General features: G+C 40.2%; 1 protein-coding gene and 1 long non-coding RNA gene across 2 annotated transcripts; both read right to left on the reverse strand.

Annotated features, from left to right (window-relative positions):
* Positions 1 to 14,113: 14,113 nt before the first annotated feature.
* Positions 14,114 to 65,242, reverse strand: SMIM13 (small integral membrane protein 13). Its single transcript, XM_066268388.1, has 2 exons — positions 64,663 to 65,242; positions 14,114 to 16,998 (listed from the first exon to the last, which is right to left on the reverse strand). The coding sequence occupies exons 1-2, from the start codon at positions 64,736 to 64,738 to the stop codon at positions 16,811 to 16,813; spliced, it is 264 nt and encodes an 87-aa protein (XP_066124485.1). The 5' UTR covers positions 64,739 to 65,242; the 3' UTR covers positions 14,114 to 16,810.
* Positions 65,243 to 80,910: 15,668 nt separating this feature from the next.
* Positions 80,911 to 92,994, reverse strand: LOC136330876 (uncharacterized). The gene is made up of 3 exons (XR_010730402.1): positions 92,955 to 92,994; positions 84,702 to 84,797; positions 80,911 to 82,134 (listed from the first exon to the last, which is right to left on the reverse strand). It is a non-coding gene; the product is annotated as an uncharacterized lncRNA (long non-coding RNA).
* Between the last annotated feature and the right edge of the window lie 15,445 nt (positions 92,995 to 108,439).

Raw genomic sequence — 108,439 nt, forward strand, 5'->3', positions numbered from 1 at the left:
CAGTTGACAGAGTGACTGAATATATAGAAAAAATAACTGACTGTGTTAATTTGCTGAAAAGGTGGGAAAGGTAGGAAAACAGGATCCAATGCACAGGAAGAGGGATTTGTGCCAGAGAACCAAAGGGGGCTGTCCTAATGTATCAGCAGGGCAAGTTCTGAAGAGTGGTGAGTAGATCCAGACTGAGGCTCCCATCTGCTCCATGAAATAAGGTGCACAGCACCTGCCCAGGTCAGGAGCATGACCAAGGGTAGAGGATTACTACCTCATCTGCTCACATAGTTCCATCCTCACCAAATGACTTGTTTAATTGAAATGGTTTCCAAACTTGCTTATTTCAATTGTCTCTAATATTATAAATACATAATTTAATATTACAATTAAATATTAGTATTTAAAATAAAATACTGCTGGGTCTAGCCAGTTGGCTCAGTATAGAGCACTGGTCTGGTGTGTGGAAGTCCTGGGTTCAATTCTCGGTCAGAGCACACAGAAGAATTGACCATCTGCTTCTTCACACACACACCCCCCCGTCCCTCTCCCAAGGCCATGGCTCAAATGGTTCAAACAAGTTTGCTTTGGGCACTGAGGGTGGCTCAATGGCCTTGTTTCAGGTGCTAAAATAGCTCGGTTGCCAAATAATGGAGCAGCAGCCCCAGATAGGCAGATCATCACCTGGTAGGGGGCTTGCCAGGTGGACCCTGGTCGGGGCACATGTGGGAGTCTGTCTCTGCCTCCTCACCTCTCACTTAATAATAATAATAATAAAAAGACTGCTGTGTAGTCTGACTAGACAGTGGTGTAGTGAATGGAATGTCAACCTGGGCTACTAAGGACCTAGGTTCAAAACCCAGAGGTTGCCCTGGCCGGTTGGCTCAGCGGTAGAGCGTCGGCCTAGCGTGCGGAGGACCCGGGTTCGATTCCCGGCCAGGGCACACAGGAGAAGCGCCCATTTGCTTCACCCCTCCGCCACGCTTTCCTCTCTGTCTCTCTCTTCCCCTCCCGCAGCCAAGGCTCCATTGGAGCAAAGATGGCCCGGGCGCTGGGGATGGCTCTGTGGCCTCTGCCCCAGGCGCTAGAGTGGCTCTGGTCGCAACATGGCGACGCCCAGGATGGGCAAAGCATCGCCCCCTGGTGGGCAGAGCGTCGCCCCTGGTGGGCGTGCCGGGTGGATCCCGGTCAGGTGCATGCGGGAGTCTGTCTGACTGTCTCTCCCTGTTTCCAGCTTCAGAAAAATGAAAAAAAAAAAAAAAACAAAACCCAGAGGTTGCCAGCTTGAGTGTGCTCATCCAGCTTTAGCACGGTATAAAGCCAGGAGCCACGGCCAGGGCCACCATCACAGCCGCCCAGCCCATGCAGGTTCGCACTGCATTCGGACAGTCGGTAAAGAAACAACGGAGCCAAGAACTGATGGGCCATAGTCTTTAATCCTAGCTTGCACCCGGCGGGCAAGTAAAAATACACACTGGGCTCCAAAACCCACTCACATTCAGTGCTCACAAAGCCACTGACTTATCCGAGTTTCCTAGAATCAAAGGTTTCTAGCTCACCAGCCTTATTCTCCTCAGTTCCCCATCTCTTTCCTTCTCCCTGCATAAACTGCACAAACTGGCCTCTCACTCAACACTCCGCCATCTTGCCTGCTTCTCCTGGCCTCCTCCACGTGGCCTCCTTCTGCTCTCTGCTCTGCTCTCTCCTTTAATGTCAGGAACCAAGAGTGCAAGCTCCCGCTCCGTCCCCATTTTATAGTGTAGAAATCCAAACCCTTAATCCAATATACAAAATAGGGAAGTCTCTAATACAAAGTCACTTTCTGAGGCATGATTGGATTGTACCACCCCACATCAAAAAGGGTAGGAAAGGCTTAATCCCAAAACCAAGCCCCAGGCTACAAGGATTCCACCTGCCTTTAGCCCACCCCAACACACATTAATATCACCTGGGCGACGGCCTCCTCGTGTTATCTTTAACAAAGTGAGCATAATACATTTTATCTGCCCAACACACGGGCTCATCGACTTGAGTGTGGGATCACAGACATGACCCCATGGTCGCTGGCTTGAGCCCAAAATCACTGTCTTGAGCAAGGGGTCACTGGCTTGGCTGGAACCCCCCAATCAAGGCAAGTATGAGAAGCAAGCAAGGAACAACTAAGGAACAGTTGATGCTTCTCATCTTTCTCCCTTCCTGTCTGTCTGTCTGTCTGCCTCTCTCTCTCTCTTTCTAAAAAAAAAAAAAAGACTGATGTTTCTATGAAAACTTATGAAGGTTTTGGGAAAATATGATAATGATAAGATGCTAAAAATTCTGCCACTGAAGGCTGAAGGTGCCAGGGCCGTCGGCCCCATCTACGACACTGTGGACGAGCCTAGGGTATTTCTTCCAAGAAGCAGGTAAACTGATCTCATTCGCACAAGGGCCACTTAACTATGTTTTGCCTGAATAGTCAGGTTTTTTATTCTTCCCTCAAAGATCTCTGTTGTGGGTGTTGATAGTCCTATTTTCTGCTGCTTTGCTTAATATATAGTGTTTCCTTTATCCCTCCTACCTCAATGCCCCACTCATATTTCAGGCTGGGACCTATTCTTAATTTAGAGCTCTCTTTCCTCCTTTTGCCAACTTGTATTATGAATTTACCTTTGCCACCCAGCTTAGTGTATCCCAAGGTTCTCTTTACCAGGCCACAGTCACAGAGCTCCAGGGAAAAGCAACCTGGTCTCAACTCTCCAGGCAGAGGAGAACAGAAGCTCCATATCCACGCATGCTGCAAATGGCTTTTTCCAGTCTACCTGAATCATTACCAGCTAGAAGCAGTGGTCATTGGGACTTGGACATGAGCTGCAAAGTATAGAATGGTGACAACAATTCCAGTGCCATGCGGACTTTTCCTGTGGGGAACTTTCCTGGACTCCTGCTCCCTGTGACAGCTCCTAACAGACTGAACTGTGGTTGGGTTGCATTTTTCAGGGATTTGGCATGGTGATGGGGCCAACTTGGACTTGGGGAACATGTTAAGGACACTACTCATTCATGGATTCTTGCTGTATTGGCCAAGAGTTTGCTTAAAGGCTGTTAATCACTGTAAAAAAAAAATAGAGGACTGGATGAAGAAGATGGGGCACATATACACCATGGTATATTATTCAGCTAGGAGAAATGGTGACATCGGGTCACTTATAGCGGAATGGTGGAGTCTTGGTAGCATTGTGCGGGGTGAAATAAGCGAATCAGAAAAAAACAGGAACTGCAGGATTCCATACATTGGTGGGACATAAAAGCGAGACTAAGAGGCATGAACAGGAGTGTGGTGGCTATGGGGGGTGGGGGGAGGGAAGGAGGGAGAGGGGGAGGGGGAGGGGTACAGAGAGAACTGGATGGAGGGTGGCGGAGGACGATCTCTCTTCGGGTGATGGGTATGCAACAGAACTAAATGACAAGATAACTGGAAATGTTTTCTTTGAATGTATGTACCCTGATTTATTGATGTCACCCCATTAAAATAAAAATTTATTTATTAAAAAAAAAAAAAAAGATGCTAAAAATTCCTGTACAGCGGTACCTTGAGATACGAACAGACCAACATACGAATTTTTTAAGATACGAGCTGCGACTCAGTCCGTATTTTTGTTCGAGATCAGAGTGAAATTCTGAGATATAAGTCGTGATTCAGGAAGCTGCCGCTAGTTGGCACATTGGCGCATGGATCCAGCATCGCAAGTTTGATATACGAGTTAACTGACTTACGAGCTCCGTTACAGAAGGAATTAAATTTTTATCTCAAGGCACCACTGTACATCTATGGATGTGTGAGTGTGGGTCAAATAAGTTTGCAAATATGATATAGATGTTAGCTTGCTTATTGCATTGGGTGTGGGGGACAGGCTGTAAGCCCGCAGGATCATTATAACCTAAGGCTTAGTTTTAAGACTAAGCGTTTCGCCTCACCTGTGGTGGCACAGTGGATAAAGCGTTGACCTGGAAATGCTGAGGTCGCTGGTTCGAAACCCTGGGCTTGCCTGGCCAAGGTACATATGAGAGTTGATGCTTCCAGCTCCTCCCCACCTTCTCTCTTTCTCTCTCCCTCTCTCTCTCTCTCCCCTTCTCTCTCCTCTCTAAAATGAATAAATAAAATTAAAAAAAAAAAAGACTAAGCCTTTCCTGCCCTTTTAATACTAAGCTCTTTTCAAAACTAAGCTTCTCTCTACACCCTTGACTGTTGCATAATGTAGGGTGGGGCACTCTTATGAGGAATCCCATTTATGCCTCAGATAAGTGGCTTTGTATCAGAGACTTCCTTATTTGTATATTGGCTTAAAGGTTTTGAATTCTACACTATAAAATGAGGCAGACCAGGGGCTCATTCGCTCGGTTCCTGAAACTAGCATGGCAGGAGAGAGGCAGCCAAGATGGTGGTGTACCGAAGAAGCCAGTTTGTGCAGAGTTTTTACAGAGAGACGGAGATGGGGAACAGAGGTGAATAAGGCTGGTGAGGTAGAAACCTTTGATTCTAGGAAACTCAGATGAGTCAGTAGCTTTGGGAGCCATGAATGGAAAGGGAAGTGTTTTCCCACTGTGTGTATTTTTCGCCTGCAAGGTGCAAGCTAGGATTAAAGATAATGCCCCACCAGTTCTTGGCTCCACTGTTTCATTACCGTCTGTTCGGATCAAATGCAAACTTGCATGGGCCAAGTGGCTGTGATAGTGGCCATGGCTACTGGCTTTACAGTGAGGCAACTGCAAGAAATGAAAAAAATACAGTAAAAGTCTGCTCTGCAAGGTTCTATTCTTGTACCAATTTTAAGAGACCAAAACAGAAAATCAAATAATTTTGACTTTTACAAAGAAAATAAGATTTAAGTCTAGTAGATCCATACAAATATTGATTGACTTACAACCTATGCAACTTATGACCATTTGACTTTACCACCACAATCGCTAGCCATGACTGCTCCATGTCTGGCAGCACAAGCGTTGACCAGCTGGGCGTATGACAGGGCGGACCAGCTTCGGCAGCACTACCATCTCCGCGTGCACCATTTCAACTGTTATCCCAGACTTGGTAGAGCAATTTGTGTTTTGTCTTGGATATTTTTCATCAAACCCCTCCCAATATGTCTACCAAGAGGAAATTGTCTTTGCAAATATTAAACCAGTTGTACTGGTAATGCAATGTTTTACTTAAACCTGACGAATGTAAAAATAAGAAGCAAAATGGTGTAAAATTAACAAAGAAAATTATGATATATAACAATAATGAAAGAAAAAGATATGACTTAAAGATTTGTATAACATCATTTCACAGTACTGTACATATAGCCTACTCAACTTATGACCAAATCGTGTTAAAACTGGTCTGTCAGAACCAAACGTGGTTGTAAGTCGAGCACTAGCTGTATTCAGGTTTTTTTTAAAAAGCCTTCCCCTTACCTGAAACAGTGATAGTGCCAGATGAATACATATGTTTTCGTGACTCATTTCAACTGACCTTTTTAATGGACTGAGTGAGCAGCTTCTGGACTAAGCTGTCATTAAGAAAGCTTCTGTGGTTACTGTGAGGTCGGTTGGCAATGGGGGAAGGTCACGTGAGGAACCAGGCCTGAGAACTTTGGCTGGAACCGCCCACACTCATGTATGCCAAAAGTAACTTCCCAGGAGCCCTTTGAAAAAGAACGACTGTCTGTCAGCCAATGAAATTTCATCACATCATATCAACTCACCATCATTCTACTGACCCTATAAATTACCCTCCAGTGGAAGAATCCAAGCGACTTCTCTGGATCGTCTCCTGGACCAAAGAACCTCATCTGGGAAGCGCTATACTAAATAAAGCTTTTGCTGTTCCACACTTGGTGGCTATGCCCTTCTTTCTTCCTCGGCAGGGAAAATACCTTACATTTGGTGCCAAAACCAAGGAGGAGTTTGAAGTCTGCAAGGACCACTCCTCTCCCCTTCCCTTCCGAGTAAGAACCAGGATCTCCGACTTTCCACCCACTTCGGCACATGGTGCGATAAATCTCCTGCATCCAGCCTCCCCCAGTTCTTTCCACTGAGACTCCCTGTCCGTAATTGCAGTTACGTCAGGGACCTCTTATCCGTTCCGAGTACATGTGTGCCTATGGAGACGTCCCAGACACATCCACTCTAACTAACCGTCCAGTGGCCAGAGTTTGAGTTGCGGGACACCAATTCTCATCTCTGATCACTCCAAGAACTGAGGGCAGCCATGGGAGGCACAGAAATCTAAACCTGACTCAAAAACACTCTTGGAGTGTCTTATCCAGAATCTCTCCCTCCCTAAAGAAGAAGAAACTGCTCTTCTCCACTGTGGCCAGGCCAAAGAACCCACTGGATAACCGAACCAGGTGACCTCTTTGTGGGGTGGCTGGCAATGGGGGAAGGTCATGTGGGGAACTCAGGCATGGGAACTTTGGCTAGGAACGCCCATACTCATGCACGCCAAAAGAAACTTCCCAGGAGCCCTTTGGGAAAAAGCAACTGTCAGTCATCCAGTGAGATTTCACCACGTCATATTAGCTCAACCACCCTAGGGACCCTTTAAATATCTCTCATGCGGGTTACCCCTTGCAACTTCTCTGACCCCTGCCTCCCGGGACCAGAGAACATCATCTGGGCAGCATGGTACTCAATAAAGCCTCTACTATTCCACACTTTGTGGCTATGGCCCCTTCCTTCTTTCTTGGCAGGGAAAAATACCTTACACTCCTGAAGGGACTTTTGATTTTTAACGCCCTCACCAATTTAACTATTGCTAAAGAACTAGGAAATGATTGGAGATCCCTTACATTCAGGGCTTCTAGTATTTGCGCTCCCGACCTAATCTCTGTGCCACCTGCGCTACGGCGCAAGTCCTTTTTGGCCAGAGAAACCTTACCTAAACCCTCCACTCCTGATGTTTCCTCGTTCGCCAACCCTCAACTCTCTCCCCCTCCTGCCTGACCCCCGGGGCGCCCCTCTCTCGGGACCTCTCTCTGGTCCCTCTGAGGACCTCTTTCGCTCGGATCTTTTCCCTCCAGGAAGCCCCCTCTCCTGCTGGCCAGGAGCCTCTCCCTTCTCCGATGTGTTCTTAAACCCCTCCTCCGTAAGGCCATCCTCCGCCAGCCATTGGCCCTCACGCAGCTTTGCAGGGCTCCTGACCACATGGCCCAACCTCGGTCTTCTTGCAGAAGGCCTGGCCTTGTCCTGCCTCTGGCTCCAGGGTTTCTGGTCAGATCTGGGTTCTGGGCTCCCCAGGAGCCCCCCCCTCTTATTCTCAGCCCCCTAACCCCTATCTAAAACCTGTGAACATGGCATTTAAAGTTTTTAATGGTCGGGAGGAACAGGCCGAGTCTGTTTGCCAGGCCTGCATGCAGCAAAAGGTGACACTCCAAACCCAGGCTCTTGTGGCAGCCCTGAGGTTGGCAGAGCAACAGGGGCAAGGCACAGGAGGTGGACCCAAGTCCGGGCCAAAATGTGGCAAGGAGGGTCATTGGTCCTGGCAGTACCCCTGCCCAAGGCCACCCACTAAGCCCTGCCCTAACTGCAAGCAGCCCAGTCACTGGTGGAGCGATTGCCCCTTTTGGGTAATAGGTCCTTCCTCAGCGCCTCTACATGGAGGACAAGCCACTCAAATGGGAGGCCAAGCCAGACAGACAGGCCCACCACTCGAACTCCTAGGCCTCATGGGTGACTGATGTGACTCGGAGACCCCCATCACCCTCACAGAGCCCAGGGTAATACTGCAGGAGCGGGTAAGTCCATCTCATTTCTTGTAGACATGGGGATTACCTTCTCTGTTTTGCCATCACACTCTGGACCTCTAGTTCCCTCACAGGGCAGGTCTCGGTTATGGGAGTGGATGGAACCCCTTCTTTTCCCCTTCACATACCACCCCTGACATACAGTTTAGATGGAATCCCCTTTACGCACTCCTTAGTTATGCCATCATGCCCTGTACCCCTCATGGGTCGGGACATTCTACAAAGTTTTGGAGCCACTATCCAGCTGACATCTTCCTCACTACCAAGGGCTCCCCCGTAACCAATACTACCCTCATTTCTAACCATGTCTCTTGCCTCAGGCTTGCCCCCATGCAGTACCGTTGGCAGTCAAAACCACCGGGCCCTACCCATCTCCGGCTTACTAAAAGGTTGGGCCTTGCAGACCTTCCCGTTGCTCCTGTCCCTCCCACCGGGAACCTGCCACCAGAATGAGCTAACCCAAGGAGCAATGCTGTTCAATGAGACCGGCCCAATGGAAGAAAGGACCATCTACAAGAAAAACTGCACAAGGACCTCTCCTTCTACAACTCGCTTAACTTCTGGTGGCAGCCACCCATCCTCACCTGGGCTGCCCCTATCCTAGGTCCTCTTCTAATTATCAACATATTACTCATATTTACTCCTTTTTTAAAAAAATTCTTACAGGACCGCATTCACGAAGTTTCTCAAGTCACGGTAAAAAAGATGCTAATACACTCATATACATGACTCCCCGCAGAGCCACCACCTTCTGACCTCCCTTCCCATGACACCCCTAACCAGCAGGAGGTAGCCAGATGAATAGCGGCGCCCCATCTAATATAAAAGGTCGGAATGTGAAGTTGGTTGGCAATGGGGGAAGGTCATGTGAGGAACCAGGCCCAGGAACTTTGGCTGGAACTGCCCACACCCATGCGCACCAAAAGAAACTTCCCAGGAGCCCTTTGAAAAAGAACAACCATCTGTCAGCCAATGAAATTTTGCCACATCATATCAACTCACCATCACCCTACCGACCATATGAATTACCCCCCAGCAGAAGAATCCACATGACTTCTCTGGCCCCTGTCTCCTGGACTAGAGAACCTCGTCCAGGATGCGCTCTAATAAACAAAGCTTTTGCTGTTCCACACTTGGTGGCTAAGTCCTTCTTTCTTCCTCAGCAGGGAAAATACCTTAGTTACAAAGGTGAATAAGTAAGGAAGGAAGAGAGATTAACTTGCCTACTATATAGTAAGGAATTTGCTATTTGACAGGTATTTTTAAAAATTTACTCCTACAACCAAGGCATTATTGTTCCCATTTAGCAGACCAAGAAACATAGTGGTTAAATAAATTGCCAACTACCAAGTTATAGAAGTTAGGTAGGAATTCAGTTTTCCTGACATTTATCCTCAGATCTAGAGTGGCCATTTCCACCAATCTGATATGCACCTGGACTTATCCTCAAACATGACACGCCTTCATGTCCACCATCAGCCATCTACCAATGATGCATCCTTGTCCTTCACCACCATATCTAATCAATCTTCAAACCCTGTCAAATTGACTTTCATCAATATCTATTCACTTTGCCCTCACTGCCATGATTCTTACACAGATTCACACCATCTTTTGCACAGACTACTGCAAGTTTCCTGTTGCCACATTTCTTAAATAGTAAGATCCAAGCAACATCATTCTCCAATATATATCAGTTGAACAATTGGTTCTTCCTTCAAGTACTTTCTTCATTTTGCTTCTAGTCCATGTCCCTGGTTCTCTTTCAAGTCCTTTTGAATGTCCTTAATGACCTGTGTTTTTTTTTAACAGCCTCTTAAATTTTGATGCTCCTTACAGGCCAGTCCTTGGGTCTCTTATTCCAGCCTTTCCCAGCAGATCCTATTTCTTTTGCCCACAGCTTCAGCTGCATTCACATTCTGATGCTCATCAAATAGGCTTTCAACCATGTCCCTCATTAATTTTTTTAATGATTTGAGAGACATCAATTTATTGTTCCACTTATTTATGCATTCCTTGGTTGATTTATTTTTAATGTGCCCTAACTGGGGATTGAACCCACAACCCTGGCATATTGGGACGATGCTCTAACCAAATGAGGTACCTGGCCAGGGCTCCTCATCATCAGTTTTACAACCATTTAGTATTTCTGTCTACCCAGTGGCCTATAAGCATCTCAAATTCAAATATGTATGCTCAAAACTGGACTCTCATCTTCAATCTCCCTGTAACCAACCTCAAACCTGCTTCTGTGTGTATTCCTCAATGTTATCAATTCCTAATTTAAATGTTTAAATCACCCTTCACCTGTCCTTCTCCTTCACTTGCCTTCACAATCCAATCTCATCTTGATTCTTGTCTTCCAATTTCCCATGGTTGTCACTCATGTCTGCCACTAGCTATTTTCTTGCTTGGACTACAATGAGACACATTTCCAGAGCCTACAAATCAATCGTCCTTGCTGCAGTTACCATAAGCTTTCTAAGCCCTCTGCACCTAGTCCAGATGCCTGCAAGAGTAGCCACTCAATATACACACTAAACAAGTGAATCAATGCTCTCCATCACACATGGCCTTCACCATTGCCTGTCTTTTGTGACCTAGGCTTTTTCTATTTCTCCAGGCTCAAACCATTGGCTCCCATAACCACTATTCCAGGAATAACCAACTGTCTACAGTTCCCCAGACAAGTCACCTTCCCATGACTCGCTTCTTGTGCTCTTCCTTCTCTCCAGTCCTCTTCTCATCCTCTACCAGGCAAACCTTTACTTCTCCCTTTAAGATTTTTAGAGAAGCTTTTGCTGTTTTTCCCTCTTTTCTCCTCCTCCAAACAAAATTCTCCATATGTAAACATTTTTATATTGAAGTACATACTTGTGCATACAATCATACACTGGCCTATAGAGCTGCAGAGGTGGGAGGAAACAGACTGAAGAGAAAATATCCTCACAGCTCCCAAGAACATTCCGTTAATTTTCAGGAAACTCTCCTTCTTCTAAGGACCACACTTGACATCCCAGACCTAGAGATCAGTCTTCCAAGTTCCTGCCCTGATCCCCAGGTCATGGTCATCCAACTTCAGCTATGATGTGTGGCTGTGCTGACAGTGCACACCATGCCCAAGAATGAGTCAGTTCTCAGATTCCCTTTTTCTATGGCGGCAGCGTCATTGCTCAGAACTACTTCACCTCTAAAATCCTAGTCTCTGCCCCAAACTTCCTCTATCCATTATACACAAATGTTACACTCATTTTATCTTTAATCTAAATCTCTTCCCATTCACCCAATTTATCAGTGCCTTAATGATCTAACTTCTCTTACAGTCCAGCCCAAATCCCAGTCAATCCCCAGCAATCTCTGGAATGACCTTGCCCTTTAGACACTCCTATCTTACAAAGCCTGATCCTGGCACAATCTACTTCTCCCACCCTACATTCTTGGCAGTTAAGCACTGCTAGAGAAAAAGCAAAAGTTGGCCCCCAGCCACTACAACTAATGGTTTCCTGTATCAAACTTATTTTTAAAGGCATTCCTCAATCTTTTTTCTTGGCTTTGGTCAGTTTTCTCTCAGTCTTTCTTGTGGTTAATACTGACAAAAATATCTATGATATAGAACAGTGGTAGTCACCCTGATCCCTACCGCCCACTAGTGGGCATTCCAGCTTTCATGGTGGGCGGTAGCGGAGCAACCAAAATATAAATAAAAAGATAGATTTAAGTCTAGTAAGTTGTTTTACAAAGATTTATTCTGCCAAACTTAGCGAAAATCTGACATAAAGTACTTGGTAAGTAATTATTATTATATGCTTTAACTTGCTGTAACTCTGTGTAAAGCCAGAAGCCAGGGCCGGGGATCTATCACAGCAGCCCAGCCCATGCAGGTTCGCAGTGGATTCGGACAGTCGGTAAAGAAACAACGGAGCCACAAACTGATGGGCCATAGTCTTTAATTCTAGCTTGCACCCGGCGGGCAAGTAAAAATACACACTGGGCTCCAAAACCCAGTCACATTCAGTGCTCACAAAGCCACCGACTTATCCGAGTTTCCTAGAATCAAAGGTTTCTAGCTCACCAGACTTATTTACCTCTGTTCCCCATCTCCTTCCTTCTCCAGCGTCAAACTGCACAAACTGGCATCTCACTCAGCACTCCACCATCTTGGCTGCTTCTCCTGGCCTCCTCCACATGGCCTTTCTCTGCTCTCCTCTGTTCTCTCCTCTAATGATAATCTCAGGAACCAAGAGGGCAAACTCCCGTTTTGCCCCCACTTTATACTGTAGCTTCACAACCTCTAATCCAATATACAAAGTAGGGAAGTCTCTAATACAAAGTCACTTCTCTGAGGCATGATTGGATTGTACCACCCTACATCAAAAAAGGGTGGGAAAGGCTTAATCCCAAAACCAAGCCCCAGGCTACAAGGATTCTAACTGCCCACAAAGACACACATTAATATCACCTGGGCAACGGCCTCCTCGTGGGCAGTGCCGTCTTTAACAAAGTGAGCATAATATATTTTATCTGCCCAACACTCTGCTTTATAAATTTTATAAAGTTACTTCTCTACTTTATAAATCACCATTACTGTGGAGCTGGTAGGCAGTTAAAAAATTTTACTACCAACCGAGATACAAAAGTGGGCGGTAGGTATAAAAAAGGTTGACTACCCTGATATAGAATATCAAAATAATACTGGATAAAGTATGAGAAGAAAAAAGTCATGGTAAATGTAATTTAGCTCTAATGCTATCTGTCCTTCAAGGTCTAAGTCAATTACTTTCACGACACTCAGAATACTACCATCGTCTTGTCTTAATTCCTAGAGATTTTTAGTTTTAAAAATGAAGTGAGAGATGAACCACTGGGAAAAATGGCTGCTTTCAAATCCTACCACGTTCAAGGTACCCTTCAGACTTAATATATTTTATCAATGAAACATAAACAGCTTTTGTTTGCAATTTAATTTATTCTGTGCAGTTTAAAGTTAAAACATTATATCAATATAAACAAACCACAGAAGCTTTAGATAATAGTATTGACCAGTTTTAAAACAAAAACAGTGAATGACCACTTACACACATTCCTCTTCTCTAATTTTACACCTTATTATACAAAGATACTATTAATACACACAATTTTAATTCCTTATAAGCCTATTTGTCAAGCAGGAAGATGACAATATACCATAGCACAGTACAGAATGTTTCCTTTAAGAAACCACAGCAGCAGTGTTTGGTGAGTGGTTATGCATAGAACTGACTTGGAGGGTGTTAAACATAAAACAGGCAGCACATAGACATGAACAAGTGCAAAACATTACTTTTATCAAGATAAAATGCTATTCTTTATGCTTTACGTTAAAAGCCATAGGATACTTTAGAAGCAGATAATACACGGTACTTTAATTCTAGACTCCATAACAAAATACTATTCCATTATTTAGCTGCTTGAGTCTATAACCTTTGAGTACTGTTCAATGGCTTTTTAAAGTCAATTTCAAATATAAAAGTTTACCAGTTAAAATCTAAAGTCACAATAGTTACATGTTACATTAAAATACAACTTTTCAAAAAAAAAATAATAACCTGACTTAAAAAAATACTGTATTGTTGACTTAAATTTCAAAACATGTGGCTCTTAAAACTTTTTTAAAAGTAAAAATGCACTAATTGCAAATCATTTAACACATCTTGGTTTCAAATGCCATATTTGTGAAACCATTATTTAATATATCCCCAAGCGTCAACAAAATAACAGTTTGAAGCTGTTTTTAAACCTAATAATATCTAAAGGAATGGGTCAGCACATGTGTGAATTGGCTATCCACCAAATAAAATACAATATTTGTTTCCACCATGAAAACAATAATACAAAATCTACTAGATAAATTTTTAACTTGATGTATACATTTAAAAAACCGCATTTAACAGTGCTACACAATATTTAGTGGTTTTGGCATTTAAGTCAGAGCAATGCCACCAATACATTTGATGCTGGCAATTTTTACAAGAATTTCAGAGGCAAAGAGAGAGATGAGAATGGTTATAGCTGGGAAGGAAATGAAAACCACCTACCAGTCCTCAATTTTAGAATTACTACTCAAAAGATAGAAGACTTGATCGACATCATTAACGAGTATTTAGACATGATTAATACTTATATGTGATTTTAGTGCTCAGAACCTTCTAAACCTTAAAATTAACCATAGGCTAGTTTATCTACCGAGAACTGAAATGGCCATATGAAGAAGTTCTAAGTTCAACTACAAAAGCTCTAAAATAGATGGGGGGGGGGGGGAGAATGGAAACACTATATTACATAAATAATTCTGTGTTAACAACTATTGCTCTTGCCTCTTTAATAGGCTTTAGACGTATGTACAACAGTGAGTGTACTGGAGAAGAGGAGTGCAGGGGGGCAAAAGGCTTTTAAACAAAGGAATCCATCTGTGGGATTTTCACATTGGCCTCAGTGATTTCTTTTAACTCTTCTAGGAGTTAAAACATGGCAAGGTGTAAGCTATTAATACGCTTGAGTGTATTTCCTAAATAACGCAGAACATTTCTTAAAAATTCATCTTAAGACATCCATGAAGCACAAATATTAATAAATAATACCAACATATACACCTTTACACAAATTAATTTGGTCAATTTGCAGGCGAGGCTTGTAGGTTTTTGGGGGTTACATCAGCCATCATTCTTTAATACTGATACAGAAAGGAAGCTTGCCGGCTACTTCCAGTGTGTCAGCAACTAGTAAAACCTGAACCTCTGATATCCACTAGAAAGCAAAACCCACAATTCAAAATACTAGATAATAAAAGACCTAATTTACTCCTCCCAGTACCAAGAAGCTATTTGGGCTTCTCCCCCTCTCCCAACTAATGGTCATTTTAATATATTTAGCTAGTAGGAAGCACTGAAATTTAATGCTTGAAACTTGTGTCACTGTTTATAAATCCCTATAGTCACATAAAAATAGAAAATTGCATCCAGTAAGGAAATAAAAGACCAAGATTATGGCCCACTCTCACCTGCTGAAGACCTTCCCATACCAAGTATTTAAAATTAAGGTTATGCTCTATAATCTCCTTTTTAGTAACACAAAGGGCTACAATGGTGGCAGAAGTGTGCATCTGGAGGCCCACCTGGGGCAGCACAAGCCAACTGTTAATTAACAAACAAAGCCATCAGCATGAAGTATTAGGTACCAAACAATCACACACCATCATAAAACAAAGGTGATATTCTGTGATGACTTCTTTAGAAACTAAGATTGAATTAATAAAATAAGTTGGCTTTGCAATTCACTCTTGTACAAAGCAGGTAACACTAGCCAGGAAGGTGCTTTACTCCCTCTCTCTTCCCCACTAAACAGTCCAAAGTTCGGTGAGGACAAACAGGAACCTGGCCAGTCATCTTACAGTGAGGCAGGCACTGTGGCCCACTCTCTTTCTTCTCAATTCCCAGTCTCTCCGAGATCTTGTCACTGAATTATTTGTGAAAAAGTATTTTCTCCACAACACATGCTTTGAGCATGAGGTCTACCCATACGAAGGGAGTCACTAACCCCACTCTTCCAAAAGTAGCAGACAGCTCTTAGATTCCTGTTATTACTCTAAAGTCTTAAATAGTTTGCCAAAAAAATGTGTCTCATAGAGAGTAACTATTTTAATAACATTGTAAGAGTCACTTAAGTTAGCAGTAATTGCTATCCCAGGTAAAAAATAAATTTACAAACTATTCTTTATTTAATCTAAGCTACCATGACTTGTAAGATGCACCATATGTTTCACTAAGAAAAAAACATGGACAATTAAACTATGACACAATGCCTTCGTATCATGTAGATGTTTATTTTAGACTTATTGGAACAGATCTTTTCCAGTTAAACTGATTTTTTTTATCACACAGTTTTGTGTTATGAAATAAACTGGTTAAGTTACAATCATAACTTCATATTCCATGTCCAGCTCCTTCTGGATCACTTCTTACATCGATACCTGCATTCTTACAAAGAGCACCTCATGTCACTGAGAGCACCAGGGTTACAACATTTCTTGAGATGGCGCTATACCTCGGTCTTTAGTGTCAGCAAGAACCTTTGGACAAAACAGTATGCAACACCCGAACAACAGTCCTGCACCACACATGGACCAATTGCAGCAGCTTCTCATCAGTTTGAGTTGTTTCCAAGGGTTTGGCAATGTCTCGTACCTTCAACTGCATCACCTAGCATGTGATAGGCAATGCTGCCGGCGTCTCAGTCATAAAATGCAGTACAGCTGCATCTACATACTTTTGGGTATTCTCCTTCTTAGGGACTGTAAAGCATGTTGTTGTTGCTTTATAAGAAAATATGGAATTGCAGTCACTCCTCTGGCTGGTGAGATTTGCTCTGCTAGCTAATATCAAATGTTCGCCTATGGCTCTGTTTCCATGCTTTTCTGCAAACATAGTAACTTTTCGTTTCAGGGCTGAATCATTGTGCCATCTTTTAGAACACACTTTTAAATGCCAACTAAATCTGACACATTTGATACCAACAACACAGTGATGACGCTATGACAAGCTATAAGATCCTACACACACAGGCTAGGATAATCACATCAACTATCGCCTGCATGACAATAATAGATGCACCCCACTTTCAGACAAATTAAAATGTGGAGGGAGAAAAGTACATTGTAGAACTAATAAAATACAGTTTTCAAGCCTGTAATATTTAACAGATTCACACAAATACCAAAAAAAAAAAAAAAAAAAAAAAAAAAAAGCCCAAGAGCCAAGTAATAACTGTATTAAGTAAAAGGTAATAAAGCAAAAGATTATCTTTAAGATGCAATTTGCAATGGTCCGATTTGGCTTTTAATTCCCTTTATTTTCATATGGCTTACATGTAAATCCTTTTTTTTTCTTTTTTGAATTGGACTTGAAATTCAAGTACAAATAAATGTTGTTCAATATTTTAGCAATTGCACAGCCAAGTCATTAAAGACACAGTCTCCCAACTGCCTTTCACCATTAACCGACACCGGATGGCATCTGTGGTCAGTGGCCTTCATCAGCAGCTGCCCTCCTTTGGCGAGCAGCTCGAATCCTGTGTGGAGACGAGGAAGCATCCTCTTCTGTTTCAGACCCTGAAGGCTCATGATCTCCTTCCTGGGATCCTGTGTCTCCCACCAGTTCGCGTAGAAATTTGAATTTTGATAAAAAAAGATGCCATACAAAATACCAACCTAAAGAGGGATAAAAACATGAATAATTATTACACACAATGTTAACAATCAACAATATCTCAGTTAACTGCAGCATATGTTACAAAACAATATATATAATATTAATAAATGTATATGTGATTACAAATACGTATTTACAGTATATAACAAATGCTAAGCAATTACTACGAACAAGAATAAACTCTGGATTTATAAAGTGGACTTATAAGAGGATAGCAAAAACAGTTTCTTCCCTAAGAGAATTTATAATTCAAGTTTGGTCCATCTATATTAAAGTTATAATGAGTTTATGATAATTCAGTAAAAGTGTTTATTACATTAAAATAAAAAATTTAAGAACATTTTTCTTGGGAAGACTATGCTTTGCTATTTACTTGACATTCATACCTCAACACTAATATTTACTAAAAGCAAGTTTTCCTCAATAAGAATACAAAAGACATTCAATGGCAGGAATCAACTGCACTGCAGTGAAGACTTCTTAGTCAGGACCAAGCCATTCATGAGTTTCCAGAAATAATAAATTTTCACAAAGATTAGTTTTAATTACATGATGAATGAATAAAACCAGAACACTAGTACCTTAAATTCAAGTTTCTAACACTTGAAACACAAGTTTCATGTCAAAGTTATCAAAAAGTTTGAATAACTCTCCTTTAAAAAATTACTAATTAAAGAGTATAAACGTATTAAAATTAACCATTGTGATCAAGTTTTTCATGTTAGTATGTTTTCTTTAAACTCTCTAGTTTCACAGGAAAGCAATAAACCATAGCATATTCTGATATAGGTAATTAGCATATTATGAAAACAAAATCCAAACAATTTATCTAATCCCAGCATTATACCAGGCCAAGCTGAATGACCAACTTAAGGAGATTTCTAATTTTACTTTTTTTTTTTCCTTACTATCTCTGTCTCTGGGGGAGAGGGATTAACATAAATTCTTTGGTACTAAAAGACTAACTTCAGAGATTTAACCCATTTGTCAAGTTTTTGCATTCCTTTCAGCTCGAGTGCTGCATGTTCAATGAACCATATAAAACCATATAAGTACATTTTGGGCAATGTGTCTGGGTAAGGCACCTAACTTTGTAAAATGGTTAAGTATTTTTTAATAATATTCCAGACTAGTAAACTCTCTCTTTACCCAAAATTCTTTGTAAAAATAGGCACAGCAATAGTGGAAAGAACCATGGGGAAGGGTCAGGAATCCTTATTCTGATAGAAGATTAAAGCAACTATTGTGGGGAAATACTGAAGTTATCAAAAGTAGAGCAGTAGATGCAGTGTCGACCTGGAATGCTAAGGTCGCAAATTCGAAACCCTGGGTTGCCTGGTCAAGGCACATATGGGAGTTGATGCTTCCTGCTCCTTTTCTTTATTCTCAAAAGAGAATAAAGTGCCTGGCATTGTTTTTTAATCATTAAATCTTTTTCTTTTTTTTTAACAATTTTATTTATTGGTTTTAGAGAGAGGAGAAAAAGAGAGAAAGGTAGGGGGAGGAGTGGGAAGCATCAACTCATAGCTGCTTTTCATATGTGCCTTGACTGGGCCACGTAGGGCTTCAAACCAGTGACTTCAGAATTTCAAGTGACACCTTACCCACTGAGCCACCACAGGACAGAGGTGCCTGGCATTTTGCAACTGCTCAATGGACATGAGCTGAGGTTGTCCCTGTACAGTGAGATCTACTTTGCTGATATTTATTTTTTAAAAACTGAGATAAAATTCACATACCATGAAACATGTCTTTTTAAAAAGTACAATTCAGTGGCTTTGAGTATATTTAAAAGGGTGTGCCACCATCACCATTTTCTAACTCCAGAACTTTTTCATCATACCAAAAAGAAACCCCATACCCATTAGCAGTTACTCCCTGTTTCCTCCTTCCCCAGACCCGGTAACCAGTCTACTTGTCTATTTCCATGGATTGGCCTATTCTGAGCACCCCATATACAGGCATACCTTATTTTATGGTGCTCTGCAGCTATTACATTTTTTAAAAATTGAAGGTACAGATAAGAAAAATAAAATCAGCCACAATAGTCCATTAGGACAAAACCTAATCCAGAGCAAGGCCTAACGCTCCGTCCTTCGAGTCTATGAAGGCTGAGAGAGGTGAGAAAGCTACAGAAAAAAATCTGAAGTTAGCAGAGGTTGGCTCAGGAAGTTTAAGACACCGTCTCACCCAGAAGCAGATCCTGTCCCAAGCAGGAAGTAAAGTTGCCCCACGCAGGCCCCATGCTGCCTGCAGACCAAGGCGTGGATTCTCGCACCACTTCTGTGGTGACAGTGAGGCCGAGGCCCAGGATGGCAATTGCTTCCAGGTCGAAGAGGACAACTCCGGCCATGAGGAGGCTGGGATCAAGGCCCCAGCTGAATGAACTTACAAGTTTGGTCTTAGCAGGCTCAGTCTTTGGTGCTCTTGGGACCCCTCCTGCTGCCAAGACTATCTCATGGCATGCAGTACAGCTATACTTCCTCTGACCACACATCTTCTGGGATAATGAGAGCTTGAAAGAATTGTTTGCTTAGCTGTTTCTCTTTGATAATCAAGCATCTTCAGACATAACTGAAAATTGGAGGCAGACAACACCAGTCCTCGACTTAGCCAACTCTACAAACACACCAAAACAAGAGTATACACAGACAAAATGGAAAGAAAAAGAAGTGCAATCAAAATGAATCAACAAGAGAAACCTCCAGAAAATGAACTGAGTGAAATGGAAATAAGCAAACTACCAGATGAAGAGTTTAAAATAATGACTATTAGAATGCTGAAAGATCTTAGAACAACAATAAATGGACACAATGAACACATAAATAAAGAGATAACAGCATCAAAAAGGACATTGAAATAATAAAAAGAACCAGTCAGAAATGACATATATCAGAAATAAAAACTATACTAGAAGCAATTGAAAGCAGGCTGAATGAAGCAGAGGATCGAATCAGCGATTTAGAAGCCCAGATAAACAAAAACATAAAAACAGAGCAGCAAAAAGAAAAGAGGCTAAAAAGATCTGAGGAAACTCTAAGAGAACTCTGTGACAACCTAAAGAAAAACAACAGCTGCATCATAGGGGTTCCTGAAGAAGAAGAGAAAGAACAAGGGATAGAGACCTTGTTCAATGAAATCATAGCTGAAAACTTACCCAAATTGATGCAGGAAAAGTTACAAAAGTTCAAGAAGCACAGAGAACTCCATGAAAGAGAAACCGAAATAAATCTACACTAAGACACATCATTATTAAAATACCAAAGCTAAGAGATAAAGAGAAAATATTAAAAGCTGCTAGAGGAAAAAGAGGCTATCACCTACAAAGGAGCCCACATAAGGATGACATCTGACTTCTCAACAGGAATACTTGAGGCCAGAAGGGAATGGCAAGAAATATTCAAAGTAATGCAGAACAAGAGCCTACAAAAGCAAGACTTCTTTATCCAGCAAGGCTATCATTTAAAATTGAAGGAGAAATAAAAAGGTTCCAAGACAAAAAAAAAAACTCAAGGAATTCATTACAACCAAACCAATAATGCAAGAAATGTTAAGGGGCCTGTTGTAAACAGAACAAAAAGGGAAAAGAATATAGTAAAAGACGAATGTAGCTATAAAGAATAAAATGGCAATAAACAACTACATATCAATAATAACCTTAAATGTGAATGGATTAAATGATCCAATCAAAAGACATAGGGTACCTGCACGGATATTAAAACAGGACCTATACGTGTGCTGTCTACAAGAGACACCTTAAAACAAAAGATACACATAGGTTGAAAGTAAAAAAATGGAAAAAAATATTTCATGCAAATGGAAATGAAAAAAAAAGCTGCGGTAGCAATAATTGTATCAGACAGAAAGAAAATTAACAAAGAAACAGCAGACTTAAAGGACACACTAGATCAACTCAATTTAATAGATATCTTCAGAACCTTTCACCCTAAAGAAGCAGAATATACATTCTCTTCAAGTGCTCATGGTACATTCTCTAGGATAGACCACATGTTAGGGCACAAAAGTGGTCTCCACAAATTTAAGAAGACTGAAATCATATCAAGCACTTTCTCTGATCACAATGGCATGAAACTAGAAATCAACCACAACAGAAAAATTGAAAAATACTCAAACACATGGAAACTAATTAGCATGTTATTAAATAACGAATGGGTTAATAATGAGGTCAAAGAAAAATAAAAAAATTCCTAGAAATGAATGATAAAGAGCATACATCAACTCAAAATTTATGGGACACAGAAAAAGCAGTACTAAGAGGAAAGTTCATAGCATTACAGGTATACCTAAAGAAGCTAGAAAAAGCTCAGATAAACAACTTAACCCTGCATCTAAAAGAACTAGAAAAATAACAGCAAGTAAAGCCCACGGGTAGTAGAAGAAAAAAATAATAATAAAGATCAGAGGGGAAATAAATGACATATAGGCTAAAGAAACAATACAGAGGATAAATGAAATCAAGAGCTGGTTCTCTGAAAGGGTCAACAATATCAATGAACCTTTAACCACACTCACCAAGAAAAAAAGAGAGGCTTCAAATAAATAAAATTAGAAATGAGAGTGGAGAAATAACAACTGACACAACAAAAATACAAATAAAGTGGTAGCTTGAGATACGAGCAGAACAACATACGAATTTTTTAAGACGCGAGCTGCGACTCAGTCCATATTTTTGTTTCAGATCCAAGTGAAATTCTGAGATACGAGTCGTGATTCAGGAAGCTGCTGAAGTTGGCACCTTGGTGCACTGGTCCAGTATCACCAGTAACTGGTCCAGTAACATCAGCATCTCGTTCTTTTTCACACGTTACCCGCAGAATCAAGTTGAATCTCATACACTATACTCTATCTTGCATCATTTTTGCATTTTTTACTGTTTTTGTGTGCTATCATGGGGAAGATGAAAGTGAGCGTAAAGGACAGTGGTAAGTAGAAGAGAATAATCTCAATAGAAGTAAGCAAGAAATAACAGAAAGACATGAGTGTGGTATACAAGTGGTGGAACTTGCAAGGCTGTACAACCGCAATACATCTACAATTTGTACCATCCTTAAACAAAAGGATGCCATCAAAAACGCAAATTCAGAGAAAGGAACTACAATTCTGTCCCAATTAAGGACAAACACCCATGAAGAGATGGAGAAGCTTCTGCTGATGCGGATGAAAGAGAAAGAGCTGGCAGGAGATACAGTGATGGAGACTATAATATGCGAAAAGGCACGTATTATTTATGGCAACTTGAAGAAGAAAGAACCACCAACCTCAAAAGAGGCAGCAGAAGATACATTTAAGGCAAGTCACAGCTGATTTGAAAATTTCAAGAACAGATCTAGCATCCACTTGGTGGTGAGGCATGATGAAGCTGTGAGTGCTGACGTTAAGGCAGTCGAGGAGTACATTGCACGTTTTGCTGCGCTTATTGCAAAGGAAGGCTACATCCCCCAACAAGTGTACAACTGTGACAAAACAGGATTGTTTGGGAAAAAAATGCCCCAGAGGACTTTCATCACCACAGAGGAGTAGAAGCTGCCAGGCCATTAAACCCATGAAGGACCATCTGACCTTTGCATTGTGTGCAAATGCTAGCGGTGACTGTAAAGTAAAGCCACTGCTAGTGTATCATTCCGAAAATCCTCGAGCCTTTAAGACTCACAAGATTCTTAAAGAAAAACTGCAGGTTACGTGGTGCGCCAATGCTAGGGCATGGGTTACATGGCAGTTTTTTATTGAATGGGTAAATCTCGCCTTTGGTCCTGCTGTGAAAAAATATCCTTAAGAAAATAAACTCCTGATGAAAGCATTACTAATCCTTAAAAATGCTCCAGCCCACCCACCTGGTCTTGAAGATGACAGTCTCGATGAGTTCAAATTCATGAAAGTCCTCTACCTCTAAGCCAACGACGACTTCAATCTTGCAACCCATGGATCAGCAGGCCATTTCCAACTTTAAAAAGCTTTACACAAAGCACTTGTTCCACCGCTTCTTTGAGGTAACTGAGAATACACATCTAACCCTTTGAGAGTTTTGGAAAGATCACTACAATATCATGATATGATTACACATTATTGACTTGGCATGGCAAGAGGTTACAAGAAGAACCTTGAACTCAGCATGGAAAAAGTTATGGCCTGACGTTGTTGCAGACAGGGACTTCGAAGGATTCGAACCAGAGACTGAGACCGAGGTAGAAGCGCTGGAGGAGATTGTGTCCCTCGGAAAGTTGATGGGTCTGAAGGTAGATGAGGGTGACATAAAAGAGCTCGTCGAGGAACATGAGGAGGAACTCTCAACTGAGGAGATGAAGGAGCTACAGATGATGCAACATATGGATCTTCTGCAAGAGTAGTAGTGAAGAGGAGGTAGAGTCAAAGGAAGTGATTTCTCCAAGTGAAATTAAAGACATGCTGGCAATGTGGGAGAAGCTTTCAAGTTTCATTGAAAAGAAACACCCACAGAAAGTTTCAACTGCTCTTGCTTCAGCACTTTTTAATGACACTCTTTTATCACATTTTCGTAAAATTTTTAAAGGCAGAAAAAAGCAAACCTCTTCGAATAAGATTTTTATTCAAAAGTCCTGCAAGTGAAAGTGCTGAAAGTACAGCCAAAAAGGCAAAAACAGGTGATGATTAAATGAAAAATACATAATGTTAAGCTTAGGTTAAGTTTAAAGTTAAAGAAATGCATTTTTTTACAATTAAGTTTTTGTGCTTTCATTTTCAGTAAAGAAAGTACAGTTTTAGTTGTGTTTAAAGTAAAGAAAATGCAGTTTTAGTTTACATTTAGTGTTAAGAAAGTGCAGTTTTAGTTTACATCTGTACAGTGCCTGCATTCCTTCCTCCCTCCCTCCTCCTCCACCATTCACCTCCATTACCTGCACTCGTCTGTCTCCAAGGTAAGAATACAGTACTAAATAACATATTTTTCTTTTATTTCATATATTTTGTTATGCATTGGTAAAGTAAACGTGTGTGTTTCTTAATTAAAAACATGTCTTTTTTCATAATTTAGGATGGTTTGGGGATGTTTCATAGGGATGGAATGGATTAAATCTATTTCAGTTATTTTAAATGGAAGAAATTTGTTTGATGTACAAGTTGACTGACTTACGAGCTCGGTTACAGAATGAATTAAACTCGTATCTCAAGGTACCACTATATCGTAAGAAAAATACTATGAAGAACTGTATGCCAAAAAATTAGACAACCTAGGTGAAATGGGCAAATTTCTTGAAACATATAATTTTTCTTTCTTTTTTTTTTTCTGAAGCTGGAAACGGGGAGAGACAGTCAGACAGACTCCCGCATGCGCCCGACCGGGATCCACCCGGCACGCCCACCAGGGGCGAAGCTCTGCCCACCAGGGGGCAAAGCTCTGCCCCTCCGGGGCGTCACTCTGCCGTGACCAGAGCCACTCTAGCGCCTGGGGCAGAGGCCAAGGAGCCATCCCCAGCGCCCGGGCCATCTTTGCTCCAATGGAGCCTTGGCTGCGGGAGGGGAAGAGAGAGACAGAGAGGAAGGAGGAGGGGGGGTGGAGAAGCAGATGGGCGCTTCTCCTATGTGCCCTGGCTGGGAATCGAACCCACGTCCCCCGCACGCCAGACCGACGCTCTACCGCTGAGCCAACCGGCCAGGGCCGAAACATATAATTTTTCAAAACTCAATCTGGAAGAATCGAAAAACCGAAACAGACCAATTACCATAAATGAGATAGAAAATTATCAAAAAACTCCCAACAAACAAAAGCCCTGGGCCAGATGGCTACATAGGCAAATTCTACCAAATATTCAAAAAAGAACTCCTATCCTTCTCAAGCTATTTCAAAAAATTCAAGAGGAGGGAAGACTTCTAAGCTCCTTTTATGAGGCGAGCATAATTCTGATTCGAAAACCAAGCAAAGACATTACAAAGAAACAAAACTATAGGCCAATATCCCTGATGAATTTAGATGCTAAAATCCTCAACAAAATATTAGCAAATCAGATCCAGAAATACATGAAAAAATCATACATCATGATCAAGTGGGATTTATTCTGGGGAGGCAAGGCTGTTACAATATTTGCAAACCAATCAATGTGATTCATTATACAAACAAAGGAAGGAGAAAAATCACATGATAATATCAATAGATGCAGAAAGAGCATTTGATAAAATCCAGCACCCATTTATGATCAAAACTCAGCAAAGTGGGAATACAGGGAACACACCTCAACATGATAAAGGCCATCTATGACAAACCCAGAGCCAACATCATAATTAATGGGAAAAAATTAAAAGCAATCCCCTTAAGATACAGAACAAGGCAGGGGTGCCCCCTTTCACCACTCTTATTCAACATAGTACTGGAAGTCCTAGCCACAGCAATCAGACAAGAAGAAGAGATAAAAGGCATCCAAATTGGAAAAGAAGTAAAACTATCATTATTTGCAGATGATATGATACTGTACATAGAAAACCCTAAAGTCTCAGTCAAAAAACTACTGGACCTGATAAATAAATTCAGCAATGAGTCAGTATATAAAATTAATATACAGAAATTAGAGGCATTTTTTACATAAACAATGAACTGTGAGAAAGAGAAATTAAGGACACAATCACCTTCACTATTGCAACAACAGAAAAAATAAAAGTACCTAGGAGTAAATCTAACCAAAGAGATTAAAGACTTATACTTGGAAAATTATAAAATATTGATAAAAGAAATCAAGGAAGATACAAACAAGTGGAAGCATATACTGTGTTCATGGACAGGAAGAATGAACATCATTGAAATGTCTATATTACCCAAAGCAATTTATAAATTCAATGCAATACAAATTAAAATACCAATGACATACTTTAAAGATATAGAACCAAAAATTTACATGGAACCAAAAAAGAACTCAAATAGCCTCAGCAATCTTGAAAAAGAAGAATAAAGTGGGAGGTATCACACTTCCTGATATCTATTCAATACAAGGCCATTGTTCTCAAAACAGCCTGGTACTGGCATAAGAACAGGCACAGAGATCAATGGAACAGAACAGAGAACCAGAAATAAACCCACAGCTTTATGGACAACTGATATTTGACAAAGGAGGTAGGAGCATACAATGAATTAAGACAGTCTCTTTAACAAACGGTGTTGAGAAAACTGGTCAGCTACCTGCAAAAAAATGAAACTAGATGACCAACTTATACCATTCACAAAAATAAACTCAAAATGGATAAAAGACTTAAATGTAAGTCATGAAACCATAAGCATCTTAGAAGAAAATATAGGCAGTAAGCTCACCGACATCTCTCGCAGCAATATATTTGCTGATTTATCTCTACAGGCAAGTGAAATAAAAGACAGGATAAACAAAAGGGACTATATCAAACCGAAAAGCTTTTGCACAGCTAAAGACAATATGAACAGAATAAAAAGACAAACCACAAAATGGGAGAACATATTCAACAATACGTCTGATAAGGGGTTAATAACCAAAATTTATAAAGAACTTGTAAAACTCAACACCAGGAAGACAAACAATCCAATCAAAAAATGGGCAAAAGAAATGAAGAGACACTTCTCCAAAGAGGACATACAGATGGCCAATAGACAGATGAAAAATTGTTCAACACTACTAATCATTAGAGAAATGCAAATAAAAACCACAATGAGATATCACCTCATACCAGTCAGAATGGTGCTCATTAACAAAACAACACATGATAGGTGCTGGCAAAGATGTGGAGAAAGGGGAACCCTCCTGCACTGCTGGTGGGAATGTAGACTGGGAAAACAGTATGGAGATTCCTCAGAAAATTAAAAATGGAACTGCCTTTTGACCCAGCCATCCCACTTTTAGGAATCTATCCCAAGAACACCATATCACTGACTCAAATAAAGAAATGCACCCCCATGTTTATGGCAGCATTGTTCACAATAGCGAAGATCTGGAAACAGCCCAAGTGTCCATCAGTGGACGAGTGGATTAAAAAGCAATGGTACATATATACACAATGGAATACTATGGGGCCATGAGAAAGAAGGAAATACTACCTTTTGCAACAACATGGATGGATCTGGACACTATTATGTTAAGTGAAATAAGCCAGGCAGAGAAAGAAAAATATTATATGACCTCACTCATTTGAAGAATCCAAGAAGCAATGTGAACTGAGGAGCAGAACTGAGACAGAGGAGGGATCAAAGGGAAGAGAGGAAAAGAAGACAGAGGAAAGGGGATGCTAGGAGGGGATAAACCTGACGGGAAGCGGGGAGGGAGATGTTAGGAAGGGGCAAGGGGGATGTTTAGGGGAATACGGGGAGGGGAGATGAATTCAGGACAACACTAGAATCTATGTAAACACAATAAATTAAATTTAAAAAAAGAAACCATCTCCAGACATAAAAGTGCAGGGTGCGGCAGCAAGTGCTAAGCAAGAAGCTTTATTAAGTTACCCAGAAGGTCTAAACAACAGATTTTTTCTTTTCTTTTCTCTTCTTTTCTCTTCTATTCTCTTCTCTTCTCCTCTCCCCTCCCCTTCTTTCTTTCTTTCCTTCTTTCTTCTTTCCTTCTTTCTTTCTCTCTCTCTCTCTCTCCTTCCTCCCTCCCTCCCTCTCTCCCTCCCTTCCTTCCTTCTTCTCTTTTTGCAAGAGAAGGAGAGACAGGCAGAGAGACAGAAAAACACAGGCTTGAAAGGAGAGAGATGAGAAGCACCAACTCTTAGTTGAGACACTTTAGTTGTTCATTCATTGCTTCTCATATGTGCCTTGACTGGGGGGCTACAGCAGAGCAAGTGACCCCTTGCTCAAGCCAGCGACCTTGGATTCAAACCAGCGACCATGGGGTCATGTCTATGATACCATGCTCAAGCCAATGACCTCAGGGTTTCAGAGAATCAGGACAACTTTCAAACCAACTGAGCTACCCAGCCAGGGCCCCTTATATAATCTTGATATTAGTCTTTTATCAAATACATGATTTGCAGATATTTTCTGTCATTCTCTTGGTTGTCTTTTTCATTGTCCTGATAATGTTCTATGAAGTACAAAAGACTTTAAGTATGGTAAAGCCTAATTTATCATTTTTTCTCTGATGAAATCCAATTTAACTATTTTTCTTTGGTTGCCTATGCTTTGGTATATCTAGAAAACCACTGACTAACCCTAGGTCATGAATACCTACAAATTCTTTTAAGAGTTCTAGCTCTTACATTTAGATCTTTGATACAATTTAGTTAATGTTTGTGTGAGAGAGAGGTCCAAATTCATTATTTTGCATGTGGATATCAAGTTGTTCCAGAAGGATTTGCTGAAGACTGTTCTTCCCTCCCACTCCATTAAATTCTCCTGAAAACTCTGTCAAAAATCAAATAACCACAAATGTTATAGTTTATTTCTGGACTCTCAATTCTATTCCATTAATCTGTATGTCTATCTTATTGCTAGTTCCACACCATTTGATTATAGTAGCTTTGTGTTAAGCTTTAAAATCAAGCACCAGCCCATCAACTTCGGTTTTTTCAACATTGTTTTGGCTGAGTCCCTTGCATTTCCATGTGAATTTTAGAATTATCTTGTCAATTTCAGCAAAAGAAGCAGCCAAGAATTTTTAAAAGAATTGCACTGAATCTGTATATCAGTGTGGGGACCAGACTTTTATCTTGTTTGTTTGTTCTAAGGTGAGGAGAAGATAGTGAGGCAGAATCCCACATGCACCCCAATTGGGGGTAACCCCATCTTGGGCTGAAGCTTGAGTGAGCTATTTTTAGCACCTGAGGCTGTTTCGCTGTGCTTCAAGGGAGCTACTTGAACCAATCCAGCCATTGGCTGCAGAGGGGGAAAAAAGAGAGGTGTCGGTGAGGGGAGCAACAAATGGTCACTTCTCCTGCGTGCCCTGACTAGGAATTGAATTCTGGAAGTCCACATACCAGGGTCCACATACTAATTACTTGTTGTATGTGCCTTGACTGGGCAAGCCCAGGGTTTTGAACCAGTGACCTCAGCGTTCCAGGTCAACGTTCTATCCACCATGCCACCACAGGTTTTTTAATACTTCTCTGTACTTACCATATTTTCCCACAATGAACACATAGGGTTTTCATAATCAGGAGAAAAATAGGTCAGAAACTGATAAGTAAATCATGAACACTTTGTAGACTTATATGCTTTAAATAGTACAATGCCACTAAGTGGCTTAAATTAATAAAGCCAAATGATTTCAACATATACTAAGAAAAACCCTTAACTCAGGCTAGTTGTACTGTACTAAATAGAGATTATTAAAGTGAATCTGCCATGAGGGAAATTATAGTCAAGCTCAAAGGAAAACCCTCCCAGTTTCTGTAGGATGATGTGGCAGCATGTGCGCATGCGCAGATGATGCCGTAAAACCGTGTGTACAGCGGAGCAGCCCACAGCCATGCCAGTCGAGATATGGACGGTACAGAGGAAAATTCAGTGTGTTCTGTGGCTCGCTAAATTCGAAACCATGACCAAAATGCAACGTGAATATCGGCGCATTTATGACGAATCGCTACCATATAGGAATAACATTACTTGGTGGGATAAGCGGTTGAAGGAAACTGGCAGATTGGTGGAGAAACCCTGTTCTGGTAGGCCATCAGTCAGTGACGAGTCTGTAGAGGCTATATGGGATAGCTACCTAAGGAGCCCTAAAAAATCTGTGTGTGAGCCCACATCGAACTGCACTGAATAGGTATGAAACTGGGAGAGTTTTCCTTTTATTTGGTGCAGATTTCACATTTCTATCGTCTTTTGTTGCTTTCCTGTGACCAGTCAAAAGTGCACCATCACTTTACGGACACACTGTAGTTAAGTTCATCTGTTGGACAGACAGAAAAACAAAACCCACTATGCTTGGTTTTTACAATGGCTATTGTAATGATAGGGTGGGAATGTAATGTTAAGAGAGAAATTGTAGTGTTGATAAGAACTGCAGTAGTGGCCCTGGCTGGTTGGCTCAGTGGTAGAGCGACAGCCTGGCGTGCAGGAGTCCTGGGTTCGATTCCCGGGGAGGGCACACAGGAGAAGCGCCCATCTGCTTCTCCACCCTTCCCCCTCTCCTTCCTCTCTCTCTCTTCCCTTCCCGCAGCCAAGGCTCCATTAGAGCAAAGTTGGCCCGGGCGCTGAGGATGGCTCTGTGGCCTCTGCCTCAGGCGCTAGAATGGCTCTGGTTGCAACAGAGCGATGCCCCAGATGGGCAAGCATCGCCCCCTGGTGGGTGTGCTGGCTGGATCCCAGTTGGGCACATGCGGGAGTCTATCTAACTGCCTCCCCACTTCCAATTTCAGAAAAATACAAAAAACAAAACAAAAAAACAAAAAAAAACTGCAGTAGTGTTCACTACACTGGGGGAATTTCAACAAGTCGTCCTCCAAGTAAAATGACTGAGTTCTCACAAAGCTGTAATTTAGGGGAGAAAAATGGGAGGGAAATGTGGGGGAGAGGATGTGGGGGAGGGTGACTTCCATATCACAGTACCTAGAATTAGTAAAATTTAATACTTCCACAACAGATTGTTTATCAGTGTTAATAGTCTGAACAAGGAATGATACTAAAAATTCCAGGCTGTTTGAATGGAAAAACTACACACTATGTTCATGGTGGCGTAAAAATAGGTTTACAGTTGTGAATAGGTGAAACACAGTTTATTCTTGTCTAATTATTTATTATTTATTAATTATTGTATTACTTCCCATACAAACAACTGTAAACCTACTTTTGCCTCACCCTGTATTTTGGTAAAAGAACCATTACTAAAACCTCAGTGAATATATACCGTACCAGGAAAGGCATGACTTAGCAAAATAACTGAGATACTACAGCATCAGCTAACACTGCTAATAAAATAGTCACTGGTTATGTTAATTAAGCATGGAAATAACAATAGCTAACTTTGGGACAGATATTGTGAGGAAATGCTTTGCACATACCATTAGTGGCCAAATTGTAATTTAACTAAATTTTCCCTTCACATACTTCTGCTCTTTGTAGCTGATTAATATGGCTTTGTCTTATTCATTGATAGTATTTTACTTGTACTCATCTTAGGATAAACACAGACTAGAAAGTTATATACATAGTCCATTTCCTGTTATTTTAATAAAGCAGCTTTTAGTTCAAGTCACAGAAATACTGACCTAACCAAAAAGGGAAAAATTGTTAGAGCTTATAGAAGTGTCTCACAGAACACACAGGAGGAAGCCCTCTTACTCAGGACTAGAATGAGGACCTTACGAACTGACACCATTTTCTCAATATTCTGTGTTTCTCTGCAAGCTTGCTTCACTTTCTTCTAGGCTTCTCTTGCACATAGCTGCTTTATCCCAGCTTTATACAACTTTTCAGTTCATAGCCTCAAAAAATTTTTTTAAATGCAGCCTAGAACCTCTCTCCCAACTCGGGTCAAGTGTCAGCCCCACCACCAATCTGCATTACTGGGTTAGGTTTTGTAAACTTGGCCGTAGGAACTATCTTTGAGAACTCAAGAGTGATTTTAGAGATTGAAAGGGAATGAATAGGATAGCCTAAATAAACAACTCCAGTAAAGATGTCTCCTCACCTGACTGGTGGTGACACAGTGGACAAAGTGTCACCCTGGGATGCAGAAGACCTGGGTTTAAAACCCCAAGGATGCCATTTTCAGTGCCAGCTTACCTACTTGAGCACGGGATCACAGACATGATCCCATGGTTGCTGACTGGAGCCCCCATGAAAAGCAATCAATGAACAATTAAAATGCTGCAATTATGAGTTGATGCTTATCTTCTCTCTCCCTTCCTGTCTATCTGTCTGTCTGCCTCTCTCTTGTGCTAAAAAAGAAAGGTCTCTAGGCCCTGGCCAGTTGGCTCAGTAGTAGAAAGTCGGTTCTACTTGTGTAAGTCCTGGGTTCAATTACCAGTCAGGGCACACAGGAAAAGCAACTATCTGCTTCTCCACCCCTCTCTCCTCTCTTTTCTTCTCCCACAGCCACGGCTCAACTGGTTTTTGCAAATTGGTCCCAGGCGCTGAGGATGGCTCCGTGGAGCCTCTGCCTCAGGTGCTAAAAATAGCTCCATTGCAAGCATGGTCCCAGATGGGCAAAGTACCGGCCCAAGATGGGGTTTGCCAGGTGGATCCCGGTAGGGGCACAAGCAGGAGTCTATCTCTCCATATCTTCTCCTCTGACTTGGATAAGGAAAAAAAAAAAAAGAAAGGTCTCCTCTACTTTTATTATTAGCTCCTGGAGCATGATCTCCACTAAAGGAGTTACCCCTGCCCCCTCCCCCAAATCCCTGAGCTAGCAAGTAATTCTTTTGTTGAATAAAGTCTAACCAAAATCTTCAATTGTCTTTGGATCTGCCTCAATTCCTTTATAACCTCAAGACAATGAGACCTTTGATGAATCTCCACATAGCAAGAGGTCCTCAACCTCCTGAGCAGAACTTCTTGGGGCAGAGGTGAGGTAGAATCAGATGAGGCTGAGAGTCTCATGCCTTTTTAGAGAAAAAGACACATGTAAATGTGACAAACGTTCAAAAGCACTTACTACCCAATGGAATGGTCCCAAAGATATGTGATACCACATTGCATCCATTCACAAGTAGAATCGCTCCAACTGGATATTCATCATGTTCTACTAAGGAGCTTTCAGAAACTATAGATTTCCAACAACTTTCCCAGATACTCCAAATCAATCTCCAGGGACTGTGCTAACTCATTTTCTAATGCTCCCTAGAAGATTCTGATGCACACACAGGTGTGTAAAAGGAATGGAATGAAGAAGAAACCTGAGTGCTGATGCAGATCAATTATGCAGACTGGCCAAGGAAAAGGATAAAAGGATTAGCATGGAGCTCCAGTTGATAAGAGATGAAACAACATTTGAACTGATCACCTAGTTGAGAGGATCCCACTTCAGAAAAAGCAGCAAAAGCCACCTTAGTATTTAGTAATTAACAAAGTATGTAAGGGGAAAGCTACAAAGAAACGGCCCCAAAATCACTGATGGGTGGGGCAGTGTGATGGACGGATGACGAATGATACAATGGATGGTCAGAAGTTGGACATAAAGAATCTTTGTTACAGGCCCTGGCCGGTTGGCTCAGCGGTAGAGTGTCAGCCTGGCGTGCGGGGGACGCAGGTTCGATTCCCAGCCAGGGCACATAGGAGAAGCGCCCATTTGCTTCTCCACCCCCCCACCTCCTTCCTCTCTGACTCTCTCTTCCCCTCCTGCAGCCAAGGCTCCATTGGAGCAAGGATGGCCCGGGCGCTGGGGATGGCTCCTTGGTCTCTGCCCCAGGCGCTAGAGTGGCTCTGGTTGCGGCAGAGCGATGCCCCGGAGGGGCAGAGCATCACCCCCTGGTGGGCAGAGCGTTGCCCCTGGTGGGCGTGCCGGGTGGATCCCAGTCGGGCGCATGCGGGAGTCTGTCTCTCCCCGTTTCCAGCTTCAGAAAAATACAAAAAAAAAAAAAGGATCTTTGTTTCAAGTAGGATTGTATTGTCTGGTTAACAGAATGGTTTAATATAACACTTCAGAGTCCATTCTCTTGTATACCGTGAATGTAAGAGAAAACAAGTGGAAAGTTATGTAATATAAAACGAAGTATCACATTCTACTTTCATGTTATTGATTGTAAGACAGCATCAAAGAAAAGAGTAGAATATGCAGTGGAATGTGTGCTGGGATGGGGAGAGGCATCACAGAAACAACGGACAGAATCACCTGTTCACTCTGACTTGCCATAAGAATAGACCAACCTAGCCTGACCAGGTGGTGGTGCAGTGGATAGAGCGTCAGACTGGGATGCGGAAGGACCCAGGTTCGAGACCCCGAGGTCGCCAGCTTGAGCGTGGGCTCATCTGGCTTGAGCAAAGAGCTCACCAGCTTGGACCCAAGGTCGCTGGCTCCAGCAGGGGGTTACTCGGTCTGCTGAAGGCCCACGGTCAAGGCACATGTGAGAAAGCAATCAATGAACAACTAAGAAGTCGCAACGCGCAACGAGAAACTGATGATTGATGCTTCTCATCTCTCTCCGTTCCTGTCTGTCTGTCCCTGTCTATCTCTGCCTCTGTAAAAAAAAAAAAAAAAAAAAGAATAGACCAACCTAATTTGGACTCTGGGCCTTAGTGTGTAACTTCTCAGGTGTGTGGGGGAGAGCAGTTCATAAAGAAAGAATAATCACTAAAACCCAGGTTACTTTTTACTGAAAATGACTTACCTGCAGTACCCTACATGACTCCATTAGACAGGAGCTCTTGTGAAAGTACAGCTCATAAAATTTCTCCCACCCAAACTCAATATGCAGATACCAGAAACTCCTTACTGACTTTTACTCAATGGGGTATGTATCTTATACCTTGTCCTGAGATTTAAGAAAAAATGGACTTTGGCAAGATAACTCAGCCGGTTAGAGCATTGTCCCAACACACCAAGGTTGTAGGTTCAATCCTTGGTCAGAGCATATACAAGAACCAAACAATGAATGAATAAGTGGAACAACAAATTGCTGTCTCTCTCTCTCTCCTCTCCTCTCTCTAAAATCAATAGATAATCTATTAAAAAGATAGAAAAATGGGAAGACAGAGAAAAAAGGATAAATGGGGAAGGGGTTAGGGGGAAGGGCTGTCCATAATTATATGTATTTATAATCAGAAACTTACGCTGATTGCTGTAACAAGTATTACAGTTTTTCACAGTTTAAAGGTACATCTATACCTTGCTCCAGTCTCACACTGATAAGCACTCTATGACAGAAAAATTGGCTGGTAACAGAGGGTCTATACTCTAGGATAAGCAAAAGAGCATGCACATGCGTGTGCCAATAATTCGGCATTAGTTCAAAAACTGAATTACACTATACATTGTTTTTCTATATGAGATAAATGTGCTGGCAGAAGAAGGGCCATCAGCACACCACAAGCCTAAGGGATAAATAGTTCTAACTACAGAGCTGTCAGCTCTCAAAGTACTCATATATTCAGTATCTCATGTAAGCCTCCCAATAGCCTTCTGAATTAGTTTGACTAGGACTCATCCCCAACTTCTAGATAAGAAAATAAAGGTTTAGTGACTCATAACCACTAAAGAAGGCCAACCGGCAAAACAGAGCAATGAATTTCAAAACTGTATCAAATTTCTCAGGCTTTCATAAGTGAAAGTAAAACAAAAACATCAAACACTAATTAGCAAATGAGAGTTTGATTTCATAATCCATTATTTTTCAGGTCAAAAGCCCAGATGCAGTATAACCACAAATTTCTATTTTGTGGACTCATTCCAATGGAGTTACATAATCCCCCTTCAAGATAGTATCTAAATGGTTAACTAACTGGCTCAATATTCATCTCAATTTGTATACAATAGATCTTTTTCATTTTCAATTCTATTACTTATTTTCATTGTGCTATAAAGGCTTAGTTAAGGCTCCTTCTAAGACAACATTTTAGGCCACAAACATAGGCTAGGTAAAAATGGAGCCATGTTCTTTCAGCTCCTACCACAATGCTCCCTCTATTGAACACCCCATTCTTAATGACACCCTGGGCAACACCAGAACTCAAGCTCCAGGAGACACCATTACTGTGTCAACACTATATGGAGCCATAATATCTCCACATCCAAAACTCTTTTATCCAATAACTGTAAGACATTTTTAAGTTGCCTTTTAAAACCTCTCCTCTTCTCTATTTTCTTCTCCCATTGGTGGTCACAACACTCTCATAAATCCAAATATTATCTCTATTACAAGTAACAACCAAATTTCTCATCTGAACCTTCAACCTTTGTTGAACCACTGCAATCTCTACCTGTTTGCCTTGAAGACACTTTTAAAAAGTATGTACATCCAGCAATTCCTTCTGATTTTGTATTTCTGTAATGGGGACTATCTCCTTTCCCCATCTCTCTAGTAGGAAAGACTTCCTTTTCAGTATATATACTGCCTGACTCCTACTTTACCTCAGTTCTACAGGATTTCATCTTAATAAACCTTCTCCCATAGGTTTCCTTCTGAACATTCCCAGTGCTATTCTCTATCCTAGATGAAATCCTACTGTCTGTCAACTAGATTATCACCATAATCTCTTAGATCTCAGAGGCATGTTGGAACCACACTGCTTGGTCATGAATCCTACTCAACAACTTACTTGCAACTTGGGAAGGGTAACATGTTTTTTCTTCTATAAAATGGAGATGACAATACCCACTCTCAGAGTCGATGTAGATATAAAGAATGAATACACATAACATGCTAAAAAAAAAAATGCCTGGCACATAATAAACATTCATCAAATGTTAGCCACTGTTACTATCACCTAGGCTCCATTGCTTCCCCACCAGAGCAAACTGCACAGACATGAAGTTTATACCACTATTACTGAAAATTTTAAGCATCATTAATACATACTTTTTTTTTGGTATTTTTCCGAAATTAGAAGTGGGGAGGCAGTCAGACAGACTCCGGCATGAGCCCGACCAGGATCTACCCGGCATGTCCACCAGGGGGCGATGCTCTGCCAATCTGGGCCATTGCTCCATTGCATGCAGCTGGACCCATTCTAGCACCTAAGGTGGAGGCTATGGAGCCGTCCTCAGTGCCCAGGCCAACTTTGCTCCAATGGAGCCTTGGGTGCAGGAGGGGAAGAGAGAGAGAGTGAGGAAGGAGAAGGGGAGGGGTGGAGTAGATAAGCACTTCTCCTGTGTGCCCTGACCGGGAATCGAACCCGGGACTTCCACACACCAGGCTGACGCTCCACTGCTGAGCCAACTGACCAGGGCCAATACATACCTTTTTACATCTTTCTACTAAACTGTATCTCCAGTATAGTACTCTCTCGGGTGATTGCTTTAGGAGTTCATGCTCATTTCTATCCTTCATTTTATTAATAACTAATTGTCTATCATTAGATACAAGCCTCCTAAGGAAGAAAAATGTATGATTTATCAATGTTTCCCACTGTGTCCCCTGCCAACACAACACAAACTACATACTCAAATCAGCCAACCTCTATCACACACACAAAACTACCCATGAATTTAAGGGTTTATAATACAGTAGCTGATAAGTGGAGAGAAATGCTGGGTGGCCTTTGATAAGACTATTGAAAAGCCTTATCAAGCACATTAACTTGCAATGTACAGAACTTTCCACTCACTAATAGCAGAATAATCATTCTTTTTCAGGTATATTTGGAATACTCACCAAGACAAATCACTAACTTTTCTCATTAAATTTAAAGGTAAGCCTGACCTGTGGTGGCACAGTGGATAAAGCGTCGACCTGGAAATGCTGAGGTCGCCGGTTCGAAACCCTGGGCTTGTCTGGTCAAGGCACATATGGGAGTTGATGCTTCCAGCTCCTCCCCCCCTTCTCTCTCTCTGTCTCTCCTCTCTCTGTCTCTCCCTCTCCTCTCTAAAATGAATAAATAAAAAATAAAAATAAAAATAAATAAAATATCAATTAAAAAAATTTAAAGGTAAAACCTCTTAAATTTTATTACACAAAATATATTTTCTGACAATAACAAAATTAAAGTAGAATTTGACAACAAAATGATATAAGGGGGAAAAATCAAGTACACATATTTAAATGTACGTTATTTTTTTAAAATAAGGTCAAAATATATTTTCTGACAATAACAAAATTAAAGTAGAATTTGACAACAAAATGATATATGGGGAAAAATCAAGTACACATATTTAAACGTATGTTATTTTTTTAAAATAAAGTCTAAAATCAATAATTCAAGTTTCCATTAGAAAAAGAAGTACAAATTAAACTCAAAATATATAAAAGAAAATAAAGATACAAACATAAATCAATTAAATAGAATATCACAGAGTAATACTGGGCTGGGGGGAGGGGAATCAATGAAACCAAAGCTGATTCTCTGAAAAGATCAATAAATTTTACAAGCCTCTGGGAAGACTGATCATAGAAAAAAAAGAGAAAGGGCACAAGTAGCCAATATCAGGCATGAAAGAGAAGACATCAGCACATCCTACAGATTATGAAAGCTCACTTAGGAACAAATAGTTAAGTAGAATAGCTCAATATCTATTTTTTAAAATTAAATTTGTAGTTAGAAATCTTCCCCAAAAGAAAACTCCCAGCCAAGATTAATTCTACCAAACATTTAAGAAACTGTACAAAGTGTGGCAGACATCTTAGTAACCTCAATGAGTCTATCCTTTGTATAAAAACCTTATGTGAACTGTAGCCTTGGAAAGGGCAGAAGCTCTGACCTGCTTCCAGCCAATAGAGGTGATAGGATAGTTAATCCCTTTATTAGACTATACTATATGGTAAAGGTATTTTGCAGATCTAATGTAAAAGATCTCAATCAGTTAAATTTGAGATACCCAAAAGAGAAATTATCCTATACGGGACTAATTCAATTAATTAAATGAAAGCCTTTTTTTATTTTTTTTTTTATTTTTTTTTATTATTTTGTATTTTTCTGAAGCTGGAAACGGGGAGGCAGTCAGACAGACTCCCACATGCACCCGACCGGGATCCACCCGGCATGCCCACCAGGGGGCAATGCTCTGCCCATCTGGGGCATCGCTCTGTCACGACCAGAGCCATTCTAGCGCCTGAGGCAGAGGCCATGGAGCCATCCCCAGCACCCGGGCCATCTTTTGCTCCAATGGAGCCTCGGCTGCGGGAAGGGAAGAGAGAGACAGAGGAAGGAGAGGGATTGGGGTGGAGAAGCAGATGGGTGCTTCTCCTGTGTGCCCTGGCCGGGAATCGAACCCGGGACTTCCGCATGCCAGGCCGACACTACCACTGAGCCAACCGGCCAGGGCCTAAATGAAAGCCTTTTTAAAAGAGACTAGGACCTTTCCTGGTATCAGAGAGACTCTTCTGCTGGCTGAAGAAGCAAGTCACACACACATACACACGCACACAGAAGCAGCAAGTCACCAAAAGTTCTACAGTCAGAGAAACTGAATTCTGCCAACAACCACATGAGCCAGGCCAACATCTTGACTGCAGATTTGTAAGATGGGGAGCAGAGGACCCAGCTAAGCCATACCTAGACTACTGACCCACAAATACCGTCCCCTGACTATATGTTGTTTTAGGCTGCTAACTTTGTGGAAATTTGTTATTCAGTAATACAAAACTAATACACCAATTCTATGTAAACTCTTCCAAAATATAAAAGAGAGCCCTAGCCAGGTAGCTGAATTGGTTAGAGCCTTGGTCGGCAAACCTTGGCTCGCAAGCCATGTGCAGCTCTTTGGCCCCTTGAGTGCAGCTCTTCCACAAAATACCACATGCAGGAGCTACCTCAATAAGGAATGTACCTACCTATATAGTTTAAGTTTAAAAAATTTGGCTCTCAAAAAAAATTTCAATTGTTGTACTGTTCATATTTGGCTCTGCTGACTAATGAGTTTGCCGACCACTGGGTTAGAGCATCATCCCAATACGCCAAGGTTGCGAGTTCAATCCCCAGTCAGGGCACATAGGAGGGAAGGAAGGAAAGAAGGGAGGATAAGAGGGAGGGAGAAATGGAGAGATGAACAAAGGGAAGGTGGGTGGGAGGAAGGAAGGAAGGAGGAAGGGGAGAGAAAAACCATGTGATCATCTCAATAGATACAGAAAAAGCATCTGAAAAAAAAAAAATCCAACATCCATTTCTGATTTAAAAAAAAAATCTCAGTGCCTGACCAGGTGGTGGCGCAGTGGATAGAACATCAGACTGGAACGCAGAGGACCCAAGTTCAAAACCCCAAGGTCGCCGGGTTGAGTACGGACTCATTCGACTTGAGCATAGGCTCATCAGCTTGGGCACAAGGTCACTGGCTTGAGCAAGGGTTCACTTGCTCTGCTGTAGCCCCCCAGTCAAGGCACAAATGAGAAAGCAATCAGTGAACAACTAAGGTGCTGCAACAAAGGATTGATGCTTCTCATCTCTCTCCCTTCCTATCTGTCTGTCTGTCCCTATCTGTCCCTCTCTCTGACTCTCTCTGTCAAAAAAAAAAAATCTCAGCAAAGTAGTATGGAAGGAAACCTTTCTTCTTTCTTCTTCAACCTGATAAAGAACATCTACAAAAAAACATACAGCTAACATTGTATACTTAATGGTGAAACTCTACATGTTTCTTTCCAAAAGATCAGGAGAAAGTCTGCTTTCACCTCTCTGGACCCTTAGAAATGAGATCCCTACTAAGAAGGGCTCCTGGCTAACTGGGTTCAAATTTTAAAAACAGCCTGGCAACTATTTCTATACAGGACCCTCTCATGAAAACCACACTTTAGGGAGAAGCCTGCTATGAACTGCCTGGCTGCATTGTGTTCCTACCATCTGAGCCAGCCTCCAGCCTGGAGGAGTTCCTGGAACTGTATTTCAATGAACAGGGCTGAGGCTTTCCCTGTCCAATTAGAGCAGCTCCATTCTGACAAATCAGGACAGTACCTTTTAGACCAACCAAACTGTGAGGATTTGAAGTCATCATTTGCATGGGGACAGACTAATCAGGAACCAGGGGTGAGAACTTGTCTATATAAGTCAGCTCCCTCTGGCTCCAAGACCCCACTTACTTTCCCTTTCTATCAAAGACTGAAGATTGTTTTTCCTGAGGACCGACTGTTGTGGACCGTTAATGGCAAAAAGCCATTATAGATTCGAGGCTTGGCAGGGGGCTAAGTTCTCCCCCCTCCATCTCCATATTTGGCTTTGATGCTGAGTATTTGCACCCACTCCACTTGCTTCCTTGGGTTGCAGGAAGCAATATACCTGCCCTTCTTCTGACTCTGTTTGTTTCAGATGTTTGTAAATTTCACTAATGTATCCTGTGTAAATTTCACTAACTATCCTGTTTTTGCCTTGGGAGAGTTCCTGTCTTAGCCTTTGATGTGCAACTTTGTATCAGGGTCCTTGATTTGCATATGACTATATAATAAAGCGAACTGGGGCTATGAGGCACTCGGATACTGTCAGGCATTTTGAGGAGTCCTCCTGGTCCCATCGGTTTTGTTTTGACAAAGTGTGTTTCCTTAATTCCGCACCGTGATTTGGAGCCGCGCTGGTCCGCGGCAACCGACCAAAGCAGACAAGTGCAGAGCAAAGTGGAGCAGACCAGAGCAGAACTGTCTTGCCAATGAGGGACCTCACTCTATGGCTACCTCACAGCCATACCGCTTCATAATTGACATTTAACACTATTGAGCTGTTCCACAATAGCCATGCTATTCTCATAGCCCTGCTGAATCACAACTGAGCTGTTTCAATAAATAAAGTTTCCTTCTACACCATACCTCAGATTGGAAATGTCCGCTGGCATTGAATTGGCACTGAGGACCATCAGTGGCAATCCTTTCTTTCAAAACTGTACTGGAGGTACAATGTGGCAAAAAACTAAAAGACGCACAAAACGATATTCATTTACAGTTCACAGGAGCCTCTGGATAGAAAATTCTGTGGAATTTACAAAACTAATAGACCTCCCCCCTCTTACTAGAACAGTGAAATTTGGCAAGGTTGCAGGATATAAGGGCAATATACAAGAAAATGAATGAATGATTGATGATCTGAATCAATTTAGCAGTTTTGCTGAATACACTGTCAATATACAAAAATTATTTATGTTTCTATATATTAACAGCAAACATTAAAAGAATACCACTTACAATAGCATCAAAGATATGAAACCTTTACATTTAAATTAGACAGAAATAATGCAAGAACTATATTACATATCAAAATATGCAAAAATATTGCTAAGAGAAATTAAAGTCTTTAGAGAAATGAAGATATATGGTCATGGATCTCAACATTTAATTTTTTTTAATTTCTCCATTTTAGAGAGGGGACAGAGAGAGAAAGAGAGAGAGAGAAAAAAAGGGGAGAGGAACAGGAAGCATCAACTCCCATATGTGCCTTGACCAGACAAGTGCAGGGTGTCGAACCAGCGACCTCAATGTTCCAGGTCGATGCTTTATCCACTGAGCCACCACAGATCAGGCCTGGACATCAAGATTTAGATGTCAGTTCTCGCCTGACCTGTGGTGGTGCAGTGGGTAAAGCGTCAACCTGGAAACACTGAGGTTGCCGGTTCAAAGCCCTGGGCTTGCCTGGTCAAGGCACATATGGGAGTTGATGCTTCCAGCTCCTCCCCCTTCTCTCTGTCTCTCTATCCTCTCTAAAAATAAATAAATAAATAGATGTCAGTTCTCTCCTACCTGACATATAGAGTCAATATATCAATTTTAACAAGCTCATTCTGAAGCTTAAAAGAAAATGCAAAGAATCTAAAATAGATCAAACATTTTGAAAAGATGCACAGATGGGGTAAGAATAGACATAAGTAGGTCAATGGAACATAAAAGTCCAGAAATAAACCTATTCATATTCACCAACTGCCTTTTCAATTAATGATGTTAAAAAAAAAAAAGAAAAAGATCAAAATCCAATCCTTAACTCAAGCTATACACAAACATTATTCAAAGCAGATCACAGATCTCTGTAGGTAAAACTTAAAACATAAAATTCCTAGAAAAGTCTTTGTGACTTTGGGGTAAGTAATTATTTCTTAGAAAGATTCAAAAAACATTAAATACAAAAGAAAAAATTGATAAATGGGACTTATTAAAATAAAAGATACTTAAAAATACAAAGATATGATGCATATTAGAAGAAAATATTCACAAAACATGTATCTAATAAGACTATACCCAAAATACATAATTGTTAAAACTTGGATAATAAAAAGACTATGCAATTTTTTAATGGGCAAAATATTTGAACAGACTGTTTAAATCATGGTTATTGGCAATGCAAAATATTTGGCAGTTTCTTATAGTTACCCAAGAGAAATGAAAACATATATCCACACTGAGACTTATAGTGTAATTGAATGTTAAGAATATCAATAGTACTTTAACAGCCAAATGCTATAAACAATCCTAACATCCATCAATAAGTAAATGAATAAACTGTGTTATATCCATACAATGGAATATTACCCAACAATAAACAAAATCAATCACTGACAAACACAACAGAGATGGGTTACAAAAGCTCTGTGCTAAGTGAAAGATGTCAAATACAAAAACGTGGTAGGACGCTATTTATAATAAATTCTAGAAAAGGCAAAATGGTTGTGGAAATAGTTCAGTTGTTGCCAGGGGCTTGAGAATTGACTACAAAAAAACATGAGAAAACTTTCTGGATTAATGAAAACATTCTGTATCCTGATTATGGTGGTGGCCACTACAGTATACATTTGCTAAAACTTATCAGATTGTGTACAAATTTCTATTCACACTCTTCAGTGATCAACACATTTTATCTTGTTCTACCATTATTTTGAAATGTATATTATACTAAGTAAAACCATATTAAAGCTGCCCTGGCTGGTTGGCTCAGCGGTAGAGCGTCGGCCTAGCATGCGAAGGACCCAGGTTCGATTCCCAGCCAGGGCACACAGGAGAAGTGCCCATTTGCTTCTCCACCCCTCCGCCGCGCTTTCCTCTCTGTCTCTCTCTTCCCCTCCTGCAGCCAAGGCTCCATTGGAGCAAAGATGGCTCGGGCACTGGGGATGGCTCCTTGGCCTCTGCCCCAGGCGCTAGAGTGGCTCTGGTCGCAATATGGCGACGCCCAGGATGGGCAGAGCATCGCCCCCTGGTGGGCAGAGCGTTGCCCCTGGTGGGCGTGCCGGGTGGATCACGGTCGGGCACATGCGGGAGTCTGTCTGACTGTCTCTCCCTGTTTCTAGCTTCAGAAAAATGAAAAAAAAAAAAAAAAAAACATATTAAAGCTAAGGATAAACTTCTAAAACCTGCCTGACCAGGTGGTGGTGCAGTGGATGGAGCATCGGCCCAGAGAAGCTGGGGACTCAGGTTCAATGACTGAAGTCGCTGGCTTGAGTGCCGGTTCATCCAGCTAGAGTGCGGGATCACAGATATGACCCCATGGTCACTGGCTTGAGCAAAGGGTCACTGGCTCAGCTGAAGCCCTCCCTTCTCGTCAAAGCACATCTGAGAAAGCAATCAATAAGCAACTAAGGTGCTACAACTATGATTTGTTGATGCTTCTCATCTCTCTCCCTTACTGTCTCTCTCATTCTTGCTAAAAAATTAATTAATTTAAAAAAATCTAAAACCAGATTTAATCTTTGAAAATTTATTTCCAAACATCATTAATTCATACTTACTCACCTGCACCAAAATATTAGATAGGCAAAAATTCAGTTTATCCCTAATATTTCCAGATTCTATTACTTGCAAAGTCACAAAGCTCTGTAGGTGATGCATATAGTACCACAACTTGGATGCCTTCTGCCACCATCAATAAATCTCATCCTAGCCAACTCTTCAAGAGCTGAAAATTCATTCATTCATTTATTCACTCATTCACATATTCATCGAGCACCTACCACATCCAAAACCATCCTTACTGCAACATATTTGACGAATGATAATGACTGACAACCAAATGACAGACTTGCCATTTACTGAGATGGTGAAGGCCACAAGAAGAGCAAGATTAAGAATGTGGTTCTAGATACCCTAAATTTGAAATGCTCATTATTCTCATTGCTCAAGTTTTTCATAATCCAGTCTCCAGGCCCCCTCCCTCCTCAGAAATTAGAGGTGGCACACTGAAACTTCCTAGTCTCTAATGCTGTTTGATTTTTCAGTAATCAGCCCCTACCTAGAAACTATCCAGAGGCCCCACCCTGAGCCACCTCATTAGCATAAACTCAGGACCTCGGCTAAAAAGACCCTCTATGAATAACAAAAGATGCTCCTCTTACTCAGGAAATTCCAAGGGCTCCAAGGGCTTAGGGACCTCTGTGTCAGAAATCAAGGACAAACACCAAGTATATATATTTTCTATTGGCCCATGGAGATGAATTCAGTGCTTGCTGATTGTTCTTGGAGCCATGGGCAAAGAAAAGCTTGTTTCTGTTTGAAAGGAAGGTGATAAAAAGAAATGAGTATGCACACCCAAGTTGATGAATTTTACATTAAAAGGGCAGAATACCCAATTAGTAGACCTTTTCTTACACTCCTGCAATTTACTGTTGGAAGTAATGACTAAACTGTATCCTCTTCCAGAACTTATGGCCAAAGGGGTAGAATCAAATATGTGAAAATGGCATGCAGAAGCCCAGAATTTACTAGTTACCTTGCATGAGTGTAAACTAAAAAGGGGCCACATATTGAACCTGACAAACTCATGGGGGACCTGCAGAGTGGCCTTGAAAAGTCAGAGACCTAAAAGAACCACATAGGATGGTCTGAAATTAAAACTTTCTAACTAAAAGCAGTTCACGGTGGGTAGTCATCATCTCGGGCAGTATTTTTCTTTGACAAGGTCAATGTCTACCTTGATTGAGCCTATCCATTGTCTTTTTGCAGCTACAATAACATACTTAAAAAATACCTCTAAACTGCAAAAGAAATCTTTTCTATCCCTCTCAGGGTGCAGCCACCCACCAGAGCAGAAACCACAAATCTCATTTTTATTACTATCATGTTAATTGTTAACTATCCTATGCCTGCCTATGTAAGCATGTATTTATTCCATTTACATTTTAACCAATCCCAGAGATTTCTTTGCTTTCCTTTCTCCCACCCTCCCTAATCTATTTATAAATTGAAGAAACTGTCATTTTCCTAAGCATTTTCTCAATCTGTTGAGATTTTGTTTCCCAGGAATTGTCACAGGCTCAAATAACCTCATAAAAAATTATTACAGGTTTGGACTTTGCTTACTATTGGGCAGATAAGTTATTTTTTGCTCACTCTGTTAAAGATGGCCACTGCTCTCACGTGGTGATGCTCTTACATGATAACTGCTAATTGGCCTTCTTGATTGGGAAGGGGCTTGGTTATGCTAATATGTATTGGGGGAGGGCTTTCACACCAAAAGGTTTTAAAAGAAGGAGCTAGGAGGCCATTTTGAGGAGAGTGATCACCTTCTTGTAGAGAAGAACCCATGGTGTAGCAAGGCAGGGAGGCCACATGGAGGAGTGTAAAGCCAGTAGCCACTGCCACCATCACAACCGCCTGGCCAATGCAGGTTCGCATTTGATTCAGACAGGCGGTAATGAAACAAGAGCCAAGAACTGGTGGGCCATCATCTTTAATCCTAGCTCGCACCCTGTGGGCGAGAAAATACACACAACAGTGGGAAAACACTTTCCTTTTCATTTTGGGCTCCCAAAGCCAGACTCATCTGAGTATTCCAACAATCAAAGGCCCCACCAGACTTATTCACCTCTGTTCCCCATCTCCTCTCTCTGCACAAACTGGCTTCTCCTTTAGCACTCCACCATCTTGGCTGCCTCTCCTCTGCAATGCTAATTTCAGGAACTGACAGAGAAAGAAAGAGAAAGAGAGCCCCTGGTCTCCCTTATTTTATAGTGTAGAAATTAGAGTTTTTGTTTTTTTTTTGCATTTTTCCGAAGCTGGAAATGGGGATGCAGTCAGAGAGACTCCCGCATGCGCCCGACCAGGATCCACCCGGCATGCCCACCAGGGTGCGATGCTCTGCCCATCCGGGGCGTCGCTCTGTTGCATCCAGAACCATCCTAGCGCCTGAGGCAGAGGCCACAGAGCCATCCTCAGTGCCCGGGCAAACTTTACTCCAATGGAGCCTTGGCTGCAGGAGGGGAAGAGAGAGAAACAGAGAGGAAGGAGAGGGGGAGGGGTGGAGAAGCAGATGGGTGCTTCTCCTGTGTGCCCCGGCCGGGAATCGAACCTGGGATTCCTGCACGCCAGGCCGATGCTCTACTGCTGAGCCAACCGGCCAGGGCAGAAATTAGAGCTTTTAAGCCAGAATACAAATAAAGAAGTCTCTGATAAAAAGCCACTTATCTGAGGCATAAATGGGATTCCTCATAAGAGTGTACCACACCACATCATGGGTATGGGGAAAAGCTTAGTTTTAAGAATATCTTAGTATTAGAAGGATGTAAAAAAGATCTTAGTATTAAAAGGGTGGGGAAAGAGGGAGAGGGGGAGGGGTACAAAGAAAACTGGGTGCAGTGTTTCCTAACCTTTTTTGTGCCATGCCCCACCATAACCTTCCTAAAATTTTTATGTCCCCCCCTATGTAACATACACAATTTTTAACATTAAAAAATTGATTTGGCCCTGGCCGGTTGGCTCAGCGGTAGAGCGTCGGCCTGGCGTGCGGGGGACCCAGGTTCGATTCCCGGCCAGGGCACATGGGAGAAGCACCCATTTGCTTCTCCAACCCCCCCTCCTTCCTCTCTGTCTCTCTCTTCCCCTCCTGCAGCCAAGGCTCCATTGGAGCAAAGATGGCCCGGGCGCTGGGGATGGCTCCTTGGCCTCTGCCCCAGGTGCTAGAGTGGCTCTGGTCGCGGCAGAGCGATGCCCTGGAGGGGCAGAGCATCGCCCCCTGGTGGGCAGAGCGTTGCCCCTGGTGGGCGTGCCGGGTGGATTCCGGTCAGGCTCATGTGGGAGTCGGTCTGACTGTCTCTCCCCGTTTCCAGCTACAGAAAATAAAAGAAAAAAAAAATGATTTGTTCACTTAATAAACATAAATGATAGGTTCTAGGAAGAAATCACTATGAAATTGTTAACAAAACACAGTAAGTAAAATTTCAAAACATATAATGAAAAACAAATTTAAATTCCAAATAATTTTAATACAGATTTTTCTATATTTATTTATTATTTTAATTTAGTGTGATCCTTGCGCTTGATGCTTGCTGCACAGAGATTTTATATTAGGTTCTCCAATTTGGTTAGCTTTAGTCTCAAGTCTCCACGTTGTGTTATATCCAGCCGATTTCTTTTTTTTACCAGTAAATCATTTACAGCACTAAATCCACATTCAGCTAAAAATGAAGATGGAAACGGTAGCAATAGTTTTCTTGCACATTTGGTTGAATTTGAGTATTTGATTTCTGTTTCCTCACAAAGCCATGCTGTCGCTCCTTTGATATTAAATAAAGCTTTAACTGACTCATCATTTTGCAATTCTGCGAGTTCTTCTTGAAACTGCATATTTGATATATCAGACAAATCCACTAACATTGGCTGCATCATCCATGTTGGGAAATCAATTTGTTTTAAATAAGAAAATCTTTCTTTTAAATCAGCCGATAGAATATTCAAATGATTGACAATAACAAGTAAAGCGGTATCAGTTACTTCACATTTTTGGAGCCAATGAAACTGTTTAAAGTTTTTGTTGTTAATATGTTTCTGACATAACTCAATATTGGTAATGAAACCAAATATCTTTGCTTTTGCATCGACAAGAGTTTTATTTGTTCCTTGAAGTTGCTTATTTAATATACTTAGTTTTTCAAAGATATCGGCTAAATAACTCACAAATGCTTTACCATCTATTGTTAACAGATACTTCATTTCAGGTTTGTCGCTTAAAAAATCACTAAGAGTATCAAACAGTTTCATAAATCTTTTCAAACAGTTTCCTTTAGATAGCTATCTGACTTCAGTATGAAGTAAAAGTCTCACATGGTCTTCATTTTGTTCTTCACAAAATAGCTTGAAAAGACGCTCACATTTGGCACTAGCTTTAATAGCATTAACACACTTTATTACTGTATGTAATACTTCATTCAGAACAGGCGAGATGTTTTTAGCTACCAAGTTTTCCCTATGAATAACACAATGCACAAGAATCATTTCTGGATTCACTTCTTTCATCAATTTTAAGCAGCCATTTTTCTTGCCCATCATATGTTATATTTTTCATTGGTATATCATTGACATCTAAGTAGTTTTTTAGCTTCTTATATATATCTTTGGAGGTAGGGTGCTTTCTAATCTTTTACAGAACAACATTTCTTCAGCAAAATGTCCTTTATCAATATATCTTACATAAGTTATCAATACTGCCTCACTGTCTCTCAAAGTTGATTCATCCATTTGCAAGGAGAATTTTCTTGTTTTCAGCTTTTCAATAAGTTGTTTTTCAATATCCTTACTCATTTCGTCTATTCTTCTGCTAACAGTATTGTCACTGAGTGGCATAGCTTTTACATCTTTGTCATCTTTCTCAAGAAACGTTTTAAGAAATGCTGATATTTGACAGTTTTATTAAATTCTCTCCTATAGTGTGATTTTCTCCAGTTTTAGCGATGAATAAAGAAATTTGATAACTAGCCTCAAGAACACAATTATTAGTTGAAGTATGAGCAGTAAATAGAGACTTTAATGTTGTTCTTTTTTCAAAATTTTTCTTTAAAGTTTTAAAGTAACTCACATCTGAATTAATATGAGCACTATGTTTCGCCTTCAAATGCACCTCAAGACGACCTCGTTTCATTGATTCGTTGGTCAAGCATTGCTGGCATAAAAGACAAAAAGGAATCCGCTCATCGTGAAAAGCGGGTATGAACCCAAATTTTAAATATTCATCCGAATATTGACTAGTTTTTTTCTTGCTTGCACCACTCATTTTACTATGGGATATAATTAAAATAAGATCAATTAAAAACTAATATTAAAATATGTGTTAAAATATATTCAATGTGACATAGAGTAAACGTATACTAAAAATTCATATTTATTTAAATGCATATAACACATTTACTACACTACCACCGCAAATCAAAAGGTATCTATATTTTTTCCACTTGACAAAATTTTCTGGAAAGTTATGCTTCTAAAATTAAAATTGTCGTGCATGCACTATTATAGCCCCAATAATATTTATAAAATATTAGTGCTTTCTAGCCCCGATGCAAGAAGTACTTAATAAAGAGTTTAATATTGATAAAAATAAAATCACTTACCAATTATATCTATAAATATATATATGTATATTTATTAAATCAACGAGCTTTTACAACAGTTTTGACTGACACTTATTTCAAATTAACACCTACTGAATGATGTGACACTACAGAAGTTGCGATGGGCCAACTAGTTGAGAATAACTGCGTTGTTTAGCGAGTTTTTTTTTTTTTTATAATTTTATTTTTTTAATGGGGTGACATCAATAAATCAGGATACATATATTCAAAGATAACAAGTCCAGGTTATCTTGTCGTTCAATTATGTTGCATACCCACCACCCAAAGTCAGATTGTCCTCTGTCACCTTCTATCTTGTTTTCTTTGTGCCCCTCCCCACCCCCTATCCCTCTCCCATTCCCCCCTCCCCCCCGTAACCACCACACTCTTGTCAATGTCTCTTAGTTTCAGTATTATGTCCCACCTACGTATGGAATAATACAGTTCCTGGTTTTTTCTGATTTACTTATTTCGCTTCGTATCATGTTATCAAGATCCCACCATTTTGCTGTAAATGTTCCGATGTCATCATTTCTTATGGCTGAGTAGTATTCCATAGTGTATATGTGCCACATCTTCTTTATCCAGTCATCTGTTGATGGGCTTTTTGGTTGTTTCCATGTCCTGGCCACTGTGAACAATGCTGCAATAAACATGGGGCTGCATGTGTCTTTACGTATCAATGTTTCTGAGTTTTGGGGATATATACCCAGTAGAGGGATTGCTGGGTCATAAGGTAGTTCTATTTTCAGTTTTTTGAGGAACCACCATACTTTCTTCCATAATGGTTGTACTACTTTACATTCCCACCAACAGTGTATGAGGGTTCCTTTTTCTCCACAGCCTCTCCAACATTTGCTATTACCTGACTTGCTAATAACAGCTAATCGAACAGGTGTGAGGTGGTATCTCATTGCCGTTTTGATTTGCATTTCTCTAATAGCTAAAGAAGATGAGCATCTTTTCATATATCTGTTGGCCATTTGTATTTCTTCCTGGGAGAAGTGTCTATTCATATCCTCTTCCCATTTTTTTATTGGATTGTTTGTTTGTTTGTTGTTGAGTTTTATGAGTTCTTTGTATATTTTGGATATTAGGCCCTTATCTGAGCTGTTGTTTGAAAATATCATTTCCCATTTAGTAGGCTTTCTGTTTATTTTGTTATCAGTTTCTCTTGCTGAGCAAAAACTTCTTAGTCTGATGTAGTCCCATTCATTAATTTTTGCCTTCACTTCTCTTGCCATTGGAGTCAAATTCATAAAATGCTCTTTAAAACCCAGGTCCATGAGTTGAGTACCTATGTCTTCTTCTATGTACTTAATTGTTTCAGGTCTTATGTTTAGATCTTTGATCCATTTTGAGTTAATTTTTGTACAGGGAGAGAGACTGTAGTCCAGTTTCATTCTTTTGCATGTGGCTTTCCAGTTTTCCCAGCACCATTTATTGAAGAGGCTTTCTTTTCTCCATTGTGTGTTGTTGGCCCCTTTATCAAAAATTATTTGACTATATATATGTGGTTTTATTTCTGGACTTTCTATTCTGTTCCATTGGTCTGAGTGTCTATTTTTCTGCCAATACCATGCTGTTTTGTCGTGGCCCTATAATAGAGTTTGAAGTCAGGTATTGTTATGCCCCCAGCTTCATTCTTTTTCCTTAGGATTCTTTTGGCTATTCGGGGTTTTTTATAGTTCCATATAAATCTGATGATTTTTTGCCCTATTTCTTTAAAAAACGTCATTGGAAGTTTGATGGGAATTGCATTAAATTTGTATATTGCTTTGGGTAATATAGCCATCTTGATTATATTTATTCTTCCTAGCCAAGAACAAGGTATATTCTTCCATCTAATTATATCTTTTTCGATTTCCCTTAACAATGGTTTATAGTTTTCATTATATAAGTCCTTTACATTCTTTGTTATGTTTATTCCTAAGTATTTTATTTTTTTTGTTGCAATCGTGAAGGGGATTATTCTTTTGAGTTCCTTCTCAGTTGTTTCATTGTTGGCATATAGAAAGGCTATTGACTTCTGTATGTTAATTTTGTATCCTGCGACCTTACTGTATTGGCTTATTGTTTCTAGTAGTCTTTTTGTGGATTCTTTGGGGTTTTCGATATATAGGATCATATCATCTGCAAAAAGTGATACCTTTACTTCTTCTTTTCCGATATGGATGCCTTTTATTTCTTTGTCTTGTCTGATTGCTATGGCGAGAACCTCTAGTACCACATTAAATAAGAGTGGAGAGACTGGACAACCCTGTCTTGTTCCTGATTTAAAGGAGAAAGCCTTCAGTTTAGTGCCATTTAATATGATGTTAGCTGATGGTTTATCATATATGGCCTTTATCATGTTGAGATATTTTCCTTCTATACCCATTTTGTTGAGAGTCTTAAACATAAAATTGTGTTGTATTTTATCGAAAGCCTTTTCTGCATCTATTGATAAGATCATGTGGTTTTTGTTCTTTGTTTTGTTGATATGGTGTATTACATTAACCGTTTTACGTATGTTGAACCATCCTTGAGATTCTGGGATGAATCCCACTTGATCATGATGTATTATTTTTTTAATATGTTGTTGTATTCGATTTGCTAGTATTTTGTTTAGTATTTTAGCATCTGTATTCATTAGAGATATTGGTCTGTAGTTTTCTTTTTTTGTGCCATCCTTGCCTGGTTTTGGGATGAGGGTTATGTTGGCCTCATAAAATGTGTTTGGAAGTATTGCTTCTTCTTCAATTTTTTGGAAGACTTTGAGTAGAATAGGAACCAAGTCTTCTTTGAATGTTTGATAAAATTCGATGGTATAGCCGTCAGGGCCTGGACTTTTATTTTTGGGGAGGTTTTTAATGGTTTTTTCTATTTCTTCTCTACTCATAGATCTGTTTAGGCTTTCTGCTTCTTCTTGACTCAGTCTAGGAAGGTTGTATTTTTCTAGGAATTTATCCATTTCCTCTAGGTTGTTGAATTTAGTGGCATAAAGTTTTTCATAGTATTCTACAATAATTCTTTGTATATCTACAGTGTCCGTGGTGATTTCTCCTCTTTCATTTTAGATTTTGTTTATATGAGTTCTTTCTCTTTTTTCCTTGGTAAGTCTTGCCAAGGGTTTGTCAATTTTGTTGATCTTTTCAAAGAACCAGCTCCTTGTTCTATTAATTTTTTCTATAGTTTTTCTGTTCTCTAATTCATTTATTTCTGCTCTGATTTTTATTATTTCCTTTCTTCGGCTGGTTTTGGGTTGTCTTTGTTCTTTTTCTAGTTCCTTAAGGTGGGAAGTTAAGTGGTTCACTTGGGCTCTCTCTTGTTTGTTCATATATGCCTGAATGGATATGAACTTCCCTCTTATCACTGCTTTTGCTGCATCCCATAGATTCTGATATGTCGTATTGTCATTTTCATTAGTCTGTATATATCTTTTGATCTCTGCACTTATTTCTTCTTTGACCCATTCATTTTTTAAAAGTATGTTGTTTAGTTTCCACATTTTTGTGGGATTTTTTTCCTCTTTTTTGCAGTTGAATTCTAGTTTCAAGGCTTTATGATCAGAAAATATGCTTGGTACAACTTCAATTTTTCTGAATTTGCTGATGTTGTTTTTGTGGCCCAACATATGGTCAATTCTTGAGAATGATCCATGTACACTGGAGAAAAATGTATACTCAGTCACTTTGGGATGAAATGTCCTGTAGATGTCTATCATATCCAGGTGCTCTAGTGTTTTGTTTAAGGCCACTATGTCTTTGTTGATTCTCTGTTTGGATGACCGATCTAGAGCCGTCAGCGGTGTATTGAGGTCTCCAAGTATGATTGTATTTTTGTCAGTTTTTGTTTTAAGATCAATAAGTAGCTGTCTTATATATTTTGGTGCTCCTTGGTTTGGTGCATATATATTAAGAATTGTTATGTCTTCTTGATTCAGTGTACCCTTAGCCATTATGAAATGGCCATTTTTGTCTCTGAGTACTTTTCCTGTCTTGTAGTCAGCATTATCCGATATGAGTATTGCTACACCTGCTTTTTTTTGGATGTTATTTGCTTGGAGTATTGTTTTCCAGCCTTTCACTTTGAATTTGTTTTTATCCTTGTTACTTAGATGAGTTTCCTGTAGGCAGCATACAGTTGGATTTTCTTTTTTAATCCATTCTGCTGCTCTGTGCCTTTTTATTGGTGAGTTTAATCCGTTTACATTTAGTGTAATTATTGATACTTGTGAGTTCCCTATTGCCATTTTATATCTTGCTTTCTGTTAGTTTTGTGTCTTGTTTGATCCTTCTCTTTCGTTTTTCTATCTTTTGTTTTTATTTGGTTGTATTCCATACATCTTTCCTCTGTTGCTATCTTTTTTATCTCATGTGCTTCTGTGGTGGTTTTTTCAATGGTGGTTACCTTTGAGTAATGAAAAGGGTCCCTACCCTGTTCATTGTAGCGAACTATTTTGTGAGTACTTTTGCACTCCATCGTCCTTTGCTACTGTTAATCTCCATCTTCTCCCCCTCTTTCTTTTTGTTGTTGTCACAGTTTAAATTTGGTTTTATTGTGTTCTTCTTGGAGCTTTTACTTGTGGCTCTGTTTTTTTTGTTCTTTGTATCTGATTGGAGAACCCCCTTTAGTAATTCCTGGAGTGGGGGTTTTCTGATGATAAATTCCCTCATCTTTTCTGTATCTGTGAATGTTTTTATTTCTCCTTCGTATTTGAAGGATAGCTTTGATGGGTATAGTATTCGTGGCTGAAAGTTCCTCTCTTTCAGGACTTTAAATATTGGGGTCCACTCTCTTCTAGCTTGTAGAGTTTCTGCTGAGAAATCTGATGATAATCTAATGGGCCTTCCTTTATATGTTGTATTCTTCTTTTCCCTGGCTGCCTTGAGAATTTTTTCTTTGCTGTTGGTTTGTGTCAATTTCATTATGATATGCCTTGGAGTAGGTTTGTTGGGGTTAAGAAAACTTGGAGTTCTGTTTGCTTCTTGAACTTGAGGCTTTAGTTCTTTCCACAGGCTTGGGAAGTTCTCATCTATTATTTGTTTGAGTATGTTCTCCATTCCATTTTCTCTCTCTTCTCCCTCTGATATACCTATTATTCTTATGTTATTCTTTTTGATGGAGTCAGATAATTCTTGTAGGGCTATCTCATTTTTTTTTTTTGAGTCTCTTTCTTCTCTCTGTTGTGCCTCAAGTTGCTTGTCTTCTATTTCACTAATCCTCTCTTCTATCTGACCTGTTCTATTAGCTAAGCTTGTTACTTCGTTTTTCAGCTCGTGAATTGAGTTTTTCATCTCTGTTTGATTTGTTTTTATAGTTTCAATTTCCTTGGACATATATTCTTTGTGTTCATTGAGTTGTTTTCTGAGTTCCGTATATTGCCTTTCTGTGTTTTCTTGTATATCTCGGAGGATTTTTAGGATTTCTATCTTGAATTCTCTGTCATTTAGCTCCAAGGTTTCCAATATATTAAATTTTTTCTCCATAGATTTTTCCTCATCTAGCTGTGTTACCTCTTTCTTTTGTATCCATGATATTCGATTTTCTCTTCCTTAATGGCATCTGAGGGTGGTTTTGTTGATAGTATTAATGAGATTTAATAAAGAATAAAAAGTTAAAAAAATAAAAAAAATAAAAAATCGAAAAGAGTTGTTTTTTTAAAAAAAATTAATAATGAAATAAAGAAAAAAATAAAATAAAAATTTTTTTAAAAAGGAAATTATTCCCCCCCTCCTTTTTTCCTCTCCTCTCCTCTGCCCTCTTTCTTGAGAAAATCTTGTGGTGGAATGTGAGTTATAACAAACAATGCCTGTGATGGAGGGCCTGAATTGGGGAAAAGTAATAAAGGGGCAAAAAAGAAAAAAAGAAAAAAAAAAGAAAAAAGAAAAAAAAAGAGCATATGGACCCACAAAAAGCAAATAAGGAAAAAATTTGGGTCAAGAATAAAATGATTTGCTTTTAGGTGTTGGTTGTCTAAGAGTTATGATGAGAGGAATAAGAGGAAAACGGAAAAATGGGGGGACAAATTAAAAACTTACTATTGTATTTAGTGGAACAAGAACTAGATAATATGGAGAGCCAGGGATGGGAGCACTACTAGTGAGTTAAAAAGGTGAAGTAAAAACCCCCCAAAATGCCACAAACATAGGTTTGAGTCCCAGTTAAGATAATTTGTTTGTTATTGAGGTTTGAATGAGAGGAGATGTAAAGGAGAAAGGAAGAAACTAATATAGAGGGAGAAAAGAAAGAGAGAGAGAGAAAAAAAAGAGGGAACCACTAAAAGAAGAAAAAAGAAAGGAGAGAGAGAGAGAGTTAAGGGTTTTGGAGTGCAACCCTCATAGAGAGAAAGGAAGAGAAGAGAAAAGATAATGGGAGATGTAACACTTATGGGTAGTGTAGTTCAAGGAGAGGAGAGAGTAAGACCGGTAGAGAGTTAATCGGCCAAATTGGAGGAGGAAAAAAAAGTATCAAGAATGAAGATAAGAGAAACAAACGAACAAATATAATAAAATGGGATAGGTTATAAAGTCTGCAGATTATTCTTGATTTTGAGAGGTTATCTTCTTGCTTTTTCTTTTCTCTCCCTCTTCCTGGTCGGTGACTCTGTACCCCGGGTTCTGCCCCTTTGGCACGCTCAGGTAGAGGCTTGCAGTTGATAAGTCTCTATGGCAATGTCATGTATTGTGCTTTAGTCTCGTGGGAGTCGAGGCTCATTAGCATTTATAGGCTCCGACAGTGAGAGAGTCCGTATTCCTGGAGCCTTTCTCCTAGTCTTTCCTTCCTCAATTAGTAGCCTGATAATCCAGCTATGGGGTTGCTGCTGCCTCTGCCTGGATAGTAAGAGGCTCAAAGAGCTGGCAACTCCCCACTCTATTTCCACTCAGCACAGGGCTCTGGGTAAGGCTCAGTCAGTCAGAGCTGCTAGCATAATCAGGCGGGCTTTCCGCCCACTCAAAGACCACTGGCTCTGCCACTCTGTCCGGTAACACAAGCGGGCGCCCACTTCTGGGGGGCGCTTGGAGGAAACTCTCACTCACTGTCTGCGACCAGGATATCCAGCCAGCAGTCTCACGCTCTGAGTGAAACCCCCAACCGCAGGGAAAAGTTGCAGCGTTGGAATTGAGTCTCGCTCCGTCCCCGTGCGCGGCTTTTGCAAGGCGCTGGGGCGGCTCGAGATTCCGCTTTGGCCCACACAAAGGCCCCTGACTCTGCCCCTCTCTGCGATAACACGGGCGCGCACTGCGGAGGCACTCGGAGGAATCGCTCACTCCTTATCTGCGCGCGCACACCAAGATATGAGGCCGGCCGCGGTTCCCTCTGAGTGAAACCCTCACCAGCACGGAAAATCTCCACAGTTGGAAGTAGTTCTCACTCCCTCCCGTGCGTGGCTTTCCCAGGGCGCTGGGGCTGCCCAGAGACTCTGTCCTCGGCCCACAGAATGGCCTCTGACCCTGCCTCTCCGTGGGGCAACACGGGCACCCACTCTCGGGGCCTAGGAAGAAATTCTTGCCCACTAACTGCGCACCGACCAGGAGACCGGGTAAAATGGCCGCTCCGCTTGTCTTTCTTTGTTTGGGTTTGGCGCGAGTGTTAGCTTGTATTGCCCGGGTTGCCACAGGATCAGATTTTCCTCGGCTTGGATCTGTGTGCCACAGCCTGGTTCGGCCGTTTGTGCCGCGGCGGCCTGGATCTATTCACCCCCTTTGCCCGCCTCAGTTTCTATATTCACAGTTACCAGAGAAAGCCGCCCTGTTTAGGTTAGTGAGGAAGGCGGAGCATTTCTTACTCCCTTTTTCCTTCGGGGTTTGGTTATATATTTAGCCAATTTTTCACTCAATCATACCTTTGGGTGTATTGCGAAGCATCTGGAAGCTCCAAGTATAGGTTTTTCTGTTTCTGGTTGAAGATCTTGTTGAGTTTTTGGGGAGATTTATCGGTATCGCTTCCTACCCCGCCATTACTCTGACGTCATCTCTCGGAGACTTTAGCGAGTTTTTAAAACGTCTGGGATTCCCCGCGGCAGACGGCATGCTCCACGGAGAAGCCAGGATGAAGTTTACTTGACGACGCCAATCACCCAGTTGATATTTTGGTCTTGTCAAATGAAATTATACTTAATAATTATTTACCGCAATTATTTAAGAATTGCATTTTTTGTTAAATTTGGCACCGATATCTAGCATTGCATTTAAATGGCCCGGGGCTAAAGAGTTAAAGTCGTGTCGAGTCCATTTTCAAACTGTCCCCCTTAACTATCGAATTGCCCCCCTGTGGGGCGTGGGCCCCACGTTGGGAAACACCGGAGAGGGTGACGGAGGACCATCTCTCTTTGGGTGATGGGTATGCAACAGAACTAAATGACAAGATAACCTGGAAATATTTTCTTTGAATATATGTACGCTGATTTATTGATCTCACCCCATTAAAATAAAAATTTATTTATAATAAAATAAAATAAAAGGGTGGGAAAGGCTTAGTCTTAAAACTAAGCCTTAGGCTATAATGACTTTGCCAGCTCACAGCCTGTCTCCCACACCCCATGCAAACTATAAGCAAGCAAACATATACATCATATTTACAAACTTATTTGACCTACAAGAAGGCACTCAAAATGCCAGAATGGTGAAGAAAAAGCCAGTTTGTGAAGGAGAAGGAGATGGGAAACAGGTAAATAAGACTGATGAGGTGGAAGCCTTTGATTCTAGGAAAACTAGGTTGAGTCAGTGGCTTTGGGAGCCCTGAATGGAAAGGGAAGTGTTTTCCCACTGTGTGTATTTCTCACCCGCAGGGTGCGAGCTAGGATTAAAGCTAATGGCCCACCAGTTCTTGACTCTGTTGTTCCATTACCATTTGTCCAAATCAAATGCGAACCTGCACGGGCCAGGCGGCTGTGATGGTGGCCATGGCTACTGGATTTACACTTACGTTGTCACGGGTGTCTTCCCTAATGGAATATACAGGTCTTCAAAATCAGGGCTTATACTTTATTAAATTATGGACATTGTTTGGCAGATAAAATATATTATGCTCACTTTGTTAAAGATGGCGCTGCCCACAGGGAAGCTGTCGTCCAGGTGATATTAATGTGTGTTGGGGGCAGGCTGTGGGCAGGCAGGATCCTTATAGCCTGGTTTCAGGACTAAGCCTTTCCCACCCTTTTTGATGTGGGGTGGTGCAATCCCATCATGCCTCAGAGAAGTGACTGTTAGAGACTTCTCTATTTTGTATATTGGATTAAAGGTTTTGAATCTACACTACAAAATGGGGGCAGAATGAGAGCTTGCTCTCTTGGTTCCTGAGATTAACATTAGAACAGAGAGAAGAGAGAGCAGAGAGCAGAGAAAGGCCACGTGGAGGAGGCCAGAGAAGCAGCCAAGATGGTGGAGAGCTGAGTAAGAAGTCAGTTTGTGCAGAGTTTGTGCAGGGAGAAGGAAGGAGATGGGGAACAGAGGTGAATAAGTCTGGTGAGCTAGAAACCTTTGCTTCTAGGAAACTCGGATAAGTCAGTAGCTTTGTGAGCACTGAATGTGAGTGGGTTTTGGAGCCCAGTGTGTGTTTTTACTTGCCCGTCGGGTGCAAGCTAGGATTAAAGATGATGGCCCACCAGTTTTTGGCTCCTTTGTTTCTTTATCAATTGTCCGAATCCAATGTGAACCTGTGTGGGCCAGACTGCTGTGATAGTGGCCGTGGCTACTGGCTTTACAGACACCCTTGACCACCACCACAGCACCTAAACATAAAGAGTCCATTTAGTATTCTATTGAATAGAAGGGTTATCCATCTTGACACAATGCTGGTTTGTACCACACGTAAGACCTCAATAATTTATATTAAGGAATCTTTCTTCACTCCTGAAAATATAGGAAGGTCTATCACATGCCAAGCACTACTCTAGTGAACAAGCAAAAACAAGTTCCCTGCCTTCATGGAGTTTACGCTCTGACTAAGGAAACAGACATGTGAAATAGCTGATTTCAAAGAGTGCTGCTACGTGCTCTGAAAACACAGTGAAATGATATTCTGAGAGAGTGACAGATGGACTACCTACATCAAGGTAAGGTACCAAAAAGCTGCAAAATTAATATTCATATTATAGGACAGGGATCCCCAAACTACGGCCCGCAGCACTTCCGGAAGGGGCACCTCTTTCATTGGTGGTCAGTGAGAGTGTGACATTCGAATAAAAGACATAAAATACATTAATGGGCTTTGGAAATAACTTCAAAGGAACTAGTCCAGTAAACAGATGAGCCCAGACTCCCAGGATGACTAAAAAAAAAAACAGATGAGTCCTTGAGATAGGGAAGTCGTTAGACTCCCAGGATGACTAGGAGCTGAGGAGTCCTAAGATAGTTAATGTAATCACATCCTAGGGGATAGATAGGGACATTTCCAGCTGAGGGCTTTCAACTGTATGACTGGTTACTAAGGCACTTGACTAAAATTTAATTTGGGGGAGCCAATTGCTAAATGCCAAATTCGCTTCTGTATGAACCACTTGCTTGCTACGCTATAAAAACCCCTAGACTGTAGGCGCTCGGTGTGACTCTTGTGACTACCACCTGAGCTCACCCCTGCGCAGGTTTGTTTTGTTTTGTTTTGTTTTCTTTTTCTCTTGGCCATAAAACTTTGTCTGAAACTCTCCAAACGTCTCCAGTGTTTGTTTTACCCGGCGAGTGCAACAAGAGGAGCATAGTTCCCATTGAAACTGGTCAGTTTGTTGATTTAAATTTACTTGTTCTTTATTTTAAATATTGTATTTGTTCCCGTTTCATTTTTTTACTTTAAAATAAGATATGTGCAGTGTGCACAGGGATTTGTTCATAGTTTTTTTTATAGTCCGGCCCTCCAACGGTCTGAGGGACAGTGAACTGGCCCCCTGTGTAAAAAGTTTAGGGACCCCTGTTCTAGGAGGAAAAGGTCAGGCTTTCCTGTCCTTTCTTTGGAAAATGGAGGAAAAAGAATATAGAAATCTCCTGACTTACAAGGACAACTAGGGTCATTTGGTTTTAAGTTCTCTGAAAGGATTAAGGTTAACTGAGAAACTTCTTCCCTTTCAATAGGAGACAAAATTTACATACCACCTTGCATTGATTATAGTTCCTCCCTTTCTGGAATCCTTGAGAGTAAAATATCTCTAGGCTAGTGAAGGAAGAGGAACCCTGAAAGATTTGTAAATGTCTTTGATTGTGTTACCTTAAGAGTCTTAATGTTTCTGTGCATCCCCTAGACAAATGTTATAATCTTGTTAATGACTGTGCCATACTGTCATGCTCTCCCCCGCCCACTGTGATTAAGGGTATATAAGCAGCCCCTGAACTATTTTGGGGGCTGCACGATTTGGGCCTGATGGCCGGTGTCAGCCATATGGGGCCAGCATATTAAAATTTCCTCCTTTAATAAAACTCTTCAAAATTTATCTGGACTAGGTGTCTCTACGTGGACTCAATGAAGTGAGGTACGGTGCCTTTCAGAATCTGCGGTGCAGTACTTTACAACACATGGTCAGCTAATGTGAAAACCTGAATGAACAGAGGAACCAACCATGCAAAGAGCGGAAGTAAGACTGAGGAAAGTTCTAGGTGGGCCTGTTGGGGGAATGCTGAGAGTAGAGGGAAGGAGAATGGAAAGATGTGTGTAGAAGGCTGTATCACAGAGTTCCTTGTAGGCCACAGTACAAAATTTGGATTTTATTTAGAGGGAAATGGGAAACCACTGGAGAACAGGTTTTAAGCCAGGAGTTGCATGATAGTAAGAAGCTAAGAAAATTTCTTGCCAAGTTGAATAGGGAAACTAAGACTGTTAATGGGCCAAGAAGTTTACCTCTGTTGGGCAAATTTGTATTTTTTAAATACAAATTTAAAGTTTGTAAAATTTGTATTTTTTGAGTTTGCTTGTCTTTAGTGTTAAAAAATGGTGCTGGGCAGCGCCATGTATGTGGTCTGTGAAACTGCAAATTACCTTCCTGCTTGGGAAGGGACATTGTTTTGCTCATGTTTCCTGGAGGTTTTTCACACCAGAAAGTTTTTAAGAGAGGGAAGCCATGTTTTGCAGAGTGAGAACAGAGAGAATGAAGGTGTGCAGATGGGGATCCAGAGGTAAGGAGCTTTGTGAGCCCTACTGAGGTTTTGGGGGCCTTTGATTCTAGGAAAAACCAGAGATTCTCCTGGTTGTGGAACCGGAAAATATGACAGGAACCCTGACTGAAAGGGAAGTGTTTTTTCCCTGTGTGTTTGCTCTCTGGCTGGTGTGAGACTTGAATAAAAGTATGGCCCACCATTTTTTGGCTCCAGTTTCTTTACCGTCTGCTCAAATCTAGTATGAATGCATATGCATGGCCATGACAGCAGTGGCTACTGGCCATACACCTCCATCTAGTAAATCATAAAATCCTATCTTCCAAAACCTAGGACACTTGATACAGGAGTAAATCGTTCACACTTCTCCTCTCAAAACCAGAGGGTATTTTAAATAGCTTAAATCACCATACTCAGGAAGATAGATAGCAGAAATCCAATTAGTGTCATTTGACAACCACACCCAAGAAAAAATGAAGGGAATAAATCTGGCTTTGGCATATTAGCATAGTGCTGATGAATATTCTAATATGATCTTCCCCTGAAACCTCCTCTAAAACCCCAGACTTTAAAACCCTCAAGACAAAGAACCCAGAACATGCTCTCTGTCTTGGGAGTATATCCACACCTTTCCCTTCCCCATTCTTCCCCCACAGGCTTAATAAAAATTTACAATCAATTCACTGTGTAAAAGAGCTCAGTCAGAGTTCTAAAATAAGCTGGCTATGATTTCCATGGGGCAGACCTGTGTCATACATTTCTAACCCTCAATGTCAACTGTATTTGGAGATAGGAACTTTAAAGGGTTAATTAAGGTTAAATGAATTCATAATGGTGGGGCCCTAATCCAATACAACGGGGTGTCTTTATTAGAAAAGATTAGGCTTGGGGTACTGAACACATAATATAATATATAGATGATGTATTATACAGTTATACACCTGAAACCTATATAATTTTATTAACCAGTGCCACCCAAAAAAAATTCAATTAAAAAAAGATTAAGACACAGACACACAGAATAAAGACCATATGAAGACGCAGGGAGAAGGCAGCCATCTATAATATAAACCAAAGAGAGAACCTCAGAAGAAATCAACCCTGCTGACACCTTAATCTCAGATTTCTGGCCTCCAGAACAGTGAGAAAATAAATTTCTGTTGTTTCATGTCTGTGGTATTTTGTTATGGCAGCCCTAGCAAACAAATACAGCGCCCTAGTTTCTTTCTCAAGTCTGGTCAGATCCTTCCCTCTTTTTCCAAGTCCTAGGCCCATCCTAGTCAAAACATGAAGCTACCTATCCCCCATCATGAGCTCTCCCAACAAAAAAGTTCTTGGACTACTTCTCCATAATGTTAGTTCTCGACCATTCCAATCAAAATCAGGTGTTCTTTTACTTACTACACCACACCTCTCATTCTATATTTTCTGAAACCTGAAACCAAAGACAGGGCATTTTAGAAAGAATGATTTAAATCAAAGTCAAACTGCTACCGAGTGAGTGCAAGTCTTATATTTGTAGTAATTAGGAACTTTAATGTCCCATAGGCAGGTCTGGCAGGCAAATATTCTATCAAAGGTGTCACATGTCACACAGTCTACATGTCATATTGTCACCTCCAGGTAACTTGCATCTTCAAATTAAAAAAGAAAGCATATGTGTTCCTTCAGCCTCATATCCAAACAAATCACAAAGATCTGGTTTTCCTCACTTCAAGAATCCTAAACACCTACCATTAGCCCCAAATCCTAACATCAAAAGTAGGAAATTGAGAGTCTTTTGAATTGTTTTATCATTGGAAAGGAAAGGTTGTAAATTAGAAGCTTTACTCTGATACCTTAGTAAAGCAAGAAAATAACATATAAACAAGGATGTAAATACAAATACATATATATGCATATGCACAAATATACACCTATCTTCTCCAAACAAAACCCTGATACTGAGCAGTTATTGTAGTATGTTAATCATGTAATGAATACACCCTATAATATTTATTTTGAGTTTTGAGCAATTATTGCATTAACCTAAACCAATACTTCAATACTACAGTTATGAAAAATAAACTCACTGACATCTGGTTCAAAATATTTCCCAAATTTTCAGTTGCTCAGCCACTCTCACTTGTGGTTATCAATTACTGTATAGAAAGAAATCGAAAAGATCTAAAATTGTACTAATATTACCTTGAGAAGAAAGTTTTATGTCCTTTGATTCTAAGAAGGAAAAAACCCACAGCAAACAAAGTAGCACCATTATTAACAGAACTAAGTTGTGTTACCTGACCCTGGAAGTTTAATATAGCTAGTGTTTCTAAATTCTGCCTAGTCTCAACATTTCTGCTTGGAATTTAGTTTAAGCCTGAACTCCAAGTAAACAAACTATTTCACATGTGCTTCAAACCCAACTCCGACCCTATGCCTGGTTATAGGAAGGCAGTAAAACCTCTCTTTATCTTTAGGGTCAGAAACCGGAAAAAAAGAAAAAGGAGTAACCAATCAGTTCACCTTCGAATACAGGTCAAGGTTAAAATCTGGGCAGACTGTGGTAAGAATGGCAATAAAAAGCAGACGCTACGGGTGAAGCAATATCTGGTTTAACCCCGAGTGAAGATACCCAGACCTGGATTCTGCTTTCCCTCTCCAGGATGCCAGAGGGCCTGTCATGTGTCAGGGGTACATTTCTGAGCTCACTGAGGTAAGTGGACAAGAGACGATTTCGAAATACTTCTGTATCCATGCCTTAATTTTTCAACCGGTCAGAACAAGCAAGTCAGCAACACGAGGAGAGCTGGCGTGTGTACCGCAGCGTGCAGCTGCCCCACGGCGGATGCCCCACGGCGAATGCCCCACTCACCGCACACCATCAGCAGCAGGACGATCAGCAGCGTGGCCACGAACACCAGCAGGGTCAGCCCGACGTTGTGCCACATCTTGGGAGGTGGGGGACAGCCGGCTCAGAGCCACGGGGCGGTGGGCGCGGGCGGGCCGGCGGGCGGGTCCCGGGCTTCAGCGGCGGGCACCAGGCGCAGCGCGGCACCGGGGCGGCATGGGAGGCGGGCGCCCCTCGGCAGCGCCCTCAGGGGGGCGGGGCGGCGCGCGGCCGGCCCCACCGACCCTTCTTCTCGCCCGGGCTAGCGGAGCGCGGGCGGAGGCGTGCCGCGGGGCGCCCCTACACTCTCATCGCTCCCGGTACCCGGGGACGCGGTGCCCGGAGACCCCGGCGGCGACCGGATGCGCTCTCATGGCGGACACCACGCGCCTTAAGATAGGCGACGAGACAGGCACAGTGACTCGCGGCGATCACACGGCTCTCCTCGCCGCGCGCCCGAGACTTCCCTCGGGCCTCAAGCACAGCAGATAACGTCTCCAGGGAGCCCGTACAACTGCTTCTCAGCCTTAGGCCCCCTCCCGCTGCTGCAGTTTATCACCGAGAGTCCCCACCCCTTACCGCCTCCGCGGCGCGGGGCGGCTGGGACATGAAGTCCAGAGCCGCATAAAATTTTGAGAAGGCTGCCCCACAGGGACTACAACTCCCAGAATACACCTCCGACTCAGCTGCTTTGTTTCTCCCTCTCTCTTTTCCCCCAGCCTTTGGTTTTTCTCAAGCCATTACCTCTGTCTGCTGACTGCGGGATTTGTGTTCTCAGAACCGGTGCAGTTGGCTGTGCCAAAGCGCCAGAGTGATTTCAACCATTACTCCACATACAAAGCCGTTTTGTTTCAAACCATGATCCACGAAGCACGAAGAGGAAAGAAGGGTGGCAGCTGCCTGAAAAACTGGTTGAAAGTGAACCTAGCCCTATAGCTGGGGGCGAAGGTTGTATAATGGGGACTTTTGAGGAAGTACCTACATCCCTGCCAAAGAAACCGGCCAGAGGCACGGAATCTCCCTTTTCTCCCTGTAACAGTTGTTCAATGTTTTCATAAGTAATGTATTTCAGAAATGGTCCGCGGAGGACTTAAGGACATCTGCTTTGTCCTTAACTCACCTCAGTTGTCAAGTTAATCCATGCTGCTTCTTTGAGACCAAGGGACAAATGACCCGCAGCTGAAGATTTTGCTGCACTGGCTTGAACAAACCATTCTGAAATAGAACACTTTAATAATTTCCAGTACTCTATCTCTACCTGAAATTAAAAGTCCTAGTTCTGCTAGATTACATCATTCATTAAAGAGGGGGCCCCCCATAGAGGAGAGACTAAATGTGTTGCCCACTTTTAGAAGAAACAGATACAGCCTTCATGTTTTCCTATACCTTTCTTTCTGAAGTACCTTTCCATTCTACAAATTCCTTTACCCTGTCCTCTCTCCAAAAACAAGCAGAGAAAATCTATGCAGCAATTCCTTGATTTAATAAATATATCCTGACCATACTCAGCAGCCTTAAGCAACAGTATCATGAACAAATATGTACTATATATGAAAATATTAAGAGATAATGTCTGTGCAGAAGATTTAATACAGGGTTCCTATGAAGAGACAATGACCCCAGTGCAGTGAAGATGTATTTATAATCCTGGCTGGGTAGCTCAGTTGGTTAGAGCATAGTCCTAAAACTCCAATGTTTTGGGTTCGGGCCCCAGTCAGGGCACATACAAGAATCAACCAATGTCAGTTCCCAGTCAGGACACATACAAGAATCAACCAATGAATGCATAAATGGATGGAACAACAAATAGATCTTTCTCTTTTTTTCTCTCTCTCTCCCTCTCCCTTTCCTTTCTCTCTCTCTCTAGTTGATAAATTTTTAAAAAATTTTAAATATGTATTTATAAAAAAACTGATTTTTTTCATATATGGTTCAATTCTATTGTATAAATAAAACACATTTTATTAAAATTTAATTGAAGAGTTGAAAATAACACAGAAGAACTTGAAGAATTTATTTTAAAGGCTTTTATCTCTCTTTCCTTCACCTATGTTGAATAACCTAATAGATGCCAAGCAGTGTTGTAAATGCAGTTGTCAATAAGACAAGCAAAGATGTTTATGCTCAAGATACTTATTATAGCCTGAACTGTGGTGGTGTAGTGGATAAATTATTGACCTGGATTGCTGAGGTCACTGGTTCAAAATACAGGGTTTGCCAAGTCAAGAAACATACAAGAAGCTACTACAAATTGGTGCTTTCTGCTCCTCCTCACTGCTTCTTTCTCTCTCCTCTCTCTCTCTTCTTTCTAAAATCAATCAATAAATTAAAAAAAAAAAATTTTTTTTTTTAAAAAGCTATTTATTATACCTGGAAGATAGGCAATAGGAAAATCTCAGGAACTGCTAATTCCTAAATTGAAAACAAGCAAGACAATGTGATAAAGATAGGGGTGTTATTTTCAATTAGAGGTTCAGGGAAGGGCCTTCTGAAAAAGTGACATTTGTTCTGAGACCTGAATGGCAAGAAGGACAGCCATGGAAAGACCTAAGAGGAAAAGTATACCAGATGATGGGAGCAGCTAGTGCAAAAACCACAAGAAGCAAACAAACTTAGTCAATCCTCTAAGCCTTGGTAGTGTTTCTCAACTCTGGATGCTCATTCTCATTCTCTCACAGAGATTTAAAAATTACAAATGGCCAGATCTCATCCCCATACCAAATAAATCAGAATCAATGGAGGTCAGGTATAAGCACAGTAGTTTGCTTGTTTGTTTTTTTTTTGTATTTTTCTGAAGTTGGAAACAGGGAGGCAGTCAGACTCCCGTGTGTGCCCAACCGGGATCCACCCAGCATGCCCACCAGGGGGCAATGCTCTGCCCATCTGGGGCATCGCTCTGTTGCAACCAGAGCCATTCTAGCACATGAGGCAGAGGCCATGGAGCCATCCTCAGCGCCCAGGCCAACTTTGCTCCAATGGAGCCTTGGCTGCAGGAGGCAAAGAGAGAGACAGAGAGGAAGGAGAGAGGTTGGGTGGAGAAGCAGATGGGCACCTCTCCTGTGTGCCCTGGCCGGAAATTGAACCCGGGACTCCCACACGCCAGGCCGACATTCTACCACTGAGCCAACCAGCCAGGGCTTTAATTGATTTTTGAGAGAGAGAGAAACACTGATTTGTTTCCTACTCAGTTGTGTGTTCACTAGTTGCTTCTTGTATGTGCCCTGACTAAGGATCAACCTATAACTTTGGCATGTTGGGACAATGCTCAAACCAACTGAGCTACTACACCAGGGCTGAGCATAGTAGTTCTTTGTTGTTCTTATTATTGTTTTTCTTCTTTTTCCAAGTGAGAGGAGGGGAAATAGAGAGACAGCCTCCCGCATGTGTCCTGATGGGAATCCACTGGGCAACCCCTGAATGGGGCCAATGCTCTGCTCTTCTGAAGCCATGCTTGCCCAAGCTATTTTTAGTGCCTGAGGCAGAGGCTCCATGGAGCCATTCTCACTGCCTGGGGCCCATGCACTCCAAGCAATCGAGCCATGGTAGCAGGAGAAGAAGAGAGAGTGAGAATGGGGAGGGGTGGAGAAGCAGATGGTGATGGTTGCTTCTCCTGTGTGCCCTGACTGGAAATTGAACCCAGGACATCTACATGCCAGACCAATGCTCTACCACTGAGCCAACCGGCCAGGGCTAGCACAGTAGTCTTTAAAAGATCAGGTGATTCTGTTTTGAGCCCATAGTTGAGAACCATTGCTCTAAAGCAGTGGTTCTCAAAGAATGGTTTTTGCACCAATAGAATCAACATCACGGCCGTGGCCGGTTGGCTCAGCGGTAGGGCATCGGCCTGGCGTGCGGGGGACCCGGGTTCGATTCCCGGCCAGGGCACAGGAGAAGCGCCCATTTGCTTCTCCACCCCCACCCCCTCCTTCCTCTCTGTCTCTCTCTTCCCCTCCCGCAGCCAAGACTCCATTGGAGCAGGGATGGCCCGAGCGCTGGGGATGGCTCCTTGGCCTCTGCCCCAGGCGCTAGAGTGGCTCTGGTCGCGGCAGAGCAACGCCCCGGAGGGGCAGAGCATCAACCCCCTGGTGGGCAGAGCTTTGCCCCTGGTGGGCGTGCTGGGTGGATCCCAGTCCGGCACATGCGGGAGTCTGTCTGACTGTCTCTCCCCGTTTCCAGCTTCAGAAAAGAAGAAGAAGAAAAAAAAGAATCAACATCACATGAGAACATATTAGAAATGCAAGTTCCCAGGTCCTACCACAGACATATTTAATCTAAAACTCTGGAGTAATCCAAGTAAAAGGTGCTATCTTGGATTGGGGTAGTAATCACTAAAGTGAAAAGTGGACAAATTAGGGGTATACTTTGGAAGGAAAATTATCAGGATTATCTGATGAATTAGATGCAGGTACTGGTGAGTAAAATAAATAAAAAATGACTGTCAGGTTTCTAGCCAGAGCTTCTAGGTGAAAGGCAGTACTGTTTCCTGAAATGGGGAAAGCTGTATAACCATCTCCCCGAAATGCTTTAGAAACTCCTTTCTTTACAAATGATTCTTAAATGTCTGAGTGAAGATATGACTGGGACAAATTCACATAGCCAAGAAACAAAATCTCCTAACTCTCAAAAGTTCAAGATGTTGCTATATGTCTTATTTGCTATATCACCAGACATAATTTTTCTAAAGATAAATTCTTTAAGGGTTTTCAAGAATAAGGTTTGAGCCACAGTTATTTCTAGAGTCCTTCTACCTACTATTTTCATCCCTGAATAAAATGTTCTGCTCCTTCCTTTCTATCTCAATCCTACTTATCCTGCAATGTCCATTCAATTTCCTCCTCAAGAAAACCTCCTGATTCCTTTTCATTTGTCTAGCTCATCTCAGGCAGTGGTTATCAGCCTTACTTGTACCCAGGTAGCGTTCAAAACAGATTACAGATTTCATGCTAGACATACTGAAGGTGGGGAGGACCATCTAAAAGGGCTGTTATTATTTAATGGCCTCCAGATTGTGATGAACAGTCAGACTTGAGAAATACTAGTGCCAACTATATTTTAAAAATTAATTAGATATTTATCTTGTGATAGTCCTTGGGTTGTTCTATATTACCATTTAGTATTATATATATATGCATATATATTACTTAACATTTCATATATTTTTTCCCAAATCTGATTCTTCAAAGGGAACATTTACCCCTGTTCTGCTGTTTCCTTCCATTAGGGAGGAAGCTTAATGGGTAGTAATACGTCTGGGCTCTCTGTGCTCTCTTAGTCCCTCTGTCGCTGATCAAGGGAGAAGTGACTTATCTAATGGGTACATTTAGAAAAAATTAACTGAGTTTGCTGAGCTTATTTCCTCCTGCATCCTTCCTTGGTATGAGCTGCTTTGTGCCTCACCTGCACAGGCTTTCAACATAGGGAGGGCCACCCAAGGTAGGGTTTGATTAATAGGCCTGACTGGCTCTCACATTGTTATATGTTCTCTGACTTAGTTTTTATTATTTTTTAAAGGTTTTATTTATTGATTTTACAGAAAAGAGAAAGAGAGAAAGGCAGGGGGCAGAGCAAGAAGCCATGGCCAGGCAAGCCCAGGGCTTCAAACCAGTAACATTAGCATTCCAGGTCAACACCTCATCCACTGCACCACCACTGATCAGGCTAATCTTTATTATTAATAAAGATTATATTATGGCCTTCATAAGTCTTACTCATTTTTTAAATTTCTCAGTTGGTCAACATGTATTCATTGTTCTCCCTCAGCAATCCTACACTGCTTTTAAGATCATTAGGAAAGGAGCCAGGAATTCGGCATTTATGCATTGCCACATAGTAGGTGTTTTTCAGATTTTGATCGATCCAAATGTTTGCTCTCTAAAGCCTGGCAATAGGCCTGAATATTAGCCATTTGTTCTCTAAATAGTGTTATAAGAATTATGCTAAATGTGAATACACACAAGGTATCTAAGAAAAGACTGCTGTCCTCATGGAAACCCTGTCCTATGGCAAGTATTTACCAAATACCTACTTTGTGCCAGACACTGCGCTTGCCAGTAGCAATACAAAAATAAACAAAATATGCCCCGTTACATAAAAGAACACAAACTGGCTAAGCATTTTTTCAAGTTTGTCTCATTTGTGCTTCATGAAACCAATTTATTGAATCATGATCAGCCACTAAAGGAATAGAATTTAGAACAGAATAGAATAGATCATTGTGTACAACAAGTAGTAAAGGCAAATACTACTCATGAAACTTGTTTCAGTTATCTCTGTGTGTGAGACCTGAGTTGCGATGACAAATATATTCTTCATGTGAGTTATAGTTTTTTTTGGTGGTGGTGGTGTTTTTTTTTGGGGGGGGGGGGTTGTATTTTTCTGAAGATGGAAACGGGGAGGCAGTCAGACAGACTCCCGCATGTGCCCGACCAGGATCCACCTGGCACGCCCACCAGGGTGCGATGCTCTGCCCATCCAGGGCGTTGCTCTGTTGCGACCAGAGCCACTCTAGCGCCTGAGGCAGAGGCCATAGAGCCATCCCCAGCGCCCGGGCCATCTTTGCTCCAATGGAGCCTTGGCTGCAGGAGGGGAAGAGAGAGACAGAGAGGAAGGGGAGGGGGAAGGGTAGAGAAGCAGATGGGCGCTTCTCCTGTGTGCCCTGGCCGGGAATCGAACCCAGGACTTCTGCACACCAGGCCGACGCTCTACCACTGAGCCAACCAGCCGGGGCCTGAGTTATAGTTTTTAAAAGTTGAAGATCCATAGCCTAGCTGAGGCATCCAGGCATGTACATATGTGACAATATTAAATATTCTTTTTAAAATTTGCATAGGGATTTTATAGATAAGATCAAGGCTTAAGGAATCTAAAAAATTTGGTAGTAGGTAATGAATAGACTTGACATTCAAACCCTGGTCAGTCTTACTTGAAATTTTATTTCTGTTGTACCATAAGACTGGCAGTGACATTAAAAAAATTCTTGAGGAAAGGGGGAGAAATGAAAATGCCTTTTGTGTGAGTATATGGGAGAAGGGTGAGGGTTCTGAAGATTCCATGGAAAAGACACAATTTCTTTTAGTGCTAATGAATTTGGAGTAGAAGTATTATATGGTGGTAGAGAACTCCTATTCTATAATTAGACATGTGGTTGTGACTTTTGACTGAATTACTCCATCTCTCTGAGATATTAAGCCTCTGACATTTGTAAACATCTGTAAAATAGGTAAAATAATAGTACCCTCTTTGTAGAGTTGCTTTAAGAATTTAATGAGATGCTATAAAAAAACTTAGAACAGTGCCCTATACCTAAGGGGTGTTCAGGAAATTTTAGCTATTAATCTTAATAACCTAATATATCTTATTATAGAGAAGGAACTGGGTAGCAGGGTTAATTTTATTCAATTCATTTTTAGTTAATTTAGAATACAGTCTGTTAGGGATTGATCAGAGAAACAGAACCACCATGTGCACATGCAATAAGGTAATAGGTGAATTGTATTGTGAGAATCAAAGGCAATTATGTAAATTAAAACCAATTATTATAAGAATTATTATAAGCATAAAGGCAGGGCAGTCCGTGCAGGCAATTGCCTCATGTCTAGTGCTGAGCCTATAGTTACTATACTGGAAGTTGGAAAGGAAAGTTAGATGCAGACAAGGGCAGGGGTACAGTAGGACCAACAAAGACAACTACAACCTCCAAAGACTAACTGGAATGCACATCTGCCTCTCTTTACCTCCAACCTCAGTGCTAGAGGTAACATGTAGGAGAAGCTGGAGCCCTTCTGCACAGACTGCATACACATCTGGTCCAAGAGTTGGAGAAACTAGAGGAGATGTCCCAGAAGCTGGTGTGTAAAGTTCCCTAGGGTTGGCATGACAAAGCACCACAAACTGGGTGGCTTAGAACAACAGAAGTTTTTTCTCATAGTTCTGGAGGCTATAAGTCTCAAGACAGGATGCTGGCAGGGCCATGATCTTTCCTCTGAGGGTTCCAGGTGAAAACCTTCCTAGTCTCTGGTGGTAGCTGGCAATCCTTGACCTTCCTTGGCTCGCAGTGGCATCTCTCTGATCTCTGCCTTCATTTTCACATAGCATCCTTCCCTATATATCTCTGTGTCTTCACCTGGTATTCTTATTAGGATGTTAGCCATTGGAGTTAGGGCCCATTCTGATCTAGGAGAACCCCATCTTAAAGTAACTAATTAACTAATTATATTTGCAAAGACTCTGTTTCCAAATAAGTTCCCATAGTATCACTTCTCGGCCTTTTGGCTAAGACCAAATAAGGCCCCATAATGAAATTCCAGGTAGATGTGAATTTTGGGAGAGAGAAGGGACAACACCATTCAATCCCGTTCTTGGGGAAACCTTGTAGGGTACTTCCCCAGGGCAACAGGTGGGCTAGCTACAGACCAGAGACAATGTGCACCTGGCACCTTCTACCAGCTATTAAAACATTAAAAAAATAACTAGCAGTTGCTTCATTTCTACCCCCCAAATGGCATCCAAAATGCCTCTATTGGCTAACACTGATCCAGAACAATACAGGAAAGGAAATTCTGAGAAAGTCCCACTTAGCTAAATTGACATACAAAGCCATCACAAAGTGAAAATCACTGTGGACTTTTTTTTAGCAAGAAAGTGACTTGATGGAAATATTTTAAAACCATTTATCTGGCAGTAGAGTAAAGGTGAGACTGGGGGCAAAGAACAATTAGAGACATTAAGAGACCATTGGCATAGTTTAGACCAATGGTAGTCAACCTGTTCCCTGCTTCCCACTAGTGGGTGTTCCAGCTTTCATGATGGGCGGTAGTGGAGCAACCAAAGTAAAAATAAAAAGATAGATTTAACTATAGTAAGTTGTTTTACAAAGATTTATTATGCCAAATTTAGCAAAAATCCGACAAAGTACTTGGTAAGTAATTATCATTATTATATGTTTTAACTTGCTGTAACTCTGCTTTATAAATTTTATAAAGTAAAGTTACTTCCCTACTTTATAAATCACCATTACTGTGGAACTGGTGGGCGGTTGGGAAATTTTACTGCTAACAGAGATACAAAAGTGGGCGGTAGGTATAAAAAGGTTGACTATCCCTGGTCTAGACAGTGGTCTCAACTCTTTTTGATAGTGCTTTTGGTAATGGTAAACTAGATAAGTGGAGCCAATGCTCTGGCTGACTACAACTTAAAGATATGAGTCAAAAAAATCTTTCTAAGTGTCAACTAATAAAATAATGAGGAACAACCAGGCTAAGATTGGGGAAAAGACAGAAATGAAAATCCAGCAGTGTGAGAGGGGCATCTGGGGGCTCTTTTAGCCAGGGGAACATTGGCAGGTCCTGAAGAGGAAGCTGAACAGTGCTTTTCACAGCTCTGGGGATTATGATGAAACTGGTACCAGGCTCGGGTGCCTGGAGATTCCAGGCACAGAGGACTGAGACAGTACAGGAGAAAGGGGGAACCAAAACAAACCCACAGTCTGGGCCAGCTTTCCCTGATCTAGCTGACCCAAAAAAGTTCAAATCCTTAAATTGGCTCAAGGGAATCCTGGATTACTATGGCCCCAAGGCCTGACAGAAACAAATGAAAAAGCTCAACATCCTAGGCCTCAGATTATTTCTACAAATAACATTTCAGCCCAATGGCAAACATGTTTTTATTGCTTGATGTTCTTGTGAAAAGAATTCTCCAACCACACACTTGAATACCTTTTTTTTTCTGCTTACAAAGAAATGAATTGAAGTATCAATATTTTTTTTTAATGATAGGAAACCATTTTCATATTGATGTTTAGTTTGCCAGAGTAACAAATTTCGACATACTGGGTAACTCAAAATGACAGAAATGTATTCTCTTCACAGTTCTGGAAGCTGGAAATACAAAATCAAAATGATAGCACAGCTATGACCCCCCAAACGCCTCTGGGCAGTATCCATGTCCTTGGTTCTTTTAGTTTTTAGTGATCCCAGGCTTGCCTTGGCCTTTGGCAGCACAAATCCAATCTTGACCTCATCTTCACCAGGCTGTCTTCCCTCTTTGCCATTGCCTTTCCTTTTTCTAAGATCCACCGTCATTAAGTTAACTAATTCCAGGTTTCCCCACTATCTGTTCCTATGCAATCTTTCATAAGTGAAAAGTGAAGAAGCAATTACCATTAATTTATACTGAAAAATTTTTGAGTGTTTCCCAACTCCCAAAAAATAACCTACCAAATCATACCAAATACTCTTAATTATGTCTGTTTTACCCTAAGCATAACACCTTTCTGGGCTCTTTTGGACTTTTCTGATACTTTAGGACACATCTTGCTAACAGATACAAAGAAAAAATTGAGACAGATGCACTGGTCAGGTAGCTTAGTTGGTTAGCGCACCACTGCAGCCATGTGCTAAGATTGTGGACTGGTTCCTTGGTTAGGGCACACAACAGAGGCGGATTTAACAGCGGGCACAATCAGCGTGTGCCCTGGGCCCCAACTTCTGAAGGGCTCCTCAAAACCCCAACTTTATACTGTTTTCTAATGTAAGGGGCCCAATATATTCTTCTGCGCCTGGAGCCTCAACCAACCTTAATCCGCCTCTGCACATACAATTAAATCAACCAGTGAATGCATAAGCAAGTGGAACAACAAGTCGATGTTTTTCTCTCTCTCTTCCTTGCTCTCTCTCTAAAAATCAATCAATAAATTAAAAAAACTTTTGAGATAGAACACAGATGGTCACAGGCACAGTTCAGAGCTCAGATGGCTTGGCGCAGAAATGCTGAGTGTAGTTCCGGGAGAAGGAACATGGAGGAGCCACTCATTGCTCCCATGGACGCTGCCTCCCTGTTAAACACACTGAACACTATTTTTGCTTTTCCCTTTTATTCGTAAAAGCAAAAATCTCTTCACAGCTCTTTCAAATATTGGAAACAGACAATAATGAAGGTCTTTGTGGGGAAAGACAAACTTTCAAAAAGGGGAGATACCTATATGTCTGCAACAACCTTTTGAGGTATTGGACATGAAGATTTTCACTGATCTTTTCCTGGAACACAACCTCAACCTGTGACAATTGCCAAATAATCTTCATTACTTAAAAAGCTTTTTTTTTTTTTTTTTGTATTTTCTGAAGTTGGAAATGGGGAGGCAGTCAGACAGACTCCTGCATGCGCCCAACCGGGACCCACCCGGCATGCCCACCAGGGGGCAATGCTCTGCCCATCTGGGGTGTTGCTCTGTTGTAACCAGAGCCATTCTAGCACCTGAAGCAGAGGCCATGGAGCTATCCTCAGCGCCTGGGCCAACTTTGCTCCTATGGAGCCTTGGCTGCAGGAGGGGAAGAGAGAGACAGAGAGGAAGGAGAGGGGGAGGGGTGGAGAAGCAGATGGGCACCTCTCCTGTGTGCTCTGCCCGGGAATCGAACCTGGGACTCCTGCACGCCAGGCCGATGCTCTACCACTGAGCCAACTGGCCAGAACCTTAAAAAGCTTTTGAACATGATTAATACTTTGAAATTCAGCAGCTCAATGATCTAAGCTTGGTTTATCTTAGTACTCAATGTTAATGTTTACCATAATTATAAAAAATTACTCACCTGACTGGTGGTGCAGTGGATAGAGTGTCCACCTGGGATGCTGAGGATCCAAGTTCGAAATCCAAGATCACCAGCTTGAGCGTGGATCATAGACATGACCCCATAGTCGCTGGCTTGAGCAAGGGGTCAGTGGCTTGACTGGAACCCTAAAACAAACCTCCCACCCTCCCCAGCCCTGTCAATGCATGTATAAGAAGCAATCAATGAACAGCTAAAGTGACACAACTACAAGTTGATGCTTCTCATCTTTCTCCCTGTCTCTCACTAAAAAAAAAAAAAAAAAATTTAAATATCTTGAGATCCAAATTACTCAAAATATCCTGAGATCCAAATTAAAGCAGGGCACATTCCTGCTTGTAAATTGTGACACAGTGTTCAATCCCATCCACTTACTATACACAGATTTGTGTTGATATTCAGCTAGTAAATTTCCATTTCTTTTGTGTTAGTTGTTCTCAAACACTAATTGGAAGATGTTGCATTTTTATCATTTTTATAAATAGATTAAAAACCCATGGGAGCTCTTTGTTTGGAAAATGTTTAAACAAGTGAAAAAATTCTGGTTCTAAGTTTGTGTGCAGATAGGCAACACAAATGTGTAGTTTTTAACAATTAAGCCATATAACAATGGAAATGTTTTCAAAATATTCTCCCAATAAGGTGCATTTCTTTCAAAATGAACTACTTTCTTGTTTATTGTTAAGACATCCTCTTTATCTTGAGGAAACAGATTTTATGTATTTTTATTTTTTTTTCCAGAACTGTCAGCCATGTAGTATGCTTGAGAGAGCCACTCGATCATTTTGCTGCAGAAAAGACCAGCAAAGTTTGTCTATCTCTCTCATGGATGGACACTGTGCTCTGCCCTCTCAATGTCAGAGCATGGCCCCAGCTGAAGATAATGCTGGTGGCACTTCAGGGATTGCCTCATCCACACCCTTTCCTGTGGTGGCCTACAGCCAGAGACTGATTTATGCTTGAAAATAAAGATCTGGCCATCTCTACCTAACTAAGGACAATGTGTAAGGGCCATTCTAGTGCCAGAGTTCCCATGGGCTCAGCCAAGGAACCTTTGCCTTACAATGCATCTTGTCTTCTCCCTCTTCTCGGCCCTGCTTCCTTTTTCTCCTTTCTTTTACTCATGTTGAAACAAGGACATGCCTTCATAATCATCCTACAGGCTGTGTCTCAGAATTTAACAGAAAAAAAATGTGTAACTTGTCTTTGTCATGTGAAAATCAGAAAACTCTTGTGGTACAAAAACTTTGCCTGACCGGTCTAGTAATGACTTACTATTTTAAGGTCTTGCTTTTACAAAATTAAGCCCATTGAGAACAACTCGTGGCAAGGAAATAGCAAGGCATAGTGATTTACCAAAAGTAGAACTCCTACTGTGCCCTCTATTTTACACGTGACCATATATCATATGGGTCAAGTGAGGGTCCTAGTGTCAATCCTTATGGAAAGTATTAGGCAAGCTTATTCTCTTCCGTTTTTAAATAAAAGTATATATATTCTCATATTTCCTTTTTATGTTCATATGAAAATTAATAAAGAGAACCTCATTTGAAATGGGGTCAAGAGATTAGAAGAAAGAATTCTCAAGTACCTGTCACTTAACCCACACTACTGACCCCAACAGGAAAAAATGTGCTTTGCATCTCCAACAGGAAGTGATACTATGTAACTTAGGACCTCAGCAGGAGGAAGAAAAGATTCCTCCTGACCCAGTAACAGCTTAGCCAATGGGAGACTGTCATAACTCAGCCAATGAAAAGTCACTATACTTCAAACTTTGTTTCCCCCAATGAACACTTTGTTTACAACAGCTCCCAACCTCCACCCCAAGCCCATAAAATAACATTCCTTTCCTTTGGTTTATGTGGACCTTTGAGAGGTTCACCATTAGACCATGTACTCTGAATTGCAATTCTTTATTGTTTCCAAATAAACCCATTTTGATGGATAAATATCTATCTATTTGTTAAATGTCAACATTCTCAACACATAATATTGCACATTTTATTTATCTGGGCAAAAAAGATACAAAACCTAAACATAGGGAACAACACTATGAAGACTGGACCCACTTGTCTGTGCTGCTGAGGACATGGGAAGAGTCGATGATCACTCCCCGATTGTTAGCCCTAGGGACTGACCAAAAGTCATTGCACTGGACAGAAACCTTTGGCTTGGGGAATGAAGTAAACTTTGCCATGCTAGATTTGTATTATAGTGGTAGGACATCTAAATAAAAATGGTAAGCAGAAAGATCTTGGTAGGTGTCTGGAGGTTACTCAAGAGATTAGTCAAGACTCAGATAACCATCAGCACATTTGGGAAAGTTAAAGCTAAAGGAGGGATAGTATAAAAAAAGACAAGATCGGCATAATGTTTTAAAAATATTAGACCTAAAAAGAAAAGAAAAAAAAAAGGTATCTTGAAAACAAACAAACAAAAGAGATTAGGCCTAGCAGTGGAGTTGAAGATATGTTGGAAAGACCTTAGGTCTTAGAGGGGTTCTGAGCATGTTACCTCAAAATATGTGACTTGGCATATTGATATCTTAAGCAAAAGGCACTTGAAAAAGTGCCCTTTCACTAGCATATGCAAGAAGGGCACTCTGATATTTTTTCTTCCTGAAAGCATCAGATAAAATTCACATGTGAAAGGTGCCCTTTCTATGCCAGAAGGAACATTCTTATCACACAGATGGGGAACTGAGGACAAGAGAAATCTGTTGAAAACAGCCTTCTTAAACCCTTATCTTTCTAGCCATGTCACCATGATTAACTTCCCTAGTCTAAACCCAGTCTTGTCCTGTTTTCAAAATTTGCTGCTTTTGGTCCAACATAAACTATCAGTTGGGATCCTAAATGCTTCTTTAGGTCTTCATTTTTCTTGTGAAGTTTCCCAAGTACATGTATAAATTACTAAATAAATTTTATATGCTTTTCTCCTGTTAAAACTGTCCTATTTCAGTTTAAGTATTGGGCCCTGCTGGAGACCTAACAGGGTAGAAGAGAAATTTTACTTCACCTACAGTCCCTAGAGGATCTAAGGGAGGCCTCAGAGGTGCAGATGTAGGCAAACATAGTTCTAGGCAAGGGCATGGGGAGGGCAGATGGATGGAAAGGACAAGATGGGTTCAAGAGATATCACTAAGAAAGGCAAGCTTTGTGACTAGTAGGAATGAGAAAGTGGGGGGGGGAGTTCAGATTTTCCTTTTAGAACTTATTTGGAAAAATGTTTATTTCAACTATGCTACTGTTTGCTACTTTCATTCTATACTTACGGAAATCCACAAAAATACTGTTTAAGTCTTGAAAGTAGTTTGGTTACGTTACAGTTAGGCACTGCACACACAACATTTTCCCTATGGCAACTTAAACAGCTAATCTAGTAATATATTTTTCATCTACACAGATAGCAACAACTGTGGTGAACAAGAAAGCTCATATGGCTAACACTCGTTTCCTTTCTTCATCTAACCGCTCCCATGACAGATAGAATACTTAATTTTAGATCATATGTATAAAAATTTTTATTGTAGCTACTTAAGTTAATTTGTTAGTTTGTTCTTTTTAAAAAAAGTTAAACAATTTAGAACTTTAAGAAATAGCTATACTATTATTTTCACAACATAATAGGTTGACCATTTATAGTGAGTAGTCTTTGTCCATTTAGGCTGCTACAACAAATATATCATAGACTGTGCGGCTTAAACAACAGACACGTATTTCTCATAGTTCTGAAGGCTGGAAGAAGTCCAAGATCAAGGCACTAGCAGATTTAGTGTCTGATGAGAAACACTTCCTTGATCATAGAAGGCCATCTTCTCACTGTGTCTTCACATGGCAGAAAAAGAAAGAGAGTTCCTGAGGTTCCCTTTATAAGGCACTAATCTCACTAATGAGGGCTATACCCTCATGACCTAATTACTTCCAAAGACCTCACTCATGTCCTAATACCATCATATTGAGGGTTAGAATTTCAATATACTGTTGTATTGAAACAGCGAGAAACAAATGTCTTGCCACACACACAATCAATTAGCCAAGTTAAGAAATTAAGGAGTCTTTAATTAACTGGCTGTGCAGACCGCACAGAGACCTAAGTCGTTCAAATCAATGCGGCAGGGAATACAGTTTGGGGCTAGCTTGTAAAGGGAAAATTACATACTGCCTGAGGAATGGGGAGGAGAGGAAGCATAGCAGTAAAACAAAGCAGTGAAGCAAGCTTTCTTACAATGTTTATCCATAGGGTTAATCCAGGGAGAAACATTCTGAAAACATCTGCAACTTTGCAAGGCCACAGTCCGGGAGACCAGCCTCAAAGGAAAGGAATAGGGAGTCTTTTTAGAAAAAGTAAGTTCTGCTAAAAGTCTCTTTGTTTTAGAGAAAGTAAGTTTTGCCAAAAATTATTCATGTTAAGAGCCTTTCTTTTCCACACTTCAATATGAATGGAGAAGGGGCAAAAATTTAGTCTAAAACATATATTTCTTCCCTTTAGCAGCTCAGCCTATCTTATTTCTGAAGTGCCGGGGTCCAGCCCCGGGGGGGATACAGGGGTCCCACAGGAGGAGACGGCGTCGGCGAAAATGGAGTGAGAGAGCCGAATTCTTTTCTTTCTCTTTATTCTCCGGTTAGCATTTACTGCCAGGCATCTCTACCCAATGCTAGTATAGCTCCCTTTTTATACACGCACACCAAGTTACAATCACATGGTGTTAATTATTACTTTTGTTTCACTATGTTTTCATGTTTCCGGATAACAGTTAATTTACATCTATGAGTCACAAATCAGGTAGCAAATCATTCAAAATACAAAATAACTTGAATAGCGATAACAACATCAGTAAAAGCTTTTAGAGTATTAGTTCTAAAAGGCTTGCCTCTAAAGAAATTAACATAACATTAAGAATAGCTTTCACCCAAAGATATGCAGAGTGTACTTGCAAGATAGCCCAGCAGCAACACAAGATATTCCATGGATTTCCCTACATTTTTGAATCTCATGAGAACATCTCATTGAGAAAGCCTAGCAATTGCCTTTAGTCAAAAGACAATTCTCTTAGTAAAACATTCTTTTCTTGCCGACTACGCTCTCATCCTAGGCCACACAATGGGCCATCCTACTATACCTTACCTAAGATACTATTGTCTAATCAAATATTACTTATTTATTATATTTAAACACTAGTTAAGTTTTGACTCTATTCTTCTCAGAATATACCACTATTTGCAGATCAAAGAAGAAAGGAATGTTTCTCTACTTATCACATGAAAAGGCTAGGGAAGAAAAATGTTAAGTGAAGGCCGAAGGGTGCTTTGTGCACAGCCACTGCCTCCTAAATCACAATTTATTCTTTTTAACATGATTAAGAAGGAATTTTCCTACAAACTTAACCCTTTACGAGGGATATCATAGCCAGCCTCTTATGTCTATGAGCCCAGTTCAAGGGGCTTACAGGCTTTTCTGTGGAACTCACACCCTCTGTCTCATTTCCAAAGAAATCACTACGAATCTACAGGGAAAGCACGGTACTATTATCCCTGTGCCACAAATAATAGCACACACCCAGAAAAGGGGGGGATATAAGGCCAGATTAATTCAAAAAGTCAAAGGGGGGAGTATCGTTGTGCCTATCCTTTGTGGTGACTTTGTCACCCCGCAGCCATTGGTCTTCACTGCAGTGACTTTGTCACTTCGCAGCCATTGGTCTTCTCTGCTGTGACTTTGTCAATCAGCAGTTTTTGGTCTTCTTCTGCTGTGACCTTGTCAGCCAGCAGTTGTGGGTTTTCTCCTGCTGTGACCTTGTCAGCCAGCAGTTGTGGGTCGGCTCCGGACACTGAAGTGCTGAGAACACCACTGCCTAACAACAACAACAAAATTAGATAACAATAGAGGGAAGGGGGAAGCACTAAACAAAAAGAAAAATTACTAACTCACGCCATGTTTCCCTTGGTGATACACAGAATGCAGTCTGCACACCTCAATTTGAACAATTAAGCCCTGACTCTTATGTTTCCAAGGAATTTTGATGCTTTATTGGATCTTTATTTTCTAGTACAAAATCTTTAATTTCTTTTTTCCCCCAATATAGTTTTAGGAAATGTTGGGCAGATAAAATACATTATGCTCACTTTGTTAGAGATGGCACTGCCCACGTGGAAGCCCATCTCCCAGGTGATGATATTAGTTGCCCTTATGCTTGGAATGGGCATAATTATATTAATGTGTGTTGGGGGCAGGCTGTGGGGCAGGCAGGATCCCTGTAGCGTGGGGCTTAGTTTTAGGACTAAGCCTTTCCCACTCTTTTTGATGTAGAATGGTGCACTCTCATGAGGAATCCCATTATACCTCAAATAAGTGACTTTGTATCAGAGACTTCCTTTTTGTATATTGGATTAAAGGTTTTTATTTCTACAGTATAAAATGGGGGCAGACCGGGAGCTTGCTCTCTCAGCTCCTGAGATTAGCATTAGGGGAGAGAGCAGAGAGGAGAGGAAAGAGAGGCCACGTGGAGGAGACCAGGAGAAGCAGCCAAGATGGTGGAGTGCTGAGTGAGAGGCCAGTTTGTGCAGAGTTTGTGCAAGGAGAAGGAAGGAGATGGGGAACAGAGGTGAATAAGTCTGGTGAGCTAGAAACCTTTGATTCTAGGAAACTCAGATAAGTCAGTAGCTTTGTGAGCACTGAATGAGTGGGTTTTGGAACCCAGTGTGTGTTTTTACTTGCCCGCCGGGTGCAAGCTAGGATTAAAGATGATGGCCCACCAGTTTTTGGCTCCTTTGTTTCTTTACCAACTGTCTGAATCCATTGCAAACCTGCATGGGCCAGGCGGCTGTGATGGTGGCAGTGGATACTGGCTTCACAGGAAGTTAATCAATTGAATAAGTTATTTCATATCTATTTGAATCAGGACTGGGGGAAAACTTCATTCGGGAATTACCAAAAAGACTTTAATTGGACTTAATATCGCAGCTCAAGCCACTATTTCAAGCCACTGCTTAGAAAGTAATTATTAATAGAGTACTTTTCTACCTTATCATGAAAATATAAAATTAAGCTTAAACTGTACATTGTAACTTAATTAAAGTCTGGCTAACAGTAGCTAATAACATTCCTGTAATACAACTTGTCTACTGTGTTAGCTTACTTAATCATCATCTCAATTCTATTAGGTAGGAACTGTTATTATTCCCATTTTATAAATGAGGAAGCTGAAGCACAAAAGGTTAAGTGACTAGACCAAAGTACAAAGCTAATAAACAGGAGAGTCAAGATGCAGACCCAGAGAGTCAGCCCTGAGACGATTCAGCCTGCTTAAATAAGAGGTAAATGGTTATTGGGGGGGAAATGCTCCAGATTGCTTCCAAAAATTCCAAGAATCAAACATGTAGTTATGTTGTAGATTGGGGGGAATCAGACAATTGGTGCCTTTAATATAAATTGCCCCTGGAAGACATAGCAGGTTTTTTCTGCCATCCAGCCTACCCTGGAAACCCACCTTCCAACATACCATCTCACATCATAAGAAAGATAATGCAATACAGTGTTGACTTTTTGTTAATGAATAGTGACCAAAAATAAAAAGAAAGCTGAAGGGGTACTCTAATTCAGATTTTTCAAACTTTAAGCCACCACACATTCATGAACTGTGAGAAGCATTTGTAATGGGTTGCAATAAAATTTTTAAAAAATCAGAGTACATCTCATAGAGTAAGATATAATCTTAAACTATTTTTTAAAATATTGATTGATTGATTTTTTGAGAGAGAGAGAGGAACATCAATTTGTTGTTCCATTTATTTATGCATTCATTGGTTGATTCTTGTATGTACCCTGACCAGGGATCAAACCTGCAACCTTGGCATATCAGGATGACATTGTAACCAACTGAACTGACTTACTTCAATTGGCCAGAGTGAGTAAGGTATTGTCTTATTTATGAAACCTTTATTTTTGTACAGGATCACAACCTAAAATATATTTCTTACTTTAAGTTGCAAACAAAAACCTTTGATATCTTATGATATAGTCTAGGTGATCTAGTCAAGGGTGAGATTGAAGAAATCGCTGTGAGACTAGTACTAAACCTTAAGATTAGATGGCTGTACATCTTATCTTAAATGCATGCTTAAAAATTCAAGCCTAGTACTTACCACTTCCTTTGGCAGCCTTTGCTGCTTTAAGAATAACTCTGGGTTATATTTAAGAATGCTACTTAACTTTTGAATCCTTTCCCTTGCAATGTCTTATTTTGTTTTCATCCAAAACTATATAGATTACGCTATGAGTGATGTATAGGTGGTTTACAGGTGAATACCTCCAAAAGTAGAGTTTCCAACAAAAGAAATGCCAAACAACTGGAAAGGACTACCAGAAATCATAAGTCTCTTGGTGTCAAAGTGTGGCACAAAGACAGCAGAATCAGCTCACCTGAAGCAGAATCTCAGGCTTTACCCCAGGTCTGCTCAGTGAGGGTGTACACGAGCCTCAGGTGATGATCGGGCACTGACCTTCTCCTTAGCCTCTCTATCAGCAAGAGAAACAACATTCATCAACTTAGATTTCCCCCCAAACTAGAAAATGGCAAGGGAGAATAGTAAACAGAAGTCATATGTGTGTGTGTGTATGTACATGTATATGTGTATATATTTGTATACACCTGTGTGTATGTATGTATGTGTAATAGCTTGAGACTATTACAGATCTGTTTTCCAACTCAATGTTAGTGTATGAGAAAGGTATAAGTTTTGTGAAGCAAGATTTGAGCTTAATAGATAAGCATGGTTATTTATTCTCTGATTACCTCATCTACTACTCACTCTCTCACCTGCTTGCTCACCTGCTCTGACTTACCTCTTATTTCTTTCCATCCTCCCTCCCTTTCTCTTTGTCTATATACTTTCTACTGTGCTCATTCTTGACCTAAGCAAAGCATTAACCTTTTGCTCATTCTGCTCTTAGGTGTGCCCATCTAAACAAATTTATGTGTGTGGATATACCCTTATTAGTTTGTGTATATGATAGATTAAATGAAATTTATTATGGAGGTATAATGAAATGTTTAGTAAAATTTTACTTTAGAAATGCACTTACCGTATTTAGGTTTATTTCTTGAGAGAGAGGCAGCAAGGGAGAGCAATGAGAAGCATCAACTTGTAGTTGCAGCACCTTAATTGTTCATTGATTGCTTCTCATATGTGTCTTGACTGAGAGGCTCCCGCCGAGCCAGTGACCTCTTGCTTTAAGCCAGTGATCTTTGGCTTCAAGCCAGTGACCTTTGGACTCAAGCCAGTGACCTTTTCAGCCAGTGACCATAGGATTATGTTGATGATCCCATGCCCAAAATAGTGACCCCACACTCAAGCTGGTGAGCCTGCACTCTGGCTGGTGACCTTGGAGTTTCAAACCTGGAACTTCAGTGCCCCAGGTTGACACTCTATCCACTGCACCACCACTGGTCAGGATGCACTTATTTAGTTTTAATCACAGATCTAGGAATTATGGGGAAGGGATACTAAGATGAATAGGATATTGTCCTTATGTTTTTCACAATCTAATGAGAGAGAGATAAAACATGTTGTTAGAAATGCAGATTCTGTGTTAAGAAAGTATAGAGAAAGCAGAAGTCATTTGATAGACTTGGAAATGTTCCCAAAGGAGGTGGTTTTGCATTGGCCTTTTAAGAATGAATGGCATTTCTATTTCTACAGGTAGAGAAATGAGAGGGGAAAAAAAGAAACAGCATTTCAAGTAAGCATGATGGATGTTCTCAGGGAACAATAAACAACCATAGATAGAACCTATGGAAGGGTGAGATTGAAGAAATAGAAAGTGCTTCGTAATAGAGAACTCATTGTCATGCTCAGGTACTAGGTTCAGTTCTAGAGTCTGAGGAAAACCACCCTTGTTATATCCTATCATTTCTTTTCCAAAATCCAGAGGTGTTATTTTGTTTAGAAATATAGAAATGACAACCTCCTGCCTATAGTATCTACCTCACCCCCAGGCCCCTTTACATCAGTTCCCATCATTCTTAAGCACAAGAGCAACACTCTCTCCCATGATTTACAAAGCCATTCGGTCAGCCCTTGCCCTACTCCTTCCCCTCTACCCCTTCTTTAGAACTTTGCTGTCTTACTACTAGAAGCACCCAGGCTTTCCCTCAAATCATCGCTTTCTGTGCCTACAATGCTCTTCCTCCTCCTGCCCACTCCGCTCTTCATCTGGTGAGCACCTGTCCATAGAATTCAGTTCAACGCAATTTAATTACTGCTTCCTGACTTAGTTGACTTAAGTCAGGTCTGTTATATATTCACAGAGAACTATATTCCTTCAATGCACATCTCATAGTTCATAATTAAACACTTATTGATCTCTTCATTTGGTGAAGGTCTGGTGCCCAATAAGATTGTAAACTTCCTGAGGACAAATTCTATTTTTAAGCACAAAATGGGATTTCTGTCCTTTACACTGTGTCTGTCACCTATTTTTTTGAATGGATGATGAAGAATCAGATAGTCTAGACTGAGGTTTGGCATATAAGTCAGAAGACCTTGTAGAGAGATTGGACACTGATAAGCACGGGTATGTGTGAGCACAAAGACGGTTGTGAAGAAGAGAGGCAAGGTCTTACAAATTTCTCATTGTCACCAAGTACTTTCTTACACTGTGAATGTGTAAATTACACATACATAAATGACTACATGTGCACCTGAATTTTTCCTTCTACAGGATCTGCAGAAGACAAATACCATCTGTAGATGAAAAAGTTTGTCAGAAGGATATTTGTACAGATTATAAATAAAATAATCTTCAGAGTCTATATTTTAGAAGTGCGAGTCAAAAAATCACATTAGCAGGAATCACCTATGTTTATCAGAGGTGCACATTTCTCCAGCAGAGGGTGCTAAAATATAAATTTGTTTAGTTAAATAACAGATTTGCCTATTCAGTCTTCAGCATCAGGTTCTTGTAGCAAATATATTGAAAAAGATCTAGTTTTGTATAATGTGGGCATAGGGGGTCTTAGAACTAAAATTTTTTAAATGTGAAATTTTTAATATTAAATCTTATACACAAGGGCACTTCTTTCATGTTGCCTTGTCACTTTGTAAAACTTTTAGTTAATGTTTTCAAGGAAAACTTGCTGTAGTGATGTGTTACATATTATATGCAATATATTATATATTGTGTCAGTACCAGTAAGCTTTTTAAGACTTTGGCAAAATAATCCTTAGACCCTCAAATTGATAGAAGGTGAGTATTTTATCACAATCATCAAGCCAAAACTTTTCTGAGGTATAAAAGATTATTTCAGATATAAAGGGTTATGTGGCGGCTCATTTGTTTAATTCTCAGAAGCTTTTAAGAAATGCTGTGTCTTGCCATATTGCCTGGTTTGTGGTGGTGTAGTGGATAGAGCACCAACCTGGAACACTGCAGGTGTCAGAAACCCTGGGCTTGCCGGGTCAAAGCACCTACAGCAACCAATGAACAGCTAGAGTGAAGCAACGGCTTCTCACACACACTCTACTTTGTAAAATCACTAAATAAAATCTTTTAAAAAAACAACAACCATGTGTATCAGTCAAGCAAGGTCAAGTCAAGTAATACTACACTAACAACCTCAGTTTCAGTAACTTAAAGAGCAAAGATTTATTTCTAGCTCATACTTCCTGTCCATCATATAGTTGTCTGGGGGCTCTGTCCAGTGCCGAGGAATGAGGCAGAGGAGTCACTACCTTGAAAGTCGCCAGTCACCAATGGCAAAGGAAAAGAAAAGCAGGGGCATCACACGTTGGCTCACAAAGTTTGTCTGGAGGAGGTGTCCATGACCTTCACTCACATATTCTTTTTTTTATTTTTATTTTTATTTTATTTTTTTATTTATTCATTTTAGAGAGGAGAGGGAGAGACAGAGAGAGAGAGAGAGTGAGAGAGAGAGAGAGAGAGAGAGAAGGGGGGAGGAGCTGGAAGCATCAACTCCCATATGTGCCTTGACCAGGCAAGCCCAGGGTTTTGAACTGGCGACCTCAGCATTTCCAGGTTGATGCTTTATCCACTGCGCCACCACAGGTCAGGCTACTCACATATTCTTAACTAAAGCAAATCCCTTGTCACACCTAACTTGTAGAGTTATAGAAATACAAGACTATGGTGCATCTGGGAAGAAAAACAGAAATATTTGACGGATATCCCTAGTAATGACCACATGCTACAAATGTAATAATAATAAAAGTCATTATAAATAATATAGAAACATTGATTTTAAATTTAATATTATATATTCCAAGTAAAAGTCTATAGGCTATATTATTAACCCAGTTTTATTCCTAAATTGTAAGAACTGCTAGCATGGATAATTACAATAAAATATTTTGCCTTTGGATTTTATATTCATTGTTATATATGGTTTGGAGGGGAGGGGTGTATAGATTTATTTCTCTATGTATGTTTTGCTTTGACTAATGCTAGTCTATTTGTCTTTTTTTTTGAGAGAGAGAGAGAGAGAGAGAGAGATGGGAAGGGAGAGAGAAGAGAGAGATCAGAAGCATCAACTTATAGTTGCTTCACTTTAGTTGTTCATTGATTGCCTTCCTCATATGTGCCTTGACTGGAGGGCTCAAGCTTAGCCAGCAACCCCTTACATAAGCCAGAAACCTTTGGACTCAAGCCAGCGACCTTGGGTTTTGAACTGGGGAACCTCAGAATCCCAAGTCAACGCTCTGTCCACTGTGCCACCACATAGGCTTGGTTAGGCAAGCCTATTTGACTTTATTGAGAACACAATAACTGCTCTATGTGTGAGGAGATGCAAAGGGAACAATTGGTCTTGGGGGAAAGGGTCAGGCAGCCAGAGGTTAAGCTTTTGCTACTGATAGATAACAAAATAAAAATAAACAATTTGCCACTCAGCAGTCCCTCATAAAGCCAGAGAAACAGATGTCTCTAAAAAAGATGTAAAATAGAGTAGTCCTATTCAGTAGTGGAAAGAAGAGCTTCTTTGCTTCATGTAACAGGCCTAAGAGAAATCTCAGATGGTTCTCCTGCTAAGCATGTAGGGGATGACCGCCTCCTGCAGTGATAGCCATCAATGTTCACCAAGAACAATCCAGGGTTGTAATTAGGTTGTAATCAGAGAGGCACAAAACTCATTATCTCAGGAACTGAGGCGTTCCTGCCAAGGTGGAGCTGGCAAGTTGCCTGACCTCAACAAAGCCGAAGGAAGCTTTAGGTCAGATGTAGGCTGGTAAGATAATGGCAGCAGGGTCACAGGGACCCTGGCCACTAGTAACCCAAAAACAATCCTAGGCTTTTACAAAGGGACTGGCAAAGAGATAATTGGCAGTTATGGATAGTCAATCTGGGTCCTGATGGTAAAGTGGTAGAGGCTGTTGAGGTGTTAGCCCCCCTCTGCATATGGATAGGGCAAGTTGCTGAGCTGTAAAGAAAGCTGAAAAAAATACATTGTACATTTTCACAAAATCAGCAGGGGAAACAGAAACCCCCAATAAACCTCATTAGAATGTGGCATTACATTTTGATATTCATCATCTTCTTTCCCTAACCATTGTTCATTCCCATCCACCTAACCATTGTTTACTAACATTCTATTTATCATTCAACAGTCTTGTAGCTTCCATGTTCTCCAAAAGCTTTTTCTTATCTCCCCAAATTAAAATCTTTCCCTCTCTCTGTTCTGCATCACTTTTTATGGGTAACTCTATGACAATGCTCACCCCAATCCTCTTTTCATTGCATCTGCTTGTGTATCTGTCTGTCTTCCTCCACTGTGACCTCTGGATTATAAGTGTTTGGAAGCAGTGTTCGAATACAGGCTTTCTGTTGATTTTACCCTGCACCTATCCAGATCTGTGTATACAGAAGGTGCTCAATACATGTCTGTTGATTCAGACAGACAGCATGGACATTTTATGATGGCATTCAAATTCCTTTGTTAATCTAAGAAATATTTCAAACACCCATAAAAGTACCCATAATAACAAAGCCCACGCTTAGAGTGGCATTAATTTCTCCTAGTGCATTTACCTAGACAGTATAGTCTAGATGTTAAGAACATGGACTTTGGAATCAGCAGTTCTGAATCTCAGCTCTGTTTCTTATTAACTACGTGTTCCAGGAAAATTACCTCATCTCCCTGACCCTCAGCTTTCTGTCCATAAATGGGGCCGATAATACTTAACTTGCTGGTGTTGTAAGGACCAAATGAGATAATATATGCCAAGCACTTGCCACAGTGCCCAGTCCCCCCCCCCAAAAAAAAACTCAAAAAAGGCAGCTATTGTTAGTATCATATGCATTTCCACAACTCCTGTGACTCTAAAATTTGCTTCAAAATAAGCTAGGGTAGGATTGGAGGAAGCAAGTGAGGGTTTAGATAAAACAAAACCTGGCTTTTGGTTAATAATTATTGAAGCTGGGTAATGGGTGTGTGGCAGTTTCAATCATTTGAAATTTCAGAGTTTTCCATAAATATTTTGTTATCTGAATGTATTCATGGGTTTGTTTCCCCCCTGGGAAGCAGTCTCTGAGATGGAGGAAATTTCTGGAGGAGTGTTCTTGGGATCAACACCTGTGAGGGAGTGAAGGAAGCTGGACTAGCCAGTGGGAGAAGGACATGTTTGACACTCATAGGCATTCAGGAGGGTAGATGGCCCTTCAGAGTGGTCCTAGATTAGATCAAGCTATCCTCACTTGACTAGTGAGGATATGGGGACAACCTGGGCAAAAGAGAAGGTGTCACTTTAAGCAAGGCTCTCTAGCCTAGAGTAAATCCAGAAACATACTTGGCTATCTATCTGAAGCCAACACTCAGAGAAACTGAGGGAATAAGTGGACTTGGATAATAATAAATATTGGTCAGTAGCAAAAACAAACAAATAAAACCAAAGACCTTATTTATTCCATCTGAAGTACAAAGACTGGATTTTTCATACCATTAATAAAGACTTTCCAAAAGCAGGTCTTGTATTTTTGTATGCATTTTAGGAAGTTAGCTGTCTCTTCATTACTCTACCAGTTACTAGTTTGAAGAAGACACACATTTATGTCATTCTATAAAATGGATGCTCATGAATAAGGCAGGCATGCTTCCTTGCTTCTTCTGGTTGATAATGAACAGCTTTCTCTTGAAACCTTCCTTGAGAGGAAGCTGGAGAAAGTAAATTAAAACACTGAAATTCCCTAGATAGTCACATTAATGCATTATCACAGTTGGTTTTGTTTTTTCTAAGGCTGAATGGAAGGCTTCTGATGACAAGAGAGTGTCATCACACCAAGCCCAGACACATGCTCTGGCCCTCTGTGTGCACAAAAACAACAACTCAGTTTCAACAAAGGATAAACCAATCTTTATTTTCTTTCTGCCACAATATACTTTAAAATTTGAATGAAGAAAATATGCAAGATATTTTTTCACTGAATAAAAATGTTAGCAGATCCTTGCCGGACCCATGGTGACGCAGTGAGTGGATAGAGCATTGACCTGGGACGCTGAGGTTCCTGGTTCTAAACACTGAAGTTGCAGGAGTGATCACAAGCTTGATCACAGGCTCATCAGCTTGAGCACAGAGTTGTTGGCTTGAGCCCAAAGGTCGCTGGCTTGAAGTCCTAGGTCACTGGTATGAGCAAGGGTTCACTGACTCTGTTTGAGCCACCCCAGTCAAGGTACATATGAGAACAATCAATGAACAACTAAAGTGCTGCAACTACAAGTGGATACTTCTCATTCTCATCTCCCTGCCTCTCTCGAAAAAAAAAAATGTTAGTAGATCCTGAATATCTGAAGTCTTGATGAGTATAACTAAAGAGGTGTGAACTATTTTAATAAAACTCTCTTAGTTGACTATACAGAGAAAAATTATTATTACTAGTCCATACAATCAGCTAGTGAAGAACTAATAATCTTGAATTACTGGAAAGTAGGAGACTAGACTTATGTAATTTTAAGTTTTTCACTCTTAATCAGTGGCATATCAGCAGAGGGGGAGCAACTCTATCTGGGTGCAAGCAACAAGGGAGGGTATTGTTAGGTCACCAAAAGAGGGACACACAAGGCCCAATGGGTTTTATAAGAAATTTATTTATCCATCTTGTACACAGACAGGCTGAGACCCCAGTGGCATCAGCAGTGAAAAGTTACAAAGCCAAAGCCTATATAGGACTGAGTTTGGCTGTATTTCTCACTGCAGGGGGAGAACTTCTGTTATGTGTAGCAGTTGAACAATGGAAAGGTTAAACAGTGGAGGGGGGTAATGATTAATGGCCAAGCAACAGAACATTTAGTAAGTGAAGGGGGAGGTAACTAGCTGGCAAAATGTCTGAGGGTCAAGTGGAGGTAAGACATCAAACAGGGTTGTTCAAGTGGACAGCTATGGGAACTGCACTGGCATTGGGTCACTTAAAGTTCAACCTGGCTAGTTTAGGCTTTTGGTAAGGGAATCTGGCCCCAAACCTAACAAGTATCATCTGCTGAAAATGTAACAACATTTTCTTTAATGAATTAAATATCTGACTGACTTTAATTATCACTAGGTGATGGAGTTGAGAATCTGGGTAGGGATAAATTCTTCTGCTCTGTGGGGAATCAGCTGAGATCATTTTGTCACCTGAATTTAGAAGATAGGTGGGCTGGGATGGAAGATGCAAGAGGGTTTCACTTACATGTCCAGTGCTTGATGTCCTCCAGGTGGCTTTTTTTTTTTTTTTTGCTTAACATGGTGTCTCATATTTCAGCAGTATGCTTGAGCTTCTTTATATTAGGTATCTGGTTTCCTCAAGCAAATGCAGAACCTTCCAGTCCTTCTATAAGCTAGACTCAGAATTGACATGTGATTCAGTCATATTTATTGGACACACCAAGTCACAAGATCAGCCCAGGTTCAAGGGGAGGGGAAATAGATTTCACATCTTAATGTACTTATGAGGTAAAAAGGAATGAACAACAACAACACCTTTAGTCTTTTCTACCTCAGATTAAATATTTAAATTTCACATAAATATGAGAAAAACAAAAACTAAGGGAATTCATTACAAGAAGACCTATACCACACAAAAAAATAGTCAAGTAGCCTTGGCTGGATAGCTCAGTTGGTTACAGCATTGTCCCAAAGCACAGAGATTGCAGGTTTGACCCCTGATAAGGGCACATACAGGAACAGCTCAGTGTTTCTATATCCTTCTCTTTCTCCCTTCCTTTTCCATTGGAATCAATAAATAAAAATTTTTTAAAGTAGTCAAGTAAATTCCATAGCAGAAGAATGTGATACTTGACAGAAAGCTGGATCTACACAAAGAAATAAAGATCTCCAGAAATGGTTAAACCAAAAGTAAAACATAAAAGATATTTTGTTTTCAATTGCTCTAAAAATAATTGATTATCTAAAACAAAAAAAGTAGCAATAAATTGTAGAATTATAGAATTACAGTATATATAAAAGAACAATGTATGCCAACAACAGCATAAATGGTACAAATGGGGAATTAGAATTATACTGTCATAACATTCTTACAATATATGGGAAGCAGTATAATATTATTTGAAGGTAAATTGTGATTAATTAAAGATTAGGGTAACCTAAGTATATACAAGATCTAATACTATGAGCTAACTTGACTTAGCTGACATTGGGTAAAACCAACATTCTACCAAACAACACCAAAACACACATTATTTTCAAGTACACATGGAACATTTACTAAGCTAGGCCACATTCTGGACTAACTGAATAGATTCAGATTTGGAAATGCTTTTAGAAATGTAAAATAATTAAAACAGTGTGAAATATGTTTTGCAACAATAACAAAATTAAACTATAAACCCATAACAATGAGACATCTGGAAAATTCCCATATGCTTAGAAATCAAAAATTACTAAATGGCACATGGTTAAAAGAGGAAATCACCAGGAAAGTAAAAAATATTTTGCACTGAATAAAAATAAAATCACAACATATCAATATGTAAAGATGCAGCTAAAGTGATACTTAGAAGTAAGATTAAGTGTTATATGCTTACATCAGAAAAGAAAATCTTAAATCAATAATTTAAATTTCTACATTAATAAACTGCAAAAAGAAAAGTAAACTAACCTAAAACAAAACAAGGAGGAGAATAACAAAGAAAGAACAGAAATAAATGAAACTGAAGACAGTAAAGCAACAGAGGAAACAATGAAAATAATGAAAGCTGCTTCTTTAAAAAAAAAATCAACAAAATTGATAAACCTCTAGCCAGACTGACTATGACTATTCAGAGAAGACTCAAATTACCAATTTGAACTTAAATTATTAGGCATGAAAGAGAAAGATCACTACAGATTCTTCAGACATGTAAAGGACAATAGGGACTATAATGTATAATATTATGGCCACAGATTTGAGAATTTTGATAAACAAATTCTTCGAAAGACTCAAATTACCAAAGCTCCCTCAAAAAGAAATATATGACCTGAATGGTCTTATGTGTATTAAATAAACTGAATTTATATTTTAAATTTTTTCTGATTAAAAAAACCTCCTGACTCAGATTATTTCAATGGTATGCACTGCAAAAAATTTTAAAGAAAAAATAGTACCTGCTCTACACAAATCCATCAAAAAACAGAAGAAGGAGAACTTCCAAACTCACTTATTGATGGTAGCTTTATCCTGATAACAAAGCCAGAGAAAGACATTATTAAAAAGTGACATAATAATAACTCTCAAGAACACAGTTGCAAAAATTTCTCAACAAAATATTAACAAATGAAATTCAGCAATATATAATAATGATAATATATCTTATTCAGGTGAGATTTATCCAAGCAATGAAAGGTTAATTCTATATTCAAAAATTAGTCAATGAAATTTACCATAACAGTCTAAGAAGAAAAAAATATATGACTAGCTCAATAAATATGGCAAAAGCATTTAACCAAATTCAACATCCACTTCTAACAATCATTAAGAAAAAATCTCTTACTAAACTAGAAAAAGAGGGAATTTTCTCAACCTCATAAAGGACATCTACCAAAAACAAAACAAAAAACAAACAAACAAAAAACAAATAAAACCCCCTATAACCATCAGCATATTTAAAACTGAAAATCTAAAAGCTTTACTCCTGATACCAGGAACCAGAAATGGATGTTTATTCTCATATACTCTTCAACATCATATTGGTGGTCCTGGTCAATATAAAGAATCAAGGAAAGAAAATATCAATCCCTCCTTAAATATTAAGGACATTCTTCTAAGAACTAGAAAAATCAATCTTAAAATTTATATGGAGGAAGATAGCGATGGAGTAGGCAGACATACCAACTTACAAATTCCAGAACCAAAGTGGATTACAACTTAATTTTAAGAACCATCATCTGGAAAAACCAACTTTGACTAAACTAAGAGGACTCTTCAACCAAGGAACACTGAAGAAGCCACTTTGAGACTGGTAGAAAAAGCAGAAATGCAGAGAGGGCTGCCCAGCTCTCCGGAATGAAGGGCAGCCCGGAGAGACTTGCCTGGTGGGGAGTGAGTTTAGTGGAGAGGGGAGGGACCTGGGCCCCAGGACCAAAGCCCCAGAGCCTAGAACAGGCATATGGACAGTATTTAGCTGCAAAACAAGCCAGGATACTGTTTGTGAGAAAGAAACAGATTTCTCAGACCCAGGATTCTTCTTAAAGGGACTATGCAGAAAACCACTTTCACAACTATCCACCCAGGGCTCCAGGGGACAAGAGAGAGGAGAGAATCGGAGTAGCAGGAAGAGAGTGTAATCTAGAAGGCACAGGGAGAAACACTTTGAGGGACAGCCACCCTAACCCCTGGGCTGAGTCACTCCGCAAATATGAAGAGAATATTTCCCCTGGAAACAAACAGCAATACCAGCAAAGGGAAGCAGGATACCAGCCAAACAAGCTCTCCCATGGCACTCAGAGCAGAGTTGCTTAGAAGGAGGGAGCTTTCAGGACTACAGTGTGGAGTGTTAGGGTCTGAGCTGAAGCTCCCCCACCCACACTGCTGAGGGCTTGCTGGAGGGCGGGAGGCAGCGACGCAGAAGTGCGGTTCCATCGGCAGGGGCAAAAGTCGGTCTGGCCATGCCTGAGGGCCAGCGTGAGCTTAATCTAGCCCAGAGGGGGCTGCAAGGATGTGCAAAAGTGGTCTGCCCAGCTGTGAGCCCGCCTGCAATGCCGCCTGCGGGAGAAAGGCAGGAGCCCAGAAACGGGCAGAGACCTGCTGCTGAGCAAGGGCGCTCAGGTGCACAGCCCTGCGGGGCCAACGGAGCTGAAACTTGCAGCCCAACACTTGAGCCAACTCTGATCACGGGGGCAGGGCGGAAGCCCGAAAAGAAGCAAAGACCCATAACTGAGCAAAGGTGCTCGCCCCTGCCCTTGGTGCTGAGGCTTATAGCCTGTGTGCAGTGTGCAACCCACCTGCGGGGATGGGGTGAAGGCCCAGATGACTGAGGCTTGTAGAGCCAGGCATGTGAACACAGCCCCTCCTATGTAGGAAAGGCAGAAACCACAACAACAGCTGCAGCAGGCCGGCACCAGAACACCATAGCCAAACGCCCTAGGAAGCAGCAGAGGGGGTCGCAGGCCTGCAGACAGACCATACCTAGAGATCACAGAGGCAACGCCCATTGGATTCCAGTGGCCAAACCCCTCTTATACACAAACAAAATAGGCAGACAGAGAAATGCAACCCAAATGAATCAAGAGAAATCCCCAGAGAAGAACCTGAATGAGTCAGATATAACCAAATTACCAGATGCAGAGTTTAAAATAATGATTGTTAGGATGTTCAAAGGGCTTAGAACAGCAATACATGGTCATTACAAACACTAAATAAAGAGATAGCAAATATAAAAAAGGAAATTGAAATAATAAAAAAGAATCAGTCAGAAATGACAAATACAATATCAGAATTGAAGACCACAATAGAAGGAAATAAAAGCAGGATGGATGAAACTGAGCACTGAATCAGTGAGATGGAGGACAAGATAAATGAAGGCACAGAAGCAGAGTAGAAAAAAGAAAAGAGATTCAAAAAGTCTGAGGAAACTCTAAGAGAGCTCTGTGACAACATGAAGAGAAATAACATCCACATGATAGAGGTTCCTGAAGAAGAACAAAAAGAACAAGGGATAGAAACTTTGTTCAATGAAATCGGAGCTGAAAACTTCCCTTAATTGAGGCAGGAAAAAGTCTCACACGTTCAAGAAGCACAGAGGCTCCATTAAAGAGAAACCCAAAGAAATCTACACCAAGACACATCATAATTAAAATACCAAAGCCAAGTAATAAAGAGAAAATATTAAAAGATGCTAGAGAAAAAAAGGCTATCACCTACAAAGGAGCTCACATAAGGATGACATCCAACTTCTCAACAGAAACATTTGAGGCCAGAAGGGAATGGTAAGAAATATTCAAAGTAATGCTGAACAAGAACCGACAACAAAGACTACTTTATCCAGTAATGCTATCGTTTAAAATTGAAGGAGAAATTAAAAGCTTCCCAGACAAAAAAAAAACTCAAGGAATTCACTACAACCAAACCAATCCTGCAAGAAATGCTAAGGGGCCTGTTGTAAACAGATCAAAGGGAGAAAAGAATATAGCAAAAGAGGAATACAGCTTTAAAGAATAAAATGGCAATAAATAACTACATATTAATAATAACCTTATAGAATGGTGACAACAATTCCAGTGCCATGAAGACTTTTCCTGGATGTGGACTTTTCCTGGGCTCCTGCTCCCTGTGACAGCTCCTAACAGACTGAACTGTGGTTGGGTTGCATTTTTCAGGGATTTGGCATGGTGATGGGGCCAACTTGGACTTGGTGAACATGTTAAGGACACTACTCTTTTATGGATTCTTGCTGTATTGGCCAAGAGTTTGCTTAAAGGCTTTTAATCACTGTAAAAAAAAATAGAAGACTGGATAAAGAAGATGGGGCACATATACACCATGGTATACTATTCAGCTAGAAGAAATGATGACATTGGATCACTTACAGCAGAATGGTGGAATCTTGATAACATTATGCAGAGTGAAATAAGCGAATCAGAAAAAAACAAGAACTGCAGGATTCCATACATTGGCGGGACATAAAAGTGAGACTAAGAGACATGGACAGGAGTGTGGTGATTACGGGGGGTGGGGGGAGGGGAGGAGGGAGAGGGGAAGGGGGAGGGGGAGGAGTGCAAAGAAAACTGGATAGAGGGTGATGGAGGACAATCTCTCTTTGGGTAATGGGTATGCCACAGAACTAAATGACAAGATAACCTGGAAATGTTTTCTTTGAATATATGTACCCTGATTTATTGATGTCACCTCATTAAAATAAAAATTTATTTATAAAAAATCACACAAAAAAACCTTAAATGTAAATGGATTAAATCATCCAATCAGAAGATATAGGGTATATGTGTGGATAAGAAAACAAGACCCGTACATATGCTATCTACAAGAGACACACCTTAAAACAAAACATGTACATAGACTAAAAGTAAAAGGATGAAAAAAAATATTTCATGCAAATGGAAATGAAAAAAAGCTAGGGTAGCAATACTTATATCAGACAAAATGGACATTAAAACAAAGGCTATAATAAGAGATAAAGAAGAATACTACATAATGATAAAGGGAGCAATCCAAAAGGAAGATATAACCATTATAAACATCTACGCACCTAAAATAGAAGCACCTAAATATATAAAGCAGACTTCTATGGATATAAAGGGTGACATCAACAGCAATACTATAATAGTAGGGGATTTCAATACCCCACTAACATCACTAGTTAGATCCTCAAGAAAGAAAATTAACATAGAAACAGCAGACTTAAAGTACACACTAGATCAACTTGATTTAGTAGGTATCTTCAGAACCTTTCACCCTAAAGCAGCAGAATATACATTCTTTTCAAGTGCTCATGGTACATTCTCTAGGATAGACCACATGTTAGGGCACAAAAACGGTCTCAATAAATTTAAGAAGATTAAAATCATATCAAGCATTTTCTCTGATATTAATGGCATGAAACTAGAAATTAACCACAACAGAAAAACTGATAAATACTCAAACATTTGGAAACTAAATAGCATGTTACTAAATAACAAATGAGTTAACAATAAAATCAAAAAAGAAATAAAAAGAATTCTAGAAATGAATGATAATGAGCATACATCAACTCAAAGTTTATTGGACACAGCAAAAGCAGTGCTGAGAGGGAAGTTCATAGCATCACAGGCATACCTTAAGAAGCTAGAAAAAGCTCAAATAAACAACTTGACCCTGCATCTAAAATAACTAGAAAAAGAACAGCAAGTAAAGCCCAGAGGTAGTAGAAGAAAGGAAATAAAAAAGATCAGAGTGGAAAAAAATGACATAGAGGCTAAAGAAACAATACAGAGGATCAATGAAACCAGGGGTTGGTTCTTTGAAAAGGTAAACAAGATCGATGAACCTTTAACTAGACTCACCAAGAAAATAAGAGAGAGGACTCAAATAAATAAAATTAGAAACGAGAGTGGAGAAATAACAACTCACACAACAGAAATACAAAATATTGTAAGAAAATACTATGAAGAACTGTATTCCAAAAAACTAGACAACCTAGATGGACAAACTTCATGAAACATACAAACTTCCAAAAATAAATCTGAAAGAATCAGAAAACCTAAACAGCCTGATTACAACAAATGAGATCAAAACAGTTATCAAAAAACTTCCAACAAAGAAAAGTCCTGGGCCTGATGGCTTCACAAGTGAATTCTACCAAATATTCAAAAAAGAACCAACTCCTATCCTTCTCAAGCTATTTCAAAAAATTCAAGAGGAAGAAAGACTTCCAAGCTCCTTTTATGAGGCGAGCATAATTCTGATTTGAAAACCAGGCAAAGACAACACAGAGAAAGAAAATTATAGGCCAATATCCCTGATGAATATAGATGCTAAAATCCTCAACAAAATATTAGCAAACCAGATCCAGAAATATATGAAAAAAATCATACACCATGATCAAGTGGGATTTATTCTGGGGAAGCAAGGTTGGTACAATACTCTCAAATCAATCAATGTGATTCATAACATAAACAAAAGGAAGGAGAAAAATCACACAATAATTTCAATAGATGCAGAAAAAGCATTTGATAAAATCCAGCACCCATTCATGATCACAACTCTCAGCAAAGTGGGAATACAGGGAACATACCTGAACAGAATAAAGGCCATCTATGACAAACCCACAGCCAACATCATAATCAATGGGCAAAAATTAAAAGCAATCCTCTTAAGATCAGGAACAAGGCAGGGGTGCCCCCCTTTCCCCACTCTTATTCAATATAGTTCTGGAAGTCCTAGCCAAAGCAATCAGAAAAGAAGAAATAAATGGCATCCAAATTGGAAAAGAAGAAGTAAAACTATCATTATTTGCAGATGATATATTTTATATAGAAAACCCTAAAGTCTCAGTTGAAAACTACTGGACCTGACAAATGAATTCAGCAAAGTGGCAGGATATAAAATTAATACTCAGAAATCAGAGGCATTTTTATACACTAACAATTAACTGTCAGGAAAAGAAATTAAGGAAACAATCCCCTACACTATTGCAAAAAAAAAATAATAATAAAGTATGTAGGAGTAAATTTAACCAAAGAGATTAAAGACTTGTACTTGGAAAATTATAAAACATTGATAAAAGAAATCAAAGAAGGTATAAACAAGTGGAAACATATACCATGCTCATGGTTAGGAAGAATGAACATCATTAAAATGTCTATATTTCCCAAAGCAATTTATAAATTCCATGCAATACAAATTAAAATACCAATGACATACTTCAAAGATATAGAACACATATTCCAAAAATGTATATGGAACCAAAAAGAACACGAATAGCCTCAGCAATCTTGAAAATGAAGAATAAAGCAGGATGTATCACATTTCCTGATATCAAGTTATACTACAAGACCATTGTACTCAAAACAGCCTGGTACTGGCATAAGAACAGGCATATAGATCAATGGAACAGAACAGAGAACCCAGAAATAAACCAAAACCTTTATGGACAACTGATATTTGACAAAGAAGGTAAGAGCATACAATGCAGTAAAGACAGCCTTTTTAACAAATGGTGTTGGGAAATTGAACATCTACCTGCAAAAAAATGAAATTAGATGACCAACTTAAACCATTCACAAAAATAAACTCAAAATGAATAAAAGACTTAAATGTAAGCCATAAAACCATAAGCATCTTAGAAGAAAACATAGGCAGTAAGCTCTCCGACATCTCTCGCAGCAATATATAAATATTTGCCGATTTATCTCCACGGGCAAGTGAAGTAAAAGATAGGATAAACAAATGGGACTATATCAAATTGAAAAGCTTTACACAGCTAAGGACAATAAGAACAAAAAAAACAACAAACTACACAATGGGAGAACATATTCGACAATACGTCTGATAAGGGGTTAATAACCAAAATTTATAAAGAATGTGTAAAACTCAACACCAGGAAAACAAACAATACAATCAAAAAATGGGAAAAAGAAATAAATAGACACTTCTACAAAGAGGACATACAGATGGCCAATAGGCATATGAAAAAATGCTCAACATCACTAATCATTAGAGAAATGCAAATTAAAGCCACAATGAGGTATCACCTCATGCTAGTCAGAATGGCGCTCATCAACAAAACAACACAGAATAAGTGCTGGCAAGGATGTGGAGAAAAGGGAACCCTCCTACACTGCTGGTGGGAATGCAGACTAGTGCAGCCACTGTGGAAAACAATGTGGAGATTCCTCAAAAAATTAAAAATCAAACCGCCTTTTGACCCAGCTATCTCACATTTAGGAATATACCCTAAGAACACCATAGCACTGTTTCAAGAAAAGAAATGCACCCCCATGTTTATGGCAGCATTGTTCACAATAGCAAAGATCTGGAAACAGCCCAAGTGTCCGTCAGTGGACGAGTAGATTAAAAAGCTTTGGTACATATATACTATGGAATACTCAGCATTAAGAAATGATGACATCGGATCATTTACAACAACATGGATGGAACTTGATAACATTATACTGAGTGAAAAAGTAAATCAGAAAAAACTAAGAACTAGTATATGATTCCATACATAGATGGGACATAAAAATGAGACTCAGAGATATGGACAAGAGTGTGGTGGTTACCAGGCGTGGGGGGAGAAGGAAAGGAAAAGGGTGGGGTGAGGGGAGAGGCACAAAGAAAACCAGATAGATGGTGACAGAAGAGGATTTGACTTTGGGTGATGGGTATGCAAATAATCAAATATCAAAATAACCTGGAGATGTTTTCTCTGAACATATGTACCCTGATTTATTAATGTCACCCCATTAAAATTAATTAAAAAATTTATGTGGAACCACAAAAAAGAATCTATGCCCAAAGAAATCTTGAGAAAGAACAAAGTGGGAGGTATCGTGTTCCTTTCTCTCAAAGTACACTGCAATGGTATAATAATCAAAACAGTTTATTACTGGAATAAAAACAGACAAAACAGTGGAATAGAATAGAGAACCCAGAAATAATCCTTGCTTATAAGGTTGATTTATTTAAGACAAAGGACGCAAGAATATACAATAGGGTAAAGATAGTTTCTTCAATAAATATTGTTGGGAAAACTGGATAGACACATAGGAATAAAAGAAAAGAAAAGAAATAAGACCACTTTATTATAGTATATGCAAAAATAAACTCAAAAGTAAGTCTTAAATTTAAGAACTGAAATGATCAAAATTCTAGAACAAAACATAGGCAGTAAACTCTTTAACACTGGTTTTAGCTATGTCTTTTTGGATATGTCTCCTCAGACAAGAGTAATAAAAGAAAAAAAAAAACAGGACTATATCAAACTGAAGTTTTTGCACAGAAAATGAAGCAATCAACAATATAAAAAGACAAGCTACTGAATGGAAGAAGATATTTGCTGATAATACATCTGATAAGGGATTAATATCCAAAATATATAAGGAAGTCATACAACTTAACACCAAAAATCAAATAATCCCATTAATAAATAGGCAGTGGACCTGAATAGACATTTCTCCAAAGAGCACATTCAGATTGTAAATAGACGTATGGAAAGATACTCAACATCACTAATCATCAGAGAAATGCAAATTAAAACAACAATGAGTTTATCACCTCACACCTGTCAAAATGTCTATCATCAAAAATCAACAAACAACAAATATTGGCAAGTATGTCAAGAAAAGGGAACTCTTGTGCACTGTTGGGATTATAAACTGGTGTAGCCCCTATGAAAAACAGTATGGGGTTTCCTAAAAAATAAAATTATAAATAATTATTATATGACCCAGCAATTCTACTTCTGAATATTTATCCAAAAACATGAAAAACACTAATTTAAAAAGATATATGCACCCCTATCTTCATTGCAGCATTATTTACAATAGCCAAGATTTAGAAGCAACCTAACATAGACAAATGGATAAAGAAGATGTGTGTGTGTGTGTGTGTGTGTGTGTGTAATATATATATATTCAGCCATAAGAAAGAATGAAATCTTGCCATTTAAGATAACATGGATAGATCCTAGATGGTATTATGCTAAGTGAAATAAGTCAGCTGAGATAGACAAATACTGGATGATTCACAAATGAATAAATAATACAGAAGCAGATCCATAGATACAGAGAACAAGCTTATGGTTGCCAAATGGGAAGGGGAATGGGTAAATAAAAACAACCTTTTTCTCAGTTTTGTTGTAGCATGCCTTTTATTTGTTATGAAAGACATTAAAAACATCTAATTGGACTTTTCAGGTTATCACATTTTCAAATATCACTGAACAATGTTAATAGTTTGTATTCACTCTCTGTTCTACCATTTGTACAAAACATAGCAGTTTTTATATCCTCAGATTACATAGAAAAGAAAAAGCATACTGTCATGATTGTGTATTTAGAAAATCTCAAAGAATTTATTAAAAGTTTCTATAACTAATAAATAAGTTTAGCAAGGCCACAAAATAGAATGTCAACATACAAAGTTCAATGATAGTTCTATATCTTAGCAAGAAACAATCATAAATTGAAATTTTTAAAAATCACTTACAATAGCACCAAAAAGATTAAATACCTAGGTAAAAATCTAACTAGATTTATGCAAGACATGCTTAAAACTACAAAACAGTGATGAAAGAAGTCAAACATCTTAATGAATAGACAGAAATACTAGTTCATGGGTTGACAAACTTATTATTAGGATGTCAATTCTCCCAAAATTAATTCACAGATTCAACATAATCCCAATCAAACTTTTGATAAGAACTTTAGAGGAACATTGCCAAGCTGATTCTAAAATGTATTGAATATATGGAAAGGAAAGGAGCTGGAATAGCCAAAATAATATTGAAAGAGAAAATGGAAAACTTATAAAACTTGATTTCAAAACTTACCCTAAAGAAACAGTAATTAAGATGGTCTGGTATTGGTGGAAAGATAAACACATAAATCAATGTAACAGAATAGAAAATCCAGAAATAGATGCACACATAGACAGTCAATTGATTTTTGACAAAGGTACAAAGTCAACTCAAAGGTAAAAGGATCGTTTTTTCAACAAACAGTACTGGAATAACTGATTATACAAAAAGAAAAAACACCCTTTATTCTTCCCTTGCACCAAATATAAAACCTAACTGAAAATAAACCATAGACCTAATATAAAACATAACACTACAAGATTTCTAGAAAAAAAATCAGGAGAAATCTTTGTGAACTTGGGAAGGCAAGTATTTCTTATATACAACAAACCAAAAGCATGATTCATTTTTTAAAAAAAATTAGAACTTAGACTTCATCAAAATTAAGAGCTCTTTGAAATGCTTTAAGAGAAAACAAGCTGTAGGCTAGAAAATATATTTGTACCATTATGTCTGATAAAAAAACTTATATTCAGAATATATGAAGAATTCTCAAAACTCAATAATAAATAAAAACCTAATTTAAAACGGAAAAAAGATTTGAAGAGACTCTATTGAAGAAGGCATGCTGGTAGCAAATACACACATGAAAAGTGCTCAGGAAAACCTGATGAGTGGATGGATGAATAAATGATTAAATGAGGCTTAGTCTTTCTAAGAGTATTTCCTCCTTTATTCATTTTGATGATTATTCTAATAACTAAAGCAAGTGAAAGTTATTCTATTACAAACACAAATACTAAAGCCATTTAAAAATAAGTTGTAAGTATGCCTATCTTGGGTTCCTTCTGGTAGGGCAAATAAGTTTTTAAAGTTAGCTACATTAAGATAAAAAGTATTTCCTAGAGCTGCTTGTTATGGTATTTCTATTTTTATATTTTTATTTTGCTTTTTCTTTACTAATGTTAGAGAAGAAGAGAATAAAGGAAGAAAGGAAAGGGGGACAGAGAGAGAGGGAGACCCTGACTGGGGATCGAACTGGCAACCTCTGAGCTTCGGAGAATGCTTCAACCAACCGAACTATCCAGCCAGGGCATGATATTTCTTAATATCATGTGAAGGAAAGTTCTTTTGAGTTAAACAATTTAGTGGGGATCAATTTAATTTGGTCCATGTCCTCAGTTTTCTAACTGGCTTAATACAGGGGTGAATTTAGACTATTTGGATAAAACTACAGAAATGACAAATTCACATAAAAAATTACTCTCTCAATTCAGCTTTTGATAGACACTCAGTATCAGTGAGTTCCAGATAATACCACTAGACAAATAGCATGTAGATGAATATACACTAATGACCCTAACAAGCACTCGTGTCTGAGAAGACCACCCCATCAGCACAGCTTGGCTGTAGTGGGAGTTCTCACTGGGTTTCAAAGCTAAGTTTATTTCCTCAGCTTTCCTCATTTGCAGAAAGTATATGCTGGGGTCCAGCCCCGGGAGGAATCCAGGGGTCCCACAGGAAGAGACAGCATCAGCGCGAATCGAGTGAGAGAGCCAAATTCTTTTTTCTCTTTAGCATTTACTGCCAGGCATCTCTGCCAATGGCTGGTCTAGCTTTATTTTTATACACACACACTAAGTTACAATCACATGGTATTCCGAATACATTGATTAATAATTGTTTTTTGTTTCACTATAGTTACATATTTCTAGGTAACAGTTTTTCATTTCTATAAGCTATAAATCAGGTGATAAGTCATACAAAGTACAGTTATCCAATGGCTTGAACAGCAATAACAATAACAATATTGGTACAAACTTCTAAAAGGTCAGTACTAATTAATAACTCTACCTTACCTAATGTCTTATTGTCTAGTCAAATTTTATTTATCTACTATATTCATACACTAGTTAAGTTCTAACTTTATTTTTCTCAGAGTGTACCACCACCTGCAGGTCAAGTATGCAAGAAGAAAGGAAAGTTTCTCTACTCTACCACATGAAAAGGCTAGGGAGGTAAAGTAATGAATTAAGTGAAGGCTGAAAGGTGCTTCTGTGTATAGTTATTGTTTCCTACCTATTCATAAGTCACAATCTTTTTTTTCTAACATGATTAATAAGAAGGAATTCTCCTACAAACTTGGCCCTTTTCGAGGGATACCATAGCCAGCCTCTTATGTCTATGAGCCCAGGCAAAGGGGCTTACAGGCTTTTCTGTGGAACTCACACCCTCTGTCTCATTTCCAAAGAAATTACTACGAATCTGCAGGGAAAGCACGATACTATTATCCCTGTGCCATAAATGATAGCACACACACCCAGAAAAGGGGGGATAAAAGGCCAAATTAATTCAAAAGGTCAAAGAGGGAAGTATCATTATGCCTTTTCTCTGCTGTGACTTTGTCAACCAGCAGCCGTTGATCTTTTCTGCTGTGACTTTGTCAACCAGCAGTTGTTGATCTTCTTCTGTTGTGACCTTGTCAGCCAGCAGTCGTTGATCGGCTTCCGACAAGTAACTAAGAATTAAAAGTTGTTATTGCCTTCTTTTTTCATGAAGACATTATGGGACCTTTAGGAGATTTTGAAATGATGTACTTCTTAGTCTCTATTATTTATATTTTAAATTTTTATCTGCAAACTATCTTCTGGGAGAAATAAAGGATCTTAACTAGTCTCATTAAAATATGGTTTGGGTTTGCCTGATCTGTGGTGGCACAGTGGATAAAGCGTCGACCTGGAAATGCTGAGGTCGCTGGTTCAAAACCCTGGGCTTGCCTGGTCAAGGCACATATGAGAGTTGATACTTCCAGCTCCTCCCCCACTTCTGTCTCCTCTCTCTCTCTCTCTGTTTCTCCCTCTCCTCTCTAAAATGAATAAATAAAAAAATTAAAAAAATATATGGTTTGGGTTTGTTTGGGTTTTTCTTTTTTTTTATTTTTCCTGAAGTGGAGTAAATGTTATTGACCTGTCCCTCAGCCAGTTCCAAAGATCATCAGTTTGTTTTAAACTTTGTTGAAGGAATTCCAAAGGTGATCAGGCTTTTGCATTTATTCGTATGCTCTGAGTACCACAGAGAGCATGCTAAAGTGTCAAGAGATAGTCTTGACTACTGAATACAGCTTAGTATGAAGGATAAAATTATGTATAGTCAGCAGCAAGTTCATTTAGCAAGGTTTAAAGCTGTGCAGTTCTTGCTGGAGGGTTTGGAAGTCAGTGAGTGTTGGTGGAGTCCAAAGTTGCATGATAAAAGAGGTCATCTTCCTAGTGCGGGGCCCTTAATGATGACTGTGCACCAAAGTTCAAGAATTTAGTGACTCAGTTCACTAGAAATGATATAAATTGTTGCAGCAAGAATTCGAGCTACTGTTGTATTTGCCTTTTCATGCTACTGCAGACCTTACTGTAAAAGAGCAGGTGAGTCCAAATTCAATTGGAGGCATCATGGCACTTCCTTCAGTTTCAATGTAGGGAGAGTGATCAGTATGAGCACATAGAAATTGAAGTATCTTTTTTTTTTTTTTTCATTTTTCTGAAGCTGGAAACAGGGAGAGACAGTCAGACAGACTCCCGCATGCGCCCGACCGGGATCCACGCGGCACGCCCACCAGGGGCGACGCTCTGCCCACCAGGGGGCGATGCTCTGCCCATCCTGGGCATCACCATGTTGTGACCAGAGCCACTCTAGCGCCTGGGGCAGAGGCCACAGAGCCATCTCCAGCACCCGG

This window comes from Saccopteryx bilineata, chromosome 3 (genome assembly GCF_036850765.1).
Source record: "Saccopteryx bilineata isolate mSacBil1 chromosome 3, mSacBil1_pri_phased_curated, whole genome shotgun sequence".
NCBI classification, from domain to species: Eukaryota; Metazoa; Chordata; class Mammalia; order Chiroptera; family Emballonuridae; genus Saccopteryx; species Saccopteryx bilineata.

Bases quoted from the DNA above. Each gene is read 5' to 3' on its own strand.
- SMIM13 (XM_066268388.1), bottom strand. From the start codon at position 64,738: ATGTGGCACAACGTCGGGCTGACCCTGCTGGTGTTCGTGGCCACGCTG. The intron at 16,999-64,662 runs GTGAGTGGGGCA...ATCCCTCTTTAG, and splicing joins CCTGCTGCTGATGGTGTGCG to GTTGGTATTTTGTATGGCAT.